A 104465-nucleotide genomic window follows, 5' to 3' on the forward strand; every position below is an offset into this window, starting at 1 on the left:
CGAAAGGTGATGAGAGGATCATCAAAATCTTAGGTAAGTAGTAATTCTCAAAGAGTCTGAGGGACGAAAGGTGATGAGAGGATCATCAAAATCTTAGGTAAGTAGTAATTCTCAAGAGTCTGATCGAGTCTGAGGAACGAAAGGTGATGAGAGGATCATCAAAATCTTAGGTAAGTAGTAATTCTAAAGAGTCTGAGGAACGAAAGGTGATGAGAGGATCATCAAAATCTTAGGTAAGCAGAAATTCTCAAAGAGTCTGAGGGACGAAAGGTGATGAGAGGATCATCAAAATCTTAGGTAAGTAGTAATTCTCAAGAGTCTGAGGGACGAAAGGTGATGAGAGGATCATCAAAATCTTAAAAAGTAGTAATTCTCAAGAGTCTGAGGAACGAAAGGTAATGAGAGGATCATCAAAATCTTAGGTAAGTAGTAATTCTAAAGAGTCTGAGGAACGAAAGGTGATGAGAGGATCATCAAAATCTTAGGTAAGTAGTAATTCTCAAAGAGTCTGAGGGACGAAAGGTGATGAGAGGATCATCAAAATCTTAGGTAAGTAGTCATTCTCAAGAGTCTGAGGGACGAAAGGTGATCAGAGGATCATCAAAATCTTAGGTAAGTAGTAATTCTCAAGGGTCTGAGGGACGAAAGATGATTAGAGGATCATCAAAATCTTAGGTAAGTAGTAATTCTCAAAGAGTCTGAGGGACGAAAGGTGATGAGAGGATCATCGAAATCTTAGGTAAGCACAAATTCTCAAAGAGTCTGAGGAACGAAAGGTGATGAGAGGATCATCAAAATCTTAAGTAAGTAGTAATTCTCAGGGGTCTGAGGGACGAAAGATGATTAGAGGATCATCAAAATCTTAGGTAAGTAGTAATTCTCAAAGAGTCTGAGGGACGAAAGGTGATGAGAGGATCATCGAAATCTTAGGTAAGCAGAAATTCTCAAAGAGTCTGAGGGACGAAAGGTGATGAGAGGATCATCAAAATCTTAGGTAAGTAGTAATTTTCAAAGAGTCTGAGGGACGAAAGGTGATGAGAGAATCATCAAAATCTTAGGTAAGTAGTCATTCTCAAAGAGTCTGAGGAACGGAAGGTGATGAGAGGATCATCAAAATCTTAGGTAAGTAGTAATTTTCAAAGAGTCTGAGGGACGAAAGGTGATGAGAGGATCATCAAAATCTTAGGTAAGTAGTAATTCTCAAAGAGTCTGAGGGACGAAAGGTGATGAGAGAATCATCAAAATCTTAGGTAAGTAGTAATTCCCAAGAGTCTGAGGGACGAAAGGTGATGAGAGGATCATCAAAATCTTAGGTAAGTAGTAATTCTCAAAGAGTCTGAGGGACGAAAGGTTATGAGAGGATCATCAAAATCTTAGGTAAGTAGTAATTCTCAAAGAGTCTGACGGACGAAAGGTGATGAGAGGATCATCAAAATCTTAGGTAAGTAGTAGTTATAAACAGAAATAAATGTAACCGAATTTTTAAATGATGACTTGTTGCAGATAAGTGATCAAATTTTCTCGAGTGTTCAGATGATGAGATTGATGGAATTTTGCTTCTTTTCTACTAGATTCTATCGGACTATAGTTTGATACTCTGCTTAAGACTGAAATTTTTTTGGTGAGTACATAACCGGCATAAAAATAGTGAACGAGGCAAAATAAGAGCAATGCACTTTTTTTTTACAAATGCTTACACTAACTTATCAATGGAAACAAATGTCGAGTGCTTTCTTCAAAATGCGATGTTTTTTCTTCTTTAATATTGAGTATGAATACACGGTGATTTAAGAGCTTGCGCGAATTTGAAGAAAAAAACATGATCATTGTGAAAGTAGTGGGACTAAATAAAATAAAAAATGTTACGATTGTAAAACAAAAATCAAACAAAGTGCTACAGAAAACATGTCATAACCTTTTCCCTTGCTATGTTTTTTTTTAGAATCGTATGGAATGAAACTCAGCAAGAAGACTTTTTTTAAACTTGCGCAATTAGTTTCCAGATTACTACACCCAGATCTAGTTAATCCAGACTAAGGTTCTTTTATTCTTAAGTTTTCTACTTTTCCCATTTTTATTTATTTCTTTGTTTCCTTTTCTTTCGCATACGGCCAACACATAAAAACTGACAAAAATATCAAATGAGACAGTTTTTTTTCAATTTGGTCAATTTCCTCAGTATATTTTATGATTCTTTTAATCCCCCTAAAGCCAGAGGATTTTTTCGTATCTGCTTTCCTCCGCCGTTTGTAACTAACCACGCAAGAAACAACGTCTAAAAAATGATATGGCTTTCTTTCTGAACTCTTATTTCGCCAACAGGCCAAGTATTGTTAACAGTGAGGGTAGGACCTTTCCGCAAATTTGGGCGTAGGTCGTATTTTCTTTCTTAAATGGATTTTTACAATCAAATACGTGCAAACAACTTTTTTTTTATTGCATTGCAAGCACGGAAAGTTGGCCTGAAATTTTATACAAACACGATGTTATCATATTATTTTTAGTTTGTTTAAGAGCTTTATTGTCTTTCTGCGGGTGTTTTCGATATTACTGGCCGAGCCCTTTATTTTAATCATGTAGGGGAACACTCTGGTGGAATTAAAAAAAGCTGCCAGTGCGGCTTTCTGCGCTGCAATGCGTCAACATTATCTCCCACGTCAAACCTCGGACTGGGAGTTTTTCTTATCTATTTCACAATAAATATGGTCTTTTTTGTTATTGCTTGTTAGTGTAATTATTATGAAATAATTGTTTTTTACTGAGGGCCATAAGTTTTCCCTTTTAAAATAAAGCTTCACGACTACTTTCCCGTTGTTAATCGATTTTTTTTTTGCTTTTTTGGATTGACTTCAGTATACTAAATTTATTCAGGAAACCTGGCTATCGGTAGCCCAATAATTTATAAATGGACAAATGTTTTATTTCATTCAAATTGAAAATTTATTGCATCCTATTTCCAGATGTTGCCTAACACGACAGGACACTATCCTTATAGAAAACATTCGAGAAATATCAATGCTTCAAATGTAGTACACATAATTAAAAAAAATTCACAGCGGTTAGCCTAAAATTAAAAACTTATAATCAATTCATTTCTTTTGCTGACATCTTTAATATAGTTTTTAATATAGTTATCTTTTTACTCGATATTGCAAAGATAAAGATTTTCATATTGGTACTTGCGCAATATAAATGTAATAAATTATTAATTATTATTTCTATAATTGAAAGAGTACGGTGTCTAGACGAAGCCTTCCAAAGTATGAATTCGTACACTTTTCATTTTTCAGGTAATGAGAGAATCATCGAAACATTAGGTAAGAGAAGAAAGCAAGAGCTAAAGGACTGGCTAATCATTCATGAGTTCTCTCAGATAAAAATCTGACCACACCCGAAAAAACAAAAAGCAATTTTTTTTTATGCGTTTGCAGTATCTCCACCGGACGTTTATTGTCGGATTTGGCTACATACCAGAGTGATCTAGGTTTTGCTTTATAGTGTATTTCTACAAATAGCACGTCTATTTGAGAACCAAAAGTGGACCTTCGGCCGTTGTGTGTGTGTGTGGGGGGGGGGGGATGCGTTCGCAGCCCCTGCACCCCCCCTGGGTATGGGCCTGAGACAACAGATCAATATTGACTTTAATCAAGATTAATTAATACAGTACGAGAAAGAAAGAGAGACATTTTGCCCTTTTTGTATATGAAAATAAAATTTGGGGAAAAACATAACAAAGACAAATGACAAGGAAAAGAGAAAGAAGACTTTGCGAGGTTGATGGCAAGATACATTTTTTCCTTACACATTTACCAATAAATAAAAAATGAATTCTTAATTAAATAAGCCACATGATACAAAGTTCTACAAAAACAATTGCGTATACATAAGTCATCAAGGTCGCTCTTACCCGAGGTAGATAAGTCTTGATTTGTAGATGCGTTTTATTTGAGGAAAAGTTTCTTTAACGATTCTTACAGAACTGTGAAACCATTTTATTGCTCTACAATATAGCATCCAATCAGCGATCAAGAATTTGGTCTCTATGCCAATTCAAAACACAGTGTAAGCAAGTTGATAGAGAGTGACAGCGGGAAAATCAGAGAAGTTGTAAAACCACAAAAACAGTTTTGTTTGAGGATTATTTACAGAAATATTTGAAAACAAAATGCATTACACATAACAGAAAATGTACGGGAATTACGTTTTGATTCATATATTATATTCAACTATCTTAAATTGAAATTTTCGTCCGGAACTCACCTTGACTTACAAGGTTTATGGTTTGATTACAGGGGTCTTGACCACAACAACAATGCATGGTTAGTTTAACAGTAGACTAGATTAATGCGGATGGCCACATCTGGTTGTCACTGCGCTGTTATACCATTCGTACATTGGCGAGTGCAATTTGTGCTTTTAAAAAAACATTATTTTCAAATTGAGCCGTATGATGTTATAGAAACAGGCATACTAATAGAAACCCAAAAATGGCTCTGAGCTTTTGTTGTTGTTCAATTGTTTGTAAGCCAATCAGAGTCTAGTAATAATGATCTGAATTATCCTTTTTTATACTAAATTACCTGAAAACTGCACTGCTCTCATCCAATCAGAATCAAACAATTTTTGTCAAAGCTTAGTTATACTACTCTAAATAATAGAATTGTTCTACAGCAAAATGAGGCTTACTTGCCTCGTGTTATACTTCAACTGTCTCGTTGCCGTAGCAACATCAAGCGAGCAATCCTTCTGTCCAGCATCTATCCATTCAGTAGGCGCCCCTATCACTCAAGTTGGTCTTGTCCTGCGGAGCAGACATGTCAAGAAGCGTCTTCAGGGGCAAAGTCAGATATCATGCAGTCTGCGATGTCAGCAGCAAGACTGGTGCATATCGGTGAACTTCGAAGTGTCTCGACCTGAAGCAGGGGCCTGCGAGTTAAACACATACGGGGTCGAGACGTTGGACGAAGCAAATCCAAACAATTCAGAGTTCGAAAAGAAAAAAGGATGGATATACTCACAGTTAAGGTCTGCTGAGGTATGTTTTATGCGAATGAGTTTAGTCGAAATTACTGTGTATCTGTGTATCTGTGTATCGTAACCCGCAGTGCTTCATGGGTATCAAGTAGATACGAAAATAATAATACAAATCCACAAATTCAGGTTTTTTTAAAGCTGTAGAGTTCTTTTTCTCGTTCTTATGGGCATTCACATGGCTTTCAGATAGAAGGATTGAGCCTTTTATTCGCTACCCATGAGCCACCGCGGGTTACGACATGGGTTCTCGAGTGCAAATAGGTGTATATATGGTAATAGAAGTTTTTGCATTTATAATCATGCCTAATCGTACCCTGTTTATGGTACAGTTCACACAAAGCCTACACGCCTGTAAAGATGGTTCGTTCACTTGTTCAAATGGAGGAACATGTGAGGTGGATTGCAAAACTTTCCGCCCTAGATGCCATTGCCCTGCTGGCTTTTCTGGAGACAAGTGTGAAAGTAAGTACTTATATTTGCAGATAACTTAAATGAGTGATAAAATTATTGTTTTTTTTTTCCTCTGGACAAATATAAGCGCTGTGGGGTTAACAACATATCAAGTTCGTAAATTTTTTTTTTAAGAGCGACCGTCTAATAGGTTGATCAAGGGTTGAAAATCAATGTATTCGATTTGGATCAAACTTGGTGAAAAGATGAATAAACACACCGGCATCCGTTTGATTCCTACAGTTTTGTTGTAAAGATTTTGACAACGGAAGAATAAGCCTAAAAATGAATTTTGGCACTATTGGAGGTTTTTAGAGTATTTAATATCGTAAAACAACGCAATACCGTTTAAGAACAGATTTGTATTGTACTACGAATATTTCCAAATCAGCATCGATTCAGCTTCTAGAAAGTATGGACTTTTTTTATCATTGTTTATCTAAAGAACGGTCATCCTACATGCATACAAAGTATAGGTACTGAAGTGTCAACTCTTTATAGTGCCATTTTCTTCATATTCAATCGGATCTACAAGGCCCCGTCCAGGCAAATCCACCTTGCAAACTTGCGTACGCGCAGCAATCAATTATGCCACAGTAGACTTAATGATGTCCTAGGGTACTCTCCCAATATGCTGTAAAAATACGACCAATTGTCATGCTCTAGAACGACGATGCGAGATTAGAGTTGGGACCTGAAAGCACTGCTGAAAAGCTTAAGTACCGCTTACTGGTACGGCGGTGTTCAATTTGACGGGCTGTAAAAAAACTAACAATGAGGGTGGTGGGGGTGGGAATTTTTTTTGTACATTCAGCTCAGGAATGACCAGGGGCCAATGGTTTAAGCCGACATTATTATCAAAACACCAATTTTTGTTTCATTATAACGTAGGCAAGTTACTTTTTATCACAAATCTTACTCTTTAATAGATAATGATGACGAATGCAAGAGCAGCCAATGTAAGAATGGAGGAACGTGTGTAGACGGGATCAACCGGTACTCCTGTACGTGCGTGGCAGGGTTTACAGGCAAAAACTGTGAGACGGGTAAGTTGTAACAGAACACTTTCATCGGATCACGAAGAGTTTGCTTTAGACACAAAGGTGTGCTGTTAAAAAGGAAGGTTGTGAAGTCAACTGCTTTTCGAACTACATGTTTAGGAGACACTCATTCGATGGGGAGAATGAATGACAAAATATGTTACACAACAATGTGATATCTTGCTGTATCTACTTGCGTTGATATGTGATATCTTGTTGTATCTACTTGCATTGAAATGTAAAATTACACAGAAACTTTAAGTAACACGCTGTCCATTATCCTATCCGTTCTAATCCGATGTGTGTGAGATGAGCATCCACGACAATGCTAGTGCTGATTCACTTATTAGCTCTTATTACATAAAAAAATATAATGCATTTAAGCGAAATAATTTGAAGTACTTTTTCCAGCTTCCAAGCTAAAAAAGCCGCAAAATCAATTGATTGTCCGACTTTTACAACTTCATTGCATTGTTCTCCTTGAAAGAATACGATGGTTTGAATAGAACGCGATTTTAATAACAAAGATGAGCTTTTCTTACTTTTAAGACATTGACGAATGCGCTGGTAATCCTTGTGCTAACGGAGGGACTTGTAAGGATGGAATCAATGGCTTCACCTGCGAATGCCCTGTTGGTTACAGTGGAAGTACCTGCGAAATTGGTAAGGATTGTATTACCGCTTAATGTAACAACTGCCGCTTAATGTAACACTAACGCTTAATGTAACAAAAATCGACGCTTAATGTAATAAAACAGTTAACGCGTAATGTAACCAATTTTCAACGCTTTATGTAATAACGGACTTAACGCTTAATGTAAGAACACTCGACGCTTAATGTAAACTTTAAGTAACACGCTGTCCATTATCCTATCCGTTCTAATCCGATGTGTGTGAGATGAGCATTCACCACAATGCTAGTGCTGATTCACTTATTAGCTCTTACTACATAAAAAAAATTTTATGCACTTAAGTGAAATAATTTGAAGTACCTTTTCCAGCTTCGAAGCTAAAAAAAGCCGCAAAATCAATTGATTGTGCGACTTTTACAACTTCATTGCATTGTTCTCCTTGAAAGAATACGGTGGTTTGAATAGAACGCGATTTTAATAACAAAGATGAGCTTTTCTTACTTTTAAGACATTGACGAATGCTCTGGTAATCCTTGTGCTAACGGAGGGACTTGTAAGGATGGAATCAATGGCTTCACCTGCGAATGCCCTGTTGGTTACAGTGGAAGCACCTGCGAAATTGGTGAGGATTGTATTACCGCTTAATGTAACAAAAATCGCCGCTTAAAGTAACACTAACGCTTAATGTAACAAAAATCGCCGCTTAATGTAACACTAACGCTTAATGTAACAAAAATCGCCGCTTAAGGTAACACTAACGCTTAATGTAACAACAAATCGACGCTTAATGTAATAAAACAGTTAACGCTTAATGTAACAAATTTTCAACGCTTTATGTAATAACGGACTTAACGCTTAATGTAAGAACACTCGGCGCTTAATGTAAACTTTAAGTAACACGCTGTCCATTATCCTATCCGTTCTAATCCGATGTGTGAGATGAGCAATCACGACAATGCTAGTGCTGATTCACTTATTAGCTCTTATTACATAAAAAAATATTATGCACTTAAGTGAAATAATTTGAAGTACCTTTCCCAGCTTCGAAGCTAAAAAAGCTGCAAAATCAATTGATTGTGCGACTTTTACAACTTCATTGCATTGTTCTCCTTGAAAGAATACGGTGGTTTGAATGGAACGCGATTTTAATAACAAAGATGAGCTTTTCTTACTTTTAAGACATTAACGAATGCGCTGGTAATCCTTGTGCTAACGGAGGGACTTGTAAGGATGGAATCAATGGCTTCACCTGCGAATGCCCTGTTGGTTACAGTGGAAGCACCTGCGAAATTGGTAAGGATTGCATTACCGCTTAATGTAACAACTGCCGCTTAATGTAACACTAACGCTTAATGTAACTAAAATCGCCGCTTAATGTAACACTAACGCTTAATGTAACAAAAATCGACGATTAATGTAATAAAACAGTTAACGCTTAATGTAACAAATTTTCAACGCTTAATGTAATAACGGACTTAACGCTTAATGTAAGAACACTCGACGCTTAATGTAATAACCATAAATTTAACTGAGGACGAAAATACTCAAATCTCATGATTAAAACATCACCGAACAACCGAAATTGGAGAATGTCATGTAGGTATCAAGGGGGGGTGCATAAACAGTCATGTGAGGTGTTACGTCATCGATGACGTCATTAAAACGAAAATACTCATATCTTGGGATAGAAACATCGTCGGGCAACCACACTTTGAGAATGTCACGTAGGTGTCAAGGGGGGTGCATAAATAGTCATGTGAGGTGTGACGTCATTGATGACGTCATTAAAACGAAAATACTTATATATCGGGATAACTATCGTTAGGTTTCCGCCCAGGTATAAATGAGTTTTGAATGACAATCAAGCAAGGAACGATTTGGAAGTGTTTTTTTATTCTACCCGCGCTGTGTAATTAAACCAAAAAAATAAATAAATGGCGACATTTGTCGGTAACAAATTTACTCTAATTTCTTCGTATTTTTTTAGGGGTAGCAGTTTTTGAATCGCAATCGTTCATCGACTTGCTCGCAAGTACTTGAATGGTCGTAAATGCTTGGCTAGTTTGATTCGAGTGCTTGGTTCTTTCCGGACCGTCAAATGTTCCTTCAAAATGCTCGGCTCGCAGAAGACAAAAGCCCAAAGAGCTGTTAGAATGTAACACACCGTCGGTTTAGCGTTATTTTTAGAGATGATTAAAATTTAAGGCCTTCTCAGACACCTCAATCACGTTATTCATTCTCAATTTGTCGGTATACAGTTTCTAAAGGGTAGTAAGGGACGACATATTTTCGGTAGATTTTGACCTCAAGAAAATGTGTCATAAGTTTGGTCGTGTCACAACTTTCGTAGCTCAAGATATAATTTTTCCTAGTTATAATGACGTCATTAATGACGGAATGTCACGTGTTCCATTTGTTGACCCCCTTGACCTCAAGACAACTTGTCCTAAGTTTGGTCGTGTCACAACTCTCGTAGCTCAAGATATGAGCCGTGACACGGAAGCCATTTCGCAGTCGAGACGGCCGTTAGACCGCTAACCTATGAGAGAGCGCCAGAAAAAGTAGACAAGAGATACAAACGCACTAAATTTCCCTGCTAGAAGAGGCCTCTTTTCTCTGTATTTCGCTGGGCTGGCGTTCGCGAGGGAAAGAGACCTCTGCCATGGGTCGAAACTGTTTCCGTTGCGCATGCGTGGGCGTTTCTAAGCGACTGCATGACGTGCCAAAACCCGCATCATCGCGCGAAAGCTGTAAATATGCTAACTTTTGTCGCAAATTATGAATCAAACTCCGGTTAGTTCTCCTATTCGAAAAAAGAAAACAACTGTTCAATTTCAATCACCTAAACGTCACTAAAAAGATTAAACAGCAAACGCAGCAAAGACGAGTTTTGTCTTGTTTGTGGGATAAATTTGAAAGACATCTGGGCAGGCGAGTTTCTTCAATGTAAATATCGCACAGTTGGACTCGAAGAACATGTTACAAAACTTTTGGTAAACTTAGATCACCTATATCCAGAAAAATATGCAAAAGCTGTAATAGGTAGATTGATTCGTGAGTCAAAAGAGAGAAAATTCTGAATGAAGACAAGGCATTGAATGGCTTCCTTTATAATTCGTCGCGTGATATTTCTACGAAGGACGCCGTTTCGAATGCGGTATCATTGTCCCACAGCGGATATACGCTTCACGCATGCGCTAGCCATTGTGGGCCAGTAATTAAAACGGAATATGCTCTCTGGATCTCCCTTGCACGATCGTGGACGGCGGTTTGATCAAGCGAACTTGCGACCAATGGCAGAGGTCTCTTTTCCTCGCGAACGCCAGCCCAGCGAAATACAGAGAAAAGAGGCCTCTTCTAGCAGGGAATAGAAAAGTAAGAGTTATTCACATTTATTTGAGCATATATATTTGAGCATATTTGAGCATATATATGTCTTGTAAAATTAATAAAAAAAAATGAGATTTTAACCAAATAAAAAAAGATTTCGACTCTGACTCATGAAATAATTGATTTTTATTCATCAAAAGTTGTATTTGATTTTGCCGACCACCACCCACGTCTGTTTTATATTGGAGTCCTCCCCCCGGTCTTTGTGGTTCTCTATGTTTTCCCCCTGGGGCGGGATATTCCGCGCGGAGATCGGAGAAGCAAATCAACTCATATTTTTTTGTGATCCTTTCAAGGTTGTGATCTCGCAGCAGTTGGAGTTCAGAACAGATGTGTCATCCCAGACATAAGCTTTTCCGCACCGAACTACTGGCAAGAGTCTGATTTTCCCTCAGACTTCTTTTCACCAAAGAATGCTCGACTTAACGGGGATCGGTATTGGGCTGCTGCAAATAGAAATGTTCCATTGTACCTCCAGGTTGATTTGCTGTCGTTATACATGATTTGCGCCGTGGCAACACAAGGCGGGACAGTGCTTTCGCATCGCGATACAAGAGCCACAAGGTACAAACTTTCCCTCTCCACAACGGGGTCTTCCTGGCAAATCTACCAAGAAAGTGGCGCAGACAAGGTATTTTATCTGTGTTTAGGGCCGACGAGCCTGACTGTAATCGTAAACAGGTAAAATAATTGAACATAAAAACGTAAATACTCAAATTAATTTGTTATATTAAACAGGAGTTTCAAGGGAACTTAGACAAGCCAACAGTTGTGAAGAATGCCTTGGTAAACAGGCCAACCGCCCAATACATCAGATTCATACCAACAGCGTGGGACCATTGGCCTGGTTTTCGCGTTGAAGTTTTCGGAATTCGTCAGTGAAACTATCGCTTCTTTCCAAATCTAGAGAGAGATTATCACGACTTGAAAAACTCACTTATTATCCAATACCCATGTATTGACTACGGAAAAGGCAGACCCTAAATTCGTGGGGAGGGAGTTTGATTTCACGTCCAGGGGAAAGCGTGACTGAGAATTTACTTCATTAGCCTTATTTTTATTAATGATCTCTCATAGTTAGTGTGATTTGTATAAATGTTCTCTCCGCGTTAGTGTGATTTGTAAAAATGATCTCTCCTGGTTGGTGTGATTTGTATATCTCTCCTCGTTAGTGTGATTTGAAAAAAAAATTATCTCTCCTATTTAGTCTCATTAGTGTGACTGGTATAAATGATCTTTCCTGTTTAGTGTGATTTGTATAAACGATCTCTCCTGGTTTGTGTGATTTGTTAAAATGATCTCTCATCGTTAGTGTGATTTGTATAAATGATCTATAATCGTTAGTGTGATTTGTAGAAATCCCCTCCCCCTTTCCCGCGCATTTTTTCCCCCTCCCCCTGCGGAGCGCGTTATCCAAGATGGCGGCCGTGGGGTTTTCGTGCCGGAAAAACTATAAAAGCCTACAAGTAGGCTACGTTAGTGTGATTTGTATAACTCCTGGTTAGTGCGATTTGTATAGATTATCTATCCTTGTTAGTGTGATTTGTATAAGTGATCTCTCCTCGTTAGTGTGATTTGTATAACTCTTGGTTAGTGTGATTTGTATAGATCATCTCTCCTGGTTAGTGTGATTTGTATATATGATCTCTCCTTGTTAGTGTATAAATAATATCTCATTATCTGTGTGGTTTCTTTAAATGATGGGGGTTTACCCTCTGGGGCTGCCTTATTGTTTTCATTGTGTCTTTTCATTCCAAAATTGTTACGGAGGTAACTAGTTAATGACGAAAATGTTTGGTCTCCTTCCCCCCTTGGCAAAAAGCCAAAAAGCTAGATCCGCCCCTGAATTAAATCCCGGTGTAAAACCGTCACCTCTAGACGCTGGAAAAAAGTAAACCGTTTGGGGATGGGGGGTGTTGGATGGGGTAGTGTACAAAAACGGTTTCCTATCCCTTCCCCCTTCCCCCCCCCCAAAAAAAAAAAAAAAAGAAAAGAAAAAATAATGAATACAGTTAGGGACATAACTAAAATTGGAGGTATCAGTTTACCTCATTATTATGCAAAATGGCTGCAATAGCCTCAGCGAGAGATACACGCAGTAAACGTTCTCCTGTCGGCCGAATAATACTCGCATGATTTATTGCGTTTACTATGCTAGAGGAACCCGGACGCCATGGACACTGCTGAATAACGTATGCGGATGCGCGTGTTCTGGCGAAAACAAACAAAATCTCAGTGTTGAATCGTTCGAGTAAAGGTACGAAAGGCTGACTTCGGTCGCTGTTTTGACTTACTGTACATCATTAAAACCATACTGTATAAAAGATGACAGATTTGTTTGATAATGAGGGAGTCATAAAGAAAATTTTAGCCTTAGGTTTGATCTAGTTTTCTTAGCCTTCGCCAAAATGTGACAGTTCGCCGGTAAAACGCCGCCATTTCAAAACAAAAAAGCTGGTTTAACCGCGCGGTACTGGAACTAGTCTTGCGTTTTTCAGCTCTGTCGACGCCATGTTGTAAAGAGAATCAGTTCGATCATGGGCGAGAAAATATTTATTTAGTACCTGAGAGCGTGTTTGAGGTAACTCGCATACATCAAAGTCGAAGAAGAGCATGAGTATGAGCTCATTTATCTGGGATTTTTTTTTCAAGGGGTATGCTCTTGAGATACATGGCGAGTGGGATATTCAATATTCTGTAGTATGAAGTATGCCATAATAAATCATTGTATAACTATTTTATACCATGCACCATGCTAGATGGCAACATATTTTACGTAAATCCAGTGCATGATGCAAAGTTTGAGTGTATTCTGCCAAAACAAAGCAATTTCTGCCTTTTGATTGGCCGTATTTTCTTTGGCTTGGTATAAGAAAACATGCCAACATTTAAAGACTTCTGCATGAAAAGGAATCAGAAGTTTAGTGCTTATATATTTAATCGCTGTTATCTTTTCTTTTATAATGGTGGAATGTTCAGAGGCGGATCTAGCTTTTCGCCAAAGGGGGAGTTTGGTTCAGTGACAAAGGGGGAGGGGGGAGGGGGTAATCTTTTTGTTACATATGGCTTTCAAGCAGCCCAAATGGGGGGTTTAAACCCCATAAACCCTCCCCCTAGATCCGCTACTGTTAACTCCTGTTTTGTCTAAGGTGAAATGTTCATTTAAACTAAGTTGTACCCTATAGTCAAGCATTGGACATAATTTTTGTTCAAAAGAAGAAAGAAAATGTGGGTGTAATTGACAATTGTTGTATTATTTTGTTATTTTCTAAACATTGTCAGGCTAAAATGGGATGCCTGATTTGATATTAAAAATATAATTTTTTTAATGTTTTAAAATGATTCTGTCTGTTGTCCTATATTTTCTGTAGGGCTGTCTATACCTCATGAATACCTAATGAACACAACACCCATACATAGACTGTAAGCGGTTCCAAAGCAGCGACTTGTGGGAAGTGTGCAGTGGGCTCGTTTTAGTGTCAACAACAGTGTAGAACAGTTATCCAACCTTGATTTAACAGCGTTTATTACAATCAACTCGTCCAACTATTGAACACATGCGATGATAACTACGAAGTAATTAACAACGAAGTAATTAACAATTCACAAATTTAGGAAAAAAGGCTAAGGATTACATGCAGTTCTGTAAAAAACAAAAAGTCGAAATCAGTATTTACAAGTTCAACTTACGTCTGATCTCGTCTCCGTAAGTAAGCTTGTAACTCTTCAAACTCCAATCTGAGTCCTTTAACTCTGCTTCTCTGGCTCTCAACCCAACTCTTCTCTCTTCGATTTCTCTGCTCAACTCTTAAAGATTGCCAAATTGGTACTATAATTTATAGGCAGGTGGGACGTGTCCTAAAGTAAGACGTGCCGCATTCCTAAACTCTTACTCAAAGGGAAATGCTACAATACATTTTATCAGTCTTATCATAGGAAAGGGCGGCTGTGCTCAAAGTAGAGGAAACCGCGGTAACTTAACTAAACAATTATCTTAATAATCTAATCCGGTCAATTTAAATCAATGTTCTTTTTTTTTTTGTATTTCCAATGTTCATAACACTTCTTGCCAAAGGATTTCAATCATTGCTATTCTATTCTACTCTACCCTACTCTTGGCTCTCTTTGTCGTCATCTGCGCGGATAAGCAGGATGAGTTCTTTAATGGGGCACAGGTAGGTCCTCTCGACTCTGTCTCTAACTACCTCTACCTTCGCCTTCCTAACTCTACCGTCCTCGCTCTTCATTGCCTCTCTCGTCTTCACCGTTTCGTCACTTAGTAGTATGATATCGCCTACGCGCAGACTCTCCGTTGTTCCGTTCCACTTCTGGCGGGGCTGGAGATTCTGGAAGTACTCCCTTCTTTATCTCAACCAGAACTGCTCCGCCAGGTACTGGACTCAACTCCAGCGGCGACGTGCGTAGATGTCTGTGGGCAAGAAACGGTCTGAAAGGGGTCCAGTGGGGCGCTCTTTCATGCTTAGAAGCATCGCATGTGAGAGGGGCTGCGGCTAGTCAGCGTCAATCGGTAGGGCTGATATCGGCCTGGCGTTCACGATCGCAGCGGCCTCTGTCATTAGCGTAACTAGCAAATCATGCGTCAGTTGGTGGTTTTGTAGCTCCGCGAACATGCTGTCAAGGACTCGTCGGATTGTGAGGATCTGTCTCTCCCACACACCTTCGAAATGCAACGCGTGTGGGGGGTGGGGGGGGGTTAAAGCTCCACTCGCATCCTTCCTCTCTGACGGATTTCTCTGCATCCTCCTTATTAAGCTCCTTCATTGCGCTGTCGAGTTGCGCTGTTCGAGTTCGAGCACCTAAGCAGTTTAGCAGGGCCGCGCAGCGCAAAAAACCTCCTAAGCGCGCAAATAAAGGCGTTAGTATCCATGGACTCGAGTACCTCTATGTGGATCGCTAGACTGCTGAGCCACGTGAATAATAGTCCCCAGCGCTTCGCGTTAGCTATGGCTCCTCTTGACTTTACCGACCAAGGCCCAAATACGTCGAAGCTTTGGTCGTTCCGGTGTCCCTTTTATTCTTTAAGTTCTTAACCTTCACAATAAGGGTGGCGATCCCGCTCTGTAGGAAGTTCAGAGTCGAGAATCTCAAGAATCGGTGTGCGCCAAGGCCCGGCTTCGTTCTGTCTTTATCTGTGCTCACTTTGGCGCAGACCACTTCTTTGCGCACCTCGGGGTCGCTCGCGTCGAGTAAGTATGCTTCACTCGGGGTGTAAGCGGTTTCTATATTTCTGAGGAATGCGGGACCACTAAGCCAGCTTGTTTCTCCTAGTTTGTTCCGTGGTACGCGTCGCTAGGTCGGCGGGGTTGAGCTCGGTCTCCACGTACCTCCACTGCTGTGGCTTTGACAAGCTTCTTATCTGTTGAACTCTGTTGGCTACATAGACGTATAAGCGCCGGCCTTCATTCGTTATGTAACCGAGTAGCAACTTCGAGTCGATGTAGTACTTGACTTGGGATATCTCGATGTCGATATCTCACCTTTTGAACGGCTTGTACTGCGAGGACTGCTCCACATAGCTCTAAGCGTGGTATGTTGGTTGCGTTTGCTGGTCCGACTCTGGCCTTGCCATACACTGGGGAGACGGATACCTTTTTCGCTTCGTACACGAGTCGGAGGTAAACGGCGGTCCCGATCGCGTCCTGACTCGCATCTGAAAACGCATGTAGTTGCCGTGGAGACAGTGCCAAACATTTTTGGGTGGTAGCAGCGTTGTACCGACACGTTTTGGAGGTCTAAGAGCGAGTCTTTCCATCTTGCCCACCAGTCTTTCATCGCGGTGGGGAGGGGGTCGTCTCATGCCAGGGGGAGTCGTCTTTGCTTCTTCTTTTACCCATGAGCACTAGCTTTTGGAGTATTATCCTGCCCTCGAGCATCACGGGTACCGCTAGACCTAAAGGGTCGTATACGGAGTTTACGATAGACAGGACCCCTCTTCTCGTTCTAGACTTTTCATGTGAACGCGTCCATCTCTAGGTCCCAGTACACCCCAAGATATCTTTGTGCGAGAAGGACGCCTTGACGCAGGTCAAGGTCACGCACGTCCTTTGCTCTGTCTTCAGCGGGGAATGCTTCCATGACTTCTACCGAGTTGGGTACGACCTTGTGGAGTCTGAGGTTGGCCGTAGCTAGGGTGGCTTGTGCTTTCTTAACTAGATCTATCGCTTGTTGGGCTGTTGAAAGCGAAGCCAGTCCGTCATCGACGTAGAAGATGCGGCGGATAAAATTCTTTGCCTCCTCGCCATCCGACGCAGTTCTACGGAGGCCGTATGTGGCTATCGCTGGACTGGGGCCGTTTCCGAAGAGCTCTACGTTCAAGCAGTACTCTGTGACTGGTTTCTCTGTGTTGTTCTCTTCAAACCACAGAAAGCGGAGGAAGTCTCTGTGAGAGGGGTCGACATGAAAGGAGTGAAACATTTTTTCTACGTCGCACATGACACCGGTGTTTTCTTTCAAAAACGCATCAATACGGCTTTAAGGTTATTCATTAGGTCGGGACCGGGTAGAAGTACTTTATTCAGTGAGATTTCTTGAAATTCGCAACTGCTATAAAAAACTACTCTTATGGTGTGTTTAGTGTTGTGATAGGTTGCGAAGTGCGCTAGGTACCAGGAATGACCTGGTTTTGGCGGGGGCTCGTCGCGTCCTTTTTCGAGGATTTTTCTCATGAACTCAAGGTACTCTCGTTTCATCTCCGGTCTTTTCTCGAATGTCTTGAGGAGCCCTTTTAATCGGTGCATCGCTTGTGCACGGTTGTCCGGCATGGTCTGATTTGGGACACGGAAGAGTAGGGGCATATGCCATTTACCGCTTGAATTTTTGCGTGAACTTTTCTCCATGATCTCTAGGAAATGTCGCTTTTCTCGCGATAGGCTTGGTTCGTTGTCGTCTCGCGTTGTCTTAAAGGCGTTATCGCTGTCAATTGGGATATCGACTTTGAGCATTTTGGGGCACGGCACTATCTCGTAGTTCTCGTCCCCGGTCTCCTGTCGCTCAAGGTTGGACACATGGGTGTGGCGGCTTAGGATGTGTGCGGGACCGTTCGGGAAATCGAGGCCGCTGATGGTCCATCCAAGGGTTAGTCGCTGCGCCCACGGGGCTCCAATGGGGCCGTTCTTGAACTCGTCGCGACCTATCAAGAGGTGGACCTCTGCCGTATCGTCTAGGGGGGGGGGGGTTTCTGGTCGGCGATTGGTTTAAGGTGCTGGAAGCTCCTCGCCGTCTCAGGTGTGGGGATCTCGCGCTTGTCCCCTGGGATGACGTCGCACTCAACGAGTGTAGGCAGCGAAAATGCAGCTCCGCTAACTGATCGAGCCTGGATGCCTGTCACTCGTCTACCACTCTTTTTCTCTCTCTCGTTGCTGCATGTGAACAGGTAGTAGACTTCTCTAGGGCCATCGGCGCCAAGGTCGTCGGCGAGCTTGCTGGCGATAAGTGAGGTGTTACTCTGTTTGTCGATAATGGCGTAAATGTGCTGAGCGGTGGCTGGTTTGCGTCTGCTATAGACGTCTACTAGGACCATTTTGCTACAGGATGTCCCTCGGTCGAGGTTGCATAGTGCAGTGCATTTGGCGGTGACCGGCTTCTCGATGTCAGGGTTGTCCTTGGGAGGGGGTGGGTCTCTATGCAGCACTGTGTTGTGACGTAAGTTGCCGCAGGTTGCGCACTGTATAGGAGCGCGGCAGTCTCGAGCGAAGTTAGCCACTCTTTTTGCGCTTATTGACGGTTTTAGCTGCGAACGTTTTGCATTCGGCTAGGGTATGCCCGTTTCTCTCATGATAGGGACATCGGTTTACTTTTTTCTTTTCGGGCCCTTCCCTTCCTTTTCTCTTGGGCTGCGCGTTAGTTTTAAACGTTTTCTGCTCTCTTCGGGGTCTGGGGGCGTGCGCAGCGGAGGGTGTAACTTCGGCAGAGTGGCTTTGCTGGAAAAAAACATTGGCGTTGTTTTTAATGTTAGCTTGCCCTTGGATTATTTTCGCAAAACTCTCTTGGTTATTGATCGTCGTTAGCGAATCTCTTAGATGGCTTTTCGTGATGTCTCTGTTCGCATTATCAGGTGTTGATATGACGGTAATTGACGTCTTTGTCATGGCCGTGATTGGTAAACATTCGGTCTTGGGGTTCTACGTGTTCTCGATAGGGCAAAGCGGGGGTTGATCCTTTTGGTACGTTCTCTGACCGTGGGAGGTGGAATGACGACAGGGTGTGTGGTTCGTACGTGTTTTTGGGCCCTAGGGCGTTGCGTACATTTGGCGTATCGCTTTGTGAAGTTCTCTGATGCGTTCTTTTTTTCTGCGGGCCCTTCCCCAAATTCCTCCTCGTTTATCGATTGTTCTATCGCATCGAGTTTTGCTTTTGCAGTTAGTATAGCGACTTCCTTTTGTTTTTCGGCCAAAATGCGTGCATATTCGGCTTCCTCGCGCGCGGCCCTTGGCTTTGCTAAAGCTTTTATGCGCGGACGCTACTTTCTCTAGAACTGGACGATCGCGAAGATCTATACGAACGCTCAGATTTCGCATCAAACTCTTTACCGCTTTGCTTAACACTTATCATATACTTAAGTCTTTCTATTTCTTTCAAGGCTAGTTTTAGGATTTCGTTTTCCTAGGTGAGTTGGACCTCGTGTCCGCGTTCACCGTTAATATTTTGCTCGTGCAGCTCGAGTAGCTGTTGCAAAATCTACCCGTATTGTTGCACCTCAGTTGTGAGGTCGTGCAAAACTATATCAAAGTTACTATCTTGACTTAGACTTTTAGATATTTCAATTAGTTTTAATTAGAATTAATTGAAACTCTAACCGTTGTCTTCTTGTTGTCTTAACTAACCATCGTACCGAGTTTGAGCGATTTTCGTTGGGTTTAAACCCTCTTCCACTGACCCCTAAGAAAGAGAGAGATGGTAGGACGCACCGAGTACTACACACTTCCAATCAGCGAAACAAAATGCCAAATATTTCGCCAGAAAACCATCCCATAACAAATATTCCATGGCGGTTGTTTGAAAGGGTAAACATAGTTTCCAAAAACACAAATCTTGCCAAATTGAAACCTTTTCAGGAGCAGATAAAGCCAAATTCGTTGCTTCGAAATTCAATATCCAACCGTGCGTGGTTAAAAATGGGACAGCAAAGTTCGTTGAAAATAAGAGAGGGCCTGGGAGCGAGCAAATACTAATACCGTGCGAGGGTACACTGGGGTCAAATAGCGAACTACACTTCAACGCACCCACGCCTCCCTAAGGTTTGATTTTCCACCGAGCGACCATACTTTGTCGGTCCGTGTCCGTGATAGGCTGATGATAACAATAGCTGTCACGTTTTGCTTACCTTAGGGAGGCGTGTGTGCGTTGAAGTGTAGTTCGCTTTGAGTTAAAAATTTCAACATATCTTTTTGAGAAAGCGAGCTTATGAACTTCGTGTTAGAATTTCTTTGGCTAAAGTAGGTTTGAGAAGCTGAAGCTCGGGTAACATTTAGAAATATTATCCGATCGTCGCTTACCAGAATGTCGTCTTAAAAGGATGCGAGGAAGGGGTTATAAATTTGGCGGACACCGAGAGCGGCCTTTTGTTGCCTGCCTTTAACGCCGACATTTAGCGTTCGCAATTCACACTTGAACGGCCCTAAGCTCGAAAATAATCCCTTCACAGATGTTCATCAAGTATCTAAGCATCTTTATTGATATATTTCAACATTTGAAAATTTAAAAAAAAATACAGTTTAGAAGCGATATTTTGAAAACATACGAAAAGCCGTTAAAAGCTAACCACAGGAAGCCCATCAACCAGCCTTTCACCCGTACTCGCTCAGAGTCTGGGAGGCCTGTGGAAAAACACATTTCTCTCTCTTTTGTATTGGTTTTGTTCGGAACAAATATATGGCTCATGTTATATATTTAGCATAAAGGTTTAGAATATAGAAAAAAAAACTTTTTTCTGTAACTTTTTCTGAGATACAAACTGTTTTATTTTAACTTACCTATTGACCAATTTGCATGACTCTCCCTGTCTTGCTGCCTGACTTTTCGAAGCTTTATGTGCCCTAGCTTGCCCTATATGATCACCGTGTCTAGGAAAAAATTGCCTACTAGTAGGCGTTTGTTGGTGTTTCCGCGACGAAAACCTCGCTTTCCCGTGTTCTGGGCGCCATCTTGGATTTATGGCCGCGCACGAGCTGGATGCGAGAGCAAAATTAAATCCAAAATTTTTTTTCTGTCCAAACATCCTTAATACATCCTTAGTGAATGAAAGTCACATTTGAAATCGAAACGAGAGGAAATCAAGAAGCCTGAATGGTCGTCCACACTAACACGGATTCGTTTGAATCCGTATACTTTTTGATACGTTTAGGTCTTCCGTCCACACTAACACGCGCGCTGGATCGAGCGAATCCGGACACAGGCAGCCCAAGCTTATTATATGTAATTTGAAGGTCAAAAATCAAAATCTTCAAAATTATGTATTTATGAATAAATTGACTCGCAATGACTCACTTGTTGTGTCGTTTATCACTCGACCGAGTTTGAAGCCATTCGACTGGGATTTCACTGGGATGCTGAGTTTTCTTTCCCACATATATATAATCGCAAGGCCGCAAGTAATTTTGGACCTCACATTCCGTCCTCAAAAACGGACTTGCTCTCGCTTAATCGCCCTCAAATCACGGCGACATCCTCACAAATAGATGTAGTTCAACCAGTCGAAACTTCAGCGCCACACGATTCTCAATTGCAGAGGAATCTGGCAGAATATTCGTCGGTTTGTCGTCGAAATATGCGTGACCACAATGAATTTGGCAACAGTCAAAAATTGCCTCGTCCTCGCGAGCGCAAAATCATGCCCATGCACTTGTGGCTGCGACGATTTGGCAAGAGCCAAAGAAGTCCCTGCCGTGGGAGGGAGCGTCGAAATTAGTGCGCAAATTTTGAACACGATTCCCCTACCGGGAAAAATTAGATAACAAAATTGTTCTTGTTTATCTGCGCGCGCTTCAAACATCGGTTGCATGCGCTCGCGCACGCACTAGAAAACAGGCTATTTCAAACTAGCGCGCGCCGTTTTGATTTTGTAAAATACTGTTTCGTTGTTTGTGTTGTAGAAAACAAATTTCCCATAGTTTTCCGTGGTATGTACTCTTATACACTACGATATTCGTCACCTCAGGATCAGAATTTACTGCGGAATATGTAAAAAAGAACAATGCACACTCACCCACACTCCCACAAAAGAACAATCCACACTCCCCCAGAAAAGTACACGGGGGGTGATCGTAAAATCTTTTAGTGTATAAAATTTCGGGCAACTGCCGTCTCTTAGGGGATGTGAAACGTTTTTAACGATTCTGTTGTCTCTTAATAAAATTCGGCCATCGCTATTTCTAAAAAGGTGTCCAAGGTTTGTTTTTCGATATTGCCCTGTCTTAGGGTCAAAAATTCCTTCGACCACACCCAAGTTGCAACCCGGGATGCATGGGACCTCAGTTCCGCTCCTGCAACTTTGTCAACATGTGAAACAAACAAGGCAGCTATCGTCGATTACCATGTGTGATGCTGACTTGGGCTTCGTTTGAAGCGCGTTCAGATCCTCAACTTTTGATTCTAATTTCTCATAAACGCAGGTTCGACATACAACTACATCAAGCAAGTACTTTTGGTAAGGCCTATTTTACCAATAGCGTCGGGTAATAGTTTGGAAGATGAGCGGGTTGCACTAAAATGCTGAAAAGGAATAAATTCGTTAGTTTTCAAATTATCTTAACAAAAATACTCTCGAATTGACTATCTGGAATTTATTCTTGTGCAACACTGGTCCTCTTGCCCCACTCACACAAGTTGCCTTAGGGTCTGGACTTAGCAGGGGGCGTAAATTCGGGGATGGGTCTTTGTAGGCAAGAGTGCATTTATTTTTTTCAAATATTTCGAGGACAATTTTGGCGTGAAATGAAGATTCGTAAATCGCGAAGTTTGACAGGTCAGTTTTAAGCCAAAAATTCGTGTGCTTCGAGTTGGAGTATTGTTAGGGAATACTGTGAATTTAGAAAAAAAATCATCGCGCAGATTTCGGGATTTTTATTTTAGTATAAAAATATTGCTTCCATTTAACTTGCATGACAAAAAATTGGATTCCCAAGAAGAGTAAATCTAGCGGAATCTGATAAAGCATAGATGTATTAATAAAATCTGAAAAATTTACGAAAATCGCACCGAAAATGAGTCTTCTGTAGGGAACTTAGTATAAGCTGTTCAGCCAAAACAACCTCGTTAGTGCAGAAGACCACCTGTGACGGGCACTGATCAAGCAAGAAAACAAGACTGCAAAAACACAAAACTAGTGGCTTTTGTGTAAATAACAGGAGAAAATTATAGATGACTTGCACTAAAAAATAATGAAACATTTTGTGACCATTTAACCAGAGAGGGACAAAAAGATTAAAAACAAATAAAAACTTTCCGGCTGATTTTTATATATGCGCAAATTTAGTTGCTCTTTGTTTTGTTACTGATGTGTAAAAGCCGGGGCGCTTCCAAGTTTGCCACCCAAAAGGTGTGATTTGCGAGGCAACTAATATTTAGATATGTAGAATTTATTGTCAGGGTGTTAAGACCTTTACAGCTCAAGTATTTAGAATCCTTATACAATATTTCTAGTGTAGTATTAACAAGAAACTGACTTATTACCATTTTGTTTGTATACTTATAATATTTGGGAGGAATTGGGAGAATATGGGAAAATTTTTGGAGGAATTGGGAGAATCTGGGAGAACTTTGGTTGAATCTGGGAGAACTTTGGAAGAATTGGGAGAATCTGGGAGAACTTGGAATTGCGCTCCGATTTATATTGTTATAAAATGTGTTTTTAGAAAACGATGTCACGCCATAAGGCGAATCTAAACATGTATTGTATCCCACTCTCAGAGGCGCCCATTACTCTCTACACGACACTAGCCGGAACCTTTTAAATGTCTTATTATTTTTCGATATAAATATTCAAGCACTCAAGAATTCTATTTTCCAAGCTGGTACACATAACACTGAAACCATTTACAATTCTAGTATTTAAAGCTACTATGTCGAAATGAAGCCTTTTCGATTAGTGAATTGAATGAAGGTTGTAGTAATTCACATTAAGTGCAAAATACGTTGCCTTCCCTTATTCGTCAAGGTGCCTCTTTTTTGAAAACAGCGTTGTAATTAATGAAATGAATTATTCGTATTTTCAAGTTCGCACTGTTATCTTTTCCCGCAGTCTCAGGCACAAAATGTGATTATATATAGTATAGATAACTAGCCGCCTATGATTCAACCGAGGGTGAGATAGAGGGTTAGCAACGATAATTTTATCTTTAGGATAGTTCCACAACTTCTCATGTGAATGGCGCTCCGATTGATTTTGTTATAAATTGCGTTTTTAGACAAACGATGATATTTTATTGGAAATCTATTGTTGATTTTGTTAAAAGTTGTATTTTTAGAAGGCAGTATGCCAGCCCCATAAGGCGAAGCTCTAAACGCACCAATTAGATTGAAAATGTATTGCATCCCATTTCCAGATGGTGCCCATCACGTCTCTTCACGACATGAGCCGCTATCATGTTTTCTTACTTTTTTCGAGATAGAGACAACATTCAAGCACTCAAAAAATATTTTGGTTTAGTTATGGTACACAATGGTACACATTGAAATATTGTTTACAGTTCTAGTTTTCTAAAAAAAACTACCATGTCTACATAAAGTTGTTTTGCCTCCTTTTATCCGTCAAGGTGGCATTAATTGCCTCTGTTCGAGAAACGTCCATGGTATAAATAATGGAATGAGATATTCGTATTTGCCTATTCGCACTGTTTCCTTTTTTCCGCAGTCTGAGTCGCCAAAGGTGATAAGAGGATCAAAAAGACATAAGGTAAGTAATAGTTTTGCAGAAATAAATGTTACGAATTTTGAATTGATGTTCTGGTTGGCGAATGATCGAATTTTTCTGCTCAGCTGATGAAGACTGATGTAATTTGCCTATTTTTTGTCAGATCCTATCGGTTTACACTACCACCTTTATATTCTCAGTGCGCCAAGAAGTTCCTGAACATTCTTTGGTGAGTACAGACTCAGTCGTTGAATCAGTGAGGTGGTAAAAGGTATATTTGTTTATGCACACAAACATATATGTTATTTACCAGCTGGGAGGTCAGGAATCGTGAAATCTTGAAAATAGTGAGCGGCTCTAGCAGATAAAAAAATCATATTTATTTTTCTCCTTAATAAAAAATTCCACCTTTGTCTACCTTTAACGGGCTTACGCTTACGGATGGGGCAATGTTTCGCGCTTACGACTTTCGTCGATGTTCGTAAAGATTTGGTTCGCTCATGATCATTCAATAAACTTCAGTTTGTATTTCCACACAACGCTTTTAATTCTCCAGAAATAGAATTCCAATGAAGACATTCTCTGAGTTTTGACCAACAATTTTGTCAAATAATTTAGTTCAAATTGATACGTCGTTCTCAACTCGAACTGATCGAATAGAAATGTCTTCTTTCGGTTTAAATCCTCCACAGACGATAAAATATTCACGAAAGAACTTCTCTTAAAAATGTGGATATGTTAAGCTGGATATGCAGGTAAATTCCTAGACTGACTTGTCGTTTTTCTCCCTATGAAGAGACGATTTGCTGCTTTTTCTATTTTAAAAATAAAACTTTCACCAAACTTGAAATTGTCGCGCGTTGCAAAATCATTATTTCAGGAAACTGTCAAAACACAGGGAGTTTGAAGCCGATTTTCCCGTAAAATCAATGATTCTAGATAAAATGACAAACAAAATGCCGTCTTAAACTGAAGATCTTTAACCCCGGGAGTAAAAAGCCAGTTTTCAATGGTCATTTTTCAAATCAACTAATTATCATTGAGGGATAAACGGGGAGTGGCCAACAAACGACTCCAAATTTATAACAAAACTAGCCCTCAAGTTCTAGTTTAACTGAGGGTGAGATAGAGGGTTTACTTATTTTTGGGTTACTGGGTTTTACTTGTGAATGGCGCTCTGATTGATTTTGTTATAAATTGTATTTTTAGAAGGCAGTATGCCAGCCCCATAAGGCGAAGCTCTAAACGCATCAATTAGATTGAAAATGTATTGCATCCCATTTCAAGATGGTGCCCATCACGTCTCTTCATGACATGAGCCGCTATCATGTTTTCTTATTTTTTCGAGAGAGAGACAGCATTCAAGCACTCAAAAAAGATTTTAGTTTAGTTATGGTACACATAATATTGAAATATTATTTACAGTTCTAGTTTTCTAAAAAAATTAACTATGTCTACATAAAGTTGCGTTGCCCCCCCCCCCCTTATTTGTCAAAGTGGCATTAATTGACTCTATTCGAAAAACGTCCATAGTATAAAAAATGGAATGAGATATTCGTATTTGCCTATTCGCACTGTTTCCTTTTTTCCGCAGTCTGAGTCGCCAAGGGTGAGAAGAGGATAATTAAGATAGAAGAGGTAAGTATTAGTTATACAGAAATAAATGTAGCAGAATTTTAGATAGATTGAATTGTTGGCAACTGTTTGAATTTTTTGCTAATAGGCGTATAAGATTGATGCAAGTTTTCTGTTTTACCATTAGACCTGCCAGACTCTTCTCAAAAGCCTGTCTTTCGTAGTAAAGATTTATTTAGATCTTTAATATATATATATATATATATATATATATATATATATTACTTTTTCAAACACATTTTATATATAGGCTGATAAGGCTGCATATGAGTTCCATCTTTTTTTACAATTTGGTCAGATACTCTCTATAATCCATGAATGATTTAGCTAACAGTGTTTGAGGTATCTAAGATGTAAACTTTTCAAGTAATGTTTGAATGTGGCTCACATGCGGTATAGTTTTACTATTGAAAAGTAAATATCAGGGCGTGATTATTGTTACATCGGAAGGGCGGGATAGACGGGGAGTGGCCAACAAACGACTCCAAATTTATAACAAAACTAGCCCCCTAGTTCTAGTTCAACTGAGGGTGAGATAGACGGTTTGCTAATTTTTGGGTTACTGTGTTTTACTTGTGAATGGCGCTCTGATTGATTTTGTTAGAAATTGTATTTTTAGAAGGCAGTATGCCAGCTCCATAAGGCGAAGCTCTAAACGCAGCAATTAGATTAAAAATGTATTGTATCCCATTTCCAGATGGTGCCCATCACGTCTCTTCACGACATGAGCCGCTATCATGTTTTCTTATTTTTTCGAGATAGAGACAACATTCAAGCACTCAAAAAAGATTTTAGTTTAGTTATGGTACACATAATATTGAAATATTATTTACAGTTCTAGTTTTCTAAAACAAAAATAACTATGTCTACACAAAATTGCGTTGCCCCCCCCCCCCCTCTATTCGTCAAGGTGGCATTAATTGCCTCTATTCGAAAAACGTCCATGGTTTAAATAATGGAATGAGATATTCGTATTTGCCTATTCGCACTGTTTCCTTTTTTCCGCAGTCTGAGGCGGCAAAGGTGATAAGAGGATAATCAAGATATAAGAGGTAAGTAATAGTTTTACAGAAATAACACAGACGATAAGATATTCAAGAAAGAACTTCTCTTAAAAATGTGGATATGTTAAGCTGGATATGCAGGTAAATTCCTAGACTGACTTGTCGTTTTTCTTCCTATGAAGAGGCGATTTGCTGCTATTTCTATTTTAAACATAAAACTTTCACGAAACTTGAAATTGTCGCGCGTTGCAAAAACATTATGGCAGAAAACTGTCAAAACACAGGGAGTCTGAAGCTGAATTTTTCGTAAAGTCAATGATTCTAGATAAAATGACAAACAAAATGCCGTTTTAATCTGAAGATCTTTAACCCCGGGAGTAAAAAGCCAGTTTTGAATGGTCATTTTTCAAATCAACTCATGATTTCCAGCTTTGGAGGTTAGCGGGCCCGTATCGCGGGGTCCGGATCGTAGGATCGTAGGATAACAAAACTAGCCCCCTAGTTCTAGTTCAACTGAGGGTGAGATAGAGGGTTTGCTAATTTATGGGTTCCTGTGTTTTACTTGTGAATGGCGCTCTGATTGATTTTGTTAGAAATTGTATTTTTAGAAGGCAGTATGCCAGCCCCATAAGGCGAAGCTCTAAACGCAGCAATTAGATTAAAAATGTATTGCATCCCATTTCCAGATGGTGCCCATCACGTCTCTTCACGACATGAGCCGCTATCATGTTTTCTTATTTTTTCGAGATAGATACAACATTCAAGCACTCAAAAAAGATTTTAGTTTAGTTATGGTACACATAATATTGAAATATTATTTACAGTTCTAGTTTTCTAAAAAAATAACTGTCTACACAAAATTGCGTTGCCCCCCCCCTCTCTATTCGTCAAGGTGGCATTAATTGCCTCTATTCGAAAAACGTCCATGGTTTAAATAATGGAATGAGATATTCGTATTTGCCTATTCGCACTGTTTCCTTTTTTCCGCAGTCTGAGTCGCCAAGGGTGAGAAGAGGATAATTAAGATAGAAGAGGTAAGTATTGGTTATACAGAAATAAATGTAGCCGAATTTTAGATAGATTCAATTGTTGGCAACTGTTCGAATTTTTTGCTAATAGGCGTATAAGATTGATGCAAGTTTTCTGTTTTACCATTAGACCTGCCAGACTCTTCTCAAAAGCCTGTCTTTCGTAGTAAAGATTAATTTAGATCTTTAAATATATATATATATATATATTACTTTTTCAAACACATTTTATATATAGGCTGATAAGGCTGCATATGAGTTCAATCTTTTTTTACAATTTGGTCAGATACTCTCTATAATCCATGAATGATTTAGCTAACAGTGTTTGAGGTATCTAAGATGTAAACTTTTCAAGTAATGTTTGAATGTGGCTCACATGCGGTATAGTTTTACTATTGAAAAGTAAATATCATGGCGTGATTATTGTTACATCGGAAGGGCGGGATAGACGGGGAGTGGCCAACAAACGACTCCAAATTTATAACAAAACTAGCCCCCTAGTTCTAGTTTAACTGAGGGTGAGATAGACGGTTTGCTAATTTTTGGGTTCCTGTGTTTTACTTGTGAATGGCGCTCTGATTGATTTTGTTAGAAATTGTATTTTTAGAAGGCAGTATGCCAGCCCCATAAGGCGAAGCTCTAAACGCAGCAATTAGATTGAAAATGTATTGCATCCCATTTCCAGATGGTGCCCATCACGTCTCGTCACGACATGAGCCGCTATCATGTTTTCTTACTTTTTCGAGATAGAGACAACATTCAAGCACTCAAAAAAGATTTTAGTTTAGTTATGGTACACATAATATTGAAATATTATTTATAGTTCTAGTTTTCTAAAAAAATTAACTATGTCTACATAAAGTTGCGTTGCCCCCCCCCCCCCCCCCCCTTATTTGTCAAGGTGGCATTAATTGCCTCTATTCGAAAAACGTCCATGGTTTAAATAATGGAATGAGATATTCGTATTTGCCTATTCGCACTGTTTCCTTTTTTCCGCAGTCTGAGGCGGCAAAGGTGATAAGAGGATAATCAAGATATAAGAGGTAAGTAATAGTTTTACAGAAATAACACAGACGATAAGATATTCAAGAAAGAACTTCTCTTAAAAATGTGGATATGTTAAGCTGGATATGCAGGTAAATTCCTAGACTGACTTGTCGTTTTTCTTCCTATGAAGAGGCGATTTGCTGCTATTTCTATTTTAAAAATAAAACTTTCACCAAACTTGAAATTGTCGCGCGTTGCAAAATCATTATGGCAGAAAACTGTCAAAACACAGGGAGTTTGAAGCCGATTTTCCCGTAAAGTTAATGATTCTAGATAAAATGACAAACAAAATGCCGTTTTAAACTGAAGATCTTTAACCCCGGGAGTAAAAAGACAGTTTTCTATGGTCATTTTTCAAATCAACTAATTATCATTGAGGGATAAACGGGGAGTGGCCAACAAACGACTCCAAATTTATAACAAAACTAGCCCCCTAGTTCTAGTTTAACTGAGGGTGTAATAGAGGGTTTGCTAATTTTTGGGTTCCTGTGTTTTACTTGTGAATGGCGCTCTGATTGATTTTGTTAGAAATTGTATTTTTAGAAGGCAATATGCCAGCCCCATAAGGCGAAGCTCTTAACGCAGCAATTAGATTGAAAATGTATTGCATCACATTTCCAGATGGTGCCCATCACGTCTCTTCACGACATGAGCCGCTATCATGTTTTCTTACTTTTTCGAGATAGAGACAACATTCAAGCACTCAAAAAAGATTTTAGTTTAGTTATGGTACACATAATATTGAAATATTATTTACAGTTCTAGTTTTCTAAAAAAAAATAACTATGTCTACACAAAATTGCGTTGCGTTGCCCCCCCCCCCCCCTTTATTCGTCAAGGTGGCATTAATTGCCTCTATTCGAAAAACGTCCATGGTATAAAAAATGGAATGAGATATTTGTATTTGCCTATTCGCACTGTTTTCTTTTTTCCGCATTCTGAGTCGCCAAAGGTGATAAGAGGATAATTAAGATATAAGAGGTAGGTATTAGTTTTACAGAAATAACACAGACGATAAGATATTCACGAAAGAACTTCTCTTAAAAATGTGGATATGTTAAGCTGGATATGCAGGTAAATTCCTAGACTGACTTGTCGTTTTTCTTCCTATGAAGAGACGATTTGCTGCTTTTTCTATTTTAAAAATAAAACTTTCACCAAACTTGAAATTGTCGCGCGTTGCAAAATCATTATGGCAGGAAACTGTCAAAACACAGGGAGTTTGAAGCCGATTTTCCCGTAAAGTCAATGATTCTAGATAAAATGACAAACAAAATGCCGTTTTAAACTGAAGATCATTAACCCCGGGAGTAAAAAGCCAGTTTTCGATGGTCATTTTTCAAATCAACTAATTATCATTGCGGGATAAACGGGTGTGGCCAACAAACGACTCCAAATTTAAAACAAAACTAGCCCCCTAGTTCTAGTTCAACTGAGGGTGAGATAGACGGTTTGCTAATTTTTGGGTTACTGGGTTTTACTTGTGAATGGCGCTCTGATTGATTTTGTTAGAAATTGTATTTTTAGAAGGCAGTATGCCAGCCCCATAAGGCGAAGCTCTTAACGCAGCAATTAGATTGAAAATGTATTGCATCCCATTTCCAGATGGTGCCCATCACGTCTCTTCACGACATGAGCCACTATCATGTTTTCTTATTTTTTCGAGGTAGAGACAACATTCAAGCACTCAAAAAAGATTTTAGTTTAGTTATGGTACACATAATATTGAAATATTATATACAGTTCCAGTTTTCTAAAAAAAACTACTATGTCTACAAACATTTGCGTTGCCCCCCCCCCCCCTTTATTCGTTAAGGTGGCATTAATTGCCTCTATTCTAAAAACGTCCATGGTTTAAATAATGGAATGAGATATTCGTATTTGCCTATTCGCACTGTTTCCTTTTTTCCGCAGTCTTAGTCGCCAAAGGTGTTAAGAGGATCAAAAAGACATCAGGTAAGTGATAGTTTTGCAGAAATAAATGTTACGAATTTTGAATTGATGTTCTGGTTGGCGAATGATCGAATTTTTCTGCTCAGCTGATGAAGACTGATGCAATTTGCCTATTTTTCGTCAGATCCTATCGGTTTACACTACCACCTTTATATTCTCAGTGCGCCAAAAAGCTCTTGAACATTCTTTGGTGAGTACAGACTTAGTCGTTGAATCAGTGCTGTGGTAAAAGGCCCTTTTTATTTTTATGCACGCAAACATATATGCTATTTACCAGCTGGGAAGTGCGGAATCGTGAAATCTTGAAAATAGTGACCGGCCCTTAGCTGAAAAAAAAATCATATTTATTTTTCTCCTTAATAAGAATTTCCACCTTTGTTTACCTTTAACGGATGGGGCGATGTTTCGCGCTTCTGACTTTCGTCGATATTCGTAAAGATTTGGTTCGCTCATGATCATTCAATAAACTGCAGTTTGTATTTCCACACAACGCTTTTAATTCTCCAGAAATAGAAGCTCCAATGAAGAAATTCTCTGAGTTTTGACCAACAATTTTGTAAATTAATTTAGTTCAAATTGATACGTCGTTCTGAACTCGAACTGATCGGATAGAAATGTCTTCTTTTTAAATCCTGCACAGACGATAAGATATATTCACGAAAGAACTTCTCTTAAAAATGTGGATTTGTTAAGCTGGATATGCAGGTAAATTCGTAGATTGACTTGTCGTTTTTCTTCCTATGAAGAGACGATTTGCTGCTTTTTCTATTTTAAAAATAAAACCTTTACCAAACGTTTAACTGTCGCGCGTTGCAAAATCATTATGGTATGAAACTGTCAAAACATAAGGAGTTTGAAGCCGATTTTTCCTTAAACTCAATGATTCTAGATAAAATGACAAACAAAATGCCGTTTTAATCTGAAGATGTTTAATATCAGGAGTAAAAAGCCAGTTTTCGATGGTGATTTACAAATTTACAAATCAACTCAATTATTTCCAGGTTTGGAGGTGAGCGGTCCCGTATCGCGGGGTCCGGAGCGTAGGATACCGGACCTCACGAGATCCAATCAGAGAGCGCGATTTGATGGATACCGGACCCCGAATAAAAGTGGCCCGACAGTCGGGAAAGGTCCTCTATAGACTAAATTCCCGACAGTTTTCAATTTGTTCTTTTAACCCAGTAAATTTTCGACCCAGTAAGTTCAAAGTATTCTATATTTGTTGAAAACAGGCAAACAATGAATTGAGCTTTGTTGTCGGTATTGAATATTTTCCGTCGGACCTTTTTCGAAGACCTTTCCTGACAGTCGGGCATATATCCACTGCGAAAAATAAACGAACTTACCGGCGTAAACAAATGAGAAATTTCTACAAAATTCAATGTCTTTTATTTTCATTTTTGGTAATGAGGCGTGACAGCCTTGTGAACACTTGAAGAAAGAAAGACTATGGTGAAAGTATGTCTTAAGAATCAAAATCAAAACTTTCTTTTAAGAATTGAAGATATTCCTTTGGAAAAATACATTTTTGTTAAGAGACACTTACAACATCATCACACTTTTTTGCTTCAACCACTAGGGTTTTGGATTGATTAAAAACTCGGCAAACAAAGCTGCCGGACTCTTCTCAAAAGCTTGTCTTTCGTAATCAAGATTCATTTAGATCTTTTCGCTTTATTTATTACCTTTTTCATTACAAATAGCTCAGTCTCCTTTTGTAAATGGCACCTTTGCGAGCTCGATCTCTCGCTAAGAAAAATGCGTGAATTTAGAGCCCTTCTTCCCCTTCTATCTCAACAAAAAATCTTTCTCTGGTACCCCCTTTAGGCTAAGGATTGTGAATAGTGTGATTTTTGAATTGTCTTAAGGGCCTCGGCTTTTCCGTGAGAGGTGGCACACACTTTATTGCTCAGCGTAATATTTATAAATATTTATTATATAGAATTAGGCAATGGCTGAAGGCGTAGCCAGCGCATTTGTATTCCAACTATTTTTCATATAATGCAGTTTTTATAATAATAATAATAACAACATTGACGACAACGATAATGATAATGATAATAATAATGATAACAATGATAACAATGATAATAATGGTAATAATGATAACAATGATAATTATGATAATAATGGTAATAATGATAGCAATGATAACAATGATAATTATGATAATAATGATAATAATGATAATTATGATAATAATGATAATAATTGTAATAATGATAACAATGATAATAATGATAATTATGATAATAATGATAATAATGATAATAATGATAATAATGATAACAATGATAACAATGATAATTATGATAATAATGGTAATAATGATAGCAATGATAACAATGATAATTATGATAATAATGATATTAATGATAATTATGATAATAATGACAACAACATTGACGACAACGATAATGATAATGATAATAATAATGATAACAATGATAATAATGGTAATAATGATAACAATGATAATTATGATAATAATGGTAATAATGATAGCAATGATAACAATGATAATTATGATAATAATGATAATAATGATAATAATGATAATTATGATAATAATGATAATAATTGTAATAATGATAACAATGATAATAATGATAATTATGATAATAATGATAATAATGATAATAATGATAATAATGATAATAATGATAATAATGATAACAATGATAATTATGATAATAATGGTAATAATGATAACAATGATAATTACAATAATTATGATAATAATGGTAATAATGATAGCAATGATAACAATGATAATTATGATAATAATTATAATTATGATAATAATGATAATAATGATAATAATGATAATAATGATAATAATGATAATTATGATAATAATGATAATAATGATAATTATGATGATAATGATAATTATGATGATAATGATAACAATGATAATAATGATAATTATGATAATAATGATAATAATGGTAATAATGATAATTATGATAACAATGATAACAATGATAATTATGATAACAATGATAAAAATGATAATAATGATAATAATGATAACAATGATAACAATGATAATTATGATAATAATGGTAATAATGATAATTATGATAACAATGATAACAGTGATAATAATGATAACAATGATAAAAATGATAATAATGATAATAATGATAACAATGATAACAATGATAATTATGATAATAATGGTAATAATGATAATTATGATAACAATGATAATAATGATAACAATGATAACAATGATAATTATGATAATAATGATAACAATGATAACAATGATAACAATGATAACAATGATAATTATGATAATAATGGTAATAATTGGCCAGTGACAATACTAGGGACAATACAGTTCAGATACAAGGGAAGTATAGTGGTGGCTCTGCAATCACCCTTGGGACTGTGCTAAGTAGCTTTTTGATAAGGGTTGGCCATTTAACAGTGGTTCTCAAGTAAAGCAATAATATATAGATTTAGGCACTGCCTAAAAGCGGAGCCAGCATGAATTTTTTCAGCATACACTTAAGTAGAACCCGCCCTTCCCTCCACTTTCATTATGCATCATTTTCCATCACCCACAAAAAGGTACCCTTTGTGAAACATATAAAGATTGCATATAAAGATGTTCTACAAGTACTGCAATTATTATTTGAAGTGGTGTTCTCCCAATCTTCCTATGGAATACCTAGAACAAAAATGTTAGTTAAGTTTTTATCGACATTACAAATGATATCATTAATATAAAGGAAGAGCGAAGGGGTTGAGCTCTTAGAATAATAACACTTGATATACCACTGATACAATAAAATCACACTATCGCAGTGGATTTGATGTAAAATTACTCAGTACCTGCTTGTACTGTCCCAATTCCTTTTATTTTTTAAATTACCTTACTTAATTTTCCAGGAAAGGGCTTTATAATTTAGTTTTTCTTGCATGTTCTTTAATGCAAATATTGGAAAAAATATCTTTATCAAATATCCTCTCTTTCATGCTTTAGAATGTAACTTTAATAAGGGTGGATGAAAACCTCTCTAATATATCAAAACAATTCTCACAACCGGTACTTTATTCTATTATAAAGTTAAGAACCACGTATAAGAACCTGGGATGATCCTATTAGCATTTTTTTTTATAATTAACTTTTATAATTGTCATCATATCTTCATAAGCCTAAATGTCACAAAACCTGTCAGACTAACTTGGGAAAAAAACTAGGTTTTTTACTTTTAACTCTGGTTCATTTTTTAGAACAATTTTTCTATTTGTAAAAAGTTATCTTACTTTTTGATACTTTATATGTGCTTATTTTTGGTGACCTACATTAAATACCAATGCCTAATATGTACATCCTGCCCTGAATTATGCCTCTGAGCCATAGCAGCTTGTTTTCAGTTTTTTAACACAGTCTTTTAGACATAATTAGACAAGTTAATATTCGTGGTTAGCATTCCCACGAAGGATTGTTGAACTTCTTTTTCGATAATTCTTGGTTTGTTTGCAGTCAGTTTTTGTGTTTTTTAAGTTAGAAAAACTCTAGCGGCCGCCATATTGTTTTTCGCGATCTAGAGACTTGGGCCGGGGCAGATCGCGGCATAATTTCTGGAAAATCCCCGCATCACACCAGTAGCCCTGCCCGTGGGTCAGCCCCATAATCGTCGTTCCGAGACATGACGGAAAAACCTGGAAAACTTGCAATTCCAAATAGAGAGAGAAGACACAATTTCTTCAGTGGCTATAGGCTCCTTGTATTACGGACGGATTTTTAAAACACAAATAACGTGAGGTTCAAGTGCACATAACCACATTTTGGCTTTTTAAGATATTTTTTCCTTGATCATCATTGCCCTGTGTATCAGCTCAGGGACGAAAAGCTCAAATTGTAATGTCACTTTACAAAAAGTCGCATCAATTTAAAAAAAGTCGCACTTGATATTTTGTTTGCTATAAGTTTCTAAAAAATCAGGGAAATTCTCCGCCTTATTCGATGTGAAATGGGCTTATTTGAAGCGTCACGTCATGTTTTTCCGTCATGACTCGTTCTGAAGAGTGCTGGAGAGTTCCGGATGAGAGAGAAAACAAGGAGTGAAGCGCGAGCATCTAATGTCGAATATTAATGATCTAGTAGTCGAACTCAATGGCGCCACGGTTTTTAGCAAGCTAGATCTCTCGTCTGGATGCCATCAACTTGAGCTAGCGCCAGAAAGGCGCCACATAACCACATTCATCACCCACGTAGGGCTTCAGACGTACACGCGTCTAATGTTTGGAATAAACGCCGCATCAGAGATCTACCAGAAAGCGATGGAAGAAATACTTACGGCCTTCCAGGATGCAAGAACATCTCTGACGACATAAAAGTTTTAGGAAGGACACAAGAGGAACACGACCAAAATCTTCATTGCTTGTTCACCAGGCTTTGGCAACACGAAGTCCGCTTAAGCAAGGCAAAGTGTAGCTTTTTTAGGAGCGAATTCAAGTTCTATGGTCACATCTTCAGCTGCGGAAAAGTTGGAGTTGATCTGGAAAAGATTAAATACATCAATAAAATGTGCATGAGACACCTTGGCAGCGGTCAGACGAGCAGCAACGAGCGTTCGACAAGCTCAGGGACACTCTGACAAAGACCCGCGTGATGTCATATTTTAATCCCGCCCGCAAGACGGAGGTGATTTTCGATGCAAGTCCCATACAAAACAGAATGGCAAGGTCGTTAGCTACGCAAGTCGAGCACTTAGCGATGTCGAGTCAAGATATTCCCAGACGGAAAGAGAACTGCTAGGTGGGGTATTGACTGCAGAACATTTTCATCTCTACTTGTATGGTTCTGAGTTCATCATCGTAACAGATCGCAAGCCACTCCAAGGCATATTCAACAGTCACAAGCCAATCTGAGCTTGCAATAACCTAGAGGTTAAATCTAAGAACGGTGGTCCCCTAAAGTCAGTTATTCCTTTTCCGGGTAGCCAGTATCCATTGCTATGGCTTACGGTTTGAAACAGCGACCGTTGCCCCGATTACTGGGCGAACTTAAAGGATACACAATCTCTGAACGTATAGTTACCAGCATTATTTATTTGATAGTTTTTTTTTGTGTGCTCATTATAATGACTGCCATGTAATTCAGGTTTATCTATTGGTTTATTGATGAATGGATGGATGGAAGTGTGGATGGGTGAATGGGCTGATTGATTGATTGATTGATTGATTCGAATGTCAACTAGTGTATACTGACCCAAGGAAAGATGCGAAAAACCCAGCTGATTTCATGAGCCAACACCCATGTGCCCAAGCAAGCACACAGGGAAAAATCGCCGGCACTGGGGGCAGGTTCCCCCCAATATTTAAAAAAGATATAAGAAATTCACCAGTAGGGGCGTGGCTGAACCCCCCATTGTTTTCTTTATGTTTCTGTATTGCCCCCCCCCCCCCCCCCCAATAATTGGAGGCTTGCTACGACTATGCAGAATCATTGTTCAAACACGTTAAGAGACAGACTGTTGCCTTCTGGAGTAGTCATCGACGAATACAGCCGTTTCCCAGAGAGATCGTCACACGGAAATTCTGAGAGGCATGGCGAAGAGAGACGCAGAGCAAAAGACCAAGATTAAAGCATAAGCCGACCAGAGGTAAAGCGTAAGACCAAGCGATATCAAGCCAGTAGACTGATACAATATTGATGAAGCAAGTGCAAAAGGACAAGTTGAGTTACCCGTTCAAACCAGAGCCTTGTTGTTCAAGAAAAGAAAAGGAAGAAAAGTGTGTCAGAGGCTCAAGACGTGACAATATGGTGGTCGGTGAGTGCACGTTAGCAGAAATTATGAAGAACTATATAAACAAGGAAAGCTTTCACACAGTACACAAATCATTCCAGAGCTACGGCAGTCACCATTCTAGATGTCGGGATTCGAGTCTCGGCTTATTGTGAGCTTAAGTGGACACCAAGGTGAGAGCTCTATTAGGACCTACAGCAGGACCGAGCGCTACAAAGCGATGAATGAGCGATACGCTGTTGACGGCCGCTGTTAGTGCAAGCATCTCTCAGAAAAAATTCATACTGGCTCAGAGCTGGGAAAAACTATAGCTCGCACCGATCTATCGCGAACAGTGCCGAGGTTGAAGCACCGCTGTTACTGCTCCCGAGTTTGTTTTAGGAAAAAGAACACTTATCTAGCTCTATCTCTTTGCCTTTGCCTTTGCAAATCGGGAATAAATTTTGTTTTCGCGAAAATGTGTATCACTGAATCAATGTATAATAAAACCATTATTAAATTCGGTTTTAGTCATATCCATATCACTAAAACCCCATCCAATAATTGTTTAATATCATTGTTCTACAGCGAAATGAAGCTTACTTGCCTCGTGTTATACTTCAACTGTCTCGTTGCCATAGCAACATCAAGCGAGCAATCGTTCTGTCCAGCGTCTATCCATTCAGTAGGCGCCCCTATCACTCAAGTTGGTCTTGTCCTGCGGAGCAGACATGTCAAGAAGCGTCTTCAGGGGCAAAGTCAGATATCATGCAGTCTGCGATGTCAGCAGCAAGACTGGTGCATATCGGTGAACTTCGAAGTGTCTCGACCTGAAGCAGGGGCCTGCGAGTTAAACACATACGGGGTCGAGACGTTGGACGAAGCAAATCCAAACAATTCAGAGTTCGAAAAGAAATATGGGTGGATATACTCACAGTTAAGGTCCGCTGAGGTATGTTTTAGAAGATCAGGTAAAATAACGCGATTACTCTGTCTGAAACATTTCAGCCGTTGTTCTTAAAACTTCAACGTGAAGACTTCAAGTATCGCGGTCTGGCGAGGACGGGGAGCGAGCGCGCTGAAAACTAGGCTATAATTTTCGCTATAATAGAAATAAAAATTTTAGGCTTCTACTTTAGGGTTCTAGAAAAACGAGTAAATTCTATTGAAGAATTTGGCACTTAAGCATGAAAGCATTTCTTGGGTCTCGTTGTCCCTGCCGTCGCTGTTGTTAGTTGCTTAACTTCCTCAATATCATGGGGAAAGGGGTATCACATTGGCCATACGAAAATACCAAACACTTCTTAAATAATACCATATCATGTCTAAGTACAGCCAGTTTATGTTACAGTTCACACTAAGCCTACAAGCCTGTAAAGATGGTTCGTTTACTTGTTCAAATGGAGGAACATGTGAGGTGGATTGCAAAACCCTCCGCCCGAGATGTCATTGCCCTGCTGGCTTTTCTGGAGACAAGTGTGAAAGTAAGTACAGCCGCCCTTTCTTGTATAAGCAGATAACCCACTTGAATAGAAACAAAATAACGTTTCTATATCGCTTCCCTCCCTGCAATATTTTAAGAGTGAAATAACAGCATAAATTCTACATGTCAAGCGGCCACCTATAAAGAAGCCAGTTTGCAAAAATATTGGTTACCCAATAACAGTAGTTAATCGAATCCTGCCAATTAATCAATTTATCATAAAGTATTTTATACCTTCTATACAACAATTTTCACTCACGCAAAATAAGTAAGGGCAGTGATATGCATATGTAGTTAAGCTTCCCACTTAAGAGAAACAAAAGCGTTTCTGTGGAGTTTCAGTGTAGAGAAAAAAAACCCTTCGATCTTTGGTCTTTTTGGGCTCAATTCTAGAGCAAGTAGCATAAATCGCCCCCTTTATTTTATAGAAATCATATAACTTCTTTAATAGATCATGATGACGAATGCAAGAGCAGCCCTTGTAAGAATGGAGGAACGTGTGTAGACGGGATCAACAGGTACTCCTGCACGTGCGTGGCAGGGTTTACAGGCAAAACCTGTGAGACGGGTAAGTTGTAACAGAACACTTTAAACGGATCATGAAGAGTTTGCTTTAGACACAAAGGTGCGCTGTTAAAAAGAAGGGTTGTAGAGTTATTTGATTTTCGAACTACATCTTTAGTAGACACTCACACGATTGAGAAAATGAATGTTACACAACATGTGATCTCTTGTTGACCTAGAATATGAGTATCTACTTGTGTTGATAGGTAGAATTACACTGAAACTTTAAGTAAGGCGCTGTCCATTATCCTATCTGTTTTAATTCGTTGTATGCGAGGTTGAGCATTTACAACAATGCTAGTGCTGATCACTTATTGCATAGAAAAAAATATGATGCACGTTTAATGGAAAGTACCCTTTCTAGCTTCGAAGCGAAAAAAAGCTGCAAAATCAATTGATTATGCGACTTTTACAACTTTATTGCAGGTTATGATTTTCAATAACTGCTTGCAAATCTTGTTTTTCTTGAAAGAATACGGTGGTTTGAATAGAACGCGATTTTTATAACGAAGATGAGATTTTCTTACTTTTAAGACATTGACGAATGCGCTGGTAATCCTTGTGCTAACGGAGGGACTTGCAAAGATGGAATCAATGGCTTTACCTGCGAATGTGCTGTTGGTTACAATGGGAGAACCTGCGAAATTGGTAAGGATAGTTTTACACATAATACATACCTCTTTGTTACTAATCACTTACATTTTGTCCAGATATTGATGAGTGCGCTAGCGGTCCCTGTCAGAACGGAGCAACATGCAATGACGGCGTTAACAACTACACGTGCTCATGCATACCTGGATTCAACGGCACAAACTGCGAGACGAGTAAGCAAAATGTTGTATTCTCATAGCCGTAGCAGGCCTCAAAATATTGGAGGGGTACAATACAATACAAAAACATTGTCGGGGAAAACAACCACGCCCCTACTATATACGAATTATTTCCAACAAAGAGTGCAGTGGCATGACTAAAAGTAGAACCTCGCTGACTCTTTTTACTTGGCTAACTCGAATTCCCTGCTAACTTGGGTGTTTCTAGTTTCTCTTATGGCCTAATTCAACCCCGATAACTCAAACTTTGTTCTCATGACTTTTCAACAAATCAAGGAAATGGTTTCTGTTACTGTCGCCCGGTTGTGACGGAGAAAATTGTTCATCGAACGATCTCGGCGACAGGGAACAATCGCATCATTTTCCAGCCACAATAGTAAAAGTACACACTTCCGTCTACTGACCTCTTTCCTTACAAGACATCTACAGTCCGAGTTTTAATTTTGTGTTAAGTTTTTGTTCAAGTGATTTCTATATAATTTCATGGTATCTAACATCTATCTGCTGCTTTTATTGACAACGATCTCTTGTATTTTTGAGACATTGACGAATGTTCTGGTGGTCCTTGTGCAAACGGAGGTTAATGTGAGAATGCAATATAACACTATTTATACCCTGAGAACATGATTTTACCAGCAGCAACAAACGAGTAGTTTTTTTCTTTTTGTGGTTTTTCTCAAAAATGGTTAGGGTGGTTTCTAAAAATCCGGTTACATGGACTAAGTTTCTTGTACTGATCACCGATTCTCTCAAGCAAAACATTTACTTTTTATTCAGATATTGATGAATGCGCTAGTGGTCCCTGTCAGAACGGAGCTACATGCAATGACGGTGTTAACAACTACACCTGCTTATGCATACCCGGATTCAACGGCACAAACTGCGAGACAAGTAAGCGAAATGTTGTAGTATAAAGTGTAGAAGTCTATTCTATATAAAGACCTGGTTGAGCCAGTTTAGTGCTCTGATGGAGGGTTAGTCGTGGTTAGACCCTTAGGGCCACTTACACAGTTGAGAGAAAGTTATCCTGCAAAGTTTCAAATCTTTTTTCAAGCTTTCCAATATAAACGCTGAAAATAAATCTTCTGCCGGGTCACGGTAGATTACAAACAAGCAAAACTCTTATGCACTTGACCGAAACAATTAACGTCTTAAACAGCTTTATTGTAGAATTCAAGCCAGATTATCTTTGACGTTGATCAAAAGCTAAAATGTCGATTCTGCAATTTAATGTTACATTTCTCTGCGTTCCTCAAGGCAGATCGTAAAACGAAAAAAATTATCTAGGGCCGAACCTTTTTACACTTTTCTTTTCCTCTTTGAAAAGTTCGATGGGTTATATAAAATTATACAAATTCACTCGTGAATCGCGCTCTGATTGGCCAAGCTTCAATGAGTTATTTGAGGACACACGCACGCTTTTGACGTCAGCATGCGCGCGGCTCCCCAAAACTAGATAGTAACGTAAGAAAACATTTTCTTTTTTGTAAAAAAACAAATAGATCCCATTTTTTAATTTGTTGTATGCGAGGTTGAGTATTTACGACAATGCTAGTGCTGATCACTTATTGCATAGAAAAAAGTATGATACACGTTTACTGGAAAGTACCCTTTCCCAGCTTCGAAGCAAAAAAAGCCGCAAAATTAATTGATTATGCGACTTTTAAAACTTCATTGTAGGTTATGGTTTTCAATAATTGCTTGCAAATCTTGTTCTTCTTGAAAGAATACGGTGGTTTGAATAGAACGCGATTTTAATAACAAAGATGAGCTTTTCTAACTTTTAAGACATTGACGAATGCATTGGTAATCCTTGTGCTAACGGAGGGACTTGTAAGGATGGAATCAATGGCTTCACCTGCGAATGCCCTGTTGGTTACAGTGGAAGCACCTGCGAAATTGGTAAGGATTGTATCACCGCTTAATGTAACAACTGCCGCTTAATGTAACACTAACGCTTAATGTAACAAAAATCGTCGCTTAATGTAACAAAACAGTCAAGGTTACGGTTATTGGCTCGTTTCTTACAGAGTGCCGCTCTTAAGGTTACGGAGCAGTTTCGTGTGGACAGAAATACCGAAAATACCATTTTTACATTAACTGAGTCCCTACATTAAATACTACCATATTCTGGAATAATATTTACGGTAGCGATTTTATTTTAGAAAATATAAGCGAAAAACGTTTTTAGGAGAATTATAAGCATGGCACATTTCGCGTTATAATCTTTTAATCCTGTTATCATTAGACTCGAATTTGCCCGTTACCGAGCAACGCGCCACGAGTGTTGTGATTTGTTTCATCGGCGCACGCGCTCACACTTCGGTTAATCTGTTCTACAATTTTCGATCATTTTTAGTATTTTTAGTATATATATATATAGAAAAAAAAACATGCCTCGGAAAAAAAGAATCCTTGGGAAGGTAGAAAATCCAATGTATAAGCCCAGTGGCAGTTCTGGTAATATCTTATCATACGTGTAGGTTTTTCTAGTTTTTGTCGGTTTTCCACGCTCGCGCATAGATAATCACGTAGATACTCTAAGAATTCCTCCCCGTTGAATCTACACAAAACACAAATAAGACGAAAACGCACTATTCAAACGGGCTGATTTTGTCCTGTGAAGATCTACACTGACCCAATAGCAGCCATTTAATTTAGGTTTCAGTTTTCGCTTCCTCCGGATTGAGATCCTTTGCTTCTCCCTTTTTCCCGCGTGTTTGGCGTTTTTCTTTGCCGATGTCTACGATTTCCTAGTTTGTTGCTTTTGTCAAAAGCGCGTGTAACACTTGATAAGCGTTTGTTTCCTTCGGAAACGCAACACAGCAGTGGTCGAACCCTATTGGCTAACGTGCGTGTCCCGATTAGGTGTGAAGTGTTATAATCCGGAAAAGGGATTAAGCATCAAGGAATCTTAAGAAGCGCATTATTACGGCAAAACAAAAACTCGACCAAAACACGCTAAACTTTTGAATTTATGTACCATATAGATTGCTCGGAACTGCATAAAATTTGGCAGGTCGATAGAGCAATACCTCGCTAACAAAAGTGTGTGTACATCCATTAAAATCTAAATCCATCGAAAGTTATCGGAATTTGATCGCCGGATATGGCTGAAATTTGCATACGGTAACTTTGAAATACAATTACTTACTAGATATCAAAAATCAAAGACACACTATTGTTAACAAGCATGTGCTGATTAAAATAAGACATTTGGCGTTTTCACTCACGGTGTATGGTACCTAAATTCTTTCAAAGACGCCAATATCGTTTTAGGTTTTACTGCCATTTATTAAAAAAGTTTTCTTTGAAGCAATAAATAACAAACATAGGTAGATTCATCATTTTGTAATGATTAATTTGATACCTCGTTTGAATAGTTTGGATAAATTGTGCGCGCGTAATCATTTTTTTTCCGGGACCATGTCGCGAAACTGTTCCGTAACTCCGTAAAAATGTAACAAATTTTCAACGCTTTATGTAATAACGGACTTAACGCTTAATTTAAGAACACTCGACGCTTAATGTAATAACCATAAATTTAACTAAGGACGAAAATACTCAAAGCTCATGATTAAAACATCATCGAACAACCAAAATTGGAGAATGTCATGTAGGTGTCAAGGGGGGTGCATAAACAGTCATGTGAGGTGTTACGTCATCGATGACGTCATTAAAACGAAAATACTCATATCTTGGGATAGAAACATCGTCGGGCAACCACACTTTGAGAATGTCACGTAGGTGTCAAGGGGGGTGCATAAATAGTCATGTGAGGTGTGACGTCATTGATGACGTCATTAAAACGAAAATACTCATATATCGGGATAACTATCGTTAAGTTTCCGCCCAGGTATAAATGAGTTTTGAATGACAATCAAGCAAGGAACGATTCCGAAGTGTTTTTTTATTCTACCCGCGCTGTGTAATTAAACAACAACAACAACAAAAAAATGGCGACATTTGTCGGTAACAAATTTACTCTAATTTCGTCGTATTTTTTTAGGGGTAGCAGTTTTTGAATCGCAATCGTTCATCGACTTGCTCGAAAGTACTTGAATGGTCGTAAATGCTTGGCTAGTTTAATTCGAGTACTTGGTTCTTTCCGGACCGTCAAATGTTCCTTCAAAATGCTCGGCTCGCAGAAGACAAAAGCCCAAAGAGCTGTTAGAATGTAACACACCGTCGGTTTAGCGTTATTTTTAGAATTGATTAAAATGTAAGGCCTTCTCAGACACCTCAATCACGTTATTCATTCTCAATTTGTCGGTAAACAGTTTCTAAAGGGAGTAAGGGACGACATATTTTCGGTAGATTTTGACCTCAAGAAAATGTGTCCTAAGTTTGGTCGTGTCACAACTTTCGTAGCTCAAGATATGATTTTTCCTAGTTATAATGACGTCATTAATGACGGAATGTCACGTGTTCCATTTGTTGACCCCCTTGACCTCAAGACAACTTGTCCTAAGTTTGGTCGTGTCACAACTCTAGTAGCTCAAGATATGAGCCCTGACACGGAAGCAATTTCGCAGTCGAGACGGCCGTTAGACCGCTAACCTATGAGAGAGCGCCAGAAAAAGTAGACAAGAGATACAAACGCACACACGCACTAAATTTCCCTGCTAGAAGAGGCCTCTTTTCTCTGTATTTCGCTGGGCTGGCGTTCGCGAGGGAAAGAGACCTCTGCCATGGGACGAAACTGTTTCCGTTGCGCATGCGTGGGCGTTTCTAAGCCGTGCCAAAACCCGTATCATCGCGCGAAAGCTGTAAATATGCTAATTTTTGTCGCAAATTATGAATCAAACTCCGGTTAGTTCTCCTATTCGAAAAAAGAAAACAACTGTCCAATTTCAATTACCTAAAACGTCACTAAAAAGATTGAACAACAAACGCAGCAAAGACGAGTTTTGTGACATCTGGACATCTGGGCAGGCGAGTTTCTTCAATGTAAATATCGCACAGTTGGACTCGAAGAAAATGTTACAAAACTTTTGGTAAACTTAGATCAGCTAATTCCAGAAAAATATGCAAAAGCTGTAATAGATTGACTCGTGAGTCAAAAGAGAGAAAATTCTGAATGAAGACAAGGCATTGAATGGCTTCCTTTATAATTCGTCGCGTGATATTTCTACGGAGGACGCCGTTTCGAATGCGGTATCATTGTCCCACAGCGGATATACGCTTCACGCATGCGCTAGCCATTGTGGGCTCTAATAGTGGCCAGTAATTAATGAACGGAATATGCGGATCTCCCGTGCACGATCGTGGACGGCGGTTTGATCAAGCGAACTTGCGACCAATGGCAGAGGTCTCTTTTCCTCGCGAACGCCAGCCCAGCGAAATACAGAGAAAAGAGGCCTCTTCTAGCAGGGAATAGAAAAGTAAGAGTTATTCACATTTATTTGAGCATATATATGAGCATATATATTTGAGCATATTTGAGCACATATATGTCTTGTAAAATTAATTAAAAAAATTGAGATTTTAACCAAATAAAAAAAGATTTCGACTCTGACTCCTGAAATAATTGATTTTTATTCATCAAAAGTTGTCTGAACCTAAGAGTCGATCTTTAAATTTGATTTTGCCGACCACCACCCACGTCTGTTTTATATTTGAGTCCTCCCCCCGGTCTTTGTGGTTCTCTATGTTTTCCCCCTGGGACGGGATATTCCGCGCGGAGATCGGAGAAGCAAAACAACTCATATTTTTTTGTGATCCTTTCAAGGTTGTGATCTCGCAGCAGTTGGAGTTCAGAACAGAAGTCTCATCCCAGACGAAAGCTTTTCTGCACCGAACTACTGGCAAGACAATGTCTTTCCCTCAGACTTCTTTTCACCAAAGAATGCGCGACTTAACGGGGATAAGTATTGGATTCCTCAAACTGTGTCTGGTACATTGTACCTCCAGGTTGATTTGCTGTCGTTGTACATGATTTGCGCCGTGGCAACACAAGGCGGAACAATTTCGCAACGCGATACAAGAGCCACAAGGTACAAGCTTTCCCTCTCAACAACGGAGTCTTCCTGGCAAATCTACCAAGAAAGTGGCGCAGACAAGGTATGTTATCTGTGTTTAGGGCCGACGAGCCTGACTGTAATCGTAAACAGGTATAATAATTGAACATAAAAACGTAAATACTCAAGTTAATTTGTTATATTAAACAGGAGTTTCAAGGGAACTTAGACAAGCCAACAGTTGTTAAGAATGCCTTGGTAAACAGGCCAACCGCCCGATACATCAGATTCATACCAACAGCGTGGGACTATTGGCCTGGTTTTCGCGTTGAAGTTTTCGGAATTCGTCAGTGAAACTATCGTTTCTTTCCAGTATCTAGAGACAAATTATCACGACTTGAAAAACTCAATTATTATCCAATACCCATGTATTGACTACTGAAAAGGCAGACCCTAAATTCGTGAGGAGGGAGTTTAATTTCACGTCCAGGGGAAAGCGTGACTGAGAATTTACTTCATTAGTGTGATTTGTATTAATGATCTCTCCTCGTTATTGTGATTTGTATAATAATCTCTCCTCGTTAGTGTGATTTGTATAAATGATCTCTCCTCGTTTGTGTGATTTGTATAAATGATCTCTCCTCGTTTGTGTGATTTGTATTAATGATCTCTCCTCGTTATTGTGATTTGTATAAATGATCTCTCCTCGTTAGTGTGATTTGTATAAATGATCTCTCCTCGTTGTGTGATTTGTATAAATGATTTCTCCTCGTAGTGTGATTTGTATAAATGATCTCTCCTCGTTTGTGTGATTTGTATAAATGATCTCTCCTTGTTTGTGTGATTTGTATAAATGATCTCTCCTCGTTAGTGTGATTGTATAAATGATCTCTCCTCGTTAGTGTGATTTGTATGAATAATCTTTCCTAGTTAGTGTGATTTGTATAAATAATCTCTCTTCGTTAGTGTGCTTTGTATAAATGATCCCTCCTCGTTAGTGTGATTTGTATAAATGATTTCTCCTCGTTAGTGTGCTTGGTATAAATGATCTCTCCTCGTTAGTGTGATTTGTATAAATGATTTCTCCTCGTTAGTGTGATTTCTATAAATTATCTCTTCTCGTTAGTGTGATTTGTATAAATGATCTCTCCTCGTTTGTGTGATTTGTATAAATGATCTCTCCTTGTTTGTGTGATTTGTATAAATGATCTCTCCTCGTTAGTGTGATTTGTATAAATGATCTCTCCTCGTTAGTGTGATTTGTATGAATAATCTTTCCTAGTTAGTGTGATTTGTATAAATGATCCCTCCCCGTGTAGTGTTATTTTTATAAATGATTTCTCCTCGTTAGTGTGATTTGTATAAATTATATCTCCTTGTTAGTGTGATTTGAATAAATGATCTCTCCTTGTGTGATTTGTTTGATGATAACAAAATACCAAACTCAAGGAAACAGCAAATGAAATAGAAAGCCAGTGCCAATAACAGCTTAAGCAACCAGTTGGTTGGGGTAGTTGACAAAAACGGGTCCCTATCCCTTCCCCCCTTACCTCGTCCTCCCCCCCCCCAAAAAAAAAAAAAAAATCATATGAAGAAACCGTTGTCGTTTTAGGGTTCTGGAATTTTAGTTTCTTTTCAGCGGCTTTCTCCATTCACTAAAAAAATTGTCACAGTCACTGTTTTTCTCTTCTGAATAATAAGAAATAAAGCACCTCAAATGTATATATTTCTTGACAAATTGCCCAATCCCCTTAGTGCCGCTGTTTATGATAAGATGCGTCGTCGCCTGGCCTCAGGATGGAAAATTTAGCGAAAATGTGTACTGGTTATTTCACCAAAGGTACGACCATAAGGGCATGATTAGAGACCGCGATCTGCGGAGAGTGGTCCACAAATCTCTCCCAATCTATAAAAATCCAGTCTCTTAGTTTGAGCCGAGGCAAAGATAGAAAGCTATCTAAGTTCCTGAATTTCTCATGTAAGTTACGAGTGATTGTTTTAATTTGTGTTCGCATTTCCAGATGGCGCCCTACATGATTGCTATCCATTTAATGTCTTATTAATTTTTTGATATAGAGACAACATTCGAGCACTCAAAGGGATCTATTAAATTTAGCCAACTAGTTTAAACCAAGGGCAAGTTGTGAGAGATGCGAGACTTGTAAGCTTCTTAAGGGTTTCCTAAGATATCCTGGATACTCCTAAATATCGGGAAATCGAATTTGGGATATCTAGAAAAATATTGGAGCCAAGGAACTCCCAAACCCTCGGCTATTCTCCTAGATTCTACCAAAAGTTGGGAAACACAGCGCTTGCTAAACTGGCAGGATCTGGGAAAATGTGGGAGCCAAAAAGCTTGATGTGTCACCTCTGATAATCTGGCAGTTCCTTGGATATCCTAGGAACTCCCAAATCCTCGGCTATTCTCCTAGATTATCCTAAAAGTTGCCGCGCCAAAACCGAGTTTCTATAGTCCTTGAGTCTACCCTGGGTATAGTCGTGTATTTCCCATTCTTTCACCAAAAGAAAAGTGAAACTCAACCGGTCAAAAACACATCGTATTGGGGTTCTTCGAAGCAAATAATGGTTTATGTTATCTATTTAGTATAAAGGTTTAGCATATAGAAGAAACCTTTTTTTTTCTGTAGCTTTTTCTGAAGTACAAGCCTCAAATAGACTTGAGGCTCTTAGCCCTATTTTAACAAAAAATACGCCGATCTAAGATAGCTCACTCAAATACGTTCTCCAAATCAGGTTATTTTATCAATGAGAATCAGAAATAGAGAAAACTTAGGGAGTGAAAATAGTGTTTGATAACAAAGACGTAATGGCGGCAATTCGTTGTTGCTACCTTTGACTTAAACATTATCAAATGCCTTGATTAAAACACAAACATGTAAAACCGATAAGTTTTCACGAAACTAGGCAATCACCTAGATATATAAAGGCAAGGTTTAATGCAATGTCAACAAGCATTTCGAATCATAACTCGACACCAAATACGGGAGGTCATTTATTCACACTCAGTCCACAGACTGCTCCGTGTTAGTGTGGACGACTCTATCCTGGCGAACACGCTGCGAAAACGATTTAATTCCAGCCAATGTTGTTGCTTGAGCGATCGCAGCGAGCGAGAGCAACACTAATATCGGTCATCGTGTCGATTTGGGTTTCCTGTGGAACAAACCGCCGCCATCTTGGAAACGAAATCTCACGTCCCCTCCCCTCATCGTCAATTAGTAGTCTTTGAGTTGCCTTTCCAGCTTCGATTTGGACGGAATCTGTCTGTCTGTGGAAACCAAGATTTGGGCTACCTTTGGCAGTCTGCGATTCACCAGGATTTTTCGCACTTGCCTTGTGTTTCCGATAATGTTGAAAGGCAAACACAGCCACGGAGGAGACACAGAGATTCTTTAGAAATCAGTGGGCTTCAGTGAATACTGCAGTGTACTTACATGAAGAAGCTATTGTTAAGGATAACCAGGAGATCATAAATTCTGTATAGTTCACTATATGTTAATACATGAGCAGTAATCTTTTCAGTAGCTATTATCATGGCCACCATTTAGACCAAAATAGCTTACTGGGTATGTACAGGCATGCAGCTCGGGGTGGGCACACGGGTTGTGCCCCTCCCACTCAACCACCAAAAAGTAGTCTTTTTTTAAATATACTTACTTTCCATAATATCTATACAGCACATCCCCTCCACAGCTAATTAGATTGCTTGTTATGGTTATCAGACTTTACCTTTCCTTTTCTAGACATACAATGCCTTCAATTAATAAAAAATATAGAAAATAAATAAATACTACAAGCTATACTACAAGATAAAGACTACAAGCAATTTGTTTTTGTTCTATTTCTCTTATACAATTTTTTGGTTTGGGTCGGGTATTCGTACCAAGACGTAGGGGCCTAAAGTGGTTAAGGTGAAAAAGAAAAAATAATAATAATATGGTGTGGTGTGGAGATGGCTAATGGCTGTGTTGGTGGGGAAAAAAATGGTATGGTGTATAGGTGAGAGTGGTGGTGAGGGGGATGTGGAGTAGATAAGGCTTATAATTTAGCGTGATGGGTCTATGTGTTTTAAAATGGTGGTGGTGCGGAGGGCGATTTAAAATTTGTGAGGTTATGGTGTAAATGTGGGTGATAATGTATCGTTATGATGTTAGGTGATCGTAAGGTGTTGGACTTTTTGGTTTGGATCGGGTATTCGTACCAAGACGTAGGGGCCTAAAGTGGTGTGGTAGTGAGGTAGGTGTGATCATGTGGTATGGTAATGTTGGAGGGTGATGGTGAAGGATGGATAGTAAGGCAATGCAGAGTGGAGATGGTAGTAATGTAATTACGGTGAAGAGGTGGATAGGTTATACTAGAAGTTGGTGGAGGGTGGTGAAACGATAAAGTGGGACTATAGAATAGGTTGTGGTAGTGTGTGGTGGGTAGGTGGAAAAGAAAAAAATAATAATAATATGGTGTGGTGTGGAGATGGCTAATGGCTGTGTTGGTGGGGAAAAAATTGGTACGGTGTATAGGTGAGAGTGGTGGTGAGGGGGATGTGGAGTAGATAAGGCTTGTAATTAAGCGTGATGGGTCTATGTGTTTTAAAATGGTGGTGGTGCGGAGGACGATTAAAATTTGTGAGGTTATGGTGTAAATGTGGGTGGTAATGTATCGTTATGATGTTAGGTGATCGTAAGGTGTTGGTTTGTGGGTAGGTAGGGTGGGTCATAGGGTGTGGTCGCTTGTAGTTGGGTTTTGTGCTGTGGGGTAAATGTTTGTATGGTGGGGGAGGGGGCTGTATGTAGGTGGTTGTTTGTAAAAAAAAAAAAGAGGTGGGTTGTGGGTTGGTTGGTATAGTCATAGGATGCTATGGTGTGTATGTGGTAGGCTATGTGTGGAGGGGTAGATGTGTGTGTGGTGGGAGGGGGGTTGGACTGTATGTAGGATGTGGTGTTGGAGGGGGCGCTCGTTGTAGGGCTAGTGGCTGCTGTAGGGTGTGGTTGGTTTGGTGTGTTGCAGGGTGAGTAGTGTTGTGGCCATGGGGGGGGGGAAAGGGGTGTGTGGTTTTTGTGTTGGCAGGGGTCTGGCTTGTATAGGGTGTGTTAGGTGTGTATATGTTAGGTGAGAGTGTAGGAAAGTGTGAGGGGGGAGGAAGTGTATGTGTAGGTGTGTGGGGCTTAGGTGGGTGTTGGTGTTGTGCTGGGGTTTGGAATAATCGTGGTGGGTTGTATGATGGCGTGGTATGGGTGAAGTGGGTATGGGGCTGTTTGTGGGGTGAGGGATGAGGGGGTGCTTGTTGTGGGGTAGGTGGGTGGTTGGGTGCGGGTGATGCGAGTAGGGGGGTACTTGGGTGGTTAGCTAGTTATGAGGGGGGAGAGAGAAAGGGGGTTGTGACATGTATAGAGCTGGGTGGTAGTAGTGGGTAGGTATGTTCTGTGGTGAGGATAGAGTAAGATCTGATTTGTGAGAGGGATGTGGGTATGTATGTGTTTGTACTATGTGTAGGAGGGAAGGTGGTTGTGGGTGGGGTGGTTGTGTGTTTTTTGGGCGTGTGGTGTTGGGGGGTGGGATAGTGTGGGGGTCTGTATGCCTAGGGGTGGTGGTAGTGGCATGTTGGGGTTTAGTTGGGGTGTGTAGGTGGGGTAAGGGGTGTGGGGTACAGGGGAGGAGTGTGCTAGTGGTGTGAGGTGGGTATGGGAGGGTGTGGGTAGTGGGGCGCGTTTAGTGGTAGGTGTGGGGAGGAGGTCTGGGCCGTGAGGTGTGGTGGGTGTGGGTGCGGTGGGGGTGTGGGTAGTGGAGGGTTTGGGGGGTGGGGTGTGTTAGTGTGGGAGTAGGTGGGGAGTGTGGCGGTGTGGAGGGGGGGGGGGGGGTCGGGGCGTAGAGGTGTGGGAGGGGGTACGTCTTGGGATCACAGATTGTGATACAGCACTTTCCCCGTATGGTACATAACTTTTTGGTTTGAATCGGGTATTCGTACCAAGACGTAGGGGCCTAAAGTGGTGTGGTAGTGAGGTGGGTGTAATCGTATGGTATGGTGATGTTGGAGGGTGATGGTGAGGGATGGCTAGTAAGGTAATGTGGAGTGGAGATGGTGTTAATGTAATTACGGTGAAGAGGTCGATAGGTTAGACTAGTAGGTGGTGGAGGGTGGTGAAAAGATAAAGTGGGACTATAGAATAGGTTGTGGTAGTGTGTGGTGGGTAGGTGAAAAAGAAAAAAATAATAATAATATGGTGTGGTGTGGAGATGGCTAATGGCTGTGTTGGTGGGGAAAAAATTGGTATGGTGTATAGGTGAGAGTGGTGGTGAGGGGGATGTGGAGTAGATAAGGTTTATAATTTAGCGTGATGGGTCTGTGTGTGTTAAAATGGTAGTGGTGCGGAGGTCGATTTCGAATGTGTAAGGTTATGGTTTAAATGTGGGTGATAATATATCGTTATGAGAGAGTGAGTGAGTGTGGTATTGTAGTATATAGGAAGGCGGTGATAGAAGATGAAGATGGTGATAGGTTGAGATAAGTAGGTGGAAAGGTGGTTGTTTAGCGAATGGTGAAACTTAGTTTATGTTTGTGAAGTTGCAGTGTGAAGGAAGGGGAAGGGGTGATAGGGTTATCAGGTCAGGGGGGTAAAGAGTATTTTCGTGACCCGTGATTGACCCCAAACTAAACCCGCGATTCGTGAAAAGCCCAAAAGTAAACCCGCGATCCGCGATTGAGCACTACACCGCGATCCGTGATTGGGGTATTTTTACTTTCGTGACTCGTGATTTCGCATGGCCAAACCAGCGAAACGCGACCGCCGACGCCGACAACAATCAAAACACGAATACATGTAAGAGATTTCCGAATAAACATGACCTTTGTTTAGATTGTGGGCCTCTTGCTGTTTTAGTTTAATATCCAATGTATCATGTGTCTAAGTTTGTGTGACACTACTCCACCTATACTTGACAGCGCTATTGTTTTATCTTAAGTATGATTGGTTAAGTAACACAAATCCAGGTCAGTTTTGACGGACTCGTAAAACGCTAACGATAGTACAGTCATTTTTCGAAGCTTGCATTGTTGCATAAACGTGGCGTGTATATAAAGATCTCGACTTATACCTTGCATCGTGGATGGAGAGCCCTGACCCTGGCGTCGAAATTATTTTGACGTTCTACTTAACTCAGCAAGAGAAAACAGAGACAAAATCCGCTGTAGTACACAAGGAAAAATTAAAACGAGGATAAAACATAAAACAAACAGGGAGACCATGAAACAAAGGGTTAATGATCGGCCAAGACAGTGGCTGCAAAGAAAAGGGGGTCTTGCATAAATCTGGCTTATGGAAAATGTGCAAACCGCCCCACACAAATCTAAAAGAATATAGATTTAACCCTTGCAATTGAATGACCAACCAATCTATGAGCTCGAGCACTTCACCTCTTCACGACAACTTCTAATAGTATTTATATCGCAGTGGCTATATGCCCGACATTCAGGACAGGTCTTGGATGGACTAAATGCCATCCAAGTTCAAAGTAAACACTGTTCAGGGTTTTTCGCCCTGTTAGTCATCAGCTCCCGATGAGGGAGGAGGCCTCCCTAAAAGAAGCAAGATGTGTGATTTTTGTATCTTTCAGGGAATAAAATTTTACCACTTTATATTTTTATATTTTTATACTTGATATATTTTTAACCCCATTCAGACTGGGCTTTTTTGAGCTGTCCGTGACTGACTGACTTACAGCAAGATAGCATAAGATATATTATGCTCTCTTGCTTACAGACAATGATCACCAGCATGCAACGAATCGTCACAACCTATTTTGGGTGTGGTCGAATCAATTTTGACGTCACAATGACGTCATAAATACGATGTCTAGCTATTCTTTCAAATATTGCCTAAATTACCAGGTATCGTAGCCTCCTCCGCAGGCATCGCTTTGCCAAGAAAACAGCAGAAAAGAAACACAGGCGCTCGGGATTCATGTGGTGATGCTTTTGTCGACCACAGGAATCCCGAGTCTCGGTTTCTAACGTTCAGAGACGCCTGCGGCGGAGGAGGCTACAGATATCGGGTTGAAATCATTTTGCATCACTTATAAAATTCAACCTTTTAACGGCTTTACAATGCAAAAAGGCCATAAAAACGCTTATAATCAACTCTCCTGCATTAGGAGTCTCAAGATTTTGGACCCCTTCACCCGCTCTCCCGCGTTGAGCACCAAATTTCCCGCTTTTTAGCGATTTTTATCGCTTCCGAAAAATTATTCTATAGAAAATCGTCATTTTGCCTATTTTCTATTAAAATATTTGAAAGAATAATTCCCTTGCGCTCCGATTAATAATGTTAAAAAATGTGTTTTTAGAAAACGATGTCAGCGCCATAAGGCGAATCTAAACATGTATTGTATCCCACTCTCAGACGGCTCCCATCACTTCTACACGACACAAGCCGGTACCTTTTAAATGTCTTATTATTTTTCGATATAAATATTCAAGCACTCAAGAATTCTATTTTTAAAGTTGGTACACATAATAATTCTAGCATTTAAATAAATAAAGCCTTTTCGAGTAGTGAATTGAATGTAGGTTGTAGCAGTTCATGGATTGCAAAATACAGTACGTTGCCTTCCCTTATTCGTCAAGGTGCCATTCATTGCCTCTTTTTTGAAAACGTCAGCGTTGTAATTAATGCAATGAGATATTGGTATTTGCTGATTCGCACTGTTATCTTTTTCCGCTGTCTGAGGCACCAAATGCGATGAGAGGATAATCAAGATATTAGAGGTAAGTACTAGTGGTTTTACATAAATAAATCTAGCCGAATTTTTAATAGATTGACTTGTTAGAGAGATAGACCCCGATTAATAGTTTGCTAAAGGACTGATAAATTGTTCCCGCGAATTTCGCGCGTTTTTTGCTGCTTACTTAGAAAATCACGCGCGAGTGCTCATGGACAGGGTGTAAACCCCCCCCCCCCCCCCCTCCTCCTCCTCCTACTCGCAAGTGCTCTTGGACAGGGTGTCAACCCCCTCCCCCCCCCCTTCCCCCCTACTCCTGCGTGTTTTTACTTCAGAATTATATAATTGGGCTCCCTGTGTCTTGTTGTTACTCATTCCCTCAGCGGCTTGCGGTTCAAGATGGCGGCCGCGAGTGATTTTCCTCCCGAGCTCTCGACTCGTCCTTTAGGCCTCGTGGCTCTGTCAGGACTAGACACAGCTCAGAAGCAGCTTCACAAAGCGATATGGGAGTCTTTCAATAACATAGCTACAGAGAGAGCGCCTCTTTCATACAAACTAGTACCGAAAGATCATGAATTCCCGAAGGCGAAACCAAAGGTAGTGCTCTTTCACAATTCGCTTGTTTTCATGTTATTTATTGGGTCGATTTGATTAAGCTGATTTGAAAGGATTTAATTCTCGTGTTCTTGTATCAATCTAACATTCAGTTATTGACATGATTTCTTTGCCGGTGTAGAAATGTTTCACATCAAAAAAGTGCTATTTTCTTCATTCATGATTTCCCAGAAACGTAGGAAGCACAGCTTTTCCTGATTTGCGTATTTTTACTGATTTATGTGTACCAAGAAACAAAATAATTATGCTGTGGCTCATTCGCGGCTGCCAGGAAAGAATGTGAAACAAGAAAAAATGGATACTCAGGCACCAGATAGATAGATAGATAGATAGATTTTATTCATGGCACCTTATAAAACATTTACATCGGCGTAAATCCACAAATAATATGTTTTTCTTACTTTGCCTTTTGCATTTTTTTCTTGTTTCGAATGATTAGGTGACGTCACCGTACGTGATCATCAAGCTTCACATTTCTTGCCTTCATACATTCAAAAATATGTTTTGCTAAGCGCCGATTCACTTTTTCATTCCGGCTCAATCCCATAATTCTGACGAAGTAATTTTCTTTGTTGGCATGGTGTCTAACATTGATACCTGCATGCGTTTTAAGGAAATCCAGTAAATTATCCCGATCATCTTTATAGGCCGGACATTCTAACAGAAAATGCTCTTCATCCTCCACTTTACCTGTCTGGCATACTAAGCATTTTCTTTCGTTAGGTTTTTTATTTGGCTTTTCATACCTTCCAGTTTCAATTGCTAGCTTATGATTGCTTAGCCTGAATTTAGTAAGGGCAATCCTATGGTCAATGTTTTTTACGTCCGTTAGATAATCTTCTAAATTGTGGGACAGTTTAAACTTTCTGAGCGTACGCAATTTGTTCTTTTGTTCTTGGTCTTTTCTGTTGTCATTTTGAATAGAGCTAAGCCATGTCTGTTGTTCAATGTCATAAAGCCTTTGTTGAAGAAAACTGTAAGTTGCTTCGGGAGTGTTTGTGTCCGTCACAATAGAGGATGAGGGGCTAGGGTGGGTGGGGGGGGGGGGCTTTATGCTACAACAACTCAAATACTATGATTTTTTCCTTTTTCATATTTTTATATGTTTTTTTTTTTCAATTGTCAGCCAACTCACTTTTCAACATGCTCCCTGGTCCATGATACATGGGTTCTTTTCGCCTGAATTTTTTTTGCTTTTATTTAAAGCCCATTGATTCAACTTGTGAGACCCAAGGTATCATAGACTATGAGATGTTCATTGCTTGAATCTGAATCCATCCAATAACTAAATCAGTCAATTATATCTTTAAAGTATCAAATAATACAGGGAAAGTTGTATTTTGAAAAATGATGCAAGGTTTGCATATTCAAAACAAAAACAAAATAACATTGTCTGTAATTCAGAGCTACAGGCTCCCATAAAGGCTCAGGCTAGGGCTAGCCTGTGTTAATTGAAATGAGAGCCAATAACATTACCCTGTCTGTTTTACTTGACACACACTCAAATTATTGGTACACTATTAATAAAGTATGGACTTCCACATTTTTGTCAACCATCAAACAACCTTAGCCATCAGCTTTTGAAGGTCTTGTCTCTTATCTGTTTTGCTTGCCTGTTTTTATTGTTGGGGATTTTTGAGACAAGGGATGTTGTTTAAGCACGATTGTGCTGTGACACTGAGGTTTGAGGGAAACCTTGCAAAGTTTTGACTGCGGTTTGTGTTATAGAGAACGTCATATGACTGGTATATCCCTAAGGGAATCATCAAAAGCAAGTGGATGCTGAAACATCTTAACCTGGTCCCTGCCGTTGTGGTTGTATTTTATGAGCTAGATTGGAACAATGCACAATGGAAGGATAAACAGGCAGATTGTGCTGCACAAGTTGAAAAAGTCAGGTACTGCCACAATGTAGATTTAAATTTTCCTCAGTGCATGCAAGTTATTTGCAGCTCACAAGCTTAAATAGAACAAGCCCATTTGTTGCAGGATTGTACAGTGAACTTGCAGTTATGACAAGTGTTGGACAAGCACAATGATATATGCAAAAATAATAACTCGTAGTAATCTCATAATAATCTAATAATCTCTAATAATAATCTCAGTAGCAAACAAAATCCACTTGTCATTGTAGATTTCAATCCATCCTTAAATAAAAACATCTTTTATCCTATAGCGAAAAAAAGTGTTGGCTTTTATTTTGTTTTCCAAAATACTGTAATAAAATATTTCAATGTTCAAATTAAACTGCTCAGTACAAGTCTAATCTAATGGTCTTTTAGCCAATCTGCATGTGTCTGTACAATACCTGTTGAAGCAGTGCTCTTCTTATTGAGACTTTGTAATTCCTATGTAGGGCAAGTCTCCATGGTCGCAATACAAAGGTTGCAGTTGTGCTCATTCAGAAAAACACCCCTCTGCCACCAGGTAAAGTGTAATTAGATGGAATAGATACCATAATTGGATCTATGTAACATGATTTTTTTTCATGTGAATTTATTGTAGATAAAGAGTAGATACAGTAGATACAAAAAAGTTTTTTTTCTTTTTTTAACCCTAAACATAACACAGCTTATCTTATATACAAAGGATATTTCACTCTTCAAAGTCTACCTCTAGGAAAGCTGTCGATTGGGGATGGTAGTCAACCAACAATGTAGTCCACCTTGTTCTCAGAGATCTGTCCCCGATCTTTTAGAATTACTGGTTATTGCCTTCCTTGAAATTCTACTTTTTCTGTAGTACAGTCTACCCCACCATAGCTAAATCTCCCATCCCTTCCTGGCATACAGAAGCCAGTGGTCTAAATACTGTAGAGATGGTCGTCAAGGTAACTGAGGCAAGGGTTTCCTTGACTTTGCCCCTCTCTCTTGTAATTGACAGGCGAAGATATGCAGGCTGCTGAAAGAGCGGCTGCACTATGCAGTGCCTGTGAATTGTCGGCCAAGTCATTGTTTGTGCTGCCATTGACAGACCACCTTCCGGGATATACAAAAATGTGAGTGTACTGTGGTTGTTATTTCTTTCGGGTTGTCCCAATAAACAGACTTTAATGGATAATACCTCTCTATCTTCATTAAATTTCACAAGGATTTCCTGATCCAGGCTTTCATTGACATTTTGGTTGCTTTCATTTAATATCATTGGGCTTGTTGCAACTTAGTGTGCTACAAGAGGGTTGATGTTATCAACCCTTTTTGTAGTCAAATTGGTATTTGCAGTTGGCCTCATCCAGACAATTTTTTATTAAATTTTTGCCCTTAAACACACCAGTCTACACAATCCTTACTGTGAATACAGTATATCAATAATAGTTACACCAGTGCTAGAGTGTAATGCAAGCATGTACCCAGGAGTGGGTAAGTGGAGGGGAGATTATTTTTCATTTTTTATATACTGTTTATTTACCTATAATGTGCCTTACTGTACCATGGTCATGAAATACAAATATTGTAGTTTTTATGTAATACCTGAGAGCTCCGTTTTAATGTAATACCTGAGAGCTCCGTTTTTATGTAATACCTGAGAGCTCCGTTCTTATGTAATACCTGAGAGCTTCGTTCTTATGTAATACCTGAGGGCTCCATTCTTATGTAATACCTGAAAGCTTCGTTCTTATGTTATACCTGAGAGTTTCATTCTTATGTAATACCTGAGGACTTCGTTCTTATGTAATACCTGAGAGCTCCGTTCTTATGTAATACCTGAGAGCTCTGTTCTTATGTAATACTTGAGAGCTCCATTCTTATGTAATACCTGAGAGCTCCGTTCTTATGTAATACCTGAGGGCTCTGTTATGTAATACCTGAGAGCTCTATTCTTATGTAATACCTGAGAGCTCTATTCTTATGTAATACCTGAGAGCTCTGTTCTTATGTAATACCTGAGAGCTCCGTTCTTATGTAATACCTGAGAGCTCCGTTCTTATGTAATACCTGAGAGCTCCGTTCTTATGTAATACCTGAGAGCTCCGTTCTTATGTAATACCTGAGAGCTCCGTTCTTATGTAATACCTGAGAGCTCTGTTCTTATGTAATACCTGAGAGCTCCGTTCTTATGTAATACCTGAGAGCTCTATTCTTATGTAATACCTGAGAGCTCTGTTCTTATGTAATACCTGAGAGCTCCGTTCTTATGTAATACCTGAGAGCTCCGTTCTTATGTAATACCTGAGAGCTCCGTTCTTATGTAATACCTGAGAGCTCCGTTCTTATGTAATACCTGAGAGCTCCGTTCTTATGTAATACCTGAGAGCTCTGTTCTTATGTAATACCTGAGAGCTCTGTTCTTATGTAATACCTGAGAGCTCCGTTCTTATGTTATACCTGAGAGCTCTGTTCTTATGTAATACCTGAGAGCTCCGTTCTTATGTAATACCTGAGAGCTCCGTTCTTATGTAATACCTGAGAGCTCCGTTCTTATGTAATACCTGAGAGCTCCGTTCTTATGTAATACCTGAGAGCTCCGTTCTTATGTAATACCTGAGAGCTCCGTTCTTATGTAATACCTGAGAGCTCCGTTCTTATGTAATACCTGAGAGCTCCGTTCTTATGTAATACCTGAGAGCTCCGTTCTTATGTAATACCTGAGAGCTCCGTTCTTATGTAATACCTGAGAGCTCCGTTCTTATGTAATACCTGAGAGCTCCGTTCTTATGTAATACCTGAGAGCTCCGTTCTTATGTAATACCTGAGAGCTCCGTTCTTATGTAATACCTGAGAGCTCCGTTCTTATGTAATACCTGAGAGCTCTGTTCTTATGTAATACCTGAGAGCTCTGTAGTCAGTCATGGCTATTCCTCAGGTCAGGAAGCCAACAGTCCCATGAAGTGGTCAACTAAGAAGCTGGCCAATTTTGTAACAGCCAAGTACAATTGAACTATTTTTGATATGTCTCCCTGTAAGTGTAATTTAGTGTAATGACCGCCACATGTAATTCAGGCTTTACTGCAATGAGTGGGAATACTGTAAGCTTTCGTTATTATTATTGACATAATGCTTTATGACTCCGATGTTCCCATCATGGCTCTTTCTCTTGTCTTGCATTTCTAGGCTGGAGAATGCATTCTATGAGCTGGGCCAGAGCTATTATCATGGGGAAGGTCGGAGAGTCAAGGCCCACAAGGAGTTCCTGAATAAGAGTACTCATCAACTCTTGCTAGTTAGGCATCAGTTCAAAGTGGCTTTCTTCAACGAGCTGCGGCAGGACCCCCACTCTGCTGTCAAGTAAATGATCATTAATTACCTTAATAAGTTAACATTTTTTGTTTCTTTTTGTTGGTGTGCAGCACAATCTTGCTTCTGTAATAAAGTAACACAAAATAATGCATAGCCTGTTGAGCGCTCATAGCACATGTCATGTTTAAAAGCTCTTTCAGTGGCTGTGTGTTTTGTACAGTATTTTTGGCAGCTACTGTATATTCAATTAATATTTTCATCTGAAATCCTTCATTTGAAATTCTTCTAATGAATCTGAATTTCTTAAAATGTTTCTTTTAAAAGTTTCAAACAAGATCTTATTAGCACAGACTATCATTTTTTCAATCTCTGTTTACACAAGGTTTAATGTAGGTTTTTCAATTTTTGAAAATTAAAAAGAAGTGTATTTTAAATACATTTAAGATCTGATTTATTTTTGGTATAGATATATAATAAGCATTCCTTTTTTTCAGGCATTATCGACAAGCATACAATTTAGTTACTGAACTTCGACTGACAGATGTTAACATGCTTGAAGTGAAAGTTGTCGCAGGATTTATAAACTATAAGGTTGGTAATAAATAAGCTGCAAGGTATACAAAAATTTAATGATAAAAAATAAGCAGAAATATTATGAAACTTCCACTCACTTTTGTTGTTTGGTTACTGGATTATAATAGATCTGTCGTCTGAGTTTTCATGCATCGGCCCCCCTAGATGCCATCTCTCAGTTCAGAAAACATGTGGATTTGTGGAAAGAGAAGATTGGTTGTCCTCAGCTGGCCTTTGAGCATGTTGCATGGCTCTCGAAGCAGTAAGTGATTTTGTTTGTATCCCTAACTGAATCATCCATTATTTTTTTAAATAATTTTTTTTTTACTTAATTAATAATTCCTGCCATGAACAATAGTTTGTACATATGCAACACAAAAGAACTTTTGTTACCCCTTCAAAAGCTGCCCTAAAAGAGCCATACACTAGATGTACTGATAGTAATATTATTTGCACTTAAAAAAAGGATTTGTGGTTGATAGGTTTAGTATGTTTGGTGACCTGTTTGATGAAGCCATTCGTAGTGGATTGACGGCACTTCAGGTAATTTTGCTCATCTTCTGTATGCAATTCATGCATGATGGTTCCATTATTAATTCCAGGCCTTTTTTGTCACAAATCCCTTAAATTACCAGCAAAGCAAATCCACATCTAAACTCAACCCCTAAAAGAATAATGACATACTGTATTGCTGATGATTATGATTATTTTCATCTGAAGACACAACACCCTGGCTTCTACTATCAGCAAGCAGCGAACAATGCTATTATCAGACGGCAGTTGTGTGAAGGCCTCTGCCATGTAAGGAATATTTATAAATAGATCACCTGCAGCCCAAGACTACTGTCAGTGGTTTATATATGAATTGTAGCGGGTTTCAAACTGGCTTACTGACATTTCATCAACAAAATTGAAATAAAGAAGGACTCAAACACAGTATTACAAGGTCTGTAGTTTTATTTCACATGATAGAGTATTTTTTTTTGCTAAAGATATATAAATTTTCCCATAAACATCTCCTTATACACAAACCACTGGCAGTAGCCTTTGGCTACCTCTGAATAATAGACCAGATAATAATAATAATCACCCACGCATAGCCTTAACACACTGTGCATTTCTTGAGAACAATGCCCTTTGTGTAGGGGGAGGGGGTGGGGGGAAAGGAAAAAGAATGATAAAAGGATGTTGAACTCACATAATTGTAACAACCATTAGGCTGTAACTCCTCAAACCATGGACCCACTTGAAAATGCTGGCAAACTGGACTTCTTTGGACAGAGACCATGGAGACAGGGTTTTCAAGGTAAAGTGAAATAAAGCCCTCGCCAAAAAAAATGCAAGCTATCATAAACTGTTTTAATTTTTTTGGGGTCCGGTATCCATCAAATCGCGTGCTCTGATTGGCTCTCGTGAGGGCCGGTATCCTACGATACGATACGGACCCCGTGATACCGGCCCGCTCACATCCAAAGCCCGAAATAGTAAGTTGATTTGTAAAATGACCATCAAAAACGAGATTTTTACTCCCGAAGTTATAAATCTTTACCTTAAAACGGCATTTTATTTGTTATTTTATCTAGAATCATTGGCTTTACGAAAAATCGGCTTCAAACTCCCTGTGTTTTGACAATTTCCCGCCATAATGATTTTGCAACGGACGTGACAAGTTCAAGTTTGCTGAAAGTTTATTTTGGATAGAAAAAGCAGCAAATCGTCTCTTCATAGGAAGAAAAACAACAAATCACTTGTTGATTGTAATCAACTTGTTTTTAGTAATCTACCTGCATAGCCAGCTTAAACATATCCACATTCAAGAGAAGTTCTTTTAGTGAATATATCTTATCGTCTGTAGAGGATAAGATCAATTCGAGTTGACGTATCAATATGGACTAAATTAATTTACAAAATTGTTGGTCAAAACTCAGAGAATGTCTTCTGTAATTTTGGAGAATAAAAAATGTTGTGTGGAAATACCAAATGGGGTTTATTGAATGATCATGAGCGAACAAAATCTTCAAGAACATTGACAAAAGTCAGAAGCGAAACCTCGCCTCGTGCAACCGTAAGCCCAGGAGGTAAACAAAGTTGGAAAATCCATTGAGGGAAAAAATAAATATGTTATTTCCCAGCTAAGGGTCGGTTTGTATCGTGAAATACCGTGACCTTGGCCTTGACAATACTGACCTCGGCCTCGGTCATTATTTTCAAGATACGGACCTCCCAGCTGGTAAATAACATATATTTATTTCCCTTGTAAACATTCAGCAACACAGGCATGAGCTTACCGTTACCATGGCACTAGCATGCCGTGACGCAGGCTTGAACATTTTACAATGCAGGCAAGCTTAGCCAAATAATAAAACTCTTATGGTCGGTCTTAGTTAAGTCCTCATATATTTTAACATGGGGTTGATGTGATAATTGTTATACTGATCTCTCTTATAATAGTAGTTTCACTTACGTTTTGAGAATAAGCTCTGCATTTAAATGTCAAGCCTTTGTTGCACTACTTTTTGTTTTACCACACCTAAAATGTTTTTACAGTTTGTCTGTAGTTGCAAATTTGGCTATGTAATTGAGACATTCTGCAGGGCACCAACTTGTGTTGATTTACAAACACTTGGACCACTTGCCATGGTTTTTTTCAATTTTTTAGACCATCCACAATTTGGACCCATCTTTTTAATCTACAGTATGTTCACTTGATATTTCTCTTTTGAACACTCAATTGAAGTTAATGGAAGTTTATTGCATATCCATTTTCTTGAATCTTCAATGGCGCCGTTATTGCCAAAACATGTGTTTGAACCAACCAAATAATGCAAAATTCCAAAATATGAGATTTTGCTTTGTACATTAAATAAGTTTATTTTGAAGAATGATTTGTTTTGTAATGTGTTATGAATACAGCTTTGTACTTTTTCTTACTCTTTACAATGTTTTGTCACTATCCAGGTATAGAGCTAACAGATCAGACACTGGAGCATGCTGGGATAGTAGCCCTTCAATCTCAGGAGGTCATGGTTGACCACTCTGTAAGTGTCTTTCAGATGATCTTACATGCTAAAACAGGGCCCAATCTTAACACTAACCCACCTACCCCAGATATCCTTGCAGATGACCTTACATGCTATAACAGGATTCAATCTTACTCACCTACCCCAGATATATATATATATATATTTGGTAAAACAATCCCACTTGCCTGTTCCTTGAAAAGGTTGTCTTGAATAATATCAGGTGCATACATACAGTAGCTACATCTGGATAGTGCAGTAGGTGTACCTCTCGCCTAGACTTTATTGAAGGATATTCCTACACATGATCCTTTTTTCCATCACCCTGCCACACCCCCTTCATAAATCCTGGTATTTTTGGGTTAATAAATTTTGTTATTGCAAAATGTTGACCTCAGATGCTGCATAGTTTGCCTTGGTGAGATATTATACATTTGTGACGCAATATAAAGAAACTTGTACATTTTGGAACCTGGTTCCAAATTTATTTAAAACTTCAACACACTCTTTTTGGTTGATTTCAATCTGTGTCGATTGGGCCCTTGTCACATAAGGTTGCTTGATGTATGTTATTATGTTAGTGCTCTATACAAACTTATTTTTTTTCCTGTATCTAATTATTTTCTCTATCTGAAGCGGTTGCTTTGTTTTCGTCGGTAATGCATGTGTTTTTATTTTTATTATTAGTGGATTATAATACCACTATTAAGCAGTGCAGTTGCTCAATTCAAGAAGTACAAATCCCCAAGAATGAAGAGATATCTAAGTGAGTAAAATATTTTTAAGGTTTTTCTTTTAAGCTACAACCACTTTTTTATCCAATTAACAATCAAAACCAAATATTTACAAATATTTAGTACACCTGTAATTACCAGAAATAATATATAGATTTAGGCACTCCCTAAAAGCGAAGCCAGCATTTAACACCTTTTTATGTTGACTGATAGGGGAAGTTCTAGAGGGGATCTTGATGTCTCTGAATGTTTATTTTTAATGAGATTAACAATATGTCAAATTTTATTGCCATGTAATTATGAATTGTATTGGCCCCTCCAAATGGATCAAGCAAGGATCATTCAATAATATTAAATATGCTGTATGAAAGTTAACAAAATACTAAAACTTGGTGTGAAAAATGCTGTCAAAGTTCAAGGTGTCTTAGTTGATGAGAATGTTTTTTTTTCAAGATTCTAATGGTCAATTCTTATTTCCCTTTATAGAAGTTCCACTATGTTATTTTTATCAAAACACCATTCTAACAAGCTTTGACCTTGTGAAGAATATATCAAGGATGCAACAGCATTCCAAAGATTTAGATGCCATACTTTAGTTCAGGGGCGGATCTAGCTTTTTGTCAAGGGGAGATTTGGCCCAAAAATTTTCGTCATTATTTTACCTTCATAACGATTTTTGAATGAAAAGATACACTGAAAACAATAAAAAAAGAAAGCCCAAGGGGAGGTTTAAACCCCCTTACCCCCTCCCCCCCATAGACCAACTACTGTAGTTTTCATGTACCACAACTGATTATTCAGAAGAATGTGTTGAAACTAAACTCCACAAATATACCTCCTGTCATGCATTACATATTGGTGCACCCACCCATTGGTTTTAGAAACCCTGGATCCACCCATACTGGCTACTCAAAAATGAATGCAATGGAGGCAAATCCTAAATTACTACTGAAAGTGCTTAATTCCAATTTCTAATTTCAAACAAAACTATGTTCAATGACCTATGTTAGGGTTAGAGAGAAAAAAATATAACAAAAAAGTCAATGGGGAGAAGAAAAAGGGAGAAATTACTCTATTAAAAAAAAAAAAATGTGACTCTACTTTAAAAAATATATAAACAATAATGCAATAAAAGCTTAAATGAGCATATTCCTAACATTTTCCCTTTTCTCTTTACCTATAGGTTTGATATAAAACTGTTTTCTTTACAGATTTATTAATGAAAAAGCACAAGTTTGATGTTGTCTGTTTATATAATTTAAGTACCTTGCTCCCAGGGGGGAGGGGGACGGGAGTTTGAGAGACGGGGGTGCTCGACATCATAATCAATTTTAACCTTAAGGGAAAGCACTAAGGGCATGGTCAACAACAATTGTTACCCCTAAGAGATAGAACATTAGGTATGGTCAGAGGAATTTTTAACCCTGAGAGATAGCATTAAAAAAACAATGCTGGTTTAAATTTGCTGACAGATCCTATATTGTTATGTTACCAACAATAAAGTCAAAAGTATTAACTGATCAGTTGACTTGTGGTTTATTGTATAATACATTTCAAGCGATTGGGCCACCACTCAGTGTGAGACACCCTAAAAGATAGCAGAATCGGAAAAATCCTCCTCCCCGGGCGTGAAAACGCCTAAAATACTGCAGAATCGGAAAAATCCTAAAACACACCCTAAGAGATAAAAGTTGGTAAGAATTTTATATCGTAAAAGATAGGTCGAGCACCCCCGCCTATTTCACATTTACTGTTGTATCAAAGTAAGAAATCCCCTACTTTATTATCTTTAAGACATTTGCCTATTCTTCAGCATTAATCATGGCCCTCGGGTAGTCCTTGGTTGGTTTTACCTAAATAAAAGTGAAAACAAATATAAGTATTTTTTTCTTTGAAAACAACATTTTCATCATGCCATTTATAACCTCATTAACTTTCCACAACTATTTGAATAATAAATACATAAACAAAATAGATAGTATGCAAGATGCAGACAAAATAAGCTAAGCAAAAAGAATATAGGTAATAGGGGTTGCATTTTGTGTTTTTATTTTCAATAAGAAAATTCTCTTGTAACTGTGAAGTTAGTATATAGTATTTATAAGTTATTTCTAGTTAGGATAATGTTGAGAAATTTGCTGTATCTGTAACCGTCGGAACTTGACATTTGCCGTGCGGTTAAGAAAAATGGAGAAACAAATGCAATACTGAAGGCAAAACTATCAGGTTCTGACACCAGCCAAAAGTAGGCAAAGATAAATGGAATGAAACGAAAATGATCGAGCGAAAGGCAACGTGAGAACGAATACATGATGCAAGGCATGGACTTATAAGGATTTATTAACAAATTAAATAATAAATTTTAAGTGATAAGCAAACAAAGTCAAATCCGGAGAAAAGGTAACCTAAACCAAAGGCTAGTTTTGTAAACAAAGTATTTACAACCGGTAAATCAAACTGAACACAACTGGCATGACAGGCCCTTACGGACAGCGCTCTAAGCTTGTAGCTTATCTCTGCTGACTGGCTTCCCTGAGCAACTGCATGTCTCACTCCCGCATCACGCCTCGCAAGCAATGCGTCTCCTTTGCTCAACGGTACTAAAACTAACAGATACTGTAAAAACAGTCGCTTTTTTACTCGCTTGGGGACGCGCTTTTTTCTAGGGACGCTAGAATCACGTTTGAGAAAAAATCATACAAAAACATACGAACTTTGAAGGCGGTAAAATAAAATAAAAATACATAAAAACGTAAGACCGAGGGGGCCTGGGTGGTTGACTGGATGGATTGTGACACCACAGGATACCCGCGCTATGACCACAAAACCAAGTCGCATTGCTATACCATATTTCTATACCTATGAAGCTCCGCGCGCGGGCTGCGGCCGCGCTGGCTCCGCTAATATCTAAAATTATTCTTCCCTTTTTTTTAATTTTTATTCAAATATTTTTCAATCAGAACAAAATCCATTGACCCCTCCCTACAAGTCTTAGGGCCAATACAGCCCTTAGACTAATGCCTTTGGCCAAGGTATAGTCACATCTTTAGGTTATGAGCTGAGCTAGGCTGGAACCACATAACAGTACCATACTACGTTGGTCCAGGAAATCAGCACAAGTAAATAAGCAAATCACTCTTATGTTTGCAGTGGTGCAGATGGGAGAGGAGTACTACCATGCCAGGGACTACAGCAAAGCTCTTGTGTAAGATATTACACCTATGCCTATCTGTTGTTTGCATGTGTGTTTCAAGGGGGGTGGGTCACTGTTTCTCTTTGTGAACATTGTTTGCAAACACATGTGCATATGTTCGAGAGCTGTACTGTATGTGTATTAGGGGAGGGGGATAAGTACTATTGTACCTTGTCAGGAACTACAGCAAAACTATAATTTAAGATGCATTTGTGATGTATAATTTGTGTGTGTGTGTGTGTGTGAAGGAAGGGGTGTTGAAATGTCAGGAATGTCAGGAGCTACAGCAAAGCTCTCATTTAAGATGCTTATGTATGTGGTGTCTGCCCTAAATGCTGCTCCTTAAGGCTGAATTGCTGTTAGATAAGTCTCTGTGTTTTTGTATTTTATCGATAAGTGTTCAAGTATCCGTAGTGTCGGGGCAGGCCTCGCCGGGACCTCGTGTCCGTTCGCCTTTCCCTCTCTACACTTATTCTTGTATGTTTTTTTAATGTATTTTGTTGTATATCTTTATATATAAGTGTTGAGGGAGCCACTAAATAAAATAAAATAAAATAAAATAAAGGGTGGTTTTGCTACACAGTATGTACAGCAAAATTATCAACATGTAGAATATGCTTGTGTGTGGGTGTGGCCGCAAAATTGCACATGTAAATAGCACTATAATGCTTATCATTTACACAGGCTCCTTGGCCGTGTCACATGGGACTACAGACGTGAGAGATGGTGGGCCTTACTCACATCTGTTCTTATCACATCTCTAAGGTGAGACTTCATGAGAGAACAGCAGAGCAAGGCTCCTTACAATTATGTTATGTTATTCTCATGTTTTCTTGGGTAAGGACATATTATTTGACTTGACTTTCCAATACTTCAAGGATTGCATGCTGACTGGAAAAAACTCAACAATTTGTGTGCAAATTTTGCACATTTTCTGTGTGTAGTTTGAATGTTATTAAGATTAATACATTTGAGAGCATAAAATTACACATACAGTAGGTACATTAACTTCTACAAAATCCCCTGAGAATATTTAGCTACAATTCAATGCCATGTGCCACATGACGTATATATGCAAAAAGAAACCTTTGGTTCTTGAGAAGTCGGGATGATGGATAAAATGCTGTTATGCAAAGGCATTATAAAGTTTTCTTATTTGGGCTGATACAAGTATACCCTAGTTCCAGAGTCATCTTCTTTCCATGTGCCACATGACGTATATATGCAAAAAGAAACCTTTGGTTCTTGAGAAGTCGGGATGATGGATAAAATGCTGTTATGCAAAGGCATTATAAAGTTTTCTTATTCTTATTTGGGCTGATACAAGTATACCCTGGTTCCAGAGTCATCTTCTTTCCTTCTCTCTGTTAAATGGCTCATACAAGACAACAAGATTTGTGGCTCTTTGTCACGGCACATGAGTAGTGAAACTTGGAGCCTCTGGAACCAGGGTAATACGGCAAGGGTAGGGTAGTATGGCAAGTGTTAGTGCTACAGTAGCCATGAATGCCTAATGAATGTCATGTCTATTTTGAAAGGTGTGCCTATCTAGTTGGTAATGTCAAGGAGTATGTAACACTTTGCTTTGAGCTCATGGGGAGATGTATCCTCTTCAATGCCTCTGAATATATACAATCATCCCAAACCATTTTCACCAAAAGAAAGTTGGTCTTGGAATTGTTTTACTTTTCTTAACTCAAACATTAGACACAGAGACTTCCATTGAGGAAAAATCTCGTGTGCAAAAAAATCTTACACACATATTGTCGGTAGGTATTATTCCTGTCTTTTATCATTATAAGGCCTTGTTTTATTATTTTCCACTGTCGAAACCAATTAATTACACCATATACAGTTTATGATTCAAAATGTATACTGTATTGCTGGTTTTAATGCCCTGGGTACTTATTTCTTTTTTATTGTCAAGGGGGCACATATTTTATTTGAAGCAGGGCACTTATTACAAGCAGTCCAAATCTTTGTGTAGTTAAAACGCTGTTAGGGGAAGGGGTGCTTGTTATATATTTTTGGGGGGACATTAACTGTGGTCCATTTTTAACAAGATCAACTCAACAGAATGTTGTTATATTTTATAGCCTGATTCTTGAAACTTGATTTATTTGTTAAAGAGTAAATTTTGTTTTTGTATCAAAATCTGCTTTTCCGAAAGTCTGACCTTTCGTTTACATTTGAGGACGATTTAAGTGCTTTGATATTTGATTGACCATGCACATCTGAGCAATTACCACCACATTCCACATACGTTTTATGTATTGTTAGACGGAAAGTCCAGACCCTGAAACTGGATGCGATGTGGATGCAGTAGAAGAGGCAAAAGAACTCTGGGTCCAGTTGTCCTCTCAACCCCCTGCACCACTGGTATTTAATGTAGAGATGGAGCAGTTGGCTTCATTTGGTGAGACCCTCAAGACCCCTAATTTCCCTGGCCATTGTTGTTGTTGTTGTTGTTGTCATTGCCATTGCTGATGTTAGAATTATTGTTGTTGTTTCTATTGTTTTTATTATTTACTGTTAAGGTGTATGTCAATGGTGTGCTGTGATGTATCCGATAAATATGTGATTCTCTTTTTATCCTACTGTATTTATCATATGCTCTTCTTCTAGTGGAGTGCAAAGCTGCCTTTGATGCACGCTCTGTTCCAGCAGATGGGGCAGTTCTCTTACACATTTATTTGAGGTAAGCCTAGTTCTGCTGATAAGTATCTTGCTCTATAATACTGGACACTCTTTATTTATCTTCCTGTTTTTCTTTCAGAGTAACATGCCCATTTCCTGTCCGATTTTCTAAGCTTGCAGTGTTCTTCAATAATCAGGTGACTTCTGTACTTTGATTGTGGGAATAAGGTCTAGGGTAGGACTGAAATTTAATCTTAGTTTGGTGTTGAGGGGGCTATGTAAGGTTAGGTTAATGGTACAGTACACTAACAAATGCATTATAGGATACTAGATATTATTCAACATTAATGAAACTTTGATGGATCTGAAAACAGATCCTTATCTTTCATTTTATCTCTGTATTTGAATTTATTTATTTTTTTATAATTAAAATCAGTTATTAGGCCAAACAAGTTTGTATTTAAGCATTGACACATCAAGTAACTTTTTAACTTTTTGGTTATCTTCCTACACACAGTAAGCCAAGACTAGCTATGCTAAAGTATTTGACGTCTGCGCTTAGATTGTAATTATTGAATACATAAAAAAAATTTACTGTAACTGTTAGAAGGAATGGGTTCAGTATTGGATTTAGGAGGTCTAGGGGGGGGGGGGCTGATGCCTATAGAAAAGAGTGTGAATGTTCTTAAATCCACTCCTCACATCTTAATCAAAATCAAAAACCAGCTAATCAAAAACCAGCAAAATGTGAATCCATTTATGAATAAGAGATATTAAATAGTGGTTTAGCAGTTTGAAATAAGCAGAAGGAGTTAACAGAATGTTGGAGAAGTAATTATAAATTCACACAAATCCCCCATAATAATGTTCAAGGTGATGCGTGATGCGCCAAGGTTGTTTTGGCTAAACAGCTTATACCAACTTCCCTATAGAAGACTTATTTTCTCCTTTTCCCCGTGTGCTTCAAGCTGGAGTCTTGTTAGGTGTTATACTGTGAATTCAGAGAAAAAATCATCGCACAGATTTCGAGATTTTTATTTTAATATAAAAATATTGCTTTCATTTAACTTCCTGAAAAAAAAAGGTTTTCAAGAAGAGTGAATCTAGCGTAATCAAAAGCATAGATGTATTAAGAAAATCTAAAAAAAACGAAAATCGTGCCGAAAATGAGTCTTTTATAGGGAACTTATTATTAGCTGTTTAGCCGAAACAACCTTGGCGCTCCACCTTAAAGGTTTGTTATTTAGAAGCTTTGTTTAACTTGTTTATTTTTCACTTTTCAGATATATAACCAGTACTGCGTAGTTGATACTGTACAAAATGAGAATGAAGGTGGGCTCTACTTACTCCCAGGCAAGACTAAACTGATCCCCTTCAAATTCACCCCACAGCCTGAAGATGTCGGCAAGCAATTGCAGGTCAGAACCCATTTTCAGGAGTAAGGTAAAAGGGGAAGTGGCTACTTGATTCTTTCTACACTCAGTGCCTTCATTGAGGATACACAAAATTCCCATTTTCTTTGTTCTGCTATGGAATTGCAACCTAAGATCTTGCCTCGGTTCGTTCGAGAATGCTATTTTTACAAAATACAATATTAGTAAAGAAAGTGCTTTTAAATGGTATTTACTAGATCATGTTACAGCTTGTATCAGTGCTCCAAAAGTTACCATTCCATTTAATAGTTTCTCACGTTTTTAAGTACCACTTACTTTTTAGTAGGACTTACAGAAGGTGGCTCTGCACAAAATATTTACTGTGCATAGCTTCATCGCTTAACTTTTGCCAGGTCTCATCCATTGCACTTGAGCTCGGCTCTCATAAGAGCCGCTGTGCAGTGTTACTGTGGAGTGGCGGCGGTGGTGATGTGGCAACCAGTAGCAGCAACAGCAGTCTGCGTAATGGTGCCCAGTCCTCAGCAGACAATGAGGACCTAGTGGATTGGGATGAGATTCAAATCTTGTCCACTGTCAAGTAAGCATTCGGTGTGGTTAAATTATCCAGGAAATTGTGAGAGTCGTGTGAAGGGCACAACCCCCTGGATAATCCAAGCCATTATCTGCTTAATTGTGCTGAATTTGAACTTCAAGTTGTGTAAGGTGTGTGTGTGTTATCAGTGATAAATGGTGGTATTTGTGTCTTGTGTGTATACTGTATCATAACATACACCTATTTCAAAAAACGTTGTCAGTGCAAATGGCAAATGGCCATTGACAAATGGCAGTTCTACGACCGAAAGGACCCATGGATCCCAAAATATTTGTTCCAAATTCAGCAAAATATAAATAAAACACACAACTATCTTTATTTAATGTAATTACTGTGTGGTTCTGACATCGCTTGAGTTTATTTATTACCTTTATTTTCACAAATAATTACTACCCATAAACATCTTTCGGTCATAGAATTACTCTTTAAAGGGTTTCTCTTGTACATAAAATCATCACAGTTAAATTTTGTAAACACCCTCAAAATCGAGCCTTCTCTCATATAGCATTACACCTGAGTCTACTCTGTAGCAGTGAGCCACACATTTCTTTTTATGACGGGTATTTTTTTTCACTGTCCATTGCCTGTTTATTGTGTGTAGCATTATGCTATTGTATCTTCTTTAACAGAGCCACGCATTTCTTTGTGAAGACAGGGGTATTTTTTTGTCACTGTCCAATGCATGTCTATTGTGTATACATAGTATTACGCCATGGTATGTATCTTCTTTAGCCACACATCGGCTCGAATATATGGGGAAGGCTATTTTTGTTTTTCACTGTCCATTGTATATTGTTTACAGCATTACACCTCGAGCACCCAAGATGCACCTTTCTGTTAATCATTTATCACCTGTACTTGTTAACGAGTTCTTCAAAGTCAAGCTTTCATTGGTCAACCAGGAAGAAACATCTGTCTCTGACGTTAGGTAAGGTTTTTTTTTTTTCATGAATTCATTAAATACAGTCCTGGCTACTACTATTCATGTTTTGTAGCTGTGGCTCTAGAACTAGGGTATAGTCATATATAAAGAAAAACATGAATGGTAGTAGCCAGTCCAAAACAGTATATCATTCATGTTTTGTGATTTTGATATGACCAATCTATTTCATTTTTTCAAGAGATTGTTATATCTTGTTCTCCGATATGATTTTTTAATGCAATGATATTATTTTTATTTCTCTGCCATATCGTCATAACGAGATTCCACAGTACAGGCCATCCATGCTTGTTTTTTATAACTGTTCAATTTGTGATCCAGGATTGTGATGGGCTTTCAAGAAGAACCTGATCCCTCTGATGCAGACAACAGTAAGTGAGAACTTGGTTTTGATAAAATTTTGAATTTTCCTCAGGTCTCAGGTTTCATGCCAAGAAGGGCATTAACAACTACTTCTTTCCTTTCATTGATTTACCTTTGCGTTGTAATATAAAGTAAATACTATCTTTTCTTATTTTGAACAATTGTGAAATGCAGTTTTAGGTTTCGGCACAGGGCTGTAGCAAGACTGCCCCTTATGGTGCCCTGTTAACTATTTTAGCCGTTGACTTGCAGCTCTTCTGACACAATAGTTGACTTTGGAAGTCCTAGCATAAATTCCTAAATAAATGTCATGTGTCTATGGTAAACAAGCATGTGATACGCAGCTCTTTATCCCGGGAGAGCTATGTGGCAGTAAAGATTTTGTGCGATGACCTGTTCCCCACAGTAATTTTGAAAGCTATATAATTTCAGTCTGCCAAGCTTTTGTTTTTAAATGTTAAAACAGTTAAGACTAGTGTTTTCGAGAAAAGACAATGCGTTCCCTAATATCTGTGGCTGTGTCACTGCACTTAGGCAGTATGTAACACCTGAAATTGAACACAACTAACCAATCTAGGCAACTAGCCATCTAGATCCTTTCTATATACGGTAATCTACATAACAGAAAAATAATTTTTTTTTTATTAGGTTAAAGTGAAGCAAGAAGGATTTTTTAGTCGCTCCGTCTGGTTTTTCCCGTGTTTTGTATGACCATGTGATTGCCCAATTGAAATTGTTATTCTGTTTTGTTGTGTTTTGTTAAGGCACAGTGTGTTTAGAACCGCCTCCACCTAGTCACCATGCTCCTGTACAAAGCTCGGTCTCATTTCACCACGAAACACTAGACAAAGAGGTATGGAAAATATTCTGCAGATTTCTCACATTTTCATAACTTGCTGATCATTTTTCCCAGAACTTTGTATATTTCTCTTCCCACCTTTTTTATGTCAAAACTAACTCTCAGCTGATTGATGTAACAAATTAATCAACATTGCAGAGGGTGGATGGGTGGAGGATCATGGGTAAAGTCTTGTGGAAGTCACTTTGTCCGCAATGATTATTTTTTCAGCGTCTGTAGACATATAAAACCATCAAATCATACTGCCCCTGAAAATAGAGGCGCGTGAAAAGAGAAAGACGTAGGGGCATCCCCTCCCTTTTGTAATGTAACAGTGAACCAGCCATCTATTCAAAAGGACTGTTTTCCCAAAAAAGTCTTCTAAGCGCTCCACTGGAACATTCTTTTAAATACTAATGAAATAATGTTAGGTTAAATCCAAACCGTTTGAAGATTAATTAAGACAAATTGAAGGTCGAAGTTTTGAAAAAAAAATTTGAGACCCTGCTGAAATAAAAATCAGGGTTCTATTATCCTTTGAAATAAAACTATATTCCATTTGGAGCGCTTTAAAGATGGATGATTTTTTTGGAAAACATTCCTTTATAACACAGGCCACCAGACGCGGGCTTTATTAAAGTATAAATAATTATTTGAATCTGAAACTGATAGTCAATTTTTCAACTCCATTCTCAATTCAGACACTTTCCAAAGTTCCATTTTAAAATTATTTTAGTTTAATTAAACTCCATTCAGCAATCACCTATATAGAATATCATTTTTGCTCCCCGTTGGTGTTCCACAGTTGTATAATTCCTTGCTTTATTTTTCTTCTTTTCCAACTTAAGCTGGAGCAAGTGTACTATGTCAGATGTGCGCAGGTTGGCAGTAGGGCCATGTTTGCCAGGGTAAATGAAATCTTTTTATCTCCTTTGTATTTATACAACTTTATTCAGTTTATTTTGAGTATTCTTAAAAAGGAGAGACTTCCCAAAAATGTTTGTCCTGTCACCAAAAATAATAGCACTTAAATCAAGCCACCGTGAATATATTTTTATTGTGTGTATTTTATTATTTAATCTGTTATTCTATTATTATTTTGTTATTTTCCATGGCAAACAGATACAGTGCAGTGATATAACACAACATTTCAACAAAACAAAACAAAAATACCCTACAAAACTACCCTACTATTGCATCGTCGTGTCACCTGATATTAATACAGATAAATCTTTCCTCAGGTAACGTATACAGTAAGCTCTCAAGCAGATGCCTCCTCCACACCAACAGTTTGTGTCTGTACCAAGGTGAGGCGTATGGCCAGGTTATGGGGATTATTTGAATCGGCCGTATCTAGTTACACACCAACAGTTTGTGTCTGTACCAAGGTGAAGCTTATGGCCATGTTATGGGGTTTATTTGAATCGACCGTATCTAGTTACACACCAACAGTTTGTGTCTGTACCAAGGTGAAGCTTATGGCCAGGTTATGGGGTTTATTTGAATCGACCGTATCTAGTTACACACCAACAGTTTGTGTCTGTACCAAGGTATGGCTTATGGCCAGGTTATGGGGACTATTTAAAAATCCACCGTATTTAGTTAGAGGTTCTGGCAACTGCCAATTTGTTAGCTTAGAAAAATATTGTTTCCGAGAACATATCCATCGGTTGATTTGGGAAAGCTATTGTGATACACTATTGTGTCAGTGCAAATGGCAAGTGACAATTTTCAAATTGCAGTTCGTCTATCAAAAGATACCATTGAACTCATCAAATTTCTAGTAAATGTAGAAAAATGTGGGTAATTTCTGCGATTATATTACTTATCATCTTTATTCTTACCAATAGTTATTCCCATAAGCAGTGGTTGGTCTTAGAACTGTCATTCGCCAATTGCGATTCGGCGTTTGCACTGACAACATTTATTTTAAAAGAAGTATTTTAATTGAAGCTATTGGGATATTTTATTGGCTATGCGGATTTGCTTGCATCATTGACTAATGTAGTATTGATTTTATTACAGGAGGAGAAACTTACAGTCAAAACAATTACACCATTTGATATCTCTCTTTCATTGAACAGCTTACGGGTGAGTATGATTATTGAGATTCTGAATTTTCAATAATTCAATTTCTTAGTTATTATCTTATTACTTCGCCTGTCTTGGATAAACTTTATATTTTTTTAATCATGTTAAACACAATCGAGAAGGGCAAATACAAGGTTGTGTCGCCTAGTTTATCGCTTTTTATAACTATGGAGCTCCACTGAGCCGGCTGCGGCATGCTTCGGCACCGTTAAAATTGTCATTTTGTTCCAGCTCGAAAGCCGTGATCACGTGAGTGAGGAGGAACCCTTCCTGATGTTGGCGAGTATCAAGTGCGCGTCACCATGGCCCGTCACCTTTGTAACAACAAAACTCAACCTGGTAAGGCTTCTCGACACAGCGGTGACGTTTAATTAAGAACCATGGGAACCACTATACTCAACTTTATCACCATGGTAGCCACTAAAGTAAACTTCATCACCATGGTAAACACTAAAGTTAACCCCATTATTGAGGTTACCACAAACTACCTGGTATCCTGTTTAAACTTAGAGTGCTCTTGTTTCAGTCTGCTGAAGTTGGGTTTGTTGGTGAACCGATGCCTTCGCAACTTCAAGGAGGTAAGGGGGCTCTTTCTTGCTTTCGAACTTCCGTTTAGTATTCTGGCAAAGTTGCCAGAATTGTCAGGGGCGGATCCAGGAGCTCCAAAAAGGGATGGCCAAAGCAAAGGGTTCAAGAAAGGGGGGGGGGGGGGGGGGGCGGATGCAATGTTCTTCCGTGTATTTCCATATTTATTTATTTTTGTTATTTTTAAGCCAAATATGGGGGGACTGGGTGCCGCTCTGCCCACCCATAAATCCGCCCCTGATGGTTTCTTTCTGTGGAATGCATTCACAGGTACTGGATGTTTCCATTTTGTCTGCAGTGTGCATTCAGCAAAAAGACTGCGCTAGAGAGAGATTGCGAGAGTGTGTTTCGATACTGTTTGTCTAGTATCGTTTGCCTTTACCGTTTTACCACCGGCAGAATTGAGGTCACATAGCTTGGATAGCATAGCCTTGGCGAACCTCTTTAGAGGCCTGTGGTGGTGAAGGGTTTAAAGCGGCAATTGCACCATTTTACTTCCGTCGGCCGGAAAACGGAAAATTCAACCGATAAAAGACAAATGAATCTATTAGAATCTGCAGGCTATATGCTCGAAGTCACATGCTCGAAGAAACTTTCACAATTTTGAAATATTTCTCGCGTTTTTCGTAAAAAATCCTCGGAAGTTTTTACATAATTGACCGGAAGTAAACTGGTGATATCGCCGCTTGAAGCGTTGGAGAAAGCTAGGGGATGCTCGTTTTTCCTAAATTTAATACTAGAGCGCGTATAAAATGCCGATGATCCTGTTTAAGTGTGCGTACAGCAAGGCGAGAGCTCGTGTGAATTCTGCTTATTATGTACCAGTGCGGACCAGAGCACGTTTCAATAAGTGCTGACTACTTATTGCAGTGTGCGTACAGCAAGGCGAGAGCTCGTGTGAATGCTGCTTATTATGTACCAGTGCGGACCAGAGCACGTTTCAATAAGTGCCGACTACTTATTGTAGTGTGCGTACAGCAAGGCGAGAGCTCGTGTGAATGCTACTTATTATGTACCAGTGCGGACCAGAGCACGTTTCAATAAGTGCTGACTACTTATTGCAGTGTGCGTACAGCAAGGCGAGAGCTCGTGTGAATGCTACTTATTATGTACCAGTGCGGACCAGAGCACGTTTCAATGAGTGCTGACTACTTTTTGCAGTGTGCGTACAGCAAGGCGAGAGCTCGTGTGAATGCTGCTTATTATGTACCAGTGCGGACCAGAGCACGTTTCAATAAGTGCTGACTACTTATTGCAGTGTGCGTACAGCAAGGCGAGAGCGCGTGTGAATTCTGCTTATTATGTACCAGTGCGGACCAGAGCACGTTTCAATAAGTGCTGACTACTTATTGCATTGTGCGTACAGCAAGGCGAGAGCTCGTGTGAATGCTGCTTATTATGTACCAGTGCGGACCAGAGCACGTTTCAATAAGTGCTGACTACTTATTGCAGTGTGCGTACAGCAAGGCGAGAGCGCGTGTGAATGCTACTTATTATGTACCAGTGCGGACCAGAGCACGTTTCAATAAGTGCTGACTACTTATTGCAGTGTGCCTACAGCAAGGCGAGAGCGCGTGTGAATGCTACTGTCTATCTGCACGGGAGGGGAGCAGCGCGCACAAGTCAGTCAACATCGGCACGCTTGTTCTTGAGCTCCGCCGCACGGACTCGCCCCAGGACTGCCCTGCCGTGGTCACAGAATTCACGGTCCCGTCAGTCACGGTGGAAAGTGTCCCATTCTACATTGAAACAGGTACATGGATCTGCAGCCTAAGCCCTGGCTCTTTTATTTTTACGAGTTCCCTGTTGTGTTCGGTCCCCTTTGTTGGCCTTATGGCCAACAACAGGAATATGACCTTTCAAATGGCTTGTAACCGCCGCCTGGTGAATGAGTAACTCAAACTCGTAGTAATTACAAGTTACGGAGCAGGGGCCATTGACAGGACAGTCGTTGTGAACGAAACACCCTCTTTCTCACTATTCTTCAGCCCGTGCTTTAATTGTATAGATCTGTCAGTTGAGATATTGTTTTTGATATCTTTAGTCTTATACTAAATGCAAAGATCATACTTCTGTCAGCCTAAGCTATGTCTTAAGGCTGCCATTTGCCTAATTGTTATTTGTAAATTTTTGTTGTAGAGCTTCCAGCCTATGGCTGTGTGCAGACACTTTTGCCTTTAACCTACATCATCCACAACAGAACACTGCAAATACAAGAGGTCGAAGTCAACATTGAGCCCAGTGACGCATTCATGTTCGCAGGACAAAAACAGGTCGGTCAGATTTGCTGTATAAGGTCATCGATGTTGTGCTATGTAAAGAAAATATCAGAAATACGCTGTATAGAAAGCAGGTCAGTCAGGCTTGTGCCACATGAAGAACAGGTCGGTCAGGTTTGTGTCAATTGAAGAACAAGTAAATCAGGTTTGCTCTATATAAAGAACAGGCCAATCAGATTTACGCTATGTAGATAACAGGTTTTTCTAGCCTTGTCCCACGTGAATAACAGGTTAGTCAGGTTTACATCATTTGAAGAACAGGAAATCAGGTGTGGTCCATATGGCAGCTCAGACAGGTCGGTCAGGCTTACCGACAAAATGCTATACCATAAAAGGATCAACCCAACTTTTATACAAGTTTTCATCTTTATCTCTTAACTCACGAATACCTTGTGGCCACAGGTCCAGTTCCGCCTTCTACCAGCTGCTGACCACAAACTCTCGTACAACCTGTATCCAATGGTTACGGGTCACGTGACTCTCCCCAAACTTCATCTTAATTTGCCTCGATTCCAAGTCAGCTGGAATGAGCACGCGCAAAAGATGATTCCCACGCATGTTTTTGTAAAGGTAACCGCTGAGCAATTCTAGAGAGATTGGAGTTTGAGAGATAAATTAAATAGCTTTCGTTGATTGTGGGTTTCTTAGGTTTCGTAGATGTTTTTGTGCTCGTGTATTACTCGTAATTCCTTGTAAGCATGTTAGGGGAAGCGATGGGTATCTTGAAATTTCTACCACAGTTTCGTAGTTTGTCTCGATCTCGAAATCTCTGATCTTGCTCTTATTCTTAACCATATGGTTGAACTGAAGAACTCAAGACGCTATGGTTCTGTCGGGACCAGCCTTATATGTAAGCAAATCAGACTAAAGACATAGAACAAAACATGTGACGTTTCGTTTGATTCTTTTGGATGGCCGTGCAAGAACAATTTCATCATCGAGTCTGGCGCTCGCAGTTTTATCGAGAGACCTGAAAAGCTCGGGCTCGGATTCCGAAATCTGACAAAAGTCTGGGGCTCGGATGCTGAAACGCGGGTCTCGATGCCTCGGCAAGTCTCGGATTTACTCATCGCTACCTCTTGTTTCTTTATGGATTAAGGGTGCACGGGCGCCAGGGTGGGAAGGACCGAGGGAAAAGAAAAAAAAAAACATCCCTTCCGCCCTTGAATTACTACTAGGGTTCCCCCGAATACTTGTCCCATAATTCCAGTGTACATTTGAGCAAGCAAAACTGTATACAAATGCCTTACACTGTTTTATGCTGTCTAAAGTGTCTTTAATAGCAAGAGCTGACGCAAATTGTACGCGTGTTAACTGTTATATATTGCAGTATTTTTAGAAAACCTCAATTTATTTCATCATTTTGTCCATTGTTTTCTAGCCACGTATAAAAGAAGCTGCAGCGTGATTGCTTCACAAAACCACCTACACCTCACACTAAGCTGAGTCAAGACCGTACATAGCAACCTGCATCATCCCAACAGATATTCGCATCATCGATGTCTGCATCGTACGTTTTATCGATAGTCTTAAGGACACCGAAAAATATTAATCCATAATACTCACAAAAATTTGTAAATAGGATTAATTGAAATTAGGGGCAAATAAATAGGAAAGATGGTTATAATAATAATGTGTATGTCATGTAGTGTTTATTATTTGGTCTTCTTACTATATTTACCCGAGTAAGCGATATTTATCTATTGCCAAACTGTCGCATCCCTGAATCGTTGCTGTTTAAATTGTTCGATTGATGATTCTAAAAGTGACGAGAACTTTTAGCATCGCGTTTTCAGAATTAACCGCAAACGGCAAACCGCGGTTAGCCGTTACCGGTTTGCGGTTTGACGTACTGGCGAAAACGTAGTTTAGCACATTTGGCGGGAAAAAAGTGCAAAACATGTGCTCGACTTCAACAGAGCCAAAAGTATTAGTTATTGTGCAAAATGTCAATGAAAATATATTATTTCAAGAGTCAAACGACTACACTAATTCATGGTCTCAAACGTGAGCTCATAGAAAATTTGAGGGGAAAACTGCTGAGGTAAATCACTTACCGCTAGAGGTGCTCCTGAGGTCAAAACGCGAACCGCAGACTGCAAACTTGACCGCAAGGCCTTGCCACGTGACACCCAGAGGTTTGACGTTTGCCGTTTACGAGAAAAAACGCGGTGCTAAATGTCTTTAATGTATATGATACGTGACGGGAGGTAGCTAATTTACCCGAGGGGGTGACTCCGATAAAAACAGACGGGGTTATCGTCGGCAAAATCGATTTCAGCCGACAATTTTAGGGGAGGCACTGGTCAACAGAAATTCTAACCCCTAAGAAATAGCAACTTGGTTGTGGTCGAAGGAATTTTTAACCCTAAAAGATGGCAGAATCGGAAAAAAAACCCTTAGGAATAGCAATTCATCGATTTTTATACCCTAAGATAACAGGATTGGGAAAAAAAACCTTTCACATCCCCTCAGGAATAGCAGTTGGTAAAATTTTATACCCTAACAGATGGCAAAATCGGAAAAATCCTTCAACACCCCTTAAGAGATGGCAGATGGTAGAAATTTTTTAATTTATAAGATGTGCCGGTCACCCCCGTGTACATTTCAGTAAGTACGCAGCTGCTTTGTCTCCTATTATCTTTGTTCTACAAAGGAGTTCTTTAGTCTCTATTCTTCTCGTTCTTTGTGTCGAGGTGCGGATATTGTTCATTTGCCCAATCAAATTGCAGCTTGTAAGAGCTGCGTACTGACCCGTACGTTTACAGGGAGTCCAACCTCCTGGCTAATTTAGGATATCTAAATGGCGGTAGCTGACTCGATATTCGATCACTCTTTCCGCTTGTTCATTGTCGTCGACATTACAGTTCTTGAAAATAGATATTTGGCGTAATAAAAGTAAGTCGGTCTTCTTGGCTGTCAGTAAGCTTCATTCTCGCAGCGTGCTCACACTGAAACTCCAAGTTACGAAAATTTTGCAATTCAACTCCACCTTTGGGAATTGAGTCCGTGCATGGAGCAGCCCGCTCTGTCTAAATGTTAATTTTGATTGTGTAAAGCATGGATCTAATGAAATTTTCATGTTTGTACAATCAACCACCAACTCTCCTAGGTTTTCTTGCAGGTCAATAATAACCTGAACCTTGTTTGTTTTTGTTTTTTCCAAAAAAAAGTCAATTATTTACTAGGTACTAGGTTTAATAAGCCAGTGGCTGCGCTCTCAGGCTGTTATACGGCGAACTGTCTCTGTTCTCGGTATTTATCCTTTACTGACAAGTCGAGCAGGTGCTCCTAGTCCCTGGCACTCGGATTACGGGGCTTCCTGTACTCGTTAAAGTTCTTAAAACCTTTCACTTATATCAATCTAGCCAAAACAAAGCATAGATAAACTTTCAAATTCTGAAAAGAGAATTGTATTTGATCGAAATTTGAATTTTCTACAGATCTTTGAAAATTTTCCTGGCTGCGCGAAAGGAGGTTGAATCGAGTGAATAATTCCAAGTTTTTGCGGGAAAATCTGAAACAACGTACTCTTAAATCCGTTAAAATTCAGAGACGGCAATACCACAATATATTGGCGAAGTGTTTTCTATTGCAATGCTACCCACAATGAAGCGAAGAATAATTTATAGTCGAGAATTGTATGCGAAAAAAGAAAATATCGTTTTGTTGTAAGTTTCAAAAACAGCGCGCGCTCGTGAGAATGTCGTCATTCTTGATTGCGAATGCAGCGCGCGCGCACAATGCAAAAACTAAAAAGACTATTCAAAGACTAAAAAATATCCGCTAAATTTTGCAGATTTGTTTCCTGAAATTAAATAATTATTTGACTACCAGGTTGAGATATAAAGATTACGGTAAAAGTTGTAACCACACAACGTTCTTCAGCAATAACTATGAAGGCGGGAACCGGTTTTGCGCGCGCATATGTTTTTCGTGTAATTTGGTTGACATCTCGATCTACGTCACAAATGACTGGATCCGGGCCTTTCAGTTCACGGCCTTTTTTTCCGAAGGTTGACCAAAATACCTCAATGTTACAGATTTGGGTTATTCGCGCGAACGCGTTAGGGTCCATATGAACCACATACCATTTGGAAAATGAAAATATAAAGAATTGACAAAGTCTATTAACTTTGAAAGGTTATATGGACTTTAATAAGCCGTGTGGGAGCGCGGGATCTGGGACGAGCTCCCCATCGACACAGGAGACCCTATCCAAACGGCGTCGACTTCGACCCCCAGCTATAGGGTAAAAAAATGGACCCTACTTTAAGATTCCTTAAGACACACTTTTTGCCCGCAAAGGGGGGGGGGGGAGGGGGTGCGCGCATGTCATGAGCTTTTAGATGACGATGGTGATAGAAAAAAAACCTTTAACCCTCGTCCATTAAAGTGACTCATCAGAGTCTACCGGAGGAAATTGGACCATATTGTAATAGATCCTACTCCATACCCCTTCTACAGCATTTATCTGACGATGAGTTTTGGGATATGATGCTAAGTTATACATGTTAATCGCACGGCCAGTTAATGGTTGACTTATTAAGTGACACAACTTTGCAGATTAATGGGTTTCGTTTAACGGTTTATGTGATAGAGCAAAGAAATATTCCGCACAAAATATTTTTTGAAGAAAGCTAGGACTCTCCCCTAAGAGATGTGAAAAAAATTTGACCCCCCCCTCTCCCCCCGCTAAGTAATGACACGTCCCTTATTTCCCTCATTTTAAAAAGTTTGAGTATGTTACAATGTTCCTATTCGAGATACAAAATACAGATATTATGTTTTAAACTCATAGAAAGCAGCTCCGATAAACTCACAACAAGCTTGTATTCGGGTGACCTCTGACCCTTATATCGTGCTGTGTCACCTTCAGTGCAAACAACTCCCACTGACCGTGTCAGGCACAGCACACGAAGTCTCCTCGTCGCTCTGTGTTTCCGCGGATGATCATAGCTTCTCTTGCTTGAACAGACTTTGGTCGTAGTCCTCGGTTGTTTTGTTACATCCAAGATGTCCCAAGTCGCGCTCCATAAAGAGAATGGCGAAGACAAAATTGACATGATCCAAGCACCAACACTCTCTTTCACGGACACTAGTCGCCCTCGATGGCTTGTTCCACTCGTCATCCTTGCTTGCATCGCGATCATCACTGGTCTCGCCCTTATCATAGTCAATACTGTGCGAAAACCCGAGTGTGCTGGGCCGAAGGGAAGCAGCACAGGGGAAGACTCGAGAGAGGAGTGTAGATTCTCTGAGGAGGCCAAGAGGGCTGGCTTGCAAGAGTTTCTCAAGAAAGCACAGTCCAAGTACTATGAAATGAACCCGGATAATGTGGCTTGGCAACCTGAAGTACCCGACCGTAGGAAGCATCTAAAGGAAAGGTAGGGCGATTTGAACTATAAGCGAGCGTACGAAAGCCCTGTATACGCGATAAATAGCTTAATACAAACCTCCACAGTAAAGGTCTGGTGTCATTCTCAAATCGTACTCACTGAACCAAGACTAAAAGACTAGAAATTTGCATCATTTAATGACAACAGTAATAATGTCTACATATAGTTATGTTTACTCTTGTAACATGCTTTTGGCCAGACTCACAATTTTACACCTACACCTGGGATCTCCTATTCCACGTGTTTCGGGTCTTGTGTGGTTCGATAAGTTCGATAAGTATCCCTAGACCCTCGGCAGTAGCCTGCAAGCTTATAGCAGCGTCAACTCGTCTATTAGGGGCGGCCTCAACGCCGGATTCATCTCTATAATTGTGAAAATAATATCTGTCAGCACTAGTTCGTGATACGTCTGTTAAGTTTGTTACGAGAGGGGGATGATTAATTAGTAAATGCCACTCTAATTTCGAGCATAATCCCGGTAACCCCTGTGGTAATAACGGAAGTGTAATGGCACATGATGACATGACAGACCCCTGGGCCGGTGGGGAAAGGGATAATTTTGTTTCCAAATGGCACGACCAAGCGAATTAATCAGTATGGCTCATGTAACTGACTACGGCGCATCTTTTTAAACTGAAGAGTATCACATACACTACTAAAGGGGAATAAAATAAACAATCAACAATCCCCTTCTTCGCCTAATCCGATTTTTTTTTTCTTAAAGAGCTACAACTTTGCTATAGTTTTCGTTTAATATCGGAAGGCACATAATGTGTAAAATTCTCAAAATAACCATCCAAAAACAAAGTTTTATACTTTATTTGCCAATTAAATCGAAAATATCCCATTGGCTTCCCTAAATCAGCTAAAGGACGTGGATGCTTTTTCACATTTGGTACTTTGCTAGGATGACGAAATGGCGGCTTCAAGGAGACACGGGACAGGGCGCCCCCTTGGCAGATGGGGACTGGGGCAAAGGGGAGATGCACTTTATTGTCCCCCTGTGCGTGGATATTGTCCTTAATGGGCCATCATCTTTTTATTGGCATTCCCTGAAATAAGGTCCCCAAACATCGCTGTTTTGTTGCCACATCTATGCATTTATTTTCAGGTATTTTCCATATAATCCTGACCCTAAACAGCTAAAAAAGAAGACAGATGCCGCCTTGGCATTACTGAGTGAAGTGAACAATATGGGTATTGATGCGAACGGACTGAAACCGCGTGAGGCGAAGGCTTTGGCGCAGGTATGAGGCCCCCTCCCCCCGTAGTATCCACCGCACTCCCCAGCCCCTACCACTAGCCTCTACTGCACCACAGCCGTTACACTGTATACGTTACAGCCATGTACTACAGGTGCGTAGCTCGACCGCGAAGTGGGTCACTTATTAATGTAGGATCGCGAAATACCCTTTTCCATATAATATCCATGTCAGTTTTCCCGGTTTAGACTAGCCTACTCCGGAGAGGGAGAACGCAACGCTACTTTTGCCCTGAAACCAGCACAAAGACCAAGGCGATAAGGAAATACTGAGCGCGCAGCGCGAGTTCCTCGTGTAGCTAATTCTATTCGTTTTTCTAACGTTTAGAGACGCCTGTGGAGGAGGCTAGGTTCAGGCATAAATTGAGTCTGTTTGTCATCAACTCCGCTTAAGGTTTTTTTCCCTCCTCAAAAATAAATAAAACAAAAATTATTTCGATCTAAACCATTGTTTCGCGGTCAGATAGAGTCATATACACTGTTTATTTGTAAGAACGTCAAACTTTAAGTTGAGGTTGGGCCGTTCGTATTTTTGGAGCATTTAAGGCTGAAAATATTTTTTTCGCTCTTAAATTTTAGTTTGTATACAAATATAATACCGAATGAATTATTAGGACAAAAATGAGTTCTCTGATAAAAATCGACCACACCCGAAAAAGCAAAAAAGGATTTTTTATGTCTTTGCAGTATCTCTACCGGACGTTTATTATATTGTCGGATTTGACTACATACCAGAAGCTACATACATAAAGCTTATGCTTTATAGTTTTGCCTACAAATAGCATGTCTATTGACAGTGGACCTGCGGCCGTTGTAGGGCGTTCGCACCCCCTGCACCCCCCCCCCCCTCCCCCTGAGTACAGGCCTGGCATGTTCTTAAAATTTGGTGAAGTCTCAGAGGCTGGACGTTTTTTTTAAAAAAGAATCTTATATAAAAAAAGAGCGTAGCAGCTGTTTTGGACGCCATCTTTGCCTTTGACTCGACCTCTTTGTCGCTGCACTTTTGTAACTCGCATCCTTGGATTAATAGACCTGCATGCTCTTGTAGGTAAAGCACTTCCTGAAGCACACGTTCGGCGTTCCGTACGCAGAGAATTACTACGCGGGTGACTGGCTTCTAGGTCCAGACCTCTTCTGTTGGCAGGCGATATGCACCGTGTCTTATGACGTCAACGCCTTGGCCTCCCACGTGACCCCTAGAACCTACGAGGACGTAGACTACCTTGTGGACATGATTATGAAGCACAAGACTGTAGTGGACCAATATAGGTGAGAGTTGAGAATTGCCACGCTGGCCAAACACATATTTATGCCCAAGAACCCTATTTCTTTTATAATAACTTTATAGGGCAGTCTAATTTCATTGAAAAAAGCAAGCAAAATTTTGAGCGTGCTCCCGCTGATTTGTTCATTTAGCCCGTAAAATGCACAACAATGCCATGTAAAGTTATTATAATAAAGCACTTAATATAGGGAATACAGTTATCCGAGGCATTCGGTAATTTTTAGGTACTCTTAACACTACTATGGTGATTTTAACCCTTTAATGGATAAAGCCAAACCCCCTGCCCCTCCCCCCCATCCCTACCCAATACACTTTCCGTGCTCTCTAGCCCGCAAATGATAATACACTACTAAACCAGACAAAATAGTACTAAGACATTATAAGAATGAATAAATGTGGATCGTCGAGAGCCAATACCATAGAAAGATTTGAATAGTAAACTAAACCAATCTTTCTTTCTTTAAGGTCCAACGTTGTCCTTGGCGTGAAATCCGGAATGGTTCGTACAAAGATAGACTGTGTTGCTGGTGTAGACGCCCTGAAAGAGCGCTACAGAGTGCTCTCGCTGGCAAACAACTCAAAAGGCGTGCTCGATGACTGGTACACTGCTAACTTCAAGCGACCCGAGTATTACTCCGAACTCGAAAAAGGCGTTAATGAGAAATGGACCAAGAACCACAAGGGAATGAACGTCAGTGACTCTATCCTAGACGCCCTCGTCAAAGGTCTAGGGCAACCTTTGCTGGACCTCATTAACTACCTCGAGGGTGATCACATGCGCCACTGTCTGCCTAATGACTTTAGGAGTGGTCTTGGTGGGTTGCCTGTGGATTACGTGTACTATGACGGTGTCCCAGATAAGAAGCAGCCAACCAATAAGAAGCTTCCGACTGGTGAACCGCTGAATGGCACGCAGACGTATCGCATGATCCTCTCGTACTTCACTACGACTGACATCTCGCCGGAGGAGATCTATGAGGAAGGCAAAAGACAGCTCGACTCATTCTACTCAGAGGTGGGATTTGTATGAAATGGTGTCTTATTTTTATTTTCATGATAAATGTCCCGAAGCAGGGCCGTAGCAGGGGGTGGGGCACTGGGGGCATGTGCCCTCCAAATATTTCCTAAATTATAAGGAAATGACCAGTAGGAAAAAGACGGCTCGACTCATTTCACTAGGGAGTGTAAATGAAATGGTGTCTTTCTTTTTATCTTTATTTTTTTATGATGAATGTCCTGCATTTGGAAGGGAAGAAAAGGAATGAGGATCAACTCTATTCAGAATAGGTGGAATTGCTCTGATAGAACACATGATCTTCTGGGTGGCAAATCCAAGCCAAAATAAACACAGAAATGACTGCGCCCGTCACGCCAGAGAACCTGAATTAAAACCCTTACATGAAAATAAATCCTTACGGAAAAACTTTCTGTTTTTATTATGTTTATATTTTATAAGTGCTAGATTTGTTGTTTTTTGTTGCTGTTATTTTGCCGCTAAAAGCCTGATGAGCGGTGAGCGCGCGCTAGTTTGCCACCCCAACAGTCACGTGATCTCTTATTGCAGCCAAATATACTAAATTTTATTTGTTTGTTTTGATGTGGACTGCTCTTACAGTTCAGGGCGCAAAGTACAGTAAGGGTGGCAGGTATGGCCACAGTCATGACTGTTGATACAGTCATTAGATCTTGCAGAGACTAATTTGCCTTTTATATAATTATATTAAAAAAAGGGTAGCTAGTTACCCGGAATCTAGCACCCTGGACCACCCGGTTTATTTTCAGCAAGTTTACGATAGTCAGGAATAATATAATGCATTAATGATTTACTCTAACTCGTATACGATAATCAGGAATAATATAATGCATAAATGATTTACTCTAACTCGACGGGAGAGACTGGCTATGCATTATTTAATCGATTTTTAATGTTAAGGTTTTAAACATCACCATCATGTACACTGGAAAGTCAAACGAAAGAGATTCCGTAAAGGAGTTCAAGGCGGTCTTAAACTCGGCAAATATGTGGCATAACAACGGATCCTTCCCTAAGAATGAGTCGGACGAGAACGCATACAAGAAGTGCGTGAGTCCGGCGTCCGCCGCCAAGTACTGTCCCGTCCGATGGGCCGCCATACAGAGATGGGCCAAGTTTTGTCGCCAGGTAAGATAATACGTGCGTGGTCATTAGGGGGGAAGGAGAGCTAAAAATGAGGGGATAAGTATGGTTCCGTGCAGTGGGCCGCCATACAGACATGGGCCAATTTTTGTCGCCAGGTAAGATATATGGGCGTGGTCATTAGGGAGTAAGGAGAGCTAAAAATGAGGGGGTAAGTATGGTTCCGTGCAGTGGGCCACCATACAGACATGGGCCAATTTTTGGTGCCATGTAAGATATATGGGCGTGAGATAAGAGGGTAAGCTATGGTCACGGGAATTAGGATACTTTGTCAGCGATTTCTTTTATAAAATAAACAAAAATGAATCCCCAATTTGTTTTAAATATTGAACTACGCGAATAAAGTATTTCTAGCCTTATAATCTGAAATGTCTCCTGCCTTCTGAGTTAGCGATATCCTTTTTGGTTGCCTCTTGTTATTTCTCTATTTCTATTGTCTAAAAACCCTAGCGATCGTTGTTTTCAAGTCTCGAAACATTTATAAACCGTACTGTGTAATCAGAGCCTCTTTAGTGTTCGTGACAAGCCCGATCCCTCTCCGATCCCTCTCCGATATCTCTCCGATCCCTCTCCGAACCTAACTTCGTATTTAAGTTCTATATAAAATAGGAAAGGAGTGAAACAACGATTCCATTATTCGAAAACCTGCCTAGTTACGGCCAATGTTGTGATGATTGATTGACAGCTCACTTTCTCTTTGAACTTATCGCGCCGCCGACACACGCCCGGGCATGTGACAAGTGCTGGGATCGGGCCTTTTTTAAAAAAATGTTTCTACGGACCGTTGCATTTCTTCATTCAAAAAGTTAAATGGCATCCGATGACCAGATAATAATTTGATTTGATCTATCCCCCTTATTCACTTCTCCATTAAAAATAAAACACTTTTCCCTCTGTCGATAACTTGCAGAATTTTCTGTTGTTCCGGGTAAAAATTCAAATTAAACATCCGAGCTAAACTATTTTGCCTTGCCGCTAGCCGTTTTTTTAAAACGAGAAAGTAGCCACAAGCATCCTTGACCGACGCTGTTGTACTAGTTACGCTTGACCGCGCTGGGAAGGAGCACAGGTAGCCCAGGCAATGGTTGCTTGTGTGTTTTTTCTCTTATGTCGTTATGTACATGTCGTTATGTTGAGCTTATGTAAAATGTAGAACTATTCACATTTGAACATATGAGGATGCACACGCCTATGTCGTTATTTCGTTATGCCACTAGTGTGCACCAGGCATAAGGGGCAAGCAGAGGGCCAAGGGGGTCTAGAGATGTGCGAAGTTTTGCCACCGGGTTTAATCGCACGGGTGAACAGCTAACCCTCCTAGTTATGAAGTCCGAGTCAAGCACCACTGTGATTTTCGTAGTTAAAAAAACATAGGGTTAAAGTGGAATCTTCTACGCCTCTGTAAATCATAGTAGCTTTGCTGGCGTCTCGAGCACTTGCCTTTTAACGGAGCTCCGTTTCAACCAAACCTTCGTAGCCCCCCCCCCCCCCTCCTAGTTACTTAACAGCTCGTCACTAGTCCTTCTTTTTATAACCTGTGATAACCGTGGCATCTTGGTCTCCCATAGACACTGTCAAGAGCTTTCCGTCTGTTAGGTTTTATTGAGTCTCCCTTGTACCACATAGAGCCTGTCGAGAGCTTTCCGTCTGTTGCGGTTCTTATCGAGACTTGCTTGTCCCCCTTTGCAGGTGATGGGAATGTTGTACCCCAAGATAACAGACTTGTTCTATTTTACTGGAGCTAAGATAACCGCGCCGAACTGCCCCGTGGAAATGCTACCGCACTACAACCCCTCTAACGGAGCGCAGTTCTTCAAAGAGAGCAAGACATGCGCCCAGCCTTCGTACTTCGGACTGCCTTTTTTCCTAAAGGATTATGGCCCCATATTCCAGGAGTGGTCGGTGACAGCGCATGAGGCTCGACCCGGACATCATACACAGATACAAAGTGAGTAAATCGTGACCCCCAGCGGTTTGGTTAAAATACGGTGAGTAACCTACAGAACAGTCAAGGGAGAGAATGAGTGACTGTGGGGGGGGGGGGGGGGGGGGGAGAGTAGATATTTGTTTGTGTAGTTGTAAAAGGGCCAGGAACAAGGTAAGTGACAAAGGGGTGGGGGGCAGAGTGAGTGATATAGGGGGGCTAGAATGGGTGTCTTAATTAGGGGGTGGGAAATGGAGTTTGATATAAATAGTAAACGGGAAAAGGGACGTATATTGCATAATATTGACAGAGGGGGAGGGGTAGAGTACGTGATGCAGGGGAAGGGATGTGGGTTTAGTAATGGATGGGGATGGGGGTTGAATGCAGATTTAATGATGGGGTTGGAGAGGGTGGTAGAATAATGGAAAGGGTGTTATACCGATATACCCGTATATTTGGAATGCTGCTTATATATTTTTTTCATTTTCTTTTTACTGCAGGTGTTAACGAGCATTTTCAGGATACTTGTGGTGGAGTTCCCGGATGGCTGGACAGCGAAACTTACTACACAGCGTTCACGGAGGGGTGGGGACTATACAGCGAGAATCCGCTGATCTCGGATGACACGGATACTTACAAGGACAATATGTTACAGAGATATGGCATGCTCAAGTGGCAGGTAGGGGTCCTCTAAGGGTTGTTTACCATTTACTCGGAAATTCCGGTACTTCTGGTTATTTTGTAAATGGTACGGATTCCTTCCCCTGGAAAATTTCCGGAAAATGTGGAATTGCTTGTAGTCAACATTCACCGGGGATACCAGATATTCCGGAAAATTGTGTACCATTGTGCAGTTTTCCATAGAATATTTGACCAAGGCCCCCATCGGCCTCTAGTCCCCAGGACCCCAAAGGATGAATTTCTGGTTTCAGAAGCAAATAGTATATGTCACCCCGAAAATTCTGGAATATAGGAAACTTTTTCTTACCATTATGGCATCCCGGAAAGCTTGGATTTCATTCCGGAATTTCCGATTAAATGGTAAACAACCAAGTTATCAGTATTATTAGCCATCAAGCCACCAATGTGGATGACATATTTTGCGTCATCTTTTATAGTAAAGTATAATGTATTTTTAGTTTCATTTGTTAAGTACTTTTTTTTATAAACAAGTTTATTTAAGCCTTGCGCGGTTCCAGGAAACAATTCTGACCAGTTTACGGAAAAAAAAAAACAGCGCTGAACGCGCCTCAATTAACAATTGAGCAACTAAAATACCCACTTAAGGTAATTCCCTTGAAATAGTTCTACAACCCACCCGAATTTTTTTAAAACTTGGCATAAACAATATTGAAGTTAAGGGCTTTCAAACAATGTTATAAAAAATGGGGGTACCGACCTCGTTTTCAAAACAGAGGGGCGTAGAGTTGACGCGTTTTTACTGATCGCGCAAGGAAAAATCACAACACTTATGTTTCAAAAAGATGGCCTATGTCTTTAGAAAATGAAGTTGTGTTTGTCGAGCTGCCAAAATCCGATCTCCTAAACAATAACCCGTAGTAGCTAACATTCAAAATAAATCACATTCTAAGAGATCGCACTAAAAGACACTGTTTTGGCTAGGCCCCTCTGTTGTGAAAACGAGGTCGGTACCCCCATTTTTTTATTACATTTTTTTAAAGCCCTTTACTAACAATATTGTTTTTGCCAAGATTTAAAAAATTTCAAGGGAATTACCTTAAAAGCCAATGGGTCAGCGAAAAACACAAACAACTATTGCTTCCCGTGAAAAAAAAAGTAGAATATCTAAGAAAATCTGCACATCCCTCCCCCTAAAATATCTAAATGATCCCTCCCTTTGGTGCGTAGTTTTGATAAGAGTTAGGGGGTCTCTATCAAGGGTCGCATGGTTGTATATTCATTTCAAAGATCTTCTGTATTCTAGGTGTGGCGGGCAGTTCGGCTTATCGTCGATACCGGTCTACATTATCGCGGAATATCAAGGTATAGTAATATAGGAGGAATATATCTATAGTTATCCATTTACATGATATACGCCTACTGCCTAAAGTATATGCTGTTTTAGATACAGGATTTTTTTCCTAGTGTCCAATTTCTAGAGAATTTTGAAGTGAATTTATTTTGAAGTGAATTTGAAAAAAAAAAAAATTTCATCACTAGACGCTTGGATGACGAAGCTATGTATTATCTTCAATAATATTACCCTTCAGCATCGCCGATCTAATAAAGCACGTATGTTCAACACGCGTGACGCGTGGTTTCGTGGGCTAGGAAAACCCTATGCAAATGAAAGTTCACCTCAGAAAAATCCGCTAGAATCACAATGAATTTCAGTCCATCTTATAATTAAATAAACAGCTCAATCATACTTCTTTAGTTTCAGATAATACAGGTAAACTTGTATTTAAAAAAAATAATTAGAGTTTCTAATATTCAAAAACAAAATAATCTTGTCACGCAAGCTGGATCTACGAAATTAAATTGAACCCCTCAAGATGACTAAAAGCGTGACTTATGTCGTTACAGATCGGATGCCCTCAAGATGTTTGAAGACTACGCCTGGGACAAATCCGACTTTGCTGTGAAGGAAGTGACTCGGTACCAGTCTGATCCTGGTCAAGCAACCGCGTACATGCTCGGTAGACTGGAACTAATAAAGATGAGGAAGAAGGCGGAGAAAGCTCTCGGCTCAAAGTTTAACTTAAAGGATTTTCATTACCAAGTACTGAAGCAGGGCTCGGCTCCTTTGGCATTCTTGAAAAGCCATATTGACCGGTACATCATGTGTGTCAAAGGCGAACTAGGCGAAAGCGCCTGTAGGTATATCCTTCCTGGTCAGAAAAACTCCCAACAAGAAAAGAAAAAGCAAGAAAACCTAGCACCTAGACCTCCTAAGATTCACTATGTGTAATGCGATTACGATTTTTTCATTAGCGCAGAAACGGAGACTTCAATTTCAGTTTGTTACCTTTTCAAGTATACATAGACATATAGCCATGTACATCGCTTACGCACGTTTTAAGAGCCATAATAAGCCTTTTTATTCGAATTGTTGGAAGACAAACCATGAAATGAAATCTCGAGATAACCTACAAAAATCAAAGTTCTGTCATCTAACTCTATTCAATTAAAAACATCGATTCCCGAAATCAGCCAATGGAAATTGATGTTCATTGCACTTGGCAATTTTTGCTAGGCAGCCGAAGAGACACGAATTAAAGTAGAGTATATAAGCAGAGGAGAGAGAAAATAATAGCTCCGTTCTCTTTCCTTCATCGATTGCGTTTCCTCTCTCCTCCACAGTTTCTTGCACTCGCGTGATCGTGTTTACTCATTTAGACGCCTCGGCGTGAACCTCAAATGCTTTAAGGCTCTTATCAATCGATCATTTCGATCATGCTCTTATCAATCGATCATTTCGATCATGCTCTCATCAATCGATCATTTCGATAATGCTTGAAAATCAAGCGCTTTCTTTCTTCACTAGAGTGCCCACAAAGGCTGCTGGGTTCTCATTGACACCATCATGCTACGTTTATTCCGATACGGAGCTAATCCAATGCTCACTCATGCTTCACTCAACCAGATTATTCTAATTTTTTAACTTCAACCAGAATCTTTTAATTGCAAAACCGTGATATATCTTTCTTGGGCTGTCCTGTTAGTTTTTTCCTCATTTTGAGGGCGGCTCTTCTTCGAGAAAGTATTTTGAGTGGGGAAATTGGTCACTTCTATTTTCCTTTATCATGCGACATCTTGGATTAAGTGCGACATGGAAACGAGGCTTTACGGTTATCACCCGTGTTTTACAAAATGGCGAGTTATGTGGAGGGTCCTGAAGCCGAAGGGGTAAAACAGGGGCCGGGATCCGCCTTATTTTGGGCCGGGAAAACGGGATTTGTCTACCGGGAACGGGAATCAACATGCCTCAACGGGAATTTTTATTTTTCAAATAACTTCTTGTTTATGCTAAAAACGTTGTGAATCTATATAATTTTTCGCATTGTAAGAGCTTTCTGGATAGCATCAAACTTCAAACCTTGCTGCTCAGCGGACGTCACTTCCTAAGACTTCTAACCCTTCTAAATTTAGGTCTTTTCAGCACCCACCCCCCCCCCCCCCCCCTGTATAGTTTACAGTAGTCGTACTCAAATAATAAACAGTAGCGAAACTTTCTATTGCTCACACCCACCTTCCCCCATTCAAAGCAGTAGTAGTGTTTTGGCGCAGCTGGCGCAAAATTTGATCAACCACGCAAAAGTTTTTTTGATCGCGGTCTGCGCATGCGCGAGTTCGCCAAAGATCTCTTGCATGCGCGAACACGGCCACACCTACCCGTCAATCGTTTGTCACGTGATAGCCACGCCCACCTGCCAATCATTTGTCACGTATCGCACCTAGGCAAAGGGTTTAGCTGTCGTTTGTCCCAAGGCTTGGCGGAGGTGTGCGGAGACTTAGACCGCACCGCCCCCACGCGGACCCCTTCGAAAGCCTTAGCAACCACACACATCACACCCAGAGGGAGCTCGAGGGGGCTAGCCTCTCGGCTTCACATCTAAAAAGTTTTTGAAAAGTGGCTTAAAGACATGAACAGTTTAATAAAATGGAGGAACAAACGGTGAAAGATCTGAAAGCCCTCACCGTGAGAGATCTGAAAGCCCTCGCCAAGGAGCGGGGTATCCCCAGGTATTATTGGATGCTAAAAGCCGGACTCGTCGAAGCGCTAACCAACACGCCACCACAAACCCCTCCGGCTAAACTTCTCAAAGGGCTGCCACTACCGCCTCGCATTATTCCGTCCAACACATCGGGGAGGGTTCTGGACGAACCGATACCTGAGATTAATGTCCCCATTCTCAAACCCTCCCAACCCACGCGAAACTCCCACGTCCGTCCACTCAAGCATTTTGCGAACAGGGCGGTCGACTCAATCAAGAGGGAGTTAAACGAGTTTGCGGACTGGATACAATCTTATGTCCCTGAGCCTGTCAAAAAGACTGTAGATAAACGGGTCAAACGTCTGAAGGAAAAGATTAAGCGTATATCCGGGGGAACAGAAGGTCGCTTCACACCCAAAGAACAACAGACAGCATTGAAGGGGTATCTTAAGACCCACGGAATAGCCGGGCAGGAAGGGTACGACCCCAAGACATTCATCGCTAATATCAAACCAAAAGTCCTAGAGCTCATCGGTCAGCAAAAGAAGCCTATCAAAGTTAAGTTTATCTTTACTTGTAGGTTTATCAAAGAGGATCCAGCTACAGGCCAGATCGATGAAGAACTGGGATATTTTCATACAGAAAAGCCCGAAACTGTAACAGAGTCGGCCGATTTCTCCAGTTTGTTCGATACGATGGCAAATTATTTACTCGAATTGGTTGAGCAATTCCAAAAAAAGGGCTCAGGGTGGCAATTTGATCAAGTGGAATACTTTGACATCAACATCGATCCCCTTGAGCCGCTTTCGGGAAGTTCCTATATTCCGCTGCCGTCGAAACTAGTGACCAAGCACGCAGTCATCAATGTTAGGAACGAGGACGATCATGAATGTTTCAAGTGGGCAGTAACCTCTGCTGTGTATCCTAGGGAGAAAGATCCTCAAAGGCTCAATAAACAAATGATAGAGAACTCTGAGAAATTCGACTGGTCAGGGATAGAGTTCCCCGTCTCACTAAAACAGATTGACAAGTTTGAGAAACAGAACCCGTATACGGTTAATGTGTTTGGATACGAAACCAAAGTATATCCATTGAGAGTCAGCGAGAGGGATCCAGATAATGCAATCAACTTACTTCTCATCTCGAATGATGAGACGGATCATTACTGCTGGATAAAGAATATGATGAGATTAGTATCTACTCAAATTGATAAGTTTCATCATACTCGGTTTTTATGCTGTAGATGCCTGAACTCGTTTCGGTGCAAACAATCATTAGAAAAACATTCTGAATGCTGCGGCAATCATGAAGCGGTTAGAATAGAGATGCCTAAGATAGACAAGGATGGAAATCTACCCCACATTAAATTCAAAAACTACAACAGAAAAATGCGTGTCCCCTTTGTTGTCTATGCCGACTTTGAGAGCTTCACAGAGAATATAGACACTTGCTCCCCAGATGGGAGTAAAAGCTTCACTAAGCAATACCAGAAGCACAAACCGTCTGGTTTCTGCTATCTCATCAAGTGTTTCGACGGAGATATATCCCCATCCGAGCTTGTACGATACACAGCTGAATCTCCAGACGAAGATATCCCACAGCTTTTCGTAGAGTCTTTGGAGTCAGACATTAAGAAAATTTACGATAAGTTCAGGTTCCCTAAGAAGGTAAAAATGACTCCGAAGGACAAAATCGCCTATAACGACGCCACTCACTGCCACATCTGTGAGGGTGAATTAGGGGAAGACAAGGTTTTGGACCATTGCCACCTTACAGGGAAGTACAGAGGTGCTGCTCACAACGCATGCAACTTAGATCACAAAATCCCAAAGTTCTTTCCCGTTTTCTTCCACAACCTGTCCGGGTACGACAGTCATTTGTTTATCAAGAACCTAGGCGCGTCAGAGGGTAAGATAAGTTGCATACCTAATAACGAGGAAAAGTATATTTCTTTCACGAAACAGGTCGTGGTCGGCAGTTTCACGAACAAGAAGGGCAACAAGATTGATGTTAAACGTGATATCAGATTTATCGACAGTTTCAAGTTTATGTCGGCCAGTCTCGACAGTCTAGTAGGTAATATGTCAAGGGAGTGCTTCAAAAACCTGGCGGAGTACTATGAGGGGGAGGAGCTCCAGCTGTTGTTGAGGAAGGGTGTTTTCCCTTACGACTGGTTCGACGGCTTTAGCAAGCTCGACGCAACACAGCTCCCACAGAGAGAGGCATTCCACTCCAAACTCAACGACACCGACATATCGGAGGAGGATCACCTGCACGCGCGGAGAGTGTGGGAGGTCTTTGGGATGGGGACCATGAGGGATTACCACAATCTGTATCTAGAGTCGGATGTGTTGCTTTTAGCTGACGTTTTCGAGAACTTTAGAGACGTTTGTCTCAAGAATTACGATCTGGACCCCGCTTGGTACTACACAGCGCCAGGGCTGGCTTGGGATGCAGCGTTGAAGACCACCAAGGTGAGGCTAGAGCTTCTGACGGACTATGACATGTTGCTCATGATTGAGAAGGGCATCCGTGGGGGTGTCTCCATGATAAGCAACAGACATGGGGAGGCAAATAACCCTTACATGAAGGAGTATGACCCTAACCTACCCACAAAATATATCACCTACCTTGATGCTAACAATTTGTATGGCTGGGCGATGAGCAACCCTTTACCGACTCACGGTTTCAGGTGGATGGGTGACCAAGAGCTGTCAGGTTGGAGAGACCGCCCATGCATTCTGGAGGTTGACTTGGAGTACCCCCACCACCTGCATGACTTGCACAACGATTACCCACTAGCCCCAGAGTCTATCGGGCTAGGCAAGGTGGACAAGTTGGTCCCCAACCTCAACGACAAGACAAAGTACGTTATCCACCATGAGACTCTGAGACTTTATGTGAGTTTTGGGCTAAAAGTCACCAAGATTCACAGGGGTGTCACTTTTGAGGAGTCTGCGTGGCTGGAGCCCTACATTGACTTGAACACCGATCTGAGAGCCAAGGCGACTAATGATTTCGAGAAGGACTTCTTCAAGTTGATGAACAACTCCGTCTTTGGGAAAACCATGGAGAACATTAGGAACAGGGTGGACATTCGCTTGGTGACGGACGAGAAGCAGGCCAAGAAGCTCATATCAAAGCCGAACTATCAACATCGCACCATCTTTTGCGAGAATCTTGTCGCCATTCACATGAAGAAGACAAAGTTAACCTTCAACAAACCCGTTTACTTAGGCATGTCCATCCTGGATATAAGCAAGACGCTCATGTATGATTTCCATTACAACTTTGTCAAACCCAAGTACGGTGATGCGGCTAAACTCTTATTTACCGATACGGACAGCCTGATGTATGAGATCAAGACGAAAGACTTTTACAAGGACATCAGCGGGGATGTGAGGTCCATGTTTGACACCAGCAACTTTCCGAAGGGTCACCCATCCGGTATTGAGGTGGGTGTGAACAAGAAAGTCATCGGAATGTTTAAAGATGAGGCTGGGGGCCAGCAAATTACAGAATTTGTAGGACTGAGAGCCAAACTTTACTCATACAAGATGGATGAAGGTAAAGAAGAGAAGAAATGCAAGGGCGTCAAGAGAGCAGTCGTCAAGAAGAGCATCGGTTTCGATAACTACAAGGATTGCCTATTTGATAAGAAACCTCAGATGATACTTATGAATGTCATCAGAAGTCATAAGCATGATGTTTACACTGAAACGGTGAACAAGGTCGCTCTATCTCATGAGGATGACAAGCGAATCATCTGTGACGATGGCATCCACACCTTCGCTCACGGTCATTTCAAAACTGCGGCTGGTGGTAGCTCAGTATCTTCAGGAACGACTTGAAGTTCTTCCCTACTAAATCCACGCCTAGGTCCACCTTCAGAGAGGTAGTACAACACAGGCTGTCCAACCGAAACAACACTGCGTGATAGATCAAACACTTTTAAACTCCAGATCGGATCTGTGGCTCGTCTGCGTTCACCTCCTTCCTCTTCTCCAGGAGCTAATAGGTATCTAACTCTAACCCCCGGCGGTAGTCTAACTTCATCAAGTCCAACAGGTCGCTTATACGCTGGAGGGTCAATATCAACCTCTTTCAACGCAATAGATTTTGCAGGCTCTTTGCCAGTGATTCTTATAGGCTGACTATTCAGAGTTTTCAAAACACCTGGCAATCGTTTCACCCAAACTCTAGACCGATCATCGCTAATCATTTCTTGAGCATACTGATGAGAAAACAACCTCTCTGCCAGTGTTCTATTGGCGCGTTCGACAAAAGCCTGTGCGCGATGGTTCCCAGCCTCGCTTCGCTGGATGGTAACACCCTTCTTTTTCATAATCTTCGTTACCTCTCCCATAAATTCTGTCCCCGGATCGACAATCACCGTATGAGGCCATTTAAGTTTTCTGGAGTATATCTTTTCAAACCCTTTAGCAATTCCACTCGAATCCTTGGTAGTCAGTGCTTCTGCATCTTTATATCTCGAGGCAATATCAATCACGACCAACGCGTAACGGTAGGTTTTTCTGCCTACGTTGTCGTGGGGCATAAACAACAGATCGGCTTGGTGAATCTGATTAGGTTTATTCACAGTCCAATGCGGTCTGGGGACATACTTTGGAGCTGGGAGATAGATCTGCCACAACGCCTGTTTTTCAAGCCACTTCTTAGCCTCGGCTTCACTGACTTTAGCGACACTAGCTAATTTAGAAATAGCTGAATACCCTTTCCAGTATCCATCGGTGGAATAGTATATTTTTGATAACCTGCTTTCGTTACTCATTTAAAGATTATCTCTCTTTTCTTAAAATAAAAGATGGCACAAGCGATATCAGAAAAAATTAACCCAAACAGGGTCCCACGGGAACCCTTCGGCCTGAAAGCGGAATCGTCGCTGAATCGGATTACATTCAATCCCTCATCGGCGAGTCCTGGAGAAACCCTCTATATAAATATTCCAAAACTTGCAGAGAATGTAGTGATTGTTCCAGGTAGTGTATCCTTACTATTTGACTTAGACGTCGCAGGACACGCGAATAATACTCTCGTCAACAACGTTGGTCGAAACCTAGTGTCAAGACTCAAGATTCTTTTCGGCGGAGAAACACTACAGGATACTCAAAGATACGATCTCTTTCAAACCTATCACGACTTATACTTACAAGCTGAAGATCGTGGGGATAGAATAAAACAAGGTATCTCCTCTGAAAACATGAGGAAGCTCAGGACAAATGCAGGTGATAAAGTGACCTCAGATGCTAAGGAAGTAGCTCTTGCAACAGTTCACAACACCAAGTACTGCATCCCACTCGACCATCCTATTCTCAGCGAGCATGGGGCCTTTTATCCAAAGGCGTTACCTCATCCGCTAACCTTTGAAATTACTCTAGCCCCAGTTTCCGATGTCGTTGTTTATGCTGACACGGTCAAGGCTCCAACGTACGCAATCACAAACCTCGAGTTGGAATATGCTTGCATCTCAAGTGAATACTTGGCTCGTGAGGCGTTGTCGGCTTATCAGGTTGGTAAAGGATTCTTTTACGAGAACGTCATTCTCCACAAAACGTTCACCATTTCCAAACCTAATGATAGTGTCATAAACGAGCACATTAATCTGCCGAGGAGGTCAATGACAGGGATATTGTGCCTGTTCACAGAGAGCTACACCGGAGGAACAAGAGATTCCGAAAAGTTTGCCAATCCAAACATCACATCGATCAACATTAATGTGGATGGCATGCCAAACCGTCTCTACTCCAAGGGGATGACACCGCCGGACCTCTGGGAGTCGGTAAAGAAACGTTTCGGTAGAGAGGGTGTCAAGCAAAAGGATTTTTACGCTAATAACAAGTTTGCTCTGTGGATCGACTTGAGGGCACACCCAGATAACAGCATTCACGGAGGAGGTCTGGTCTTGAACAACACGCGGGACGGAGTAAAACTCGAGATGAAACGAAAAGTTGGAGGAACGGGAAACATCACCTGCTACATGTTTGTAGTAGCCGACGCGTTGATGGAGGTTATGAACTCGAATTTGAGAGCAATCATGTATTAAAAAGGACTTGTGTGATAATACAAAAAGAATGGAAGAATTACGGGGAAAAGTTCCTTTTCATTGTATTATCACAGGACCTACTAATTGTGGGAAGACAAAGTACCTCACGGAACAGCTTCGGGGGCCGTTCCGCAATGTGTTTGAATACATTGTGTTGATTTGTCCGACTTATGCGAAAAATAAGTCCTATCATAGATTTGCTCACGGAGATAGACGTTTCTTGGTGTTATCGCCGGATGCTAGTAACAGCGATGAGATCAACGAGTTATTAACAGATTGTGCGGTGCTATTTTCTGGTACAAGTACGTTACTCGTTTTGGATGACTGTGCTGTATCGAAAGATCTAAAGCAACGCTCGAACAAGTTTATCGATCTGGCATTCTCAGGGAGACACGATGGGTTATCAGTGTGGGTGTTAACGCAACAATTAACATCCATAGCAAAACCCTTTCGCGATAACGTCGCCTGTGTGGTTACATTCCATAATCCATCTCAAATCGGTACCAAAACACTGTTTGAAGATTATGGAGGTGATTTAGACGTTGAGACTCGTAAAAAGTTTGTAGAACTGCTGAAAACTGAAAAGTATTCTAGGCTCTGTTTCTTTCTACGGCATCCATTCCAAAATTATTTAGAGATTCCTGCGCCTGAGGGGAGCTCGAGGGGCGAGCCTTGATTAGAGAAAAGTTGGGGAGCTCGAGGGGCCAGCCCCTCGAAGTGGTTTAAAAACATCTTGGTCTACTTACAAAATAAGATGGCAAGCATTGAGGATTATATGGAAGAGGAGCCTGAGTCTAAGGGGAGTTCGAGGGGTGAGCCTCTCGAAGACGATGTTGAAGTCAAACGAGAATCACTGGCTATTCTCGCATCTCTTGGGACTACAAAGGAATTTCTTGGTATCGGTATGAGTCTCGGTGATATCAAGAAGCTCTCGGCGAAAGACGTCGAAAAGTACTTTGTTCGCTACCAGACTGTCTTAGGCAAGCAAGTTACTGATGGATTAGTAGAATCGGCACTTCAAGCGGTGTCTCAAGTCATTTCCTACGTGGTTCCTGTAGATGACACCGAAGCGCTTAGCAAAGACTTACAGAACGACGAGTTGGTTAAACGCGAATTGTCAAACTTTGCAGGTCTCTTGGTATTGAAGGGAGGAAGGATGGTAGCACTTGCTAGCGGTCTCTTCCGGGTCGCTAAGCATGTTAAATTAACACCTTCACAGGAGACCTCCAACAAACTTCAAGAAC

General features: G+C 40.0%; 4 protein-coding genes across 11 annotated transcripts; all 4 read left to right on the forward strand.

Moving 5' to 3' along the window:
- The first annotated feature begins 1072 nt into the window (after positions 1 to 1072).
- Positions 1073 to 48082, forward strand: LOC5514495 (fibropellin-1). Of its 8 annotated transcripts, XM_048726797.1 has the most exons (15): positions 26022 to 26054; positions 27060 to 27103; positions 28046 to 28089; positions 29083 to 29126; positions 31045 to 31086; positions 31208 to 31273; positions 38421 to 38784; positions 39184 to 39316; positions 39767 to 39883; positions 40414 to 40527; positions 40590 to 40703; positions 41487 to 41600; positions 42498 to 42611; positions 46441 to 46772; positions 46880 to 48082. In XM_048726797.1, the coding sequence occupies exons 7-15, from the start codon at positions 38425 to 38427 to the stop codon at positions 47021 to 47023; spliced, it is 1542 nt and encodes a 513-aa protein (XP_048582754.1). In that variant the 5' UTR covers positions 26022 to 26054; positions 27060 to 27103; positions 28046 to 28089; positions 29083 to 29126; positions 31045 to 31086; positions 31208 to 31273; positions 38421 to 38424; the 3' UTR covers positions 47024 to 48082. The 8 variants fall into 8 exon arrangements, with proteins under 8 accessions (XP_048582748.1, XP_048582749.1, XP_048582751.1 ...); XM_048726791.1 differs by lacking the exons at positions 26022 to 26054; positions 27060 to 27103; positions 28046 to 28089; ... (4 more) ...; positions 39184 to 39316; positions 39767 to 39883 and adding exons at positions 1073 to 1441; positions 3291 to 3317; positions 4672 to 5035; ... (3 more) ...; positions 7665 to 7778; positions 8336 to 8449; XM_048726792.1 differs by lacking the exons at positions 26022 to 26054; positions 27060 to 27103; positions 28046 to 28089; ... (4 more) ...; positions 39184 to 39316; positions 39767 to 39883 and adding exons at positions 1472 to 1621; positions 3291 to 3317; positions 4672 to 5035; ... (3 more) ...; positions 7665 to 7778; positions 8336 to 8449.
- A 7702-nt stretch (positions 48083 to 55784) lies between these two features.
- LOC5502315 (trafficking protein particle complex subunit 11) lies at positions 55785 to 82063 on the forward strand. The gene is made up of 33 exons (XM_048726676.1): positions 55785 to 55999; positions 57746 to 57915; positions 58374 to 58444; positions 58901 to 59015; positions 61069 to 61242; positions 61689 to 61785; positions 61896 to 62029; positions 62250 to 62310; positions 62488 to 62568; positions 62986 to 63073; positions 64726 to 64805; positions 65475 to 65553; positions 68672 to 68726; positions 69399 to 69479; positions 70253 to 70317; positions 70422 to 70483; positions 70995 to 71130; positions 71340 to 71412; positions 71491 to 71548; positions 72635 to 72769; positions 73138 to 73322; positions 74140 to 74265; positions 74599 to 74648; positions 75405 to 75493; positions 76327 to 76386; positions 76720 to 76785; positions 77504 to 77569; positions 77801 to 77908; positions 78096 to 78147; positions 79704 to 79907; positions 80294 to 80427; positions 80836 to 81003; positions 81815 to 82063. Exons 1-33 carry the CDS (start codon positions 55802 to 55804, stop codon positions 81839 to 81841), a joined length of 3348 nt encoding a protein of 1115 aa, XP_048582633.1. The 5' UTR covers positions 55785 to 55801; the 3' UTR covers positions 81842 to 82063.
- A 3162-nt stretch (positions 82064 to 85225) lies between these two features.
- Positions 85226 to 95648, forward strand: LOC5502313. Its single transcript, XM_001623462.3, has 9 exons — positions 85226 to 85820; positions 86944 to 87079; positions 88142 to 88362; positions 88844 to 89393; positions 90312 to 90539; positions 92244 to 92502; positions 92979 to 93157; positions 94424 to 94482; positions 95026 to 95648. The coding sequence occupies exons 1-9, from the start codon at positions 85450 to 85452 to the stop codon at positions 95408 to 95410; spliced, it is 2388 nt and encodes a 795-aa protein (XP_001623512.2). The 5' UTR covers positions 85226 to 85449; the 3' UTR covers positions 95411 to 95648.
- Positions 95649 to 97102: 1454 nt separating this feature from the next.
- LOC125561810 lies at positions 97103 to 101008 on the forward strand. The gene is made up of 2 exons (XM_048726260.1): positions 97103 to 99750; positions 99850 to 101008. The coding sequence occupies exons 1-2, from the start codon at positions 97103 to 97105 to the stop codon at positions 101006 to 101008; spliced, it is 3807 nt and encodes a 1268-aa protein (XP_048582217.1).
- The last annotated feature ends 3457 nt before the right edge of the window (positions 101009 to 104465 follow it).

The sequence above is a fragment of the Nematostella vectensis genome, chromosome 4 (assembly GCF_932526225.1).
Source record: "Nematostella vectensis chromosome 4, jaNemVect1.1, whole genome shotgun sequence".
Classification (NCBI taxonomy): domain Eukaryota; kingdom Metazoa; phylum Cnidaria; class Anthozoa; order Actiniaria; family Edwardsiidae; genus Nematostella; species Nematostella vectensis.

Bases quoted from the DNA above. Each gene is read 5' to 3' on its own strand.
- LOC5514495 (XM_048726791.1), top strand. From the start codon at position 4,676: ATGAGGCTTACTTGCCTCGTGTTATACTTCAACTGTCTCGTTGCCGTA. The intron at 5,497-6,413 runs GTAAGTACTTAT...ACTCTTTAATAG, and splicing joins TTCTGGAGACAAGTGTGAAA to ATAATGATGACGAATGCAAG. The intron at 42,612-46,440 runs GTAAGGATTGTA...GATCCTTTCAAG, and splicing joins TGGAAGCACCTGCGAAATTG to GTTGTGATCTCGCAGCAGTT.
- LOC5502315 (XM_048726676.1), top strand. From the start codon at position 55,802: ATGGCGGCCGCGAGTGATTTTCCTCCCGAGCTCTCGACTCGTCCTTTA. The intron at 65,554-68,671 runs GTGAGTAAAATA...TTATGTTTGCAG, and splicing joins AAGAATGAAGAGATATCTAA to TGGTGCAGATGGGAGAGGAG. The intron at 78,148-79,703 runs GTAAGGGGGCTC...TACTTATTGCAG, and splicing joins GCCTTCGCAACTTCAAGGAG to TGTGCCTACAGCAAGGCGAG.
- LOC5502313 (XM_001623462.3), top strand. From the start codon at position 85,450: ATGTCCCAAGTCGCGCTCCATAAAGAGAATGGCGAAGACAAAATTGAC. The intron at 88,363-88,843 runs GTGAGAGTTGAG...TCTTTCTTTAAG, and splicing joins ACTGTAGTGGACCAATATAG to GTCCAACGTTGTCCTTGGCG. The intron at 89,394-90,311 runs GTGGGATTTGTA...TTTAATGTTAAG, and splicing joins TCGACTCATTCTACTCAGAG to GTTTTAAACATCACCATCAT.
- LOC125561810 (XM_048726260.1), top strand. From the start codon at position 97,103: ATGGAGGAACAAACGGTGAAAGATCTGAAAGCCCTCACCGTGAGAGAT. The intron at 99,751-99,849 runs GTATGACCCTAA...TCACGGTTTCAG, and splicing joins AATAACCCTTACATGAAGGA to GTGGATGGGTGACCAAGAGC.